The 140889-nt window shown below is 44.5% G+C and overlaps 9 protein-coding genes and 1 non-coding gene across 17 annotated transcripts in view; 3 read left to right on the top strand and 7 right to left on the bottom strand.

The window, feature by feature from the left end:
* Positions 1-32225: 32225 nt before the first annotated feature.
* Positions 32226-41081, bottom strand: dhx35 (DEAH-box helicase 35). The gene is made up of 21 exons (XM_030118268.1): positions 41036-41081; positions 40248-40375; positions 39320-39412; positions 38982-39059; positions 38750-38854; positions 38605-38666; positions 38193-38262; positions 38006-38065; positions 37096-37208; positions 36916-37012; positions 36459-36617; positions 36045-36255; positions 35803-35927; positions 35482-35536; positions 35195-35385; positions 35011-35088; positions 34752-34881; positions 34575-34656; positions 34395-34466; positions 34198-34309; positions 32226-33789 (listed from the first exon to the last, which is right to left on the bottom strand). The coding sequence occupies exons 1-21, from the start codon at positions 41073-41075 to the stop codon at positions 33751-33753; spliced, it is 2100 nt and encodes a 699-aa protein (XP_029974128.1). The 5' UTR covers positions 41076-41081; the 3' UTR covers positions 32226-33750.
* Positions 41082-43430: 2349 nt separating this feature from the next.
* Positions 43431-46962, bottom strand: rab5if (RAB5 interacting factor). Its single transcript, XM_030118271.1, has 4 exons — positions 46656-46962; positions 45891-45994; positions 45660-45789; positions 43431-45080 (listed from the first exon to the last, which is right to left on the bottom strand). The coding sequence occupies exons 1-4, from the start codon at positions 46761-46763 to the stop codon at positions 45039-45041; spliced, it is 384 nt and encodes a 127-aa protein (XP_029974131.1). The 5' UTR covers positions 46764-46962; the 3' UTR covers positions 43431-45038.
* A 5892-nt stretch (positions 46963-52854) lies between these two features.
* On the top strand, positions 52855-64998 carry zhx3b (zinc fingers and homeoboxes 3b). Its single transcript, XM_030118266.1, is given in 8 exon segments — positions 52855-53266; positions 58880-59511; positions 59514-59800; positions 59998-60105; positions 60193-61710; positions 62253-62960; positions 63213-63507; positions 64075-64998. Coding segments are annotated over 7 exon segments (3375 nt in total). The 5' UTR covers positions 52855-53266; positions 58880-59063; the 3' UTR covers positions 64086-64998.
* A 698-nt stretch (positions 64999-65696) lies between these two features.
* plcg1 (phospholipase C, gamma 1) lies at positions 65697-86512 on the bottom strand. The gene is made up of 33 exons (XM_030118265.1): positions 86224-86512; positions 85051-85338; positions 80512-80664; positions 80337-80430; positions 80218-80265; positions 79743-79827; positions 79513-79596; positions 79089-79111; positions 78915-78984; positions 78729-78830; positions 77426-77544; positions 75984-76069; positions 75439-75559; positions 75112-75280; positions 74883-75005; positions 74269-74370; positions 73893-74080; positions 73607-73807; positions 73404-73523; positions 72590-72770; positions 72437-72514; positions 72256-72359; positions 71971-72064; positions 71424-71493; positions 70246-70409; positions 70043-70139; positions 69736-69960; positions 69504-69652; positions 69239-69353; positions 68772-68933; positions 68614-68702; positions 68142-68434; positions 65697-68045 (listed from the first exon to the last, which is right to left on the bottom strand). The coding sequence occupies exons 2-33, from the start codon at positions 85265-85267 to the stop codon at positions 68003-68005; spliced, it is 3969 nt and encodes a 1322-aa protein (XP_029974125.1). The 5' UTR covers positions 85268-85338; positions 86224-86512; the 3' UTR covers positions 65697-68002.
* Positions 86513-87685: 1173 nt separating this feature from the next.
* On the bottom strand, positions 87686-97148 carry top1b (DNA topoisomerase Ib). Its single transcript, XM_030118267.1, has 21 exons — positions 97036-97148; positions 96732-96756; positions 94852-94948; positions 94215-94347; positions 93984-94039; positions 93741-93842; positions 93558-93648; positions 93379-93464; positions 93142-93257; positions 92925-93046; positions 92707-92829; positions 92443-92630; positions 91663-91807; positions 91434-91577; positions 91121-91306; positions 90578-90646; positions 90364-90478; positions 90136-90263; positions 89952-90046; positions 89624-89773; positions 87686-88841 (listed from the first exon to the last, which is right to left on the bottom strand). Exons 1-21 carry the CDS (start codon positions 97066-97068, stop codon positions 88739-88741), a joined length of 2307 nt encoding a protein of 768 aa, XP_029974127.1. The 5' UTR covers positions 97069-97148; the 3' UTR covers positions 87686-88738.
* A 1080-nt stretch (positions 97149-98228) lies between these two features.
* On the bottom strand, positions 98229-109408 carry ncoa6 (nuclear receptor coactivator 6). 4 transcript variants are annotated; one of them, XM_030118261.1, is made up of 17 exons: positions 109292-109408; positions 108011-108342; positions 107564-107719; positions 107308-107430; positions 107050-107172; positions 106135-106944; positions 105881-106012; positions 104122-105496; positions 103922-104040; positions 103338-103786; positions 103013-103261; positions 99830-102893; positions 99703-99756; positions 99560-99590; positions 99064-99105; positions 98690-98823; positions 98229-98609 (listed from the first exon to the last, which is right to left on the bottom strand). In XM_030118261.1, the coding sequence occupies exons 2-17, from the start codon at positions 108300-108302 to the stop codon at positions 98560-98562; spliced, it is 7203 nt and encodes a 2400-aa protein (XP_029974121.1). In that variant the 5' UTR covers positions 108303-108342; positions 109292-109408; the 3' UTR covers positions 98229-98559. The 4 variants fall into 4 exon arrangements, with proteins under 4 accessions (XP_029974121.1, XP_029974123.1, XP_029974122.1 ...); XM_030118263.1 differs by having other exon boundaries at positions 98229-98606; XM_030118262.1 differs by having other exon boundaries at positions 107050-107169.
* A 704-nt stretch (positions 109409-110112) lies between these two features.
* ggt7 (gamma-glutamyltransferase 7) lies at positions 110113-119370 on the bottom strand. Of its 2 annotated transcripts, none has more exons than XM_030118270.1 (17): positions 119169-119370; positions 118656-118784; positions 117692-117929; positions 116269-116495; positions 115971-116122; positions 115756-115873; positions 115609-115676; positions 114451-114524; positions 114170-114363; positions 113738-113825; positions 113403-113530; positions 113221-113309; positions 112977-113129; positions 112753-112867; positions 112523-112660; positions 112111-112210; positions 110113-111614 (listed from the first exon to the last, which is right to left on the bottom strand). In XM_030118270.1, exons 3-17 carry the CDS (start codon positions 117909-117911, stop codon positions 111442-111444), a joined length of 2037 nt encoding a protein of 678 aa, XP_029974130.1. In that variant the 5' UTR covers positions 117912-117929; positions 118656-118784; positions 119169-119370; the 3' UTR covers positions 110113-111441. The 2 variants fall into 2 exon arrangements, with proteins under 2 accessions (XP_029974130.1, XP_029974129.1); XM_030118269.1 differs by having other exon boundaries at positions 118665-118784.
* A 2557-nt stretch (positions 119371-121927) lies between these two features.
* On the bottom strand, positions 121928-131728 carry tp53inp2b (tumor protein p53 inducible nuclear protein 2b). Of its 4 annotated transcripts, XM_030118419.1 has the most exons (5): positions 131423-131728; positions 127294-127689; positions 125940-126251; positions 125684-125840; positions 121928-125591 (listed from the first exon to the last, which is right to left on the bottom strand). In XM_030118419.1, exons 2-5 carry the CDS (start codon positions 127415-127417, stop codon positions 125327-125329), a joined length of 858 nt encoding a protein of 285 aa, XP_029974279.1. In that variant the 5' UTR covers positions 127418-127689; positions 131423-131728; the 3' UTR covers positions 121928-125326. The 4 variants fall into 4 exon arrangements, with proteins under 4 accessions (XP_029974279.1, XP_029974277.1, XP_029974278.1 ...); XM_030118417.1 differs by having other exon boundaries at positions 125684-126251; XM_030118418.1 differs by having other exon boundaries at positions 125684-126248.
* A 4535-nt stretch (positions 131729-136263) lies between these two features.
* Positions 136264-136335, top strand: trnaa-ugc (transfer RNA alanine (anticodon UGC)). The gene has a single exon. It is a non-coding gene; the product is annotated as a tRNA-Ala (tRNA).
* A 24-nt stretch (positions 136336-136359) lies between these two features.
* Positions 136360-140889, top strand: part of snai1b (snail family zinc finger 1b) — an 11714-nt gene continuing 7184 nt past the window's right edge. The window contains exons 1-2 of the mRNA XM_030119050.1: positions 136360-136442; positions 139041-139053. The gene's annotated coding sequence lies outside the window, so the exon portion shown is untranslated. The remainder of the gene's footprint in view (positions 136443-139040; positions 139054-140889) is intronic.

The raw sequence follows: 140889 nt of genomic DNA, 5'->3' as shown, positions 1-140889 counted from the left end.
TTGTCACAGGAAAGCCAGGTTGTGTACGTAACTCTCAGCAGTGATCACAACTTCACAAAGGAGGCGTAAAGAGGTAAAGTAACACTTCACACCGCGCAAGAATTGTGTGTTTGTCAACTTTGTGGAGAGATTTATTACGGATGCCATAAACTGCAGGAGACGCGCCGCTTCGGCGAAAAGAGAGACGGCGAGTCGCCGCGGTCGTAAAGGAAACGGTCAGAAGGTATTCACACACCCACAGAGAACAGATCCAGCATTTTTCCAAAAGCGGAAAACTAACTTCATGAAATGATCAAAAGTGAAGCAGTGGAGGAATCATCTAAGAGGATGACCCTAAAGTCTGACAGACATGTGATGGTACCCGATATAAAGGAAGCTGAGCTGGGTCATTATTGAGCCCTTAACAATTAGCTAAATGGTAGTAGATGATGGCTTAAATACTAAAAGCCTTTGTTTTGAATCAAAGTAAAAATTAGGTTTTTTTTTTTTTTTTTTTTTTTTTTTTTTAATATACATTTGAAAAACATTTGATACAGTTCTCCAACATGGAATGTCTACTCTGGGTTACACTGTTGGTAATCAATAAATTAACAAATCTCCATGCACATTATCACCCTGCCACCCACACACATCAGGCAACAATCCTAATACTTAGGAAGATTTCTCAAAGTATTCACTAAAAACATAAATCCTTAAAGCTCCTAACTTTTGAGGTTTTGAAATCATCGACTTCTGAGGTCATGAAGACACTTCTGTAGAGCTGGATTCTCTTTAGAAAGCAATGTGATTGATTACGAGCCTTCGCGAGACTGTGCGCTCTGCGCAGCGTTCTCATTTCAGAGCAATGCCTGAAATCAACTCTGTTTTGTTAATGCATTAATATCCTTCATCGCCAGCCGATACAAACACCTTTCCTCTCTGTGCTGTCCTGGCAACTTCACTGGAGAAAGACGGCTTATCAGCTTGTTAAGTCAATCCCTCTCCCCCCTGCTTTGAAGATTTTAGCCAGCGTGTGTGCTTGCACGTGTGTGTGTGTGTGTGTGTGTGTGTGTGTGTGTGTGTGTGTGTGTGTGTGTGAGTGTACTCTTGAATAGAGTCTGTCGGCTCGCTCGCAGTCCCAGTTTTGCTTCCATTGAGTGATTGTGAGTGTGCGTTTCCTGCAGAGCAAACATGTTGGTTCGTCTGTTCTCACAGTGGGCAAACAGCGAGGGGGGCCCACGAGCGGCGCTAATGGAGGGGAGGCGGCGCGGGGTAAAAGGTGGATAATGGAGGCAAAGCAGGAGGCGAGGGAGGGGAAAGAAGGGGTAATAATTTAATGTGGAGCAAGACTTGCGTCAGTCGATTGTGCAAATGGTTGCTGGTGTTTGCGTGCGTCATATTTAAAAATTGTTTTGTGCGTGTGTGTGTGTGTGTGTTTGAGGGCCACGGGGCAACCTTGGAGAAACTCCACTAATTGCGACCACTGGGTTTTACCTGAGGGTCTTCTCCGGCTAATATCATTAGCTAATCTGCTGTGTGTTGTCCCCCTTGCCCTCTTCATCAGAGCGCCTCAGTCTAGTAACACAACCGGCGGCATCCACTTCCACCTCCACACCCCTCCTCCAAAAAAAAAAAAAAAAAAAAAAAAAAACAACGTTCACACCCCATGCCTGTTTCCCAGAGCCCAGCGCAGACTGCTGAGTCCGGGCTTGTGCTGCTGGAAGGGCCCTGCATCTGGGCTCCACTGACAAAGAAGATTAATACCTCAGACACACGAGCATGGGCATACGCGCACACATTTCGCGCCCACGCAGCAAGGTACCCTTGTGGATCCTCTTCAGACGCACGCAAAAACAGGCGCGCTCCAGCCTCCGTCAAACCCAAAAACAAGAGGGGATCCGCGCATCCTGCCTTCCCACCACCCATACTCCCTCCTTGATCCCGCCCGCGTTTCTCCGGGCTGTGGACCACTCCAAGTCTGCCTCCCCGGCCCATCCACGCTCCCCCTTCCCCCGCTACACCCCACTTTAAATAGAATCTCCAGGCCACAGAAAAACAACTTTCTGCTGATGCGACTACTCCTTCATCCTCACCGGTTTTTTCCCCTTCTTCCCACTCCCATCACACACCTATGGTTAAAGGGAGCGCACGAGCACTGAGCCCACTTTCCAACATTACATATTCAAACGGACTGATACTGATGCCCCTCATGCCCCTCAAGACTCCGTTTTCATTCAAAGCCAAGAACGCCTACAGTTCAAACTAACAGAATTAGTTTATTTAAAATAAGCACATTTGCTCCCACTAAGTGAACTAAAACCAAAATGTTCTGACTCCTTTCCGTCTGATCTTATCTCGCGTACAAGGAGCGACACTGTGACCTAAAATTTCCATTTGAGAAAGGTGAAAAGGTAACGGAGCTGCAGAGGTGGAGGGTTATTTCCAGAGGTGGATTATTTCTATAGCTCACCTCTGTGTGTTGGAAGTGGAAATTCCCTGGCATTCCCCTGTGGGGCTGCCAAATGTGTGGTTTGGCCCACCAGAGAGGGCAGAGCAGGGTGTTAAAGGGGCGCAAAGTGTTGACATAACCCTCAGCTACCAAATTCACCTGTAATGGTCTGCATGACTCAAGCGCCACACCTGCCACTACAGGCCAGGTGTGTGTGTGTGTGTGTGTGTGTGTGTGTGTGTGTGTGTGTGTGTGTGTGTGTGTGTGTGTGTGTGACTGAGTTGAAGTGAATATTTTGCAGAAACATGAGAGGAAGAAACAGGGGGTAGAAAACGAGTGAGAGAAAAAAAAAAGGGGGGGCAGGAAAGAAGTTGAATGAAAAATATTTGACCGTAAGCGCTGGAGCAAAGGATCAGATAAATAGAGTAATCACTTAGGCAGGAACGACTCTGGCACATCTCCGCACGCCTAAACGCTTCCCCGTGTGTCAGCACATTGGCTGCTTGTCAAAGAAGGGAAAGAGAGCGACGAGAGAACGAGACGGAAACGCCAACCGGTTGGAATGGAATCTACAGCCGCACCGAACCAGAGATCATCAGGTGAAGACGCGAAACATGCAGGTGAGTGACGGGCAGCGGAGACAAATGCCTTGGATTTTCCTTGGCAAGTTTTCAATTTTTAACAGACAAAATGAAGTTCGCTTAAACAGCTTTCAGAGAGAATCCGGAGAATTGTAGAGAAAAATGCAGGTGTAAAGAAGGGCATAGAGAGACGGAGAGGAAGGACACAGAGAGTGATAATGTAAATTGAGGGCCTGATGTCTCAGAACGTCCAAATAAGGAAAAATGTATAAATAAATGCAGCTTGGAGCCAAAAAGAAATCAGTTTGTTTCACAGGAAGAAAAAAATACAAATTAAGATTTTTTTTTTTTAAATATCTGTATTTATTTGTAGTAATTACCAGTCTCATCTAATGTCTGCCGTCAGTGTGGGATTCCACCTTTCTTGATGCATTTTTTGTGATCTAGATTTTATGATTCGTGCACCAGTGAGAGGTGACACAAAAATAGCAACAAAAGTGGCTTCACTGATTTGATATCAGGCTTTATAGCTTCCATGAAAATATATCAAACTGTCTTTTAGGCTGTGTGCGTAGGGGGAGAAGCGGAGAAAATGTAGGTAATATTATTTAAACAAAAAATAATAAAACACTTTTACCATGCAATTTTACCATGAGTCATATTTCAATATCATAATATAAAAAGGGAAGATTTGTGAACATTATAAAAATGAATAACTACAGTAGGAAGTGTCATGATCAAACTTGTAATGTTGTTTGGGGTATATTGTAGGTGTATTCTTCCACTCTCTGCGCCCTATCGGACCGGCTTTCCATGTCCTTATAAATAATTCATTTTTTAATCTGATTTCCCAGAGCGATTCTCAGTGTGTTAGTCACATATTCAATAACGGTGTGCCGTGAATAATCTGGCTGTGTGTTTCTGTGATTTTCTCTCCTCCGGTTTTCTGTAAAGGGGTGGGGAGATCTGTCGGAGTCTGGGAGTAAAGAGAAAAAAGAGAATGAGAGGAGAGGAGAAAGGAGTCAGTTGTATCATCAGTCAACATCCCTACAAGATGACAATGAACAGATGCACGCTGCTCCGCTACACTTCCATGTTTAGGATTATTTGTCTCTCTCTAATCTGGAGCTGGAGCATCAGTGCAGTCCCTCCTCTCAGTTTCTGGCAGCCACACATCTGGAGGGCCGGGGTGACTTGTTCAATGATTTAACAATTTCTCAACTGTTGACTCACTAATGTACTGCACAGTGTAGCTCCTACATGAGTATGTTCCCAGTTATGTTGTATTTTGTTTGTTTTCTATCAATATTTTCGTTGCTTTTGTTCAGGAGATTGTAGAAAATCAGGAAGTGAATATATGTTCACATTAAAAATCTCATTGAGAAACACACTCGGCTTCTTGTTTTTGACACTCTGGATTTCTAGTGCTTTGATTACTCCCAAATCGTTCCACACAATAAGACATATTTAATGATCAACAGCAAAAAAAAAATTATAAAAATCCTACCAGAAAAAGACAAGTGGTACATATTGCAAATTTCTTCTCTTGAAAATGTTGAAAATATTACACACTCAAACAAATATTTGGAGTGGAGGAAAAGTGGAAACTGCTTCGCCATAATATGCAACTGCTCCAGACAAGCAATAAAGGTGGAGGTCAATGAAGGTTATTAGAGTGTTAATATCAATAAAAAGGGTTCTCAACAGATTGAAAAATCCTGCAGAAACGGTGTGTGAAATATACACAGCAGTGCTCCAGTGGGTACGACTGATCGCTGTGCTTTTCCGCTAAAGGCTGCATGATTGAATGACTGTCGCTAAACTAATCTTAGTAATGAACCTGACACAGTCGCACTGAGTTAATAGTTAAGCCAGGAAGATTTTTATGAGAAGCATGCTCATTTTACTCTGAAGACGCATCTAAAGCTTGTGAGTGAGCACAAAACAGAGAGGGCAGAAAGGACATCAGTTCAGACAGAATTAGAACACTTTGTCAAATCAGAAACTGCCTAAATAAGACCAAAAGGAAACCGTACAAAACATCCAATTAGTGCCTTCGCTTTTGCCCACTCAGCAGGTTTCCTCATATTCAACAGCATTAAGTAACTAAATATCAAGTGACAGAGTGGACCCCTTGAAAAACCTTCATCCATTAACTCTATTATCAGGTAAAACTTTGTAAGGGAGGATCTTAACCTCTGACCACACAGCGACGACAAACAGGCGCTCAGAGTTAATGATGAAGAAGTCTTGTGGCAGCATGTGGCGTGATCATGACTGGATCACTCTTTGGACGACAAGCTGACAGGATGCACGACATCTGCGTGCACAGAGAGTACACCTGGAGCTGGAGGGAGCGGCAGACCTCAACAGTTGGCTGGACAAACCGAGAGCACCCCCTAGTGTTGGTTTTCTATAACCCACGGGAAGGACATGATCAAGTGAAGGAAAATGTGTTTTTGATATTGACACTCAAAACACATGCACTTGTATTAAAGTGCAGCAACAGAAGGATGTGATTATTTACCTGAGAGCCAACTATTTCAAAATTCAACTTGCAAAAAAAAAAAAAAACAATAGTTCATGTCTCTCCAAAAGAGATTATTATGAAACACTTTTCATCCAGCTAAGCAGATCACGGGTTTGCATAGAGCTAGAAACTTCTAGAAAAGCTCATGGGATCCTTCTTTAAAATGCATTTTCTCATCATGTATCTGTTACATCTTGAGGGTTCCAATCTGGATGAGTTCATATCCCCCTTTCAACACAACACAACTTAGCCTTTGGGCAATATAATTCCCACAAATCAGTGGGTTACAACCCCGCAGAGGACGGTCTTTCTCTCAGGCGAGCAGGCAAGCGTCCCAGCCAGACTTGGGGATGGAGGTTTGGGCGGGAGCCGAGGCCTGGCTGAAGCCTAATGTTTGTTTCCATCCGGGCTCGTCTAAATGTTTGTGATTAAAAAAAAAAGAAAGGGGGGGGGAGGTATGATATTCGACGCGTTTCTGCAATCTTGCACATCCTAATTTGGTACTAGGGGAGTTAACACACCTGCCAGCTTCCTGCTGACGAGGGTGATTTCTCAACTGTTGTTGTTTGTGCGTCAGTTTAAAGAGAGGTGAAGACAGTGCGAGCGGCGGAGGAGCCCGGGCTGGGCGAGACGAAGCAAACACACACACACACAAAGATACATGCGCGCGCGCGCACACACTCACACACACACTCCTGGCTGCTGCCAATAAGAGGCAATCCTAACGTGAAAACGTTGACTGCTTGATGATTGATGGTAGTTATTTGTGGCTTTCTAACCCTCCCTCTTTGCCTCCACTCCCCCCTTCTTCCTCCTCTTTCTTCATCACCCTCCTCTTCCTCTTCTCCCTCTCATCTTCGTGCCATTGCCCCCCCCCCCCCCGATTCACTACTAGACAATGTGAGGATGATTAATACTGTGTAATGTTGTGTAAGCGGCCTGGTGTCCATCATTTACGGCTTGTCTAATGTTGTTCAGGACCCTGAACTTTGACGCTCTCAAAACAAATCAGGCAACATGTGCAACTCCAATCTAAAACACTCATAAATTTGAGCAGAAAAATAACATTTTAAATTTATACAGAAAGATATTCGCTACATAATGACTATTAGCAGTCTACATGACTGAAAAAAACCTTTATATACACAATATGTTTGGCACAAGAACCAAGTGTAAGCAGGAATTGTTCTTCACGTCTATATTACGTACATGTTTACTTCTATATTTAGATGTTGGTTATGGGGACAGACATAAATAAAGATGTGAATACAGAGACAAATGAATAAGTGGCAGTGTTGTTCTGGGTGTGTGCTATTACTGCCGCGCTGCCATCTCCCCATCCATCACTCGCTAACTCAGTGCATCTGAGTGTGTGTGTGTGTGTGTGTGTGTGTGTGTCTGCAGGACGAAGAGGAGGAGGAGGAGGAGGATAAGGAGAGAGGAAGAGAAGAGGACATCGGAGGCCACAGTGCAAGTTCCTCATCCATCATTCCGCGAGGCCAAACTTTCGAAGCAGGGGAAGGGGAGACGAGACGCGCGGCGGAGAGATGTTTTCTCAGAACGACTCGTCGTTTCCTTCCACTTTTCTTACAATAATCAATTAACTAAAAACAACGTTGTCCGTGTTTCCACAGCGCCGCCAGGAATTCCTTAGTTTCTCTCGCTGCTGCCTTCACTCTACTCCTCCTCTGGCTGGTCAAGAGACAGACAGACGGGGGGGAGGGGGGAGGGTCAGCGAGGGAGGAGGGGAGATGGAGGGGGCAGACAAGACAGGACAGGGCCTTTAGTCTAGAGATCATTACCTTTACATTATTAATGTATGGCCAAACCACAAAGGACATTCACAGACAATGAAGAAGAGAGTGACTGCTTCTCTGCTCTCTACAGCAAAACTTACAGGGGAGGGAGATTTCTGAATCAAACTGTGCCTCTAGATAACCTTTAAAAACCTTTAAAAAATGAAACGCCTGAAACAAATGAAACGTCACTTCTTGGTACATTTGTCAATAAAGCCTTTTCACTATAAAAACACAGAAATACATCAGTACTGTTATGTTTTGGTGTTGTCATGGATGAAAAAAAAAATCAGAGAGACAACCATTGGCCTCAAGTTGTAAACATTTATTTCATTTATTATTTATGAATCTTTCAAAGACATTTTTTTTAACTCCTCTGAGTGAGGAATTATTGGCAAATAATGGTAAAATCACCGTACTATACTGTGAATCGCTGTATTGCTGAATCCACCCCTGAAATGTTTAGGTTGTATCTGTGCTTCTCTTTCTGAGGGCCAAATATAAAGTTGGAGTAACTCTAAAAGCACACAGATTATCTGTGAGTATAACATTTCATCAATCACATATCCTATATAGGATTGCACACATTATATATAAGTACACAACTGTGTGTGTGTGTGTGTGTGTGTGTGCGCGCACGCAGTGTCATACACAAAGCAGGTTTGGCAGACACTAGGGTGAAGCTGTGAGCATAATTAAAGAGTGTGCTGTGTGTTTCATTAAATGCTCAATATATCTTGTGTTTTCTGGATCATTTAAGCCCCATTACAGAACAGTGGCACTGCTTTAATTTCTAAAGTGCCTTTCAAAGGCATCACCTCAGGCGCTTTTTTTTTTTTTCCTGCTCACACACACGTATGACTACACATCTACAGATCAGGAGCATCATGCACACACTCGTACACACTTGTGCAAAATAGTGTAGATGTCCGCTCACTTCACACTCAGTCATCCAGTAAAAACTCTGATTTACAATGTTTCCTTGTGCCTTAACATTTAGTTTCCCCTCACTGTCCACAGCTTCTGTCCCTCTGTGTGTCTTTGTGTGTAACAGATGACGGCAGCCTTGCAGTGGCCGGGGCCGCCGTCTTGGCTGCCACAACCATTTAACTTGCCAGCTTGGCCGGAGGATGAACCCCGGGACGAACCGGTGCCAAGGTCAGATTTTCTGAGTGTGTGTTTGTGTGTACACGGGAATGCATTTGTTCGTTTAGTTCAAGGCATTAGCGCCGATGGAGTCCGCTTGATTATGGTATATTTTCTGGACCGAACGTGCTCGCTTGTGAAGGTATGTGAGGGGCGCCTGCTGAGCCAGCTGCAGAGCGAAGGGAGGTGGAGGTAAGGGCTGAGCGCTGCTCGGAGCAATTGATACATTGCGAATAGAGCGGGCTTCCTGTCCGGGTTTTGTGGCTAAGGTGCTAAACGCTTCAGGAAACCAGATACACTCACACATGCTCTAAAGAGATAAAGGGACAGGGTGGAGGGGTGGGGGTACACGAGAGATAAAAGGAGGAAAGGAAAGGTGGCGGCATCACCGTAGCCTTCCTGTGACTCCTAATAATCTGAACTAATTCAAACTGTTGGCACTGCAGCGGCGGCGACGGCGGTTTTGAAGTCAAAGGAGGGTTCATTTCTCAGAGAGTGCATTTGTCGTTTATTCTCTTTCTCCTCTCTAATGAGATGGAATGTGGCTAAATTAGCAGCTGAGAGGCAAAGCTTCATTTACAAGACAATCAAATGATCCTTTACAAAACACACTCAATATGCATTAGATGTCGGCTTTGTGAATATAGGATGGCCTCTTTATGCACTCAAATGAGAAGTTGGGGGGGTTAGTGGGTAGGGGGAGGAGGGGGGGTGTGTTTGGACGATGCGTTGTGGTGAAAAATGCCAAACTGAAATCATCCATCACAATGCAATAAAAAGGCCTGCAGCGCTCCGAGTGGGTGAGACGAGTGAGATGTTTGTGTTGGCCCACTGGGTTTCCCTCTGTGAAAGAGGGGAACGTGTAAATGAACGCGTAAATGTTAAAAAATGTTCTTTTTATTAGACGAATTGCATCATTAAATCACATTATAAAAACAAAAAATGCACCATTAATTTCCTCCCCAAACAGCCGTAAGTGCACGTCTCTCTGTCCCTGTGCCCATCTCTGCCGAGCCCCATGGGGCGTCAATCTCAAAGCTATTCCATTCCATTATACAGACAAAATCTGGCTGGGGACATCTGTGAGCGCATGTTTGGGAAGAGAGGAGTCAGAAGGCAAAGAAAGCCCACAACTTCCTAATTGTGTGTAGGTTTACTGCCCTGTCTGCTCGCCAAACAGACGTGCCAGCAAACAGGTAGTGTCTCCTTACCACTTTTTGCCCTTCCTCCATCAGGACATGAAAGGTAGCATGAATAATAGATGTCGGGGTGATGAGATCAATCAGAGGCTATCAGTCTGGGAGATAGGAGTGGACAGGGTAGGATGTAGATCTGCGCTGGACTAGAACTGCAGGCCTGCTGTCAGTGATAGCGGGAAGAGGCGGAGATAAGCGGTGATCTATTGACCAAGTGGACGGCTCGACTGTGGAGAACTGAGATGAGGAGACATCTCGTGGTAAACCTGCATCCACACGCGTCCCTGCATGCATTGACCTCCTGCACCGCCGCATCTCACATCTGTGACAATGCCAACGCCGCATGACAAATGCAAACAAAAGGTTCACCTATTCATCACTGCACGGAGGGGGGCGGGGCTAATTATGCCACAAACACAACTATGACGTTCTGTTTGTCCTCTAAGAGATTACAGAGCTGCTGAGGATGGAGGTGGAAAAGGGGAGAAAAAAATAGCCTTACAGCTTTTCTGTGAGGGGGCACATGGAAAAGACACACACACACACACACACACACACACACACAGTCTCCGCTTGCAGGCATGATTAATCCAGCACAGAGTGGGAAGATTTTGACCCTAAACAGAAAAGTCCTGTTGAGGCTGCAAGAGGCACTGATTTATGTTGGTCCCTCTCTGTCCACATTAATTATCCCTGTGCAGGTGCAGGCCCAAATCCCCCCCCCCCCCTCCCCGCCCCAGCTGTAGCCATATGCTGCGATGTACTCAAATACACACTCGCACACAAATAAAGAAAGAGAGAAAGAAAGCAAGCCACATGCAGCCTGCCCCTGCTGTCTTGCCAGGCTGTACTTGCGGCGTCTGGGTGGCACAGAGAACACTGGCCGTCACAGCAGTGAAGGATTGCGCACCCGGATTTAGCACAAACGCAAATAACACACCAAACTCACGCAACCAGAGTTTGTCCTGAAATATCCTCTCTCGTTCAGAAGCTTTTCCTGTTTCAACTTCTGCTCTTTTCACATGCAACCCTGTTATAACAAAACTCTTCATGGTGCTCAAGTTTTCAATTTGATCAGAAATGTTGACTCGACAGTTCACATTTCCATACTTCCAAAAATCCAGTATCAATTGGTTTCAGATTATCAATAGGAGGATTGAGCACATCTGAACCAGGTAACAGTTGATGACTGGCTTTTCCGATTATATTGAGTATATGTAAAGGCTAAAAAAATAAATAAAAATGCATACCTGGCCCACATGGTGTACCATATTTTACTGATATTCCTGTCCAGGATGTTATTTCCTGATATTTTAAGTATGCTTTATAAGAATACTTTATATGCTATACATATAAAGTGTTGTTTTATCTTAAAATGTTAAACTCAGTATGACTAAAACAAGAGTTGCAGATGTTCATTATGAAAGAAAAATTATGTAATACAGACATTACATTCTGGAACTGAGTCACACCCTCAGCTTCCCTCTTCAACCATTTCCACAAATGCTTCTCTTTCACCCTCCCTTGTTCTGCTTCCTTCCTCTTTTCTGGTTCAGTTGTGAAGTTTCTGTCCCCAGCTGACACCAGGCTGGGAGTTACACCTGTGTTTGTGCCCGTGTGTGTGTGTGTGTGTGTGTGTGTGTGTGTGTGTGTGTGTGTGTGTGTGTGTGTGTGTGTGTGTGTGTGTGTGTGTGTGTGTGTGTGTGTGTGTCTGTGCGGTGCGAGCAGCTCCACCACAGTGCTTTCCCCTAACAGAGCTAGTGGTGTGTGATGTGTCACTGAGAGCTCCTCTCATTATGGCCTACATTAGCACCCTACCTCGCCCTGATTACCCCCCCGCTGAGCCGGGATCCACGGTGCAAGTGTTTTCCTGTGTGTGTTTGTGTGTGTGTGTGTGTGTGTGTGTGTGTGTGTGTGTGTGTGTGTGAGAGAGAGGGTGAGAAGGAGAGAGTTGAAAGCCAAAGAGAGAGAGAGACCCTTCTTCATTGGGATGAACACTGTCTCTTCATCCTGGTGACAGCTTCCTCATTTTTCTAATACAAATGGCTGCCGGGGCCGGTCGGCATGCATCAGGAGGATCTTGGGAGTCGGCCCCATCACTGCTCCTCCGTCGCTCTCATTTATTACTCAGTTTGTTTGCACTCTTATCCACGGCATTGCCTCGCCAGCCGATCCATCAATACGCAGACACAGGTCTGCCCACCGACTGTCAGCACCTTGTACTCCTGGGCACACGGACACACACACACGGACACACACACACGGACACACACACACGGACACACACACACGGACACACACACACGGACACACACACACACACACACACACACACACACACACACACACACACACACACACACACACACACACACACACACACACACCACTGTCACATTTACATGAGCCCTTATACTCTTATCTTTACACCGCCCTAACAACACACACATGCACCTCTGGTTCAAGTGGTGGATTCTCCCACACTCCTTTTTCTTTTCACACCACTTCATCACTGTCATCTGGTCTTCAGCTCTATTTCTTCTCTGCTCTCATTTCCATTAGATAAACACTTCCCAGTCAAAAATCCCCATGAGGAGCAGTGTGTACAAGAGCGTGGCATTGGTCAAATCTTCGCTCATCAATACCCTTCAATATGCATAATCTTATAGATTCATCAATCAATACCTTCAGGAATGCCTGGTCACAGTCCGTAATGTCCCTGAGGGGATCTTCCCACACACCAGCCCCACACAGCGCTGAAGAAAAGAGAGTGTGTGTGTGTGAGTGTGAGTGTGTGTGTGTGTGTGTGTGTGCGTGTGTGAACAAGCTAAGGGAAATAGAAACAGTTTCGACGAGCATTGGTGCAGAACATGGTTTGGAAAAACAACGTTTTTAAGGCGACATTACTAAAAAGACAATGTAATGACATCAATAAAGATAACGATGATATCTGAATGTAATTAGAAACATTTTTGAGTTTTGGTTAATGAGTGCTGGTGATAAGGGCGCTGTCACTGATTAAATGATATCAAACAGGTACAGTATGGTAATTGCACAATTCTGCTTCAGTTAACATTTCCCCCAAAGCCTGCAACTACATTACTGAGTTGAAAAAGATCTGATATTACATTCAACGGTACATGAAACTGTTTGAACTTCTCATTCAGCAGCTTTTATGTGACTGTAAACAAAGAAATAAAAGGTTATAGAGAATAAAGACAGTTTTCAAGGATTAAATATCATTAACCTACAGCTTGAGCAAAATATAGCCTCAGTGTTGGATAAAATATATAAAGAACAGATAAATTCAAGCTACTGACTTCCAAAACATACTTTTTTAAAAGTGATGCCAGTAACGGAAAGCTGCAAGTATTTTTAGTAAAACGTTTTAAACCGACAGCAGAATCGACACTGGCAGTTTTTTTAACAGACATGGATGAAAACAGCCTGTCCTCTGAACCTCCACTCAGACTTCAGCATAGATTCCTCACGCTGTCTGAAGGTCACATCACTGAAAAAAGTCCATCACCTTCCTGTAAAACGCTACTTCACTAAAGCCATATTTTTCTTTTTCAGGGACGGTTCAGCCGGAGACGATCAATACCGTTAATTACGTTTACTGGAGGCCTCACTTTAATTGTCGGCTCAAGTGGGAGATGCTTGAAAAATAAATGCAGTGAAACAATTCCCAGAATTAATCCAGATAAAACTTTCTGGCATAAATCACCATCTATGATTTAATTCTTTCATGTGCAAATGAATCAAAGAGGGATATGTAGATCAGAAATACCAATCTGGTTTCTTATACAATACAGGAAGGTATTTGCACAGTCAAACCTACTACTCTGTGCCCTCACACACACACAAATGCGCAGACATGCACACACACACACAGACTCACACAGAGCATGTTTTGGGGGCCAGCTGCCAGCAAATGAAGGATCTCCTTCCCAATTCACTTGTTATTGTGCTGTCTGGGTGACAAGTATACCTATAGAGTGAGTATTTATTTCCGGAATGTTTTGTTCCGTTTTCCTGCAATGATGAATGTTTCTTTTATAAATCCATCGCCAGGCCTTTTAAACCATAAACAATATTTCTCCAGCCCAGATTCCTTGTGCAGCAGTCTTGGGGAACCTTGAGATTTCCAGGCTCTGATTTAATGGCTCGTAATTCTTGAAAGGCAATCCTTCTTCACCCTCCAACGCTCAGATGCACCATCGCCTGGGCGGCCCACCACGTGCGGCCTCTGCTCACCCCGAGATCCCCAGGCCGGTCCGACGCCAGTTAAAACCGTTCAGCTGGAACCAGCACCATGCCCCCTCTGTCTCGGGCACTGGGTGATCTGCTGTGGACTGACAGGACTGCGATTCCTCTTTTCTTTTTTTTGGTGATATACGAGTTTAACGGCTGAGACCCACCACACAGGTGCATTACAGGATGAGTGGCAACAGACGATGTTATTAATATGTATCACGATCTGATTGTATTTTTTGTTATTGACTGGGTTTCATTGAGTATTTATAGAACGCGCTGCTCATAATTCTGTTTTACAACAAGAGGTGTCTTTATGGCTTTATGGACATACCATGAAGTACTCTTACAGACCTTTGTGAACACAGGCGGCTCTAAATCAGCACATTCACAAGATAGTATGGGGTTTGCACTGCTATAAAAATGGTAGCCATCAAGACCTTTATAAGAGGAGTTTTGAATTCTCCACATGCGAGCACATGCATAAACAAAAAACTCAAAGCGCCAACAGCTCAGGTAGACGTCACAATGCAGACTCTCCCTCTTTCAAGTACCGCAAGCACTGGGGAGGACTGAAGGACTGAACGCACATTAAGATATCTGCAATACAATTTTTCCACTAAAAGGCACCAGCCACATATTGTTGCAGCATGTGACGAAGAATCCGCCTGTCAAGCCATCAAATCATTCATCTTCTATCCGAGCTGGCGATAGCAGAAGACGAGGCACACCCAGGCAGGTCACCTGTCCATGACAGGGCAAACAAAGAGCCAGACAGCCACAGATACTCACATCCAGAGGCAAGTCGTCCAGAAAAAGTGACGCACAGGTGGAACATGCAAACTACACATAAAAAGGTCCGGATATGAAGGAAATGAACACACAACCTTGTTTATTGCAACACCAACTCACTACACCCCTATTCAAAAGGACATAAGAAATATGCTGAAATGCCAAAGAGATTTTTAATTCTGGGTTTTTAAGCTCCAACACAAGCAAACATGGAGGGCGGCGTTCACCACTGAGATAGTATAAAGTGACACAGATGAAGAATATGAGTGTAGGATTATTAACAAGTACAATTGTGAAAATTGTTGTGTAATCAAATGTTTTGAACTCTGCCCTCCCCCCCTCTCTGAAACATGTAAAAATAAAATTATCTGGAAATTAATCTGTAAAACGTAAATAAAGTATTACTGAAAACTTTAACCAGTGCAACAGAAAAAAAGATAAAAGTTGTTCCATTGATAACTTGACAACAACCATCAACACTGTCCAGAAAACAAAAGGCTCTTTCTTCCTGAAAGAGTAGTGAAATCAACTTCTGACTAAACTTTAATTCAACTATATTTTAGATGTCATTCGCGCGGAGGATATGAGGCTGAATTTAGAAGGTACAATAAACGTACCAACTAAGTACTGAGGGAAAACAACAGCAAGTTAAAAAAGCAATCATTAAGCCGGTATCTCTAATTGTGTTCCTTCCTCTCCTCGTGTATAATCCCTGGTTCCTCGCTTTGCCTTCATTAACAATGGATGAATTAATTAGAAACCTTCATAGGATTTCTGCACAGTGAACCCCAGAGATAAAACGCATCCTATTCCTCAGACCTGCTCCTTTCCGACTATTTTCTTTTTTTCCCCCCTCTCTCCTCCCTCTGCTCTTAATTGTATTGTTTGCTTGTTGTGTCGATAGCAGGATTAATTTCACTATAGATCAGGATTATTGACCTTCTCGTCAATGTTATTTCATTTCTGTAAGGTGCTAATTATAGGGAACAGGGGGAAGCAAATTGCACTGTAACTTGCCTCACTTGCTTCCCAATAAAACTGAAAGAAAACAACATCAATTACCTTTTAGCAGCCCGCCTTGCCGAGGTAAATTCAAACGGTCCCTCTCCCCATCTGTGACATCTAGCAGTGACTGTTTTACTTGATTGGTGAACTTTATATTTAAAGTGCCATTTACGACTCTGACCCATTCTCCTCCATCAAATGGCATACTTGTCACACTCGCTGCACTTTTCTTGCTTCTCTCAGTCTGTTTCAGAGAGGGGGGGAGGGCAGAGTTCATAAACAATTAACCGGCTGGATAAGTGATACACTCAAGCGCTAACAGACCTGAAAAACATTGTGTTATAAATTCTGTTAATTGACTGCAGGGAGGTGAGCATCAGGCCACTGAGAGTGAGCAGCCACCTTGCTACAGCAGTAAGAGGTGGCAGACACCATTATCATCCGAGAACAAGCTAAAGAGGGATCGCATGTTTAAAGGGGAACCTCGTTGGCAACTGCACGGATGTCTTTAAATAGGCAATTACAACCAACGCATCAAAAACGCTTGGAGGAAGTCGCTGCCATCGTGTCCATTTTTTTGCGATTGCATCTACTTCACCAAGGTCTTACCCATGTACAGCATGCCTGAAGACCCTTCCAGCCGCCCCTTTTCTCCCCTTTCTCAACCCCTCCCTTTTCCTGCAGTCCTCTAATGAACTGAAAGGTCAGAGCACTAATAAAACTATTAGCAGAAATGAATCTCTCAGATGTGTTAATGCACTTTTAATTCCTGTTAGCAAATTTCATCCCCCAGCAGTTTGCTGCCCGCTAATGAGAAATAAAACGCCCCGCTCTAGGGAAGGGGGATGGGGGGGGGGGGAGGGCGGGTCGATGCTCCGGCTACTCCGTAGCAGGCTCCATACACACACACACAAGTCATATACACTAGCATTGCACCTTACACACACCCTGAACGCGCTGGATGTTATTCACGGACCGAGGCCTGTTTTCAGCCCTGTGATTCTGCAGGGTTAATTAAAGAGCACATCTCCATCTGTTCTCATTCAGCCTCAGCTCAGTATCTCCCCATCAAGCATGCAAGACAGTCTCACACATGCACACACACACACACACTCACACACACTCTTAAACACCCTTAGTTCTCCTCCTCCGTGGCTCTTTGTCATCAGCAGACAGACCAGCAGCCTGAGCGTGCCGCACTCACCGACACAGATAAACATGCTCTGACTCCAAGACATGATCTGGCCTCTCACCCCACTTGTCTCCTGACCTGACTAATGAGGTACATGCGGAGCTTGACCTTCGTGTCGAGAACTCACAAGAGATCGTCGAGCCATGCGAGGCAAGATGATCAGTGTGTTTGTGTAAATGTGACTGTCAGCCTGCTGCCACGTGCGGCGCTTCCAGGAAATCAAGGTTCAATGGGTTTTACACCCGAACTTTTTCCACTTACAAGGTTCATACGCAGGCAGAAAAACACATTCCAGCACCTCCATTCATTAGTAAATGATTAATGCAGCACTGTTGTTATGAAATCCCAGGGTAAAATATATAGTCTACCAAGTTTGATGAACATTATCTTATAACTGGGTCCAAATGTTTTATTTTGAGTTGTCTACAAGGCTTTGAGGACGACACATTTGATCTCTTTATGTTTTTCTTCTTGATCAACAATGTGAAATTTATCTAAATATGCAAGAAGACAGAGTATTTTTCCACAAATGTGTTACTTTGTGGTCAGTTTTCTGATGCTTTGAAAGAAATATGTTAATGCAAGCTTCAATGTTGAATTATAAAAATATCCCTCAACAACAGGTTTAACTTTGAAGTAATCCATTTAGAAATATTTCACTGACTGCTCCAGAAAGAGTTAAGGTCGTAACAGGGAGAAAACCCTGGAGCAACATCTGAATATTGAGAATTTACTCAAAAACACAAGAACAGATTTCTGAATTTAATTTGTGACACTCAGATTTGTTTCTTTATGTTGGACTCATGCATCATTTAAGCATGGCATCCTATGTCTGAAGTCTAAAACTGTTCAGAGTGAAATGCTGATTGAGATTTGCTGTTTTTCTGTGGTATAGCCAGTAAGTTAAATCTTTCACTAACGTAAATGACCTTTTTTTTCCTAGTTCAGAACAATATAAGGGCACCTGACAGAAAACTGACCTTGATACAGTGTTTAACTGGACTCCTGTTTAGTGAAATGTCTTTTTTTTTTTTTTTTTTTTTTTTTTATCTACAGCTACTGAGAGGGAAGTGGAGAAAAAAAACAAGAGGCGGAAGAACGAAAAGAAAGGCCCGGAGGGGAGGGGCAGAGACATTCTATTACCAAACTAAGCCTTTTAATCAATAAAGAGATAAAAGATATTTTAATCAAAGACATATTTCCTTGTTTGTCTAATGCTTCTGCCGCCATCGTGCACATAATCTTTAAATGCTGAAAAGGATGCATAATGCTCTCCCAGAGAGCCACTCATCCATATAAACACAAAACAGGAGCAGTCAGCAGAAACACACACCAGCCCAGCCTGGCTCACAGACACTCCATAGACGCCAAATTACATTAGGATGGGCATATTAAGGGGAATTGCATCCTGTAAACTAGAATATTATTTCTACACACAAACACACTGCTTACACACACACACACGGATTATTTTTCAACATCATATTCCCCAGCCCCGCGCCCACTATTCAGTAACAGATCCATACCGGTTTGCGCACGTGCGTGAACACACACACGTGAGCCGTAAACACAAAGCGCGGTGCTATTAGCGTGAGGGCTGGTAGTCGGACATGCAGGCATCCGCTAGCCGTGGCTAAAGCGCTGCAATGAGATTAGGGGGGTAACTGGAACCCTTCCGGGCCCGCTCAACTGAGCTCACAGCGGGATAACAAGTCCAGAGGTAGTGAGCAGCCCGGATCAGGTTCCAGGAGCTAATGGGTCAAATACCAACTGGCACTTAATTGAGTGATAAAGTGTGCACATTTAAATGTGCGGGAGGATGAATGATGCAGGTTTTCAGCGAATCTGATTCATCTTTACATTCCTTTATATCTATGTCTTTTTTTCTTTTCAATCAAGTAATGACGTGCGTGTGTGTATGTGTGTGTGTGTGTGTGTGTGTGTGTGTGTGTGTGGTCCAGAGTGGTGCACCACTTACGGAGCTTCAGAGTTTGTCTGCCGAGCACTAGCGAGCAAACAGCAGCTCCAGTAATAGTGATTCATGCTTTCCGTCAGGCCCCGTGACAGGCGCGGTTCGATCCCCTGCTCAGCGCGCTGTAGCGGCGGTAACGGCAGCAGAGGCAGGCGCAGGGCCGCGGACATCATCATAACTGCTGAGGGAGTGCTGGGCTGCTGACGTATTGATCGCCCCCTCAGTTAGACGATTTGATAGATTGACCTCAGACTCTTGACTTCAAAGCAGCGAGACGACGAGGGCAAATCCGAAAGTCGCGGCAAACAACCGAGATCAACAAGCAAAGAGTAAAGGTGAAACCGAAGGCCGAGACAATTATTCTGTTTCATTCAAGACTTTAATGAAACATTACTTCCTTATCTGCATTTAGTCATTTCGTCTATCTGAAACCCCCATAAGATGCTATGAAAGATTTAACCAGTCAAGTGCGACAACAGAGAAACAATGTAAGACAACTTACTTCTTCATAATATAAGAAAAATAAGATCGCTATATTGACAGTAAGAAGTTAGAAGCTGAGATTCCTTTATCTTGATCCTCACTGATATTATCTGAAACTTTTTATTTTAATGCCAACAATCTTTTTTTTTTTTTTAATCCATGAATTAAAATCACATCCAAAGACCAGGAAAAAAACGGAAACACAAACAGAAGATGTAAAGAAACTGAATATAATATCCATGAGATGTCTTCTTCTGTCCCTGCCCCCACACCAACAGGCCCAGCAACTCGTCGGACGGTCAGGCGAAGCCTCATCTCTGGCCCCCTTTGGGCCCTGTGGGGGCTGAGGGGCCAGGGAAGACCGGGGAGGGTACGAGCTAACACTAACGACGGAGGAAACCATGTCCAGTCGGCTGGAGCCCGAGATGGAACAGAAGACCCTGCACCATTGTTCTGCCAACACGCTGACAGCCGGTGATTTAGGACCAGGGCTGCCCAGGAGCGTTAGGGGAGGGACAGGAGCAAGGGAGGTCAGAGAGAGGCTCCACAGGCACCCTTCAACAATCCTACCCGAAACCCTCCATCCATGAGATGGCAGAATGAATCATGGCTGACCCAGCGGAGGCCTGAGCCCGACCTCCACCAATCCCTCTTTCCCCTCCATCGACCCCCTCCTCTCCCTGGACAAACATGACAAATCTTGTGTTTATTTACTTAAAAAGACCTGTAGAAAGAGCAAAAGGGGGCCAGATAAAAAACTGTGTAAAATCAATACGGAGTTAGTAGCTCCTGCCCTGCTGCTGCTCTTTCTTGTCTGAGCGGCGAAGGAAACCTCAGCTCGACCTCGTCAGGGCTCCAGGTGGAAAAGGACGCAGGTGGCGTCGGGTAACTGCAAATAAGTGGAGAGAAAGGCAGGAAAAAGGCCAGTGGAACACGAGCGCCAGGTACAGAATGTACCTGAAATCACTTTTAATTAAAACACACTTATAAATGACTGTGAAAAAATTATTTAACTAGTTTTACTGGCTGTCTGTGGTAACTATCATGTCTGGATAAGTTACACTTGCCGAGCAGCGAATGCTGAAATAAACCACACAACGCAGCGGCCAGAGTACAAGCCGTGGGTGATATATGTGCATAGTGGAAGACATGCGAGATAAAATTGGTATCTAAGTTTGAATCCAGACGGCGGAGCATTGAATCTACTGTGCCTTATGACAGGGAGAAAACAGATAAGGCTTGTTCTCAGGGGAGCGGGAGGGTGGCCATCAAGCCAACCCTCTAAAAAGAAATAGCAGCGGTGAACTGTCAAGGTTTCTGTCACATCCTACATCACGTCAGCCGCCCATTCCATCCCATCTCTGGCAAACCGTGCAGACCGCTACGGCCAAGGATGAAAGTGCTGGAAAATGGGAGTCATTGTAAACCATTTTCTGCCCTGGGGCCCCCGCTGCCGCTGCCACCGCCATCCCCTCCATCTCCACCCCTCTTCTTCCCGACTGCTCTTGAAGACAAATGGGTCCGGGGCAATGACAGAGTGCCTGGTCCACAAATCACCAGCGGCCGGTCCGCTTGTCCACTGCTTCCTCTTCCCCCCGCCGGCCCCCCCACCTGCACCCAACCTCGCCCCTCCCCGTTCCAGGCCTCTCCATTAGTCATGTGCACGCGGGCAGCAGCCAGCAGCCGTAATTAGACAAGGACAAATCGCCGGCCGCGGACACGGACGAGTCCGGCCGCTAAATAAGGGCCTGTTTCCATACTGAAGGGTGGGCGGCAAGTCGGGCCAAGGAGAGGACTGATGTGTCAGAAAGAGAGGATCATACTGTCCAATTCGCCCTGAGATCCACATGACCTGGCCTGGCCTGGTGTAGAAAGTCATTTATTATCCGATATACCCAAAGACGAAAACCCTGCTCCAACTGTGTCCCTCCACCCGGTTAACATTTCAAACTCGGCTGGATTCGTGTCCGCACCGATCTTTTTACCACTACGGTTTGAAATGAAAAGCTCTTTCGGTGTCATTTGTCTGGAGCCGAGTTAGAAAATCTGTTACAAAAACAAATATTAATTTCATGAAAACGAAACTTTTTTTTTTTTTTTTTTGCTTCACTTTTGTCAAAGTGCTGAAAGTGTAAAATTCAAGATAGTCTCTTTTTCTCTACAAAATTTGAACACGGCTATTCATCTGTCAAGACAAGGGCGAAACAGAAACCTCATACAGATCTCCATCACATTCCTGTCAGCGCAGCACCACTACGTCACTTGTTTTTGTGGCGGTCAAACCAACTCTAAATAAGTAAATTAAGTAAGTAAAAGCTAAGCTGGAGCAATAAAGAGGTTTCAGGGTACATTAGGTGTAACATTAGAAGGATGAAATTAGCAAAAACGAGAACTCACGGAATCAGATTACACACGCACGAAGAAACCGGCAGTCAACAAAATATAAATTACAGCCATATGAGGGTAGAGCCAACTGAATCCACAGAGGAGTATCAGTAACAATTGCTTTGGCCGGGTCAGAGCTGCAACACACTCCCTGAGCAGAAGGGGGTCGACAAGAAAATGACCGTCGCTCTCGCTCTCTCTCTCTCTCACACACACACACATACACACACAAAGCTATGCTCCACCAGAGCAAACCTTATTGATCTGCCTCCTAATTTCCTAATTAGTTTTTATTGGATTTCATAATCGTCATCAGGACACATCAAAAGAAACTCAAAACCCAAGCAAGATTTTCTGCCCTCCTCAACATAATTTTTTAAACTGTGAAAATGAAGCCATGTATTCAATTCCAAGTCCCCAGCTGTGATAGCGACCTTTTCCTTTTTTCATTTTTTTTTTTACGCCCCTTTACTTCCCCACCAGAACTCCTTGGACAGCAAACACTGCACAAACACACAATTTCTCCCATGTGCAGTAACTGATGTTTAGCATTGCACATTTTCTGCATGATCTGCTGCTATTTGTCACACCACTCTCGCCTCAGTCGCCTCTCACTCGTAGCACTTGTTAGGCATATCGCAGTATGAAGCATGGAAATGTGCAGAGATACCAGAAAGCAAAACAAAAAAAACTATTCCTGATTGATAGAAAAAAATGTTGCATTAGGCCGAGAAAGTCATAATCCATGTGATCTCACTGTGCCGGACAACAACTTCTGTCATGTCCTCTACTGTCCGGTGACGCCGTTTCTGCGCAAGACGAGCCAGGGTTCTCATTAATGCACAACACAGGAAATTTCACTCTGAATGCTGCAACCGGCGCAGCTGCCAGCACATCAACATGCTGAGAGATTGAATATCCAGCAGCGACCAGAACTTTCCAAGAACCGCAGCGGCCGGCCAGAGGTTACTGCACATTTGAATGTTTTTGTAGTCTTTATGAATGAGATGTTGAAAGATATACCGACTACAAAGAGCAGACGCGGTCTGGAGGGGGGTTCAGACACAAAGAACATCCGACGTACTCGCTCATGTTCGGGAAGAGTTAGGTCCACTGGCATCTGTTTACGAAGAACTAAATACACACAAAAAAAAAAAAACAGAGGAGATTTTCAAATTACTGGAATGGGTGTCCGTGTGGAGTACGAGCCTGAACTTCACTGCAAGTACCTCCACTATCATATCTGTTCCACTCAATCCGCGTTGCACCATCTGGTGTGCAATAAATGAGAATGGGGAGAAAAAAAAAACTTAGAGTTAGAAAACTGTGCTCTGTATGGAGATATCCTATTTACACCACTGCTCTGATACTAAAGCAGAAGTAAGAAACTGGAATAATACTAAAAGCCTCCTTGTCTAAGCTTTACTAGACTCGTTAAAACCTCACTGCCAGATGTTAAACAGCCCCAACGACTGATTTCCCCCTTTTTTCCCTCTTTGTTATGGCCCATTTTGAGACAAAACCTCTGGCATGATGACACCAACACAGCAGCTTTTAAATGAGGGCAGATGAAGATAAAGAGGGAAAGACAATGAGAGATGTCTGCGTTGTTGATGGCTGAGGAACTCTCAATACCAATCCTTGTGAAGCATCTAGAGCTTCATGGTTTTGCTGTTTCAAATTTGATTCGAACCATGAATTAAGCGGTAATCACATTAAGGCAAACTGAAGACATTTTTATCAACACAGGCTGAAAATTGTGCTTTTTTTTTTTTTAATTAAATGGGTAGAACACAAAAAAATGCCACCACAAATGGCTTACAACCTTGGAGGAGCACAGACCAGTGGAGAAGACTAAAGCAATATCATTTTCAAAAATGAGTTTATGGTTCATGCCAGACTGTTAACCGTGTGTCACTAACACTGTATTCCTGTCGTCAAAGGAATCAAAAATCAGAGCTTTGTCATACAAAGCAGAAGTAACAAAGGACCCGCCCTCTTCAGGTCAATATTCTATCGTCTCATTTTCAAGTCGACATGTCAGCGTGAAGAAGATTTCAGTGTTAAACCAGTTTTTTTTTTCCCACTTGAACATATACAGTGCGGCTACAGTATTTATGTGTTCTTTGGAATGGATTATATCATGGTACAGCTTGACTGGGTGAAGCTATGAAGCCTGAATTGTAATGCTGTGAAGGCAACAACATCATGTTTCCGACGAAGTGGCGTCATCCATGATGAAGAATTCTGAGCACAGACTTAACTGGAAAGCAGCGAGTTCAGTGAAGATAGCAAAGCACTGGAGAGTCTCATGGAGGCCGATAACTCTTAATGAGTTGTATCTGGCCCGACAAGCAGGAATGAAACAAAGCTGGAACAACAGCAATACTTTTGATTATACATGAATTCTGTCCAATATGACAGGATTCTGATTGCCCTGAAGACAAACAGGAACAAATCTGGACCAGAGACCAATGATCATATTGTCTTGAAACTGAATGTGAACTCTTTGGATGGAAGGAGAACTTCTGTCAAAAACACTGCGCTTGTCTGATGATGGTTACCATGCCTCGCTGCTCTGAGACTAGATAAAATAGACTATTTGTGCATTTATCTCAACAACTAATAGACTGACCTTTTGTGTTCAGCTTGATCTCATTTCCAACTGTGATTCCAATCAGTCAACTAATTCTGATCACTGACAGATACAAGTTGTGTGACAGTGTTCAGCAAGAGGAGCTGCAAAGTAAGTTCTCACAAATATTTCGCAACGCTGAAGTCCGGGCCGAGGCGCCTCTCAGGGAACCGGCCACGTCCATCACGCCTAACCTCTGCTCACACGGAGGTGTGTAAAAAGGGCACTGGAGAGCAGAACAGGCTTAAATCCCAGTGAAGATGTTTTTGGCCTTGATCATCGTGCCCATCGATCCCTGGCTGATTCCCACTCAGATACGTCTTATTTTATTAGTGGCTTCGGCCTTCTGCCGTCCCATTCCACTGTGATCAATACCAGCATGGGGATGGCCCTTATTTTTCACTTTTAGTGCCTTAACGCTGTTTAACCGTGTCACCTGATAAACGACAGGCCCTCCCCAAACACTGATTTCCTATTGATTTCTCCCTCATTCAGCCATCCCTTCCTTAGTCACTCTCCCATTGTTTTTATCTCCAGTTATCTCCGATCTTCTGCCTTCGTACCTTTACCTCCGCTCACCTCTCGTAGAGTTTAGTCTTTAGATTTTGGTCTGAGAGCTTCACCCAGAACCGTTTCAGGGGCATAAACTCATTTTGTCTGGAGTCATCTTCCGTTGTGAGCTCTGGGTCCTCTCTCTCAGCGAGTCAGTAAAAATAAAAAAGTCAGATTTCTTTCCTTATATAATGTGAGACAGTAATTTCAAACCAGGCTGGTGCTGAAGAGTCGATTTGTGTTTCTCATTTTCCTTCATTACCCACTAAACTGTACACGCACGTACAGGAGCGGCGATCTGTCTTTGTGCACGCAGACATCGGCTGAGCAGGGTATCGCGGTCTCTGTGCAACAGATGCTATGACAACCCGGGGGGAGACAGCTCCATCCATCATCCACCCGAGTCCTGATGATCAAAACAGGGTTTGGACTGTGGAGGAGGATGCTCCCGGAGCCCTAGCAGGGCATCGTGGAATCCACTTATCGCGCTTTCTATTGGTCTGTAACTATATAAAAACACATCTGATGTGTGTGGAGTACACGTTGGAATTCATGTGAAAACAAGTGAACGGCCCTGATGAGGAAACTAGATTATGACTGAAATAAAATGGAGTAAATAAAATGCCATGGGCTTAATAAACAGGCTTTATCTATTGGAGAGGACAGCTTATGTTTGTAAAAAAAAAAAAAAGAGAGGATTGACCGGTTATGTAGCAGCACTACCTCCATCTTTCTTCCTTTTCTCACACTGTACATTATTTATGCAGAATTAAACCTGCTCCTACTATTCCTGCTTAGTCTGGCTCATCCACTCAGTTACCTCTTTATCGATCCCTCATCTAAGGCACTTTTGTAAAATCCAGTCTGCTCCTTCCAGCCTCGCTGCCATCAACAACATAAAAAAAAATGGTCCTTTATCACCAGATACCTTGAAAATGTCTGATTTGATGAGTGGCCACAGTTATGACGCTGGCTTTTCATACCGTGACTGGTACATCTCATGAGTTAAAGGAAAGCTGCAAACATTCCTGTGTGGCATTTTGGTACCAAAAGCAACGGCAGGCGCCACCGTCAGACAGGAGAATGCATCTTGTAACGTCACTAAAAATGTCTCTGGCAGACCCACATCTGATCACCCCCTCAGCTTTAATGATTCTATTAAAAACCGCAAACCAAGTATTCAAACATGAGGAGGAGCAATTAACTGCTTAAACTGCTTCTTATTCATTCTAGTCAATAAAATCTATTAAAAAAAAAAAAATCATGTCATTGTTCTTGGGAAAAGCACCAAACCAGAGAACAGTGCCTTTGTGTCCTACCGAACGCTGGGTGACACACTGACGAAGCAGAACTGTCAAAGTCTTGAAAGTAAGACAAACATTTCGTATTTCAAACTTGAAGTCCATCACAAAACTGCAATTACGGTATATAGCAATAATAAAAGGTAAATAAAAAACAACAGCATCTGTTTGTGTCTTCAGGTTTTAGTTTTCTGCAACATGTAAACCATCTGTCTAAACCTTCTCAGGAACCCTCATGTGTCGTTGACACTGGCTCGGCTGTTTTAAAGCGAGACCACCAATCTGACTGACCAAGACTTGATTTATCAACCAGCACACCTTCTAGCTTATCTTCGACTGTTTTTTTTTTTTTTTGCCAAAAAAACAAAGCAAGTTTACTTGAGGATGCTCACACACTGTGTGGGACAAACGTTATCTGCATGTGCACAACACAATACGTGACATAACTTTGGAATTTATGGCATTGTTTTAAACAGTTTGATATATAAACAGTAGAATAAATATAATCCACTTTTAGAAATCTGGCTCCCGGCACGTCTATGCATGAAGTCTGAATGAGTAAGCCGACACATCTGTTAAGTAATCCACTAACGGGACCTGGCGTCTTTTATTAGGCCTCCCACCCTTTAACAGTGGGTTAAGTGATAAATTGACATTTACAGCATGGCCTGCCAAGTAACACTGGGTACAGAGCTCACCGAGAAACTGACCGTGAAGTAATAACAAGCGAGTGGGCAAGAGATTTTCTATTAACACAAGGAGAGGGGAGTTAAAGGGGTTGTGGGCTACGTGAAGACCGGTTCAGAGAACAAAACTGGCCAGTTCCAGCAGCCGCCTGCTCCAGCACGCTTCAGGCTGCAGCCACGAAGGAGCTTGAGCACCAGCTAGTGGTAGCGGGGTTTTACTGCCAAGACAGTCCTCACCAAACACATTAATCATGACCAGGGGAGTGTAAAATTCAATCGGCTCCTTCCATCCATTTCATGTGAAGCAGACTGAAGGCCGGCCTTGTAGTGCCTGAGAAAGGAAGGATGAAAAAAGGGAGAAAAAAGAAAAAAGGAGCTCCCTACACTTCATCAGAACCCCTACTTCATAACAAATGGAGTGTCTCTCTGGCGGAGGAGTGCCATCAGAAACACGCGTTCTCTCTATCCATTTAATTCCGGCGGTGGAGGAAGGGTCAGGGAGGGAGCAGTGGGTGCGCGTTCTGCTCTCCGCTCGCCGCTTCCCCAGTCACACAGTAAACTACCTTTTAGGAATTGTTTCTCAATAAGAAATGATCAGTCCATTTATCTGCACCAGGCGGGCCTGTCTCCTCACCCAGACCTCCAATATTTTTCGTTTGACCTGATCAGGGCTATAAACTAGACCGAGACACTTTCAATTTGTCACCCGAGGAAGCCCCTGTGAGTCCCATGCTACTGATTGCATTCTCCCTCCCAAATGTAAAAATTCCTCCCATGCTTGAAATCTCAGGGATTTCTTTTGTCATGCATACAACTGCATGGAAATAAAGCCTTGTTCAGGTAATAAAAATATTCTGAGCAACAAAAACTCATCACATCTGGAACACAGCATTTGCCTTTAATAGCTATATAAAATACAAAAACTACTTTAATGTTAAGATATGAAATGAGTTTGATTATTATTTGAATTTCTGTCTCTTAATAAGCAAATAATCACATACTGCGGTCAATTTAAAGCTTTTTCAATAAAATTCAGAAAGTTGTCATAATCATTTTAAAACAAGCTCTTTTAAGCCGATACGTGCTCATATCTCAGGCTAATAATAAAGCATTTCTTCACTAAATCAGATCAAAATAAAGCTAAAACAACAAATCTGTCCAAAAACTTCGAGCTTTAAAAAAAAAAAACAGCACCAGAACTGATCGTTCGAAGACAGGAGAAATATTAACCAGAATGTTTTCTTTCAAAACATCTTTAAACTTTGAACAGGGGGTAATTACAATCTACACATGACTTGCTTTCCCATCAAGGCCCCTTAAAACTGTTAAACATTCTCTGAATTGGATGGAACATGTCAATGATTTTTGACAGCACTGAAATATGGTGAGGAACACTCGAGCACACACACACACACACACACACACACACACACGCACACACAACCTGTTCAAGCTGCTGCCTTCTCCCAGTCACATGCTCGCAATTAATCACTGATACCTCCGGCTGTCACCTCACATGTATGTGGTTATACAACACTAATGGGCAACTGAGCGGAACTGAAAAACACATGTCGAGACGCAGTCTTTCTTCCCCTACTTGTTGTCGATCTCTTCGCCGCCATCCGGGAGAGGAATTCCTCCTCTTCTTCAGATGACAACGAGACGGATGTGCCACGGTTTAATTCTCCGTTTCTCCAGAACCGCCTAAAGATGGGAGCATAAAAAGCACTGAGGAATCTGACTGAATGAACGTGCGTTACATATCTTCACATCTGATCACATCTAATAAGAAACAACATGGTGCCTGAGAATTATCAGCTCAAGAGATCTGCAATGCATTTCAAAACAAACATTCTTTGGACCACAAAGCAATTGTTTAGCAACTTTGATCAATAGGTGGAATTAATTTTGTTTATTCATTAAAGACTAGGACATTTTATATTGAGATACACTGTGCATCTCCTCTACACCTGGATATTGTATCTGTCTTATCACAGCACAAAGCCAATGTGCCTTTTCTGTAGAAACAGAGGAAAATTCTCACATATTATCTTCCATTTCGCTGTTTGTTTTTGCAAGAGAAAACCAACACAGGTCAACAAAACGAAAGGCAAATAAATGCAGAGGTGAGCATCTGGGCCATGGAAGGACAGAGATTCTCATGTCCTGGAATACTCAGTTATTTTCACAGCAGATAGAGTATGTTACAGAGAATTCAGCCCCATTTATTATGTCTACTGTGTTTCAGTTGTCATCCACGGACAGTTTAGTAACACCTACTGTGATTACAGCACGGATTCATCAACAGAGAAGCTAATCCTGAGTGGGACTGATCGGTCTTCAGTCCCTGACCTTTCCAAATGACGGCACTGTCCTGTTAAATAGAAATCTGATGGCATATTCTAATCCAAGGGTTCTCAAAGTATGATGGGATTGACACACATCTGGATCACACCATCATTTATGGCTGATAAAAACTGTAACTCATTTCTTGCTAGTTAGGAGCTTTTTATTTTTAATTTGGTCTGTCTTGATTGATTGTGTGAAACTTGCGACACTTGTATTAAGACTTATTCTGTATTTTTACTTTACAACACTCATGAATGTATTTAGATTGACCGTTAAAAGCAAAACTGGATCCAGGAGTCACTGAGCCCAGCGGTGGTCAACCCGGCGCCTTTAACACACTGCACCTCCCTGAATAAGGTCAAGAGTTGTAAGAATGATTAACCCTCCATCCATGTTTTCTTCTGTTCGGGAGAGCGGGGCAGGAGCAGGTTGCCAGTCCAGTCCATCACAGAGAGAAACTCACCAACTCAGGGTCACCAGTTCACCTCACATGCATGCTGTTGGACTGTGAGGGAGAACATGCAAACTCCATTCAATAAGGCTCCATGAACCTCCTCAATATGAGGCGAGAGCGCAAACCACTGAACCAACATCCTGTCTACTGCTCAGACCAATGAGCAATGAAGGGCAACAATTTTAACTTTTATGTATATGTTTTACCACCACAGTGGGAGCCGACAGATTACTTCCGCAAGGAGAAGGCTGATAATGTTTACAGTGTGATAAACCCTCCAGACTGTAAATATCTAAATCAAATACATGAATAAATACCGGTTTCTGTCGCTGCTGTCGAGCCACGTCGTGTCGCTCCACTGCTCCACGCATTGCTCCACGTGCCATTTATTATAAACACGAGGAGATGCACTTCCGGCTGAGGCTGCACTTCCGGTTGAGGCTGCAGGTGTGTTTCCACCTGTTCGCTTTGAAATAAAATAAAATAAAATAAAGTAAAGTATAACTTGCAAATCCATTGAAAACATAGCGTGAGACCAGAAACGGAATATGAATTTGAAAAATAAATTTAAATAATATTATTTTAAATTATGCCAAAATTTGAAAATAAATGAATGCAGTTCAGTGAAATATAACTATAGGCTCAGACTATATTCCTTGAGGAAAGCCCAAATTCAAATAAGGGGTTTAAAATTTCTCTTTCAATTCTTGAAACTTTTTAAGGAAGAACAATCCAATTCAGACTGTTTTTTTTTTAAGATACAAGCAGTGAGAGTGTGAGTTGAGTTAAACATTAAGTTTAATCTCACTGAAGTAGCTTTTATCCCCAACAGAGAAGAGGAATATTATCCCCTCCTGCAGTAAACATACATCAGCAGAAGAGCAGAAGAGGGGTTTACCCCTGAATGCACCATTGAGTTAACCAGTATATCAGGGATCTGCTTATCTCATCTTATCTATCTGCTTATCTCAATCAAATTCTCATTCAAATCAATACATGATGTCTTGTATTAGAGACATCAGAATCAAAGCACCATTTATGCCAGCATCATAAAGATAACACTGCTTACGATATTGGTGAAAAAATATGAATAGTTCAACCATAGTGGAATCCTCCTGAATCCAAAAAACACATGTCTGTCTTCTGTGGGAGAGAGAACAATGATTTATTTCTCAGTGAAGTGTATAGATTACAACAGGGAGTGTTAAATGATCAGTTTTGTGCTTGTTCCTCAACATAAAATTGCTTTTGCAAGATATATGTGGCAAGTTCAAACTAACAATATTTTTTAAAAAGTCATATTTTGCTGTCATACCACATCTGTTATCTTTTCAATCATAACATCTGATGCTGTCCCACTGCTGCAGTCTGGCAGGCTGGAGCTTCTCTAGCCAACATGGAGAAAATGTCTGAATTGTTTTCTCAACCTTCACATTCGATATTGACAACTGCCAACCAGAGCTAAATTACCATAATTATGGGCTTATTAAAATTAAAATATCAAAACATGCAGGCTGAATAAATTAAAAAGAAACTACTAGTATGTTCAAGAAACTATAGCCACCACAGCTGTTGGAATTCAGGATGATTAGATGTGCACATGCCTGCACTATGTTGACATTTGGGGATAAAACTGGTTCCAGTCCCATTAAACTGCGTTTCTAACCTTCTCCTTTATCTTTCATTTTTAAAGCCTGACAATGTGTTCTTTTGTCATGAAGAGGACTCCAATTTTAACCCTGACCTTTCTGTGTTGGATGTAACATCTACAGGGGAGGGAAATCATGTCATATGGCCAAAACCACTTGCTGTCACAGCTTTTGGGAATAAATGAAGAAGCATGTCCATTTTCACTTTAAGCAGGCAAAACAATGTCAACATCAGTTACAAATCAACAGAAGCATTTCTTTTTCATTCATTGGCCATACGTTAGACAGAAATGGTTTGCACATTTCACACTATAAATTTAAAGGGATTCCTCCAGTGTGAAGAAGGATGGACAGAAAAACAAGACTGTTTTAAATAACCTCCATTTTACACAAGACAGAAACCTGAAAAAGAGAAATGCCATGCTTTTGTCCTCTGATGTGAATAAATACTTCAAAAATCTTTAATTTATACCATTGAAATGTGTCTTTCACTTGCTGTAACATGAGATTTGATACAATCCTGCATTCTCCTGATCTGCCATAAACCCCAAGACAGAAACAATGCAGTGAGTGTGTGCTCAACACACACATTGACAACGTCCACAAATAAAAGTGCTCCATTTCCTGGAAGCAAAAGTCCCAAAATTAAGTTGTGTAGATCACATTTCAAAACCAACTCACGAGGAAAACCAGGATATTCCAAAAGTTTCCTGCTTGTTGAGGCTCAGCAGTTTATGGTGTGACACTGCCACCCCGTGGTCAGCACGCGCACTGCACACAACGCGCAATATAATTAAAAAAACTGAATGAACAAAGCAATCAGAGCTCAAACCCCAGTGTATGACAATAAGGCTTTATTTTGACAGTGTGAGGGTTGAATGGCAGGTGACGTTGTTTATCTCGGAGGTCAGCAGTGACATAGATCTACAGATTACTGCTTAAACTGCATACATACTCAGCATCGGCACAAAAAGGAGTGAGCAAGACACATTCGCAAAGATTTTCGTCTGCGGTAACTCTAGGAAGTGATCCTAAGTGTGTACGTCTATGTCATATTTTTAACATGCAAAGGTACTTTACTTTTATATTTATTTAATTTCGTCTATCTACTGTGCGGTGCATTGTACCGTGGGTGGTTTACAGTTTCGCTTAATCTACGTTTCTAACCTCAAGAACAAGTTTACCAGGTAAAAAAAAACAAAAAACAAACAATAAACATGCAGACAGATGTAAAAGTTTGTGATTCCACTGGTCTGAAACTACAGCAGAGTAAGATGACGAAACCTGAATGAACCGCTCACTGAAAGGTTTCACACTTTCAGGGTCAAACACTAAAATAAGCCACAAAGCAAATAAAACAAAAGCATATGTTCAGAGCGCAATGAGAGACAAAAAGAAAAACAATGAATACATATTTTAGCTGGACATTGTACTGTGGACTGGAATGTAATAACAGAACAAGTCATGACGGCTGTGGGATAAACGCTACCGTTTCATTGAGGCTTTGGATGTCGTCACGTGAACAAATGGCGCTCCGTTGTCTCTGTGGCGTTTAAATTTCACAGCTTGCCATTTACAATGTTTGGGTGCGATTACAAATTCAACCTGAAAACGAAAGGTGACACCGGCTAATGAAAACAAGTGGCACAGAGTGGTGACAAGGCCATTGAGTCCGAGCTGTACTGTGGAAATACAGAGTTTAAAACAAGAGTGCAGAAGTAACACCATCCCTTCACAGTATCGTTATTAGAGGCTCTGAGGTTCAAACTGAAATTTCACGTGTTTCTGTCTGCAGCCAGAAAATATAAACCAACGCCGACATTCTGTCTGAAGGTACAGAAACCTTTACGTGTCAGAAATGAATCTGAAATTTGAAAATCAATTCAAACTCACAAAAAAAAGGCACCCAGGCTATGGAGGGAGAAAACGAGCTTTAAAAAAATAAACAATAAGTCTCTCAAAGGGGAAAAACATCCTCACAGTCTATTGTCTTCCAGTTCTCTGCAATAAGAAAAAAATACAGCAATTAAAAAAATAATGGAGCTGAGAACCAGGCGCCGCTGCCTGGACCTGAGCCGGCTCTGACTATATACAAATGTATGCATGAACCACATGACCATGCCGAAATGGACACTAGTCTGATCTCACATTCGTCACCATTCACTCTCGTATAAACTACACCGTCGCCGGAAAGCGAGAGAGCTGCTTTCAAGTGCGGAAATCTCTACAAATATACCCATTGAATCTCATCGTAACGTGGCCACTTGGTGTACAAGGAGTTGTGCAGGTGGGCAATAAATATATATTACATTTTTATATACAGTGGCGTGAGGAGGGGCACAGTGGCACATTGGTCTCCCGGACTCAGAGGACTCTGGATCGCTTGCTGGCCAGTGAACCGTGCTGAGAGAGACAGAGAACAGAGTTTATTAAAGCCGAGCCCACGTCGTCGTGTGGTACCGAACATTACAGAGTCCAAAAACAAAATTTGAGGCTCGCAACATATTTCAAACATTTTGATCGGAAGAAAGAAAACATCTCATCTTTTGACATATTTTATCTTTTCCAGACATAGGAAGCATAAGAAGGCAATGTAGTGTACTATAACAGCAGGATACATCCACACTTTTCTCTCACTCGCAATGTTGCTTTGACAAACTGGAACAGTACGACCTGGACTGTTTCCTCGAAAGTCATCTTTCTACATCAGGAGGAATTCTGTGCTCCGACGCAACCAGGAAGCAGCATTATACTGCGAAAGCTCCCACAATCACGTGAGACTAATCTGCTGTCGAGCTGCTGTTGACTTACTTTAGCTTGCTTGTAGAAGTGCGGAGCCAGCTCCACCAGCCAGGACGACTCCACTGCCGTCACGTCACGCATGTAGTACTTTGAGGTCTGCACCACTTCATTAAAGACGACCCTGAAAAGGACAAAACGTGACAGCCATTTCTCCCTTTTTTTATTCATTAGGAGCAAATCTGTTCAAATAAAGGTGAAGTACTGACCACTTTGGGGGTTTTTCTCCGTAAAGCACAGAGTTCGGGTGGATGTGAAGCTCGCGGTCGTCTCGTAAGGTCCTGCAAAAAAACAACAAAAACTGAGTACTGTGAAACGAAGTGAATAATGAAAACAGATATAAATCATTCCCTTTTGAAAACAAACATCTTCACACACTGCCCTCTTACCTGTAGGATCCAGAGTGGTGAATTCGGGCTGCATTGGCAAAAAATCCAGCTACGATGCACTTCAAGATGACGTCTGGGTCGCCTGTGTGGCAGAAATGATGATTAAATTACTCCAGAAAACTCTGTTAGTCTCCCCTTACAAAACCCGCAATAAATACACACCAGTAATACACACACCTTCGCTGGAGGTCCGGGGCACTTTAAACTTGTTCATGAGGCGGCGGAGCTGCTCTCGGACCGTCATCGCCCGCAGCAGACCCTTGTAATTAAGAAAATGTTCCTGACACCACTGGGAGCTCTTCTGGTGCTGCGGGACGAAAGCCACACAGGCGTGATTGGAGTCAACTTCCCCTGGAGTTTCTGTCCAGTTCATACCGGAGTCTGAGTGGCGTTCGCTGCCGCTGAGCGCCACTTCACCACGAGTGCTTGGTTGTACCTTAATGAAAGCTTCATACACGTTGAGCATGGTGAGGTGGTCTCCCTCCACCACCGCAAACTTCCTGTGCTCCCGCGCCTGCACGGTGAGACAGCAAAAAAATGGAATAATTAGTATGCTTGACAAAAGGCTTTGTGCCAAAATTACTGTAAATCTCACTGAATGCATTTTTTTTTTAACTTACGGCAGCTTTCTTCTGATTGGCCGGCACCACGAATATATTCTGAATCTGCATCATCGCTGCGATGGTGACGATCTCCTTGGAGCAGCCAAAGTTTCCCGACTCCAGGAGCATCTTAGCAAACATGGGGCTGAGAGGAAACTCGGCCATCCGCATCCCCATGGGGTCGGTCAGACGGCCGTAATGGTCCAGGCCTGCCCGGAGACATGCAGTTTGTCTGTCTGTGTTATAGATGCTGCAGACTTTCAAACTTTTAGTCTTGCAGCCTTGCTGTCCGGCCTGTTTCTTACCTCCAAGAGCATAGAGGAGTTCCAGAGCCTGAACCATCGTCTGAGCTGGAGGAGGCTGTTTAATGAATTGAAGGCGAAATGCATTTAAAGTACAATATTTGCTCTTAAAGACTGAATGAAGTGAGGATCTAGTGTGCACTTGGGAAGTCGTTACATCTTCAGAAGAGCAAACAAACATTGATTGCATTAATTTTATGGTTTCTATGCATCCCGTCTCGGAGGCCAGGGGCCATTCCTGCTAATTAAAATGTAAAGTACAATTTCTTTCACAGTGGGTGAACACAACACAGCCACCCTGTGGATGCAAAGCGATCTACTTACAGACAGGAAGCTGAACCGCAGCACGTTGTCGATGCCTAATGCTTTGAGCTGCAGGATGACTGGGGCCAAATTGGAGCGCTGCATCTCTGGCACGGTAGAAGGAGGCAGTTTCTCAAAGTCCTCCTCTGATGAAAGGCAACCGGCCAATCAGAAAACAAAGGCGGGGGGGAGAAGAATAATGAGCCTGAACACAAATATTAGGAATACGCTAGCCAGGAGATTTCAACGTTCCTGAATCCCACCTGTGTACAGCCGGAAGCATTTCCCCGGCCGGTTTCGCCCGGCTCTCCCGGCCCTCTGGCTGGCAGAGGCTTTGGAGATGGGAGTGACCACCAGCGACTCGATGGCCGTGCGAGGATTGTAAGCCCGCAGCTTCACGAACGCACAGTCGATGACGAACACAATCCCGTTGATAGTGATGGACGTTTCGGCGATGTTGGTGGCCACAACAATCTGAAAGAAACAAAGACAGAGAACAGTGTTTGTAGAGGAAACTGAGGTGGAAACTGCTGCTCTTGTGTACAGAAAAGCAGCCAACTCATCCAATACCCAACTTTCAGTTACTTCCACTTGGATGCAGATGTAAACAAATACACAGGGCGTCTCTGAAGAGACGACTACGTCATGAAGCTACGGCCGCTCGTCAGTGCCGTTACCTTGCGAACAGAGGCGGGAACCCGCTCGAACACCCTCATCTGCTCTGCATAGGGAAGTCCTGAATACATGGGCAAAATTCTCAGGTGCTTCTTCATCCCGTACCGCGACAGAGACCTGGCCTGCTCCTGCAGGAGGGACACCACCTTCTCCACCTCCTCCTGAGGAGGAAAACAGTCACAACATCGCATGAGGACTGCATGGAGTGATACGCTACTGCGTTCATACATACATGATGTCAATGTTTTAGAAGACAACGTGAGAGTGCAATCACAACTGCTTATGTGTTATGATTATTCTTTTATCATTTATAATGAATCAATTTGTTTTTAATTCTATTCCAGGTGCCGCAGACCATCTTAGAGACGTAGGCTGAAAGAATTGATCTGAGGTGAAAATTTCCCCCAAAAAATGATCAATTTCTCCTTTTTTTCTGCGATCACAGCCTCACATCCTCACCTGCCCAGTGAGGAAGGCCAGCACGTCCCCGTCGTCCTCCGTCTCGTGGATCTTCAGCACCGTCTCCACTGTGGCCTTCACGTAGTCTGGGACTGGACTGAGAACCAAGCAGAGACGCTCCCGGGTCAGAAAAGACGACACAGACTCGGCACTGTGTCCTCGACTGAAGCTGAGGAATACCTGACTGTGTAGAACACATCCACTGGGAAGGTGCGTCCTTCGACGGTCAGGATCCCACACGTGTCTTTGTTTGGATCGTCGGTCTCATTCAGGTTGAAGAAGTCGTGGAATTTCTTCAGATGGTGGAAAAATTGCACAGGAAATAAAAAAGGAAACAGTTAAGCGCACGTCGAGGTTCAGACTGGACTCTGGCCTGATCCAGAATCCAGCCAGCCCAGACTGGAATTACAGATGACTATTTGAAGCAATAGAATATTTTCTTGAATAGTCCATTGATATTAAGTTAAAATATCCACTGCACATTGATTTTTATATTAGTTTTAAACATTTTATCCATTATTCCAAAGTATAGAAATTGTTGCAAATAATCATTTTCTTGAATTATATTATTTTAATAGTGCAACAAACATGAAATGAAAAAAAAAGAAAAAGAAAACAAAAACATCCTCCTGTTCATAGATTATAACACCAGGATTGTGACTTGAGCCATCTGATAGGATTCCAATCCGAGTTTGAATCTGGGCTGGCCCGATTCGGACTCCAGCCAGAGATTCCAGTCTGAGCCTCAACACAAACATGTACTTGATAAACAGTAGAAAAAAATAAGGTCATACTTGTTTTTCCTTTATTATAAAAAAACAAGAAGTCTTTGCCCTCAATCTGACATCAAGAAAGTCTCCAGGTCCCAACTGCATGTGCAGATAAAAGCCTCTTTAAACCAAAAAGTACAGCAGATGTCCGATACTGCGTTTCGGCTGACTCGCGTAAAGTCGAGCAGCCGCGGCCTGATTGTGTCTTTCTATCATCGGAGCATCGCGGCTGTCAGGACGATGTGATCTGACCTGACATCAACTTTCACCGAGTCGGTCTTTGTTTCCCTTTTATCTGCTCATCTTAATGACGCTCTCACCTTGGCATCCAGAGTGGCAGAGGCCACAATCAGCCTGAGGTCTCTCCGCTTCTTCTGAATCTATTCAAGTGGCGGGAAAAATAAATAAAAAATTAATGAGAGACACAATAAAACACAAAGAAAACAATGGTTTTGACATTATTTCCAAGGCTAGCGAGTTATTGATATATGGATTGTCTATTAGTACCTTCTTCAGTAGACCGATGGCTATGTCCGTATACAAAGTTCTCTCATGTGCTTCATCGAGAATCAACACACTGAGGACAACAGAAGAAATCACATTAGAATAACATCAGTTAGTTTATTTATTGTTCCAAAAAAATGGTAATATTAAAAGCACATTTGTACAAAATTGTACAAAATACAAATTCAGCAAAAAACCTGAAAACCTTATAGATCTATAATTTTCTGAAGTAACAGCAGTATGTTCAGTACAGATGTATAAAGTGTTTGGATTTCAGGATCCTCAGGCCTGTATTACATCCTGAATGTAAACTGCTCCAGAGCATGTCTAAAAAAAATAGCTTTCTCCCGACATATCAGCCTTCCTGGAAAATATCATCTACGTTTCTTTCATGCTTAAATAAAAAATAACATACCTGTATTTTTTCAAAAGTGGGTCAGCCATCATCTCTCGCACCAACATGCCATCTGTAAGAAACTAGAGGACACACAAACTATTCAGCTATAAACAGGCACAAAGGCAACTTTTCCTGAAAGCCAAGCACGAGCAGCACTGGCTACCTTGATCCTCGTGGCCTGGGGATCGGAGCAGTCATCAAATCGGATGGTGTAGCCCACCTCGTGCCCCAACAGGGCCCCTCGCTCCTCTGCGACACGGTTAGCTACCTACGAACCAAAGGGACATGGTTTTAATGCGTCTTACAGAGTTGACACGGTCGCTTGCAGAAAAATGAATGGTCTTGGCATTGACAGACAGAGCCGAGCGATAAACGGACATCAGCAGTGCTCTTACAGAGATAGCAGCCACACGTCGGGGCTGTGTCACTCCAATCACTTTCCCCTCAGCCGCCCAGCCAGCCTCCACCAGGTACTGATGGAAGGCAGATGAAAGGGAGAAAAAAAAAACCCCAGAGAAGCACAAAAACATGAATAGCCGACTCTCCATAAATTACATTCGAGCTGATGCTGTTAAATAAAAAAGAAGGCTACAGAGCATTAAGACAAGGCCACGTTCAAGCAGACCACCGCACTCTGCTTGTACTGTTCAATCCGATAAGTGACCTTGCAGGTTTTCAGAGCGGGCACAACAAATGTTTGGAAAACTTCACCCGTGAGCTGAATTATACAAACCTGAGGTATCTGAGTCGTCTTTCCACATCCAGTCTCACCCACTATGACGACCGTCTGATACGTCTCAACCAAGTACAAGATGTTGTTTCTGTGCTGAACAGGACAAAAACAAGACGCATTTTCAACAACAGATAACGCAGGTACATACATGGAACATTTAACTTGTGTTAATAAAGGACATTTCAAGACTTTTACTTAATTTCTGCTTATTTTATGTAAATAAGCAGAATTTCATACAACACAGCATCAAACTGACCATGAAATACATGTTCATGGTTTTACCATCTCTAAATACATAAACAGCTTTAAGAGGTAACGTGATGTATCACAGATTAGCACTGCTGCCTCATAGATAGACTATATGGGTCCTAATTCCAGCAGGGGGTTTCCCAGTGTGAGGCTTGTATGTTCTCCCTGGATCTCCGTGGTTTCTGGCTTCACATCGCCAAAAGACTACAATAATGTGTGGGTGAATGTGTAATTGTATCTCTTTCCTTTTTTTTATCCAACAACAGCCAAAATATGATTCAGCCTCCCATGAGTCTACTTCAAACTGTTTTTTTCAGGATGTGTGGTAACTGCTGACTACTACAGACAACATAAGCACTTGCAGTAGTTTTCACGTATTGATCTTAAAGATTAACACGTCACTACAAAATACATTCACCAATCTATCTTCTATTCCATTTTCTACAATTCAAAGTACCAGAGTGCTGGAGAATATCCAAGCGGACCGCTCAGCAGGTTATGCCCTCTTATTATTGATAGGTAATTGTGAAAGACCTGACCTCCATTAGATTGGATTGGATTAGATTAGATTGAGCACCAGCAGCTGAGATTTCATGACACAGCCCTGCCATGGCCCCCAAGGATTAATAGTATATGTCTATCTATCTCATTGAGAAATGCATTAAAGTTGTTGTGAAACCTTAAAAACAGGGAGTTTCTGCCGCTGCTTCTCTATTGAAAGCGCAACGTGGGGGTTAAAGATGATGGGGGAGCCGGTGGTCTCTGTGTTGAGCTCCCGCTCCTCTGAGATCCCTGGAGCCTCTGTGCCTGGAGCAGAGCAGATGGTGAAGAGGAGGGTAAGATGTTTTATTCAAATGTGAGCATGCATTTACTTTTATCCTGTCACTGCTGACAGAGTTTAACAAGCATCCTTCTTATAACCAGAATTCCTGGACATGCCGTGGTATGTGGAAACATCAAAAACTACTTCAAAGCAGAGAAACGTCACTTTATCCCCAAATAGCTGTCGTTACTGTGGACAACATCAGCGCCACCGATCAATGATAATATTCATTGCAACACACTTTGTAACACGAGTTTGGACAAGGTTAATGTTTATCAAACATTAGTCCAGTAAACCATCAGTAAAAGGTTAAGAGGCTGACGGCCATGATATCAGTACATGATACTCATACAAATCCGTTTAAAGTGTTTTCAGCTGTACTTCTTCAGCAGTGTTGTTGTTTTCAGTCTCAGAGTCTGTGGAGTCTGCACCGGGGGTCTGAACGGGGCTGCACCGATGAGCTGAGCGGCGCTAAGCCGAGCTGCACCGTGTCGCTGAGCGGGGCTGCAGGCGGCACGCAGCAGCTCCGAACGCCGCAGCAGCCGCACCAACGCCGGCCACGTCCCCCCGCCAGAGCCTCATAAACAAATAACCACTGAGAACACGCACCAAATGCCGTAATTCATTCATTTATTCGAACTTACCCGGCTTCCAAAATTTCATCGTGGAGAGGGGAGCCGCCATCTTGGTTTCTACGTCACATGTAGTTTTCGTCTTGCGCAATGACGTCACGATGACAGGAGATTTATGAATGATGTCAAGCGTTTGAAAACAGCAGCACGAGTTCACGAGAAGGTTAAGTCCCATATTTATATAGTTTACATACAGGAATACCAGGAAGCACGTAGCGATTTACAACATTTATGCAAACATTTTGAATAAAAAAAAAAACAACATGTAGGAGTCACTGGAAATGACAAGGTCACCTTCCAGTGAGGGGCAAAAAACAAACTCAAAATTCTTAGAATATGGCTTCAATCAACACAGAAGCATCTGTGTAATAAATGAACTTCATAAAAGTTGCAGGACAAAAAGTGTAATGAAATCTATCAACAATATTGACTGAACAGGTACAGTTAGGTTTGCACAATATTTTTTAGTAGTGTTTAAAACATTACTTGCTGGCCTGGCTCGGTGATCATCCAAAATGGAAAGCTGGGACCACAGAATAGAAAATGTTGTGTAGAGGATGATGGGGATCCATCCATCATGGGGCCATTTTGGCTCACCGATTAACCACACATTCATGTTTTTAGATTGTGAGAATCCCCAGAGAAAACCAACACATGGAAAAACATGCAAACTCCACACAGAATGGCCTGGTCGCTATTTGAACCTATGATAATGTCACTGTAAGATGGGAGTGTTAAATTCACATTAAATACACTATCCTTTTACAACACGTGACCAATCTGAATTTTGAATAAAATAACTGCTGTATTCAAAAATATCACTTCCAGTATTGGGCAACTTATTTTTAAAAACGTAATTTGATATAGTTACTTCTTCAAAAAACTAACTGAATTTAATACTGAGTTATACTATTTTCAGAGCAAGTAATTACTAGGCAAAGCATATTGTGTTACTTAAAAAAAACATTCGGATCCCCTGTTAATGGAGCTTTAAGAAGCATGTTCAGTTATTTATTATAAAACTGAATATATGATGAACGAAATAAATGGACACTCCACAGAATAAATTAAAAGCAGGAAACACAGCATTAATCTAAATTATTCAGATGTTATTGTGTGATGATATGAGACAAAACAAAAGATCTAATTTGATTTGTAGCTATAGATAGCAATTATACATTTTTTTTAAAGAATAACAAAACACAATGAAGGTATGTCAATAGATGTCTGCTGTTCCATTTAGAATCTGCTTTTGAAAAGCTCAGGGCTCTCTACGGCTTCATCTCTGTTATGTCACATGATGCACTTTGCACCAATGCGGTCCTTTCTTTCTTTGTGCAAACTTGATGCTCAGCTCAATTCCGAAGGACGAAAAACCAAGCTGAAAGTGGTGAGTGACATTGTAATGCTGGAAAAAGTCATCAGTTAGATTACTGGTTACTACAAAAAAGTAACATTGTTTAAAGCCGTTACTCCCACCACTGGTCTTGACTATAAAAAACGAAGTGCAATTTGACCTAGATGTGCAAATGAGCAGATATGCATATTACAAGATGGCATCATTTAGAACTTACCTGAGTAGTTGACAACAATGTATCAGTTATAAGTGATGTCATCACCTAATTTTACATAGATATGCAAATGAGCAGTCATGAAAATTAAATGTCCTTTAGGACTGTCCTTATTGAGTGCGCAACAATGTATCAGTTTTAAAACAACATTGTTCTCTTTATAAAACACAGTAAAGTGCCATCACATTTAATCAAATTATTAAGCATTCAAGTAATTATTTCACATGATGCATTTATGTTTACACTGTAATATGTATTACACAATGCACCATTCAGTTTATTTATATAGTAGGCTTGATCATATCATGATCAGAACTTGTCAAATTCTACAAAAAATCTTTAATGTCCACACATTTCTACACACACCGATGTAGTAACCCTGATCACCTGAACTGACTACACCACATTCTGACAACTGAAGTGCTCCAATGCCAGTTAACTGCAAATTCCTTCTTATAGACTGTAACAAATTCAAACAGCCCAGTTCCAGCCCACAGGTCGTTTTCAATTCACCCCCCCCCCCCCCCCCCCATACTGTCATGATTTCTTTGATGTGTCACATTTTCTAGTAACAACCGTGCCCTGTAGATCGTATCTTGTGTATTCTTTCTACTTTACATTGTTGCATTTATGTTGCTAAAGTTCTTGTATTTTAACATTTTGGGATGGGCATTCCAAATACTCTACTGTGTGGGGTTACTTCATGCTAACTATGCAGGCACAGACACCATCAGTGCTAAAAACACAATAACGTGGCTACTGAAATCCAGTCCAAAGATGATTCAACAATAATCTTTTCGAGTTTCAGAATTCCAACAAAAAACACAAACCATCTCTTGAAAATGGAGGCCAAACAAAGCCCATGTTTAATGATTCCCAAAAGATTTGATCAGAAAATACAATCCTTTCACACACCAGCTGCATATCTAATTAATCGTTACAATAACGTTGCAAGGACTGTTCTCAAAATTTCTTCACTATAAAATACTGAGGACTATGTTACATCAAACAAGATATAACATAAATACAAATAAATCTGTTTAATACAAGGTGGATTCGACAAAAGGGACATTGTACAGAATTTACAGACAACTTTAAATTAATTTCAAAACAGATAAGACTTTGAACTGGAAGCTACGCGTGAGAAAAATATTAGACTTAAATAAATTTTTTTTAACCTCTCCAACTACTTTCATTATTTAAATGACGACTCAATTAACTAAAAGCAAATAATGGCAGTGCACAGATCCACTTCGACTTCAATTTGTGGCCATTTGAAAACAACATGCATGTTCGCTGCAGAGAAATGAGTTTAATGGAAAGATCAGTTGCATTGTTGAACGTTCCTGACTGGAGTGACCAGAGGGCTGGAAACCAGCCACTGATATGTGCGCCTCACAAACAGCATTCGCTTAGACATCGACCGGTCAACTGTTAGCAGACTTTAACAACTCAGATGTTATTTAAAATATACTGAAGGGAGAAAAAAAAACAAACAAATATAGGTGCTCTGAATCATATTTTAAATGACCATGGAATCAGATTGCTCGACATACACGACATTGCCAAAAGTATTCGCTCGCTCGCCCGCCTTTACGAGCGTAAAAATTGACCCTGCTACGCAATTCTTCATTGTCGAGTTGCTGTTGTTCGATTTCACATAGTACTACTGACAGCTGATTGTGGAATATTTAGTCATTTCACATCTGGACTTGCACAGGTGGCATCCTATCATATCCCTGGAACTCACTGAGCCTCGACAGTGACCCATTCTTTCACAGATGTTTTTAGAAATAGCCTGCATGCTTGATTTTATTCCGTGATATGACTATGGAAGTGACTGGAAAACGTGAATTTAATGATTTTGAATAGCTGAACAAACACTTTTAACAATATAATGCAGCTTATATTCTCAATAGTATCTTTTATACTTTTGTTTTAATTTCAATAAAGCAAATACACCATGGAGGAGTGACTTTTGGAGCAGTGGCATTTTTGTCTTTTAAAGTTGAAACTTGCTTTTCATTGAAAAATAATCAGCACCTTGTTGTCACTGTCATGTTAATATATATCACTTTTTTCCCCAAACAGAAAGAAAAACATCAGTTTTGCATCAAGAGACGGTTCAGAGCCCAGGTGACCAATTTCAGCCAAACACTTCTGTTTTCTTTGTTTAGTGTTTTCAAACAAATGATGAACGTGACAGAGGGAAATGATAGCATACTGGAAGCTTAATGGCAGCTGCCTTCAAGAAGGAGCACTCAAATCAAAGAAATGACGAGGATTTAACTGTGTTCGTCGCTGGATGTTGTTTTCCCAGGATGCACTGCACACTGAGAAGTCATACTGTATGTAGCATCGCCGACCCCCTACCATGGCGTTCCTGTGTCTTGACAATTTTAAATCAACAGAAATGTTCGTAATTAGTGTCCTTTGAACTCCTCTCAGTCAAAATGAAGAGCTGTGTAAAAGATTATCCACACCACCTGGAAAAGAGCAGAACAATTACATGAAATCAGTCCCCAAAAACAGTGTGACCATTCAAACCTGGACAAGCTCACCAAAAAATAATGATTAAGATTATTTCATTTAAGAGATTTAATCTCATTTAAACAATTTGACAAAAACTGAGAAGGGTGGAAAAAAAAACCCTATTCACAAACTGTGAAAAAATCTACGAAAGATTTAAACCATAAAATATGAGAAAAAATATTTGAGTTCAAGAATTTTACAGATTTTATATATTTTCACAGTCATAATATCTTGTTGATTATTGCAGCACATTCTCTTCCGTCTAATTCAAACTGAAAACCTCAGAATTCACATGATGGAAAAATGGAAATGCTAGCTTATCTATTTTTTATCATTCTTGATTGTTCAAGTGGAATGTATCCTCAAAAAGCAGTTCTCATGCACAATGAAAGCTTTGGCACTCTCCTCCATCATTATTGAAGAATATGAATGAGAACCTCCTGAGCTGAGAACCTCCAGAGGAGACAGCAGAAACTTTCAATGCAGGACAACCGTTTATGTTTTAATATTTTCCTAAATGTCATCAACCTCACCAGAAACAGGGCAAAAGATGTCATGAAGCCTTCTTTGGTGAGTTCCCACGTGCCTCCATACTCTTCCTCGTCGATCTGCTGAAAGCTGCTGAAGTATACATACAGGACGCCCGCATTGATGATGCAGAATCTGACCATGCAAAGGAAGGAAGGAAGGAAGACACAAGAATTTATTAAGACAATCTGCTTTGACAGTGATCAATGTTTAAGGGAAGTGTAAACAATACTTACATGGCTATGCCCAGAAATCCTTTCAACGGAGCAACACCCCATATCACACCAAGGATTACTGCAATTATTTGTCGGAGCCAGTAGATCACATCTAAAAACTCATCCTGTCAAACAAACAAAACATGTCAACTCAGCATAGTATAATCTTGAAATTGATCATTTTTTTCTTGTGCCATCGAGGCCTTGACAGAAAATAAAAACCACATAGGAGCGAATTCCTTTGAAAAAAGACGTCAATATGGATAACTTGATTTGAATATTATGTTGAGTCAATTATTTTAAGCCAGAGAGCTTAGTTAGAAGTCAGGATAAGACTTCATACAGGATAAATGTTTTATTTTAGACCTGCAACATCAGAGCATTACATTTATGCCTTTGATTTTTCAGTCAAGAATTTCTTGTTTTTAAAGCCCAAACAAGAGGTTAGCGACCATAATTCACCAACAGCAAGGATATTAGTCTGATGCAAAATCAGACAAGGGAATGAGGAAAAAGGTCATTTTTTACACTCCTTACCATCAAGCAAACGGAAGTTAGGGCTGTGACAATTTGAGTGACAATACAAGGAGTACATTCCAGGACCACAAGTAGTTGATACTGATAAATTCAAGAAAAACTTTGATAACCTTTGAGAAAAGCCCCTGAACCTAAAGAGCATGACTTTATCTCTGTCGATTTAATCCTTAGCATGGCAGCTAGCAGCTGCTGGTGGCGAAATGTGTGCTTTCCCGGCTTTGAGAAGAATAATCTGGAGCTGAGGCTGACCTTTTCCTCCCAGACAGCAGTACTGCAGAAGGCTTTGCTCCATGTGGACTGTTTTACACCCCCATTCAGCAGATGACTTTCTTCTTTCCGCTTTGAGCTGCTCGTCATTCTTTGCGTTTCTTTCGGCTTCAGACGTCAAAAAGTTGTAGTCCGAACGTGTCGACACGTCGAGCAGGACCCGGGTCTCCGGAACTGACCACACGCGCACAGTAAAGGGGAATATTTGGAGGTATTACTCCAATCTGCGCTCCGCTGAGCTGACAGATTTCAATCGCTAACCTTAAAAGGAGAGACTGCGCATGCGCGCTGCGGTTTGACCCCGGTCTGCAGCGACCAATCAGAGAGTGCGACGTCTCCGCACGGCGCGTGCAGAACCACCGAGAAAAAACACAGCGACACCCAGCGGCGACATCTTGCCACTGCAATTTCACATTAACATTATCAGTGATACCAAGGTCGTTCTTGATTAAAACATACATTTAAAAAGAAAATACACAGTCTCCACTTTTAAGTTCTGTGTAATGAGAATTACAGATAGGAATGGTTCAGGCCATACTGGACCATTGTCTTGGAGACCTGCACTGAGATTCCTTCCTTTTTCATTCTCCATGTTCCACCACATTGATATAGCTCTTTTATGTTGGTCAGTGCTCTCTCTCTCTCTCTCTCTCTCTCTCTCTCTCTCTCTCTCTCTCTCTCTCTCTCTCTCTCTCTCTCTCTCTCTCTCTCTCTTTCTCCCCCAACCAGAACAGCAAAAAGTTTCCACCTCTGAGTGTGGTTCTGTAAGTTTCGTCCTATTAAATGGGATTTTTTATCCTTTCCATCATATCCTATGCTTGTTCATGTGCAACTGTTGGGTATTTCTTTGTAAAAGTGCCTTTAATATAAAATTATGTTGAATTTTCAGGCTCCTGTTGTGCAGGGCCAGGGTCGAGATTCAGTTAAGGAGACTAGCACAGTCTCGCAGACTTTTAAGGTCATTGTTGAAACTGTACAAGTGGATAAACTTTTCAGTTAAGAAAAGTTGAAATCATCCTGGATTGTTTCCAAGTTAAGCTGCTCCGCTTCAAGCTTCTCTAATACTCCACACATTACATGTCACCAACATTCTGTGCACCCTGTCCTCTTTTTCTGTAGGATCTGTGATTGTGGAGAGAGGAAGAGTGTCTGATTTTAGGTTGTTTGTTTGGTTGCTTTTTTCTCTCTTTCTGTCATCTAACCTCCAACTACAAAAGTCAAAAGTCTGGTCTTTAAGAAAGTTTCAATTTCTGTGTCTGGTTCTGCAGAAACTTTTGACCTCCGAATCTGGTTCTGCAGGTTTCTTCCTGTTAAAAGGGAGTTTTCCTTCCCACTATCTCCTGTGCTTGCTCAGGTTGGTATTGTTGGGCAAAAAATGCATTGTCTTGGAATTGAATGATTTGAATGGAATTAACAATAATTCAAAACTTAATCAGGATTAGTTCATATATACAGTTAGTTTCTTGGACATGGAGGATTATGGATTTTTTGATAATCAAAGTATAAAAAAATGAAAAAGAAAAGTGTTTGGTAATTCTAGTTGTCTTAGCATGTTAATTTGTTAACATTGTAATACTTTCATATAGAATTACAAAACAACAGCAATAAACCATGTTTGTAATTATCACCAAATAACTGCTGTGAATTACACATGAATGTTGAAATATGAAATTCGTCCTCATTAGCCACAGAAATAATGCAATTCTACCTCCACATCATATAAAAGAGTGAAGCTAGACCCAGATGTGTGAATAAGCTATGTATAGTTTAATCACATCTTTTTATTTGTGTTCAGCATTTAGCAGTAAGCACTGTTACCTCATAGCAGGAGAGTCTGGGCTTGAGTCCAAACCGGGGTTTCTTCTGGCTTCACACGGCTCTGAGTTGAATAAAATTGGATGGAAAATGGCTGAGTGAATGGGTTCTGGCTTCCTTCCACAAAACAAACAACATGCTTGTAAGGTTAAGTCAGGTTATTTAAAGACACTGAATTATCTATTGGTGTGAACGTGTTTCTGATTCCGCTGTTTCTCTGTGATCAGTTCAGGATGCATCCTGCTAATCTCTCAATGTCAGCAGCTCCTTTTACCTCGAGTCTGGATGAAACATGTCCAAATGATGGATGTTCACATTATTACATTATTCTATTCTAGATTTAGAAGTGGCTGTAATTACATCTTTGGTAAGTTAAATAGTTCACGTTGATATTGTTATGTTTGCTCCCGATACTGAGTTTAATTATACTGAACCAACGTGCGAATAATGTGCAGGATTTAAATATATATTCATTTTTCCTACCCACAGTGAACTGATGCTCTCTCACTTGTACTCACTACTGCATTAAAGTCTTTCTGTTGTGTTCTTTACTGTCCAGCAGAGGGCTTCGTCTGTGAGAGTTGAGCTTCATTGTCCCAGTTGTTGATGAACACAGGTGAGATCAAGACTGCTTAAAGTAATTACTCCTGATATGATCCAAATGAACGAGAATAGGACTTCTAACTTCTAACCACAGCTTATTCAGCATAAGATCTGAGTCTGAGATTATGTAGGCGTTCAAATTCACGGATGTTGCAGGCAGCTAGAGCTACTCTCAGCTGACTATGGGCAAACAAAGAGTGCACCATCCAGTCCATCACAGGGCAAACATAAAGACAATCACACCCAGTTATCCTACAGATCTAACAACTTAGAGATCAATTAATTAATCTGGGCTGTGGGATGAAACCTTGAAAAAAAACATACGCTTATTGGGAGAACATGCAAGCTCCAGACTCAACCTTACTACCGAACTCCTACCCTACCAGGATGTCTCATATAAGAGATTTGAAATATGACAGAAAGATATTTTCTATTCATTAGCACGAAGAAAAATCTGTCAACATGAATAAATTAGGTGTGTGATTTGAATATATGGCTACTTTCTAGCTACTCTCACTTTCTGAATGTATTCATTAATATTCTGTGGAATCTGTGAGAATTAACATGTGTTTGAAACTCTTCAGACAGAGAGTTTCAGTAGTTCCTTTGGGTTTTATAACTGATCCACTGAGCAGAAACTCATTCGGGAGGGTGTGGGTGTGTCACCATCTTTATTTTGACTTGAATTACATTCATAGCCAGGGATCAATGCTAAATCAATACAAACTTGTAAACAGCATTACAGTCAGCACATTTCATATTTAGTAATAAGTTGTGATGTGGACAGTTTTATCTGCAGGGAACAAAGTGATACCGTGTGGTTTCCAGAGGTTTCCACATCTACAGCATGAGTAAGAGCTCTTGTTTATTTAAAAGGCATTACTGTTCATTTCTATGACCCAATTTTATAAACGATTTAATTCCAGCAAAAAGTATCTATCCATACAAGAAACGACTACGCTAAGCATTTAACCTCCTTGTGTGGCTCTCAACCACTGTTAGGTTTTCAAGCTGCTTTCTGAGATCATCTTAGATGTAGTCTGCGGTGCTGTTCAATAGCTGTATTTATTTTGGCTGTTACTCAATGAAAGAAAACAAGTTAATCCACAAGAACAGGTGTGCCCTCAGAGCTCATTATCATAGGAATTTTTTAACACAAAAACTTAATCTATGCAAAATTAGAAACACAATTATCTTTCCTGTCTGTACGCTGAGCTACTTAACTACTGAAAAAAAGTGGCAAACAGAGCTGAAGATGACTTGGGACTGTTTGATGGGTAGCTGTTGGTGCTGCTGGGCAGATCTAACCAGGGATGAGCGAATGATAAGATGAGGCTGTATGACTGGTACGTTATAAAGGTTCAAAAGCCAGTAAAACAGAGGAAAGGTCATATAATCAAACAGTGAACCTCGAACACAAAGGCGTCCTGTCGTAAAATACAAAAACCTGTGTCAACACCTTCAGTCGAAAAAGCATGTTTTTAATGCCTAAAATCTAATTCACATGAATGCATTTAAAAAGTCACTAATGGGGGAGACTCCAAATACTATTTTTTGTGTTTTTGAAAACAGTGAACTATATATATAATACATAAAGTGGTTCTAAACACAAGCAGATGTGAAAGGCATTCATAAGGTGACCAAGGATTAAAACAGTTGGAAAAAGGTAGGAAAAGGGTTTGGAATAACAATGCTTGGTGGTGTGGTCAGGTACTCAGATTACGCTGATGTAGATGGTTTCCATTGGACTGATGTGATGGGTGCTTCTCACCAACCTGAAATGTGCCTGGGATTGAGTGGCGTCCATCAGCTCATCAGCTCCTCACGGTACTGTTCACAGTGAAGCGGTCTTTCTGTGACTCTTGCAGCGTCTCTGTATCTCTATTCAACCTGCTGATGACACTCTGTAACACTCTGAGCTCAGCGGCCAGTGCCGAAGGAAAACATCCCGTTTGAAGTCTCGCAACTGAAACACTGAACAGCCGGGAATGTGCATTCAAAAGTCTAGAGACGGTCACATTAGGTTCACCTGGAAAGGTTATCGTCGTTTTCATCCTGAAATTTCCACTGAAACAAACTATTTCTTACTTTTTTCTGAGTAGTGTAGTTTAAAAGGGAAGTAAAACACATAATCATTACCTTAGAACATAATATGCTTCTATCCAAATGAAGAAGAAAAGCTAAGAAAACACAATTAAATCTTTCCAGTGAAGCTGTGGTTCTTGATCTGACTTTATGGCAAAATATTTCTATGAGTAAAGTAATCAAAAAACATTGACAATTAGACAAATAAAGACGATGGCATGAGGGGATATGGATGACTCTAAATTGCCCGTATGTGTGGATGTGCTTTTCTGTGTTTCCTTGTGATGGACAGGAGGCATTCTGGGGACTTCCTGTATAATTAATAGTCAGCTGGGACTGACTCCTGTCCGACTCCTGAATCAAAGCAGCATGGAAGAGATTGAATCTCTTGTTATAGTGGTAAAGTTATTCTATTCACTGAAGTTAATGATGATTGGATTATTCTATCAGACCTTTTCAAGTTGTCAATTTTAGCTGAACACAGGCATCACTTTTTCTTTTTTTAATTTATGCACACAGATAAGCCAATACTACTTCATGGATGGGGAAGCTGGTTTTCACTGAGCTAATCAGCTGAGGTTTCAGTGTCATATCTGTGACTCTTACAACACTGTTTTCAGTATTTATACGATAATCCCAATGGATGGATTAAGAAACTGTGGGAAAATTGAAGCCAATGTCTTGAGTCTAAATGGTTAGCCCACTTGCCATAGATTTTCTGCTGGCAACGACCTTTGACACCCAGAAAAAGAAGATGGACAAACGAGGTTAAAACTGGGAAACATACCCGGCCAAAGACAAGTGAGACTGTTGAAACCTAAACCTAACAACTGTGAAACAAAGACTCAATCAGAATGAGAGTGTCTGTGTGTGTGTGTGTGTGTGTGTGTGTGTGTGTGTGTGTGTGTGTGTGTGTGTGTGTGTGTGTTCTTGTATTTCTATCCTTGTCGAGGCCAAATGTCCCCACAAGGATAGCAAAACGTGGAGCGACGTGCCTTGTGGGGACCTTTTTCCGGTCCTAAGTAGGAGAAACAGTGTTTTCTTGACCATGTTGTTACTGAAAAAAGTAAAAGCGCAAAAACATTTCTTTAGGGTTAGGCTTTGTTGTGGTGTGGGTTAGGGTTAGGGTAAGGGTCAGGGTTAGGGGCTAGACATGAATGGGAGTCAATGGACGGTCCCCACAAGGATAGAAATACAAGACTGAGCGTGTGAGTGTGTGTGTGTGTGTGTGTGTGTGTGTGTGTGTGTGTGTGTGTGTGTGTATGGAGATGGAATCTGCACAGGTGGATCTGGTCCATCCTGATCTATTCTATTCTATTCTATAACCACTTAAATGTGCTAAATGATCAAACAAATTATAAACAAATTAAAGATTTGCTTTTAATTCCATGTTTTTGGATAGCTGAATACAAGAAGAAATCACTGACAGTTTGGTGCTTTGTGAGTTTGTTGTGTTTTTTGCAGTGCACTGTACTTTATCCTGCGCCCATCAGCTGAGGAGATTTGGTGGTACTGTCTCTTTAAGAGAGGTTACCTGGGATGGGGGGGGGGGGGGGGGGGGGGGGGGGGGGGGACAGGTGTGAGCCGCAGGAGCATCACGCTTCCCCGGCAGCGGGGGGGCTGTTTGTCCCGTTATAGCAGAGGGGCAGGACGCCCCCCTATAATGCCCGAGGGGGGCGGGTGGGGGGGTCACCGCCTGGACGGGATGTCCGAGCTGCTCGCGCCGGCCTGTGCGGTGCAGCTCGAGCTCTCACGCCAACTCCACCGTCGATGACGTGTTGCGTCACGTGAGCGCTTCTTCCCTCGTACGTCCGTCGTATTTTCCTCCCTCCGCCGCCTGCCTCGGCTCCGGCACTCTCCAAACAAACAGGCGCAATAAGACGAAGGGGGGCGGACGCTGTCGGGACCGGTGTCACGGTTATCAGCACCGGACGGACGGAGGGGGTCGAACACCTACAACTTACCATCAGAGAGAAGCCCGAACCCCCCCCTCCCACTCCACCACCGGTCCGTTTGCGGCTCCTCTGAGCCCGCATCCATGTAAACTTTACAATAGCTGCGCCGCATACGAAGACGTCCCGCCGCGCGAGGTGAGTGTGGCTTCACGTTCTCTCCAGCGTTCCACCTTCCTTAAACTTGTTGTCTTACCTTTGCGTCTGCGGCTCAGCGGTGCTGGCCAGCTGCATGTCGCCTGCTTTAAAATGGCGACAGCCGAGCCGGGGGGAGAGAGATAGGGAGGGAGAGTAGTTTTTTAGGGCTGGGGAGGGCTCCTCCTGAAGGGCTTCGCACTGTTTTCTGAGCCCAGAATGCGGACCGGAGCGGTAAGTTTGGGGGCTCGCCCCCGCGTATAAGTTGAGCGGAAGATGAGCGCGCATCATTTTTGGAAATATTGAATTAAAAGATACTGTCCAGATACTTTGTGTCTGCTTCAAAAACACACAGACAGCTATTCTGTCTCAGTTTGAAGTGTTTCTGACTTTCCTCACAGGCTGAAGTCACTCTAGCTTCCAGTTTGTGCCATGATTTAAAAAAATGAGACATCACTGACCTCCTCACTTGTTATGACTGACAGTATTTTTCAAAAGTGGACAAATTGGTTGACTGTGTGTAATTTCACTTTTTCTTTTTTGTTGTTTTTTTTTTGGCCAGGTGTTTTTGTTATTCGCTTGTATTGACATACTTTTGGTTCATCTTCAGCTGATGTTTCTATGGCGTGCCAGCCATGTGAGCCTGCAAGCCGTTGCCTTGGTTATTTCCCGTGTCAGTGTTGTCATGAGTGTGTGTGACTCCGTGGATTAAAAACAAAGCTTTCCAAGACCAGGCACCTAATTTGTGTCTGAAGTCCACGTGAGTCCTGGGCACTGACACACGGCTTAATCCAGCCGTCTATTTATCAGTCGCCGTCCACCGTTTGCTGTCAGGACAGCCGGGTGAGCACACATGGACCAGCAGGACTGAATGTCGCTGTAGCATCCCTGGATGTTAGGATGCATGGAACGTTCATCTTTCTTTACTTTCACTTCTTCCTGAATCTCACTGTGTTGTGTCTTGAGCTCACTGACTAGTCCCTCCCTCCATCCCCTCTTCCCAGCCTTCTTTCTGTCTTTCTGCTCCTCGGATTTTGGTTTGCACCTCACACAGGTTGGTGTGAGTGGATCATATGAACATTGCTTTGTTGTGTTTTGTTTATTTCACACCTTGAAAGTCACTTTATAGCTTCTGTTTTAAAATCCGTAATGACCTGCTGATGAGGCAATAAAACCAAGCACTGTTTTGAGGCTGCAAGATTTCTTTCTGAAAGTGTTTCATTTTGCACTAATCCATGTAATTACAATTTACTTGCAGATGTCTACTATGTATGACCACAATAACAGACGCAGGTTCTTCTCAAGGGCCTGTCTGACAGCCTTTGAGCGAGAGCAGCGTGCTCGCCTCGCGCGTCCACAGCCGGCAGGTTCGGGTCAGCAGCGGTAGCAGCCTCTCTTGCTCTGCTTGGCTGGTTAACAGCTTGTGATGTCAGCCATTTTAGGTTGGACAGCAAGGAGCATGGTGCTCCGCCATTTTTCTCTCCCTCCCCTCTCAGCAGCCCGGTTTTAACGCATGCACCGGCAGTGGCCACAGCAATGCAGCCGCTTTGCAGCCCACGCAGATCCATTCCTCGACCTGAGCGCAGCCTAAACTGGACTCAGGATCAGATGGAAAGACACTGTGGGAACATTGTCACTGAGGTTTTCTTGTTGCTGCCAGGATTGAGTGAAGACTGGAACAACAGTGGAAGGAAGTTTAGATGTCAGCGTTTACAGTAGCGTGCTGTGTTTGTCGGTGAGCGAAACCCTGGAGGTGATTGACGGGAAAATGTTAGCCGGGGCTGTGCATTGTAGGAGTAGGTAACTGGAAAGACAGTAGAAAGCATGGCGAAGGATTTGTGTATTGGTGCGCAGACGCTCATAGACGGGAAAGGTTTTGTGCCGGGAAGGCGGGGACTTGATAATTAGCTCCAATACACGTGGGGTTGGAGGTTCGAAAGTGATTGCTTCAGCCTAATTTTCATTGTCTGCTTATCTTACTTTCCCGGCTCTGCATCGCTCTACAATGAGTGCAGGAGACCCAGAGACGACTGAGGCCCCTGCAGGCCCAACACAGGAGCTCAGAGTTACACGGGGAACAGTCTGTCTGGACGGAGACTCAGGCACCGTGTTGACAGGAAGGAGATGGCATCGACTCCGGCCAATGGCGTGCCTTGGCGGCGGCGACCACACCTAGCAAGGGAGACATCAACACCGTGTGAGGGAGGCACTGAAATAGGAGCAGGGCAGGGACTCTCCAAATACCACTCACAGGGGTGTGTGGAACAAACAAGCCCCGCTAGAGCCAGGGGCTGGATGGCACAGGCGTGTTTACCCACATGCGTGCACTTTAGAGAAACGAGCTGGTGAGAGGAAGAGAAGAGAAGAGAAGAGGGGAGGAAGGAGAGAGTGAGAGAGGGGTAGGAGGTGGTTGCCATGGGGACAGTAACACACCAGTGGCGCTGTCGACCCGTCTCCCCGGGCCAAACTTGCTCGGGAGAGGGCGGAGAAGAAGGAAAGGTGGGAGGGAGAGAGAGGGGAGGCACAGGGTGCAGAGACTGTTAAAAAAAAAAAAAAGAAGAAGTGGGGGGGTGAAGAGATGAGGAAAAAAGTGGGAAAGCCAAAGGAAACTGAGTCAATAAGGAACGCTTCTGTACACCTATTCTCCTGCCTACTGAAGGAATTAGCTCCATGCACAGATATCAGTTCTACCTGTGTTGTCAGTGATGAGGCCAAGAGTGTCGTTAGCATTCAGCTACACTGTGCAGTCAAGGATTTCTTGTGTGAGTGCTATTATTGTCCCGCGCTGGGAGAGGATGTAGCTCAGGCCTTGACAAAGCGTCAGGCAGTGGAAGAAAGGAGGTCAAGCTGTGCGGAGCCATTGATGAGGCAAACAGAATATAGGTTACGAACCAAGGGGTCAAAAACGCTCCCTTTGTGTGTCACAGGGAGCTCTGTGACTCTGAAACGGTAAAAATGGCAGCCTGACTACCTCAGTAAACAAGCCGAACACACACACACACACACACACACACACACACACACACACACACACACACACACACACACACACACACAAGCGTGCAAGCAGCCACCCCCGCACGGCGCGCACACACTCACAAATGCAATCACACATACCCACCTCACCCCACCGCTCCTCCCTCAGTTCCACTCTCAATCTCACAGGAAACCCACACATGCAAATGTTCGCACACATAACAGGCGCAAACCCACCGCCGCCACATGGCCAGCCAAACGTACGAAGGAGCGTTCGGCCTAACGTCGTCGGCCGCTGCGCTCAGTCAACACAAATCATCCGAGGCCCAGCGTCCTCGATGAGACGGTATGAGCTGCCAATAATAGCTCACCTTGTTTTCTGCCTCACCTGTGCGCGGCCTCGTCTGGTTGAAGCAAAGCGGCTGCTGTGGGGTTTTTTTTTTTTTTAATGCTTTTGACATGTCATCCAGGTGATACTTGATGTTAGGCGTAGCTGAGGCGCCATCGATCAGTTTTTTTGAAGCCTTCGTTATTGTCGGACTTGATGCTCCAGAACATTTTGAGCGCTGACTGCACGTTTTCAGGGATTATTTATTTCAGCAGCTGCTGAAATGCATGTGAATGCAGCTACAGACGCTGGAGCCGAATTTCAGGTTATGTCCACTGACCGAACATTCCAGTCTGTGCTGCACGGGGTAGGTGGGCGGGAGGGGAGGGGAGGGGAGGACTGTGATTGTAGTTTGGAGCAAGGAGTGGGCTCCGTCGCGCGGGGGTGGTCAGGGTTGGGCCGGGGAGTCGGAGGGGGGTATCAGGGAGGAAAATTCCTCACTGAAACACCTCAGTGCTTCCTCCACGATAGTTAACACCCCTCCTCACCCCGAACCGACCGCCCATCCCCCACCATCCTCTCTCCCATTCGCTGTCCCTACCCCTTCGCCTGTCACCCACACCCAGCAGAACCACGTGATGGATGGCTGCGAGACTGCCCACCCATAAGCCTTTGTGTTGGTCATGTGACCAGACTGCCTTGGCAGAGCGGTGCCCCCTGATGCAGAACTGAATGGCAGGGGAGCAGGAGGGGTGCACCACAGTCCAAGCCAAGGGCAGTCTCTCTCTCTCTCTCTCTCGTTCGCTCGCTCGCTCTCTCTCTGGGGGGGGCAGCAAGGGGGGGGGCAAGGGGCATCACGTTCCCTGCACAGTAGCAAACTTTATTTGCCTGTTAACCCCTCATTCTCTGATCCAGAGAGAAGAGGGTCACCTCACCAACACTGATTCGATTGTGAATCCAGCAAAGTTTTCATCAGTCTTCAACGAGCTGCGTATCACATGTCAGCTACACGGGAGCGGAAGTTAATTTTGCTTCAAAATGGAGCAAAGTGAACCTGAATGCCTTCGCCCAGTCCGAGTGTAAATGGTCATTTGTCGCACTCCAGTCCTGTAAGGGTTAAAAGTGCTCTGAGCTAATGCACCGTGACCTTTGAGGAGAAAACCAGCGTTCTGTTTGTGGCTACAAGAGAACTTTGCTGTTGTACAAGTGGTATTTGTGTGATGTGTGTCAGATCAACGGCTCACCTGGAAAACATGATGATGCTCAGGCAGTCGGATGTGGTGTGTGTTGCAGGTTAAATATGGGCTTCCAGAGCTAAATTTGTTTGAAAACTCTTTCCATGTTTATTAGCTGGATATTGAGAGATTGCTGAGTTTTACTTTCAAACTCCCTCCAGCTGTTGAACCTCGGTGAGTTTTCAGGTGTCGTGTTGAGGGCTGGAGCGGCTCGGAGAGCGAGTTGCCCTGGAGCTCTCCTCCAATGCTGCATCACCACCTCTCTGCCCGAGGGAGGGAATGAGAGGCGAGCTGGGAGGGGGGGGGGGACTACTCTGCAGGAAGCTTCGCCATTTTGTGTGCAGGCAAGGAAGCAAGAGTTGTGGAGAAAATCTGGGAACTTTGTAGAAGGGGAAATGTTAAATCTGCTCGTTTCATGAGGAACATCACGATATTTCTAAGGGATCTCATCTGAACCACCTACCTGTCCAGTGCCAAGGTACCCTCAATATTCAACACACATATTCAATAGGCAATATGTCTGAAGAGTCTCTATAAAAGTGTCCATGCTAAGCTACAGAGGCAGATTTAAAAAAAAAAAAAACAGAATGTGCTCAGACTGTGGGGGTGTGTCTGAGAGAGGGGAAGTGAGACGGAGTTACATGGGGGAGGGGAAACAAGGGGGTAAGGACAGGAGCTCAACCTCAGAGCCTTCAGTGAAGAGGGAGTCTCAGCTTGTTTGAAAGTCCTCATAAAAGAGATTGGCTTCTGTTTTATGAGGAGAAGACTTGATCTAATTTGATGAAACCTTCATGAGCAGCTCTGGACTTCAAGGACTTCTGTTTTTGTCTCCAAAAGGCCATTTTACCTGTGCTGTCGACCTTTTACCTGAAAACGTCTTTGTGCGACTGCTTTTTTTTTTTTTTCTTTAACCATGAAATCTGGTTTAAGTAAGAGATTTCCTCTCATGAGTTCATACTTTCCACTTTATCTCTTTGAAATGTGCAATTCTGTGCAATTAACCACAGTTGAACTACAGGTGTTAATCATTTATAATGATTGATGGTCTAAATCATGTCTTCTTTTTTTTTTCCTCAGGATTTTCTCCAAAACTGTTGCGAGAACCACAGCTGGACCTATGGAAATGACCCGCGGCCCTCCCTCCTCCCCCATGCCTGGCCTATAGTCAACGAGAAACCCATACTTCTCTCTCACACCCCTCTCTCAGCCATTTGACCAACCCTCCCCCCCCCTTCCTCCTCCCCGACTCCGCGGTCACACCATGGCCAGCAAGAGGAAGTCAACGACCCCCTGTATGATCCCCAGCAAGATCGTCCACCCGTCGGAGGAGGTTCAGCAGGACCCTCCCGTTCTTCTCCGTCAGTCCAGGATTTCCGGAGGCGAGAGGCATAGCCCCCTCGACCCCGGAGTGTCTTCCAAACCAGACGCAGGGGACACTGTCAAAGATGGCGCTGGTACTTACACCTGTAAGCCTTGTAACTTTGAAACCCACGACCTTAACTTGTTCCTGGATCACGTCTACACAGGGCACCGAGACTTTCGCGCAGATCCCAGCTTCTTTTGCATTAACTGTGGCGTTTCGTCGCCCAAGTTCGAAGGGCTGGCCCTGCACAACGCACGAATTCATCCCAGCACTTTAAACACGTCTCTGCAGCTGAAGAAGAGGGACCGGAGGTTGGTGGTGGAGCAGAGTCTGATGGCCAGCGCGGACACGGGAAGGACGGTGAGATTTCCATCACTAAAACCCCGATCATGAGGATGCTGAAGGGAAAATCGGAGCCGAAACGGATTGTGGTGCCGCACCCGGTCCCCGAGGCGCCTTCGTCAGACACGCCCTCGGTTTCGACGTCCACAGAGAGAAAAGAAACTGCTGCAGTAACTGTCACTCATGTTCCCACGATTGTCCACAATGGGACGACGAAGGTCACGCTGCCCTCAGCCATCCAGATAGTCAACGGCTCAGGAGCATTACCGATGCTGAAGACGCCAATCACACAGGTAAAAAAGCTAGCTTTTAGCTTAGCTACCTTAAACTTGCATTATAATTGATTAGAAGGCCAGGTAAGGAAGAGTGATTTCAAAGTATAGATGGACACGAATAAACAAAGTGCGATTCATAGTTGAGTTCAGTTTTTTTTTTTGATTTATCTGTATTTCACTAACGAGAGATGTGATGATGATTTCTTTTCTTTTAGGTTGTATCAGTTGTTCAAAACAGGAACTTTCATCATTCTGCACCTACAACGGCCTCATCAAATGTTTCCTCCACTTCCTCATCTTCATCCTCGAAAAATCTCCCCAAAGTAATGATTTTTGTGTCGATGCTGTTTTCATTGCATGTCCAGCAACGTAATAACTTCGACTGATTATTTTCCATCTTTGTCTTCCAGGTGATGATTCCTTTGAGCAGCATCCCGACCTACAGTGCCTCCATGGACTCCTCTTCCTTCCTGAAGACCTCCTTCAGTAAATTCCCGTACCCGACGAAGGCCGAGCTCTGCTACCTGACCGTGGTCACAAAGTTCCCCGAAGAGCAGATCAAGATCTGGTTCACGGCGCAGAGGCTGAAGCAGGGCATCAGCTGGTCGCCCGAGGAGATCGAGGAGGCCAGGAGGAAGATGTTCAACACCATCATCCAGACGACCCCCTCCAGCTCGCAGAGCCAGAGTCAGAGTCACCACAGCGCGGCTCAGCACACCATCACAGTCCTGCCGGCCTCGCTGGGCGCCGCGGGCATTCCTCACATCCTGCAGGGGTCCCTCGTGGGGCAAGGCGGTGTCATCGTCACGCAGCCCGTGATTTCGAACGGCATCCAGGTGAGCAGCGCCCCCGTGGCGCTGGCCGTCACCCCCAAGCCTCAGGCGGCGGCCCGTCCCATGATGCAGGCCCGGCCCGCGGCGGCCCTGGTGGCAGACAAAGGCATCAGCATGATGGTGGGGGCGGTGGGCAGCAGCAGCAGCACGGGGAGCAGCGTCATTAGCAGCAGTACCAGCAGCCGGAGTGGGGGAGGGGCCGCCGGTAATGTGATCGGTAGCAGCCAGGCGAGCGTCATCAATCTCAGTCTAGGAAATGGAAATCACAGCGGTTCAAAGGTGAGCGGCGTCAACGGGAAACACCGCAGCGCCGGCGCCGACTCCAGCGACAAGAGCAATAGTAGCAGCCACGTAAACGACAAGAACACTGGTCTCAGCAGCAACACCAGCAGCAGCGTCGTGCAGAGCGAGCAGGAGGCCGCCGTCGACAGCGAAGACGAGAACGCCGACATTGAAACAGACAGAGATACAAACGGTAGCAGCCACAAGAGAAACGCCACCAGCGCAGGCTTGGATGACCTCGACCTCTCCGCCCGCGACTCCCCACCCATCAACCTGGAGGAGGAGGCGTCTTCTCCTGCTTCCAAGTCCTCCTCCCCCTCGCCCGGCTCTCACAGCAGCTCGTCCAGCTCCCGGACGCCGTTCAGTGCTTTCCTGGACGCCACCTTCTACAAGGGCAAGAAGTCTCCGGAGCAGCTCAACGCCCTCAAAGACAGTTTTCTGTCCAACCAGTTTCCCGACCAGGAGGAGGTGGACCGCCTCATCTCCCTGACCGGGCTCACCGTGCGAGAGGTCCGCAAGTGGTTCAGCGACCGCCGCTACCACTTCCGCAACCTGAAAGGCCCACGCACACCGGGAAGTCAGAGCAAGTGGGGCGCTGGATGCGGTTCCAGTACGCCGGGGAGCGCCAACCCCATCGACCTGTCCGACGGCGGCAGCAGCTCCAGGGCCAAAACCCCCCAGCACAGCCCCGACGGCCTCAGCCCCACCGCCGCGCCCACGCCCACCTCTCCGACCACGCCTTCCCGCAGGCACCCCAGACCGCCCTCTCCTGATTTCACAGCGATCCGCTACAAAGAGAGGGAACCCCACCAGGTGAGTGACTCCTCATTCCTTCTACTGGTTTTATCCAGCATGACACATCGGACTGAGCTGCTCCTGTTTTTATTGGATTATTCCCAATTTATCATCATATAAATCAGTTAATCAATTTCATACTAATTCATTCTGTTTAATCCCAGAAAATTCTGTACAGCAACTATTACTGAAACATAAACAGACTTGTTTAAATAATATGTTGGAGTTTTTTTTTTTTTTCTTACAGACAGGAACACTCTTCTTTCTATTAAACCAGTGAAAACAGTGATGAATGAAGCTTTTGTTTCATACTTAATCCATTAGAATCCTGAATGACACAGTACAATTTGAATGCATTTTTAATGAAAGCATCTTATTGAAGATGCAAAGAGCATGCTTAATCCTGAGTGAGAGTTCTGTGAGTTAAACAGCAGAAAAATTGATCCTATTTTGTATTTTAGTTTTAATTTTCTGGCAGTTACAGTTAATTTACTAATCAGGAAATCAGTAATTGTCCTTCATTTTTCTGATTATACACTCCATTTATGCGTTCCGTTCAGGTTAAGGCCTTAGAAACCAGCTTTGCCTTGGATCCCGAACCGTCAAGCGATGAAGTGGACCGCCTGCGATCGGAGACCAAGATGACCAGGAGGGAGATCCACGGCTGGTTTGCCGAGAAGAGGAAGAGAGTGGCGGCTGAGAGGAAGAGGGAGGAGGCGGAGCGGGCGCTGAGGGAGGAAGAGGAGGAGTCGATGGAGGCGGACGGAGAGGAGAAGCACAGAGACGAACTCAAAGTCAACCCCATCAAAATAAACCTGAAGATGCTGAAGGTGACGGAGGCCAACGGGAAGCCGGAGGGCGAAGCGCCGGACGGCCCGGCGATACCCCCCCAGTCCTGCAACACGCCCGGCTCCTCGCCGAGCGCCGCCACCGCAACCCCCACCGTCAAACCCAAAGCGTCCCACTCCCCCAAGCCGGCGTCCGTCCGCGGCAAGAAGACGGTGGAGCAGCTCCACCTGCTGAAGCAGGTCTACGCCCGCACGCAGTGGCCCAGCGCCACCCAGTACGACGAGCTGATCACCGCCACCGGCCTGCCCCGGCCCGAGGTGGTGCGCTGGTTCGGGGACTGTCGCTACGTGCAGAAGAACGGCCAGCTGAAGTGGCTGGAGGCGTACCAGACCACGGCCCTGGAGGAGGACCTGAGGAAGGGGAACGCCACGGTCCTCCAGGCCCACCTGGACGCCCACGGCAGGGCGGAGGAGTCTCAGGTAAGGCCCAGTGAGAGCAGACGCAACGTGCTCGCTTGAATAAGGTGCAAGGTTGTTTTGCAAATGGTTAATTCAGATTTGCAGGTATGCAGTTTTGTCAACAAGGACTCGGTGTAACCAGGTGTGAATATAGAAAAGTGCAACAAATATGTGCGTCTGTAAATATTAGAATCCTCCATGAGGTTGTGTGTGTGGGAGGTGCTGCTGCGCGCCTTCCTAAAATAACCTGCGCCGCTGCGTCTCTCTGCTCAGCTGCAGGAGTTGGCTCAGTCCAGCGGCCTCACCACAGACCTGGTGCGACACTGGTTCTCTTCCAAGGCGTCTCCGTCGAGGATCGAACCACCCGCCGCTCCCGCCGCCGGTCGCGCCAAGGGAATCCGACCAGTTTCGGCGGGCGTGGCGGCCGAGCCGCAGACGACGGGATCCTCCCCTCTGGAGCCGCAGCCGGGATGCGGGACGGCGGAGGACATGGAGCAGTCGGTGTGCGGCGCCACGGCGGCGGCGGAGGAGAAAGCGAAAGCGGACGAGCCTGTGAACGCCGCTCAAGGTAACGACAACCCGCCTGCTGTCGTTTGACAGGCTAACGAAGTCTCCGTTTTACTGACTTCCTGATAAACTCCTGATTGTGTCTATTCAAGTTCCTTCACATCATTTGTAACAAACGGCATTCACCGATACTGTACACAGGTGGTTGCCGTGGAAACCAGTCCAGCCTTAGCGCCCCGGTTCTTGATTACGTGTGACGACACACAGAAGTAAACACAAGTATTGCTGAACCAACGGTTGAAAGGTGTTTTAATGTTCTCCTATAAATGACAACGAAATGCACCACAGCATCACCGTGATGTACTGGAAGCAGAAGAGTCGATTAGTTGATCAGTTTCCTCGCTGATCATCACGGCTCAGGCGAACCTGACTTTTCGTCCGGGGTCGTTTTTCGTTCCTGACGGCTGATTCACTGCTTCTGGCTCAGATACACTCAAGTGAAAAACACATTTCTTAAGAACTATGAGTCACGCAGCACGCCGCGCATCACAACACAGGAAACTTCTACGCGTTTCTGTGACGTGTTGCCACGGCGACAGTTTTAATTTCTGCCTTTTAATTGCTGCAGGAACCGATTGAAGAGGCCCTTTTGTGCACGGCCGGAGTCCAGCAGGCAGGTGGTCTTTGTTCCCGGGGGGTCGGACTAAAGGAGGGCAGATGTGTCTGTAACCGGATCACCGGACGGACACGCGGACCCAGAAATGATCCCCCACCCACACCTCTGCCCCCTCCCTCCTCCCTCTCACCCCAAGAGGGAGACGTGACCTCCCTCACATCGCGAGATGGACACTCATCCCCCCCCTCCATTCAACATCCACCCACTCCTTTCCCCTTTTCTCTGGCGCTCTGTTACATGCACACACACACACGCACACACACGCCGACACTCTCCCGTCCGCCATTTTCCCTTCCAGCAGAGACTGGGGAGTGGAGGAGGCGGCATGGGAGGAGGAGGTGAGACGGACAGCGTTTTGCACGCCTGCTGCGGCGGGAGAGAGAATAAGCTAAACCCAAGTCGGTCACATCTCTTCGTCCGGTTTCACCAAGACACGCCGACAGACGCCGGCCGCACTCGCAGGCCTCCCCCTCCACGCGCCAGCTAGACTGTCCACAGTACCGAATGTGACGAAACGTTTACGACGATGTTGTTTTTGAACATCTCTTTTATTTCTCCCCGCCCCTGTACATAACTCTGTGTCAAGCAGAACGTTAACTATTCTGAGATGGGAAGACATCACGGCGTCCTCCAGAGAGCGAAGCACCCTGCTGTGTCTAAAAGGAAAAAAAAAAACAAAAAGAAAAAAAAAGAGTCGAATCTGCTTTGTGTTGTAGCATCAAGTGCTTCTTCGCGTCGCTGACGTACGTTTGTTTTTATGGGACTTTCTTATCAGACATTTGACTGTAAAAGAACTGTGAGCTTTTATCAGAGTTCCAAACTTAGGCTTGATGTATAATTTTTACAGATGGTATTTGCAGAATAAACAGAATGTAAAAACAGAACGGGGTGAAGTTGTTGGGTTTTTGTTGTTTTCAGTGTGAGGTGTCAGGTGGTGAAACGGTTTAATGTCTTCCAAAGAACTCTAATAAGGATCTTGATTAAAGAAGAGAACAGTAGTTCAGCTGAACACATCTGCATTGTGAAGATGTGAGGACCGTTCGCAAGCATTTATCCTCTTTACTTCCAATAACTGACAGTGTAAAAAATGTGGAAGTCAAAACAAAGAGAGAACAGTCAGTTCTGTTAGTTCATCTTGAAATTAATGTAAATTTGGGTTAAGTCACTATATTTCCTTCTAACTTGTCCAGACAATTTCATTCTGGAAACAAACTGGAGTTTTACTCTTGAGCTTTTATCATCACTCGTTCTGTAATTGTGACATTCTTTAAGATGTTTTCCCTCATTTCTCAGCATTTTACCTCCAGTCATTTTCTTTCTTCAGCTCAAATGTAGAAACTGCAGAACCACATTTTAACAAGCTGCAACACATTTATCTTAATTCTGTGGATTCCTCTCAGCTGAAGGAGGAATCTCTCTCTCTTTAAGATCCTGACTGGTTTTCATCGCTGCCTCTCTGAAGTGGCGCTCACATGCTGTTCACACGTCTCGGAGCGAGCAGCAGCCGCTTCCTGTGAGAAACAAACACTTGCGCGTTACGCTCTGCCGTTGGGACAAAGAGACGGAGAACTATAAAGTAGTTAAGTATTTTATTTACTTTTCAGGCTTGAATATGTTTCATATGAAAGGCAAAATTAAAATGAATACTCTTCCTCTCCATAGTTTAGGCACATTACAGAAAGGCGATTGTAAATGAGGCGGTCGCTAACGAAACAGACAAAACAGGAGAAAGAAAAAACAGGCATTTAAAAAAAAGAAAGTGTTGCAGGCAATCTGCGCCCGCACATTTACTTAATCTGATTGGTTAAACCTCATTACAGCTCGGTGGGGGTTCAGGGGTCAACAGCAGGGTCAGGGACGCACGGGTCGGCAGACGGAGGCATCGCTTGACCAGAAAAAAGGAAAAATAAATCAAGTTTTCTGACGCTCATATCGGGGTGCTGACACGTCGACATGCTGCAGATTTGTTCCGGACCCTGCTGCCGTCGAGTCGAGCTGTATGGCTTTAGGTGCGTCTGTCAGCTACAGGCAGAGCAAAACGCCGTGGGGAGTCAAACACGTCGCCGTCGGCTGCAAAAACGCAGCCACATCAAAGCGCCAAGCGACTCAGGAAATCGCATGACTGCAACTTTCTGAGGGGAAACCGGACCGGTCCGAAGCGGTGGAGAGACTTTGACATTCTCTGGAATTCTCTGGAAATACTCAGATTTTCAGCAAAACTCCTCGAAACTGGAGGAAACACTTCTGTCTCTGTGATGCTGCAACACCGACCCGATCTGAGGATCTTTCCCGGCAACTCAACCCTCTCTGTGGCCAATAATACTGGATTTCTATGTCAAATATGGAAAACTCATATTTTACAAACGCTGACCGACACTGTAGTAAAATCTTATTTTTTCCCTCCTCAAAAGGATTTCTTTCATTTATATACACATCTGTTGGACATTCTTTAGTTTTTAATCCATTATAATGAACGGATTACAACACATGAGGGTGGATGAAGCAGCCAGACATTGTATTAAGATTTAAATTGTTGGTTTAAAAAAAAAAAAAAAAAAAAAACCCAGATTTTCAACATGCTGCATCATAAATCCTGGGAACGCAGAGCTGCATAGTTAACTCAATCCTTTTCTTACAATCTCGATGCTCGGTTTTCACAATGACAGCATTTATGGCGTTTGAGACGAACGCGCCTCAAACCGCAGAGACGAGCAGCGAATCAGAAAACCGAGCGGAATGACGTGCAGATGGGAACAAAACGATGGCGGCAGGCTTGGCTGTTGTCCCTGGTCCTGCTTCGGTTGACGGCCCCCCCCACCACCTCCTTACGCCGTCACTTGAGTGGGGGGGGGGTGCGAGATGCTCGACGCTCACCGAGCGGCGCCGGCGTCTCAGTGAGCGTGACTGGCTTTGTAAAAGATGCCAAAAAATGGAATGATGTGCAGTTTTGTGGCGTGTCTCTTTTTTTTTTCCTTCTTTTTTCGGAATGTAAGTTAGAAATACTAAAACACAAACGCCTGTTTATAAGTGTAGCATACGACGCCGCCTGCTCTCGCAATACTTCCAACATGAACTGGCTTCTTCCTGATGCTTTATATATATATATATAAACAAAACTCGTTAATATCGCTCCAGGTTTTGGGTCGGAGTTAAACCGGAGGCGCTCTAAAGCGGAGGAGAGAGAGAGACATTAAAAACAGCCATAGAGAGCCCTCATGTTTGACACATATACAATTAAAAATGAGAAGTCACATTATGAATGTTTAAAGGTTTAAATAATTATAATAATTAAAAACATGGAGACGGGAGCTCTTTGAGAGCAGGTCAGCCGCTGCTGATCTCCGGCCAACAGCACAGCAGGAATAAATATATATATATATGTATATATATATATTTGTTTTTTGTTGGTTTTTTTTTTTTTCATATACGCCAAATAGAGAAGAGCAAAGAAAGTGAAGTGAAAAGAGTTTGGAACTGACACCATGTACAGCTCTCTCTTTCCCTCCGCGCCCGGCACGTCCACTGATCCACCGCTGTCAGTCTCGTCTTCCTGTCTGTGGCGGTCGGCTTCCTCTCAGCGAGGCCCCCCCCCCCCCTTTCCACCACCACCCGCCCCACCCCCACTGGTCCGGGTCCCTCCTTCCCTTCAGGCGAGCGGTGTGGAGGGAGGGGGGAGGGAGGGAGAGCTGCCTGAAATGTAGGCCAAAGCGGTGGTGGGCGTTTCCATGGAAACAGTGTTCACAGCAGTCAGTGACATCATCAGTACGGGTAGAGGGTGGGTGGGTGGGGTGGGGGGGGTGGGGGGCGCGGAGGCGGCTTGTGGGGAGTGGGGGGGGGGGGGGGGGGGGTGCAACAGAAACGCTTCCTGATTGGCTTGGACTTAGACGCGGTTTTCTCCGCCCACTCTGGTCCTCCGCAACATCCTGGAGTGAAGACAAAGACCGGAGAGCGTCGAGAATCTTCCGCAGTTCCAAAGTCGAGCTAAGACAGAACTCCACCCCCCCCGACACCCCACTTACCTCCTGTTCTGGGGATCCATGTGGTCCAGCAGCGCCTCCTGGGACACCCTGAAGTCGTCGATGGGGGACTGGTAGCGGGAGTCGAAGGAGCCCTCCCTCCCCCGGTACGCCGCCGCCGCCGCTGCCGCCGCCGCCTGAGCCTGGGCCTGCGGGGGGGACTGGGGCAGCGGGGACATGGAGGACGAGGACGACACGGAGCCCAGCTCCCCGAAGCGCTCCCGGCCCGCCTGGGCCGACGCCGTCGACGTGGCTCCGGCCGCCAGGAACGGACTCAGAACCTCCCCGTTCTCATCCTGCGGGACGAACGACAGAGACACGAATCAGTGACTCCAACTGTCCTGCAGGTCTGATTGTGGACAAAGTGGAAAAGAAATGGAAGTTCGGTCTAAAAAAAAAAATCACTTGAAACATACAATAAAACGCTAGAAGTCCGTGTAGCTAAACAGAGTCTGAGTGAGAAGCGGCCGCTCACCCTGCCTCTGATGATGTCCATGTGCACCAGCAGCGACGCCAACTCCAGGTCCTCGTTGTAGCTGTTCTTCAGAGGGACCGACCGGTAACCTGGGCAGAGAACATCAGTCAGAGCGCCGATTTCCAGACCGCTTTCGCGTTTCCGCTGGGCGCACCTACCGGTCTTGAGTCCGTGGATGGGGAATGTCGCCTGAGCCAGGAAGTTTTGGTCGCTGAACATGTCGATCTCGTACACCACGAAGCGCAGGAAGGCGAAGGCGGAGTTGCACACGGTGAACTGGAACGGCTTCCGCGGCCACGTGGGGTTCAGACCGTTATCGGCTGGAGACAAACGCACGACTTCAAGACACGCGTCCGAGCCAGGAGGCGGGTTTAAAGCCGCAGGATGACTGTAGGATTTGATGCTCGAGCTCAACAACTGGCTGCCATTACTGAGCTAAGACAACAAACTACACATCGTTTCCTCAGACCTGTGCTCACGCTGTGCGGTGTTTTCCCCCTGACTTGGCTGTTTGTGCATCTTCCTGTTTTTTTTTTATTTGACCAAACAGGAAATGACAGCAGGCTAAAGTGTCCGGTAAACAGCGACTCCTCGTTTGTTTTCGCCGGCGCTGGGTTAAAATTACCTTCGGAGTCGGTTTTCTGCTTGGCGCTGTCGTACTCCGCCCCGCACACTTCGATCTCGATCAGGGGGCAGACGATGCCGCGGCCGTGTTTGGGGAGGTGCCGGGCGCCCAGGACCTGCCGGGTGGAGGTCAGAGTTCAGAGAGAGCGTCGCTTTTTGGCACGTAAACACAAACACACGCCTCCTGAAGATTAGATTAGATTTTCTCCTGGAAGAAAATCAAATTTGACGGATGTAGAAGCTCTTTCTAAACGGTCCGTCCTCACCTCTATCTCCAGAGTGACCTGCTCCAGGCCTCGCAGCGTGTGTCGGTCGAAGGGGTCGAAGTGGTCGTCCCTCATGATGGGCGGCTGCAGGACGTAGCCGCTGCGTCCGTTCAGCATGAACAGGGCCTGGTTCATCTGCATGGGCTTGTCTGCGCGTGACGAAGAGGAACGTGAGGCGTAACGAAACAAAGGAAGCGCGGCCGCTTTTCTGCCCGGGGAACCGAGACGGTACCTGCGGTCTGGAAGTTGAGCGCCACCAGCTGGGAGCCGCAGAGCCACATGGGCAGCGGGTCGTAGTTGGAGGAGTCCAGCCTCTGACCTCGGGGGTAGATCCTGGAGAGCTGCAGCCGGTTGTACTGCAGGAACTTCTTCCCCTTGATCTTGTTGACGTACTTCTCCGCCTTGGTTTCCGGGAAGGACGACATGTCCCGGAAACAGGCTCGCTCCGTGCCGATCTCTGAAGCAGACGGAGGGAGAGAGCCGGTCTCAGACGCCCGCACGGGTACTGGATGTGTTCAACAGAATGACAGACTGCTTACTGTCTTCATCGAACGGCACAGGTCGGCAGTAGATGACCAGGTCTGACAGTTCCAGTGCGATCTTCTTCCTCCTCTCCATCATCTTCCCCTCCTCCAACTGGACACACACGAGAGGGGATGAAGTCGAGGTCAAAATATTCATCTCCTGCCTCCACATGCGCTCCGATAACCGGCCGTCAGAGCGCTCCTGTCCGTGCTCTTACTTTGGCCTCTGAAGTCATGGTGACCTCGCGGATCTTGAACACCCACTCCTTGAGCTCTTCCAGGCTGCTGGCGGCGACCTCCAGCACCGGGCCGGTCCGCATGGACGTGTTGGGCACCAGGGAGAAGACGTGAGGCCGACTGCCCTTCCCGTCGGGACGCACCACTTCCAGAGGAAACACGGGGAAAGTTAGCATTCATACGGATAATACAGCAGGAACGCTCCGGATTTTAAGTGAACCACCGGAAAAACGATCGGATTATTTTGATTAAAGACACTTTCAGCTGATGACTTGACTGAATATTTATCACAGATGAGGAAGACTTAATGAGACTGTGTTTCTGAAAGTCATATTTTAATCTTTTTAGATTTCATTTTCCAATTTTTTCCATCTACATTTATTTCATGGGTCTACGTTCACAATGGTTAGTTGTGACTTTTAGCCACAGTTACAGCAGAATGGGATGTTTATATGGAATTTATCAATTAAAATGTTCAAAACAAAGGAAACAAATCGATACTCTTCTTAATGGACTCTGCACGGAAATTTGTATAAATCGTTTAATTGACGACAAATAAAATACCAGGAGATATCTGCATGAAAACTAAAAAGCAAAGCACTTTTCCTGGAGAAAAAGTGCTCCTTCAGCCAAATCAACAATCAATGCAAAGTGCAGTGGAGCATCTTTACTTCTCCTGCGACTTACATTTCTTTGCATTTATCTAAATCATAATGGAGATTCTGCACGGCAAAAATGGTGAAAAAATTAAAATCAAAGCAGTTGCATTGCATTCATCATGTACAGCTGTAACCTCTTTTAATATTGATAAAAAAAATCACTGTTTTGAAGTCTGATTTAGAAAGATGTCCTTGTATGACCACTAGGTGGAGCCAGCAGACCAGCCCAGAAGAGGCCCCAGCCTGCAGGACGGCGCGTGCCACTAATGGGAGTGTATCGACTGAACTGGAGGATGTCAATAACATACCAGAGCTGTGAGGAAAGCAAGAGTAATCATACGGCCAAATGAGGGGGGCATTAATAATAGAAGAGGCAGTAAATGGACAAACGCGGCGGTAAAGGAAGGGCTGATGGGGGCCTACTGCGAATAAAAATGAGACGTTATGAGGTTACGCTCGGGAAAGGAGGAAGGTGGCCGGGAAATGAAGGGACCGCTCACCGATCTGACAGGAAGACACGTCCACGCTTCCTCTCAGCAGATCCCCCAGAGGGCTGTTCTCTGTCATCTCCTGCAGCACAACACAGGAGAATTAAAGGGGGTTACACTCTTATGTCTCACACACACACAGACACACACACATGCTGCGAGACGGACGGTGACCTCCTGTGGAGGGAGCAGGCACCGCTCTGGAAACACACACTGCTGACCCAAATCTAACCTTTGTTTCCTCTAGTTTGTTTTGTCGTGAGCTCAGTGGCAGACGGCTGGATATTAGCAACGACGGATCAAAGGGAATCGTTCAGTCTTCTGCTCCATTAACAATTAGTGACATCTCGCACAAACTGGATCACAATGATTCTTTACAAACAATGAAAAGTTACAACACTGTGAGTCGAGGGTGGAGTTGTGAAAAAAGTTTACATGGAATATCCTAATTTTTCTTCCTGAAAATTGCCCATTGATGAGCATTTTGCTTCATCCCTTCTCCAATAGCAAATCAATGAGAAATATTTTCCGTATTTCTGTCGGAGGGCTTGCTGCTCACCGTCCTGTCGGGCTCGGCTGCTGACGGGCTGATCTCCTCCACGTAGTTGGCGGGAAACCAGAGCTGCTTCTTCCCTCCGCAGTCTCCCTTCCACCTGGAGGCGGTTTTTGGAAAAATCACCCTTAAAGTGACGCTCACACCGATTTCAGTTGATCCCCAGCAAGCACACCTCTGTCCCTCAACCCCTTCATGTGCTCCGGCTCCTTCTCCACACTACGAAAATATTCTGAGCCCAGATGGACAATCAGGATCTGCTTCCTGAGTGGATCGCTACGGCTCGCTCACCATCCTCCTTCCTGCTTGTCCACATTAGAGATGATGGCGTTCTTGGTGAAGGAGAGCTCGTCGTCTCTCTGGGCCTTGTACTCGTACATGGCTCTCACCGTGCACTGGAAGCACAGGGCGGCGGGTGAGCTTCGCGTCTGAGAGGAGCGCACGCTAACATGCCAACAGGCTCGACACTCACCTTGAACGTCGGCATCTGATTCGCCTCCACGTAGAATCCGGGGTTCCTGCCCTCGTACAGCGACCCGTAGTCCGGCTCCTGGTGGGAAACGTGTCATCAGGACGTTTCTCAGGTTAAAACGTGGAGGAAAAGCAGCGGAGGCGCGACACTCACAGCAGTGCCGATCTTCTCCAGTGTGTCCTCGTTGATGGGGTAGCGCAGCTTCATTTTGCGGTACAGGGGATGCTTCTCGTAGTAGCTGATGAGATCCACCAGGCTGTCAAACTCGGAGGTTCCCAGCACCACGGTTTGACCCTCCTGCTGCACGCGGCAGTGCTTGATCTTCCCCTCGGCCCTGCGGGGGAGATCACAGAGACGACTGTTTACGGTCTCCGCGGCGCGGCGCCATCGTAAAAGCTCGCGGGGATTTTTATTTTTACGGCGGTGAAACGACGTCACGGCGAGATAACCATCGCTGTATAAAAAGATTCTGACATAATAACAGGACTGGGAGCAGCGGTGAGATAAGCGTTAAGGGTGTGAATTCTGTGGGGATGAAGTCATTTCTCGCCAACGACAGAACTGTGAGGTCAGTTCTGCTCAGACTGGTTAAACTGCTCAAGTCACGCTGACATAACTACCGGTGTCGCTCAGTATAGAGGTAAAGTCAAAAGAAAAATATAAGGAAGCAAATTAAATTACAAATAAACATGTTAGACGGCTAAATACTGTCATTAGCAGCTAAGTTAAAATCCTCTCTGATATGATTATATATAATTTGCAGTAGCTTTTATGAAGTTTAAATCAGTCAGATGAACAACATTTGAAGGCCTCCCTTTCAACACTCGCCAAAAACAAATAGATTTGTCATTAACGCTGTCACTGTGATTCAGAATTGAAAAGACTTGATATTATACTGTAGCTAGAAAACAGCGTATCGGTAACGGACCACAGGCGTCGGCGCTAACGAGGCGACGGGCTGGATTACCTGAACGAAATGGCGAAGGAGTTGGGCTCCGCCCTCTTCCTGACCAGGAAAGCGCCGTCACGGGGAACCCTCATCAGCATGTTCTCCGCGTGGCTCCTGGACAGGTTGGCGTGGTACCACCTGACGGAGAGGAGCAGAGCGGCGGGTTACCGCGGCGACGGGGGGGCCGACTCCTTTTCTCAAAGCGCCGGACTCGGACTCACTCTTTGCTCTCGTGGGCGTTGGTCTGCGGCACCGGCTCGGTCAGCTTCATCTCGAACTCGTTGCAGCGCAGCGCCACCTGCTGGTAGTGGTTGATGAGGGCGAAGAGCGTGTCGAACACCAGGTTGTCGGTCAGGTAGAACTTGGGGCTGCCCGCCTCCTGCCGGGAGTGGATGCGACAGTGCTGCACGCGGCCCGAGCGCCTGCGGGGCGGAGACGGTTCACTAAGCCAACGCCACTGGAGATGGAGTCACCGCACACTTATATCAAAACTGGGTATGACTTCACCAGAAGGACAGCGTGTAGTCGCCCACGAAGGTCTCGCTCTCTCGGACCAGGAAGGAACCGTCCGGAGCGCCGGTCTCCAGGCAGTACTCGGACAGCAGCCTCTCGGCGATCTGCCGCCCGTCCCGGCCGGCGCCGAGCTTTCCGTGGAACCACTTCTCCGTCACGTGCTGGTCCATACCGTTGGAGACCTGGAGAGAGAGGATTAATCAGCGCTCGTCTGCCACGTATGAAGCGTGTCCACGTCCGGGAACCCGCCCTGCCGCCAGGCTGTCCTGTTCAGCAGCTCAGGCGCTTTAAATAATTAAAAACAAACAGCAGCGGCTCCTTTAATGCCTTATTGAGCGATGGAGGGATATCATCCCCGGCGCTGACTAACCTCTCTGTGCTCCTCTTCGTCGTCGTTGCCCTGATTACTGGAGGTCTCCTCTGAGTAGTAGATTTTACTGCTGGTCAGGACAAAGAAATGAGGGTACCACTCCTGAGAGGGAGAGAAAGACAAACAGGAGGAAGTGAAGACGGTGAAGCTCGGTCGTTTTGAATGGATGGAATATTTAAATTATTCAAAAGCGCAGATAAGTGATGCAAGAATACAAGAGGAATTCAACGCTCCAGAAACATTTATCAGGTGAACATATGGCTTCAGTTAGTCCCACTAACTACCGACTTCTGTAGTTCTCACACAATTTTAAATGAAGAATAGTTATAATGATAAGAATCACGTTCTAAACGTAAAATGTCATTCAAAAAGCTATCACAGTCATCATGGATATGTAAAACAAACACATTTTGAAACCATTTCAAGCAACATGGTGAGAATATTGCTGATATTACTGCACCGTTACCATTAGTTTGGTTAATCGTGTTTTGCCTCATTTCAGTCTTTATTTATTTAAATATTACTTCTATTATTTTCTTTTAAACTGTTAATGTGAAATAAGATTTTCTATGGTGATTCTAAACAACCGACTGGGGAAGAACTCCGAGTCTCACATGGTTGATGGGATCTTCCAGGTACAGGATGCCATTTTTGATGGAGTTGCTGATGTCGTTCTCTGAGTAAGGAGTGGAGGTGGACACCTCCTCGTAGGCACTGCCTTCTGCGAGCTTCTTATGCTGCAGCGGATCAACACAAGTGGGAGGGAAACAAAAAAGGATCATCAGTTATTTTTGTATAATAACGGTGAACTGCATGACTTAGCGACTCCATGCGCTTTCTGACCTTGATGAGGATCTTCCTCTTGAGTTGGGTGGGTGAGGGCAGACCGTCTGCGGCGATATCCACCGCCTTGGTCAGCAGCATGTCCCCGAACACCTTCTTGAAGTGGGTGGCCATATTCCTCTGCTGCACGATGCTGCAGTGGTCCTCGATGGACAGGATGATGGGATAGCTGCACGAAACGACCACAGAATAACGTCAACCAAGCCTCCTCTCATCTTCTGCCTCCGTGTCCTGGTCTCATTGTTTTCTTGCGTGTGTGCATCCCTTATCCTGTCATCGCCTCTGCTATAAAAAGAAACGGCGTAACTGCAGCTCATTGGGACTCACTCGGACGTGACGAAGGCGTGCTCCTTGATGGTGGTCAGCACATCGCAAAACTTGATTTTTGTCGTGAGGGTGTGTCCGTGGTAGATGACTGGCATTCCGTCTGGACCATCCCAGCAGTCCACTGGAGCGACGAGCAAAGAAAGAAACAGAAATCGATCGTTTCATTCAGAAAAAAGCGTGAGTTCATGAATCACGAGAGGACAGAGGAGCATCAGGATTTTTTCAAGTTGATGTAAAGAGAAATCCGTTCAAGTAAACAAGACAGGTCTATTCATAGAAACCTGCCAGACCAGGTCTTGGTGTGAAAACAACATACAGACAGTTGTGTAACAGAGTGTGTGTGTGTGTGTGTGTGTGTGTGTGTGTGTGTGTGTGTGTGTGTTTGTCAGGGTGTGGTGGCGGCTGCATTAAGAGTAAAGCTCAGACGGACAAGACGCCGAGGAAGAAGCTTAATTATAAGACTGGAAGTCAAGCGGTGGTGATTTAGTGCACGTGAAGAACATTCTTGTGTTTGTATGAGTGTGTGTGTGTGTGCGCGCGCTCACGTTCAATGCAGCGGCAGCCCATCCGCAGACAGCGAGCGTACGCCTCCAGAGACGACTCGCTGGAAAACTGGTCTCCCGTCAGGTAGCTAAAAATAAGCAGGCGAGTCAGGTCAAAAACACACAAAACACACTCAAGCCCACACCACTCACCTGCAACTCTCGCACACACATGCACGCATGCACGCACCAATAAACTCCAATACCTAACCACTGACTCCCTCTTTGTCAACTTGTCTCAACTTCCTCATAATTCTTAATCAAACCTTCAACGGTCCGTTTCAACCTCAGGACTTGATTTTCATCCTCAAAAGGACGACGGGTCGCTGTGGACGGATTAACCGTCACACACATCAAGTCTTCATATAACCAGTTTATTTCCAGCTTGATTTAAATAGGAGCGTCAAAAAATGATCAAGTATAAATAAGAATTCAAAGAAGTTTTTCTCTCAGTTTTAGCAGAAAACATACAAATGTTAATATTGTGAATGTGGCGCTGATCACTAAAAAGTCTCGCGTAACAACCGCAATAGAACAGAGGTTGAAAAGTGTGCTGTGGTAATATCTCAAAGTTAAAAGTGTAAACAGTTGATTTCACACTGTTGGTGAACTGTGTGTGCTGTAATCACCTACCTTTGGTTTCACTGCAGTACTACCATATGTACATATTTAATACTTTGGCCCAGTGGCTATCAAAGTGTGGCTCAAACCTCCTCTGGAGGCGGAAAGACTAACGGTCACATTTTATTGCTCAAGAATGATATCTGATAATGTGAAAACCATCAGGAAGTCCTGCTGTCTCAGAAGGTGTGGTAGGAGACTTGGGGCCGGGTGGGTTGAGGGGGCGTATTGTGGTTAAAGCTCTTGCACTGTGAGAATTAAAGGTAAAGGCTAACCACAACCTGAGGTCATTTAAAAGAAAGAAAGAAAGAAAGAAAGAAAGAAAGAAAGAAAGAAAGAAAGAAAGAAAAAACCCCACCATAAAAACTGCAGCGACTCCCCTTACAGGAACCTTTTTTTTTTTTTTTTTTACAAGTGTCCCCACAAGTCCACACAATGCCAGCATGTAACACACACACACACACACACACACACACACAAAAAACAGTGGTAACACAAACATACTGATAAAACCGAATCAACAAGGCTCCTTCTCTTTTGTTGGCAGGACTGAACACTCCGAACACACTCAGCAGGGCCAATTCAAATTCAATCAAAGGATTATGGGAAATTTTCATCCCCCCGTATTGTTTCACATCCAGTGCGGGGGGTTATCATTCCAGCTGCCTTTCACACACTTTTCAATGGGAGGAAAACTAAATTTTCCTGTCAAATCCACGCCTGCCTTTCCTTCTGAGGCGCGATTGAGAAATAATACACTTTTATCTGATGCAGGCGGTCACTTCGAGCGCCGCAGCGTTTCGGCTGCGGGTCGGGGTCCTTACGTGTTGTGCGATGAGGAGATCCAGTAGTGGGACAGCGGGTTGTTCATGTTCTCTGGACAGACCTGGTCCAGAGACGAGTCCCAGATGGTGTTCTCCTTGGAGAACAGGTAGGTGAGAAACTGCACAGCAGAGAACAGGAAATGGTCGGAATTAGATCATACGACAAACGCAGACACACTTCGCTGTAAATGTGAAGCAAACGAAGCATTTCATTCTCGGAAGTGTGTATTGGAGCGAGCGAGTGTGTATTGAACCCGACGTAATGGCTTTTGACTCAGAGTGTGAACTACAGAGGTGGAGAGTCAGCACGCACGGCAACCAGCAAAGTATTTATAGTTTGTTACTGCAGTTAAGTGGATTTCGCAAGTATTTTCTTGGGTAAAGCTGGACGTGAGAGCATGTGCGCCGCAAAGCAAAGCATTATGGGATTGATCCACTGACCGAATCAGATCTTAGGAGCTCGTCAGTTTGATCTCTCAGTCAGAGAGGGGTCGATGAAACGGACTAAAATGCGGCTGTAAAAGCAGCTCCTGATCGTTCGTATTTCAGAGAATTCACAACTATTCTCTTGTATATTATGAATATAAATAAGATATTTATCGTTCTTTTACAGAAACTTGAAATAAAACAGATCTAGACGGCCTTTCAAGAGGAAATCTTCACATATTTAAATAAAAATTCAATCACTTTAAAGACATTTCTAAACTATTTACACAGTAAAAAATAAAGATACATTCATCATTTCAAGATAATTTCACCTAAAAATCTTCCCATGTGGGATATTTTAAAACCAGGTTTCAGTCAGTGTAGATATATGATCACAGTGGATTTAAACGACTGGTTGTTGTTCGAAAAAAGACAAGGATTCAACTAGTGTAAAAACTTAGAGAAGATGGTGACTGTAATCTAATTCCTGCCGTGATAACACGTCCAGGTGTTTCACTACCCTCCACATGCTGAATGCCTTTACATCATAAAACGTCGGGCGCAGAGAAACAGACGCAGGTCCTGCAGGCTGGCGCTGCCCGGGATTCAATTTTTAGTCATTCATAACCCTGCAGTGATCACAAACACTGCCGTGCGTCGCGCGGCCGCCCTGTAACCTTTTCTACCTGAGTGGGAGGAGGCGCATCAGGCCCGGATCGCGTCTGTGTCAATTTCTGAGCATCTCACACCCACGGCGCAATTCAGGCAGCGTCAGAAACAAAAAATAACCCGTGAAAACGTGTAGATCTTTCCATTAGCGAGTAAACAAGGAGAGAGATGTGTGTGTGTGTGTGTGTGTGTGTGTGTGTGTGAGCACCTCGTCTTGATGGAAATAAGGCTGCTCCACCTCTCTCAGGGGGTCTTTCAGGTAGCTGAACATAAACTCCTGCACCTTGTTGTTGTCTGTGGCCCACTGCTCCTGGAAAACAAACACAGGTGTGTTAGAGCTCCAAAAATGAAACAAATCCACCAAAGATGGAAAAAAATAAAAAGGAGGAATTACCTTTTGGGAATCCAGAAGGAAGTTCTTGAAGTCTTCTAAGGAGATCCTCTGTTCTGGTCTGTCGGCGAACCTGGCAGAGGGAGTGAAATATCCCCCCAGTGAGCAAAGCTCCTCCATCGTGAGTGTGTGTGTGTGTGTGTGTGTGTTTGTGTTTGTATGTGTGGTTTTATCTACCTTTGTAGAAATGGGAGTTCCATCTGAAAGAGGAGCCAGGAGGAGAACTTCCATTAATTAATCAAAGTGATGCTCCTTCAAATATTTAATGCACAAGCCATTGAGATACACACATCCTGTGGGGGAGGGAGGGGAGGCACTGAGGTCATCCATTTAATCTGGCCCCAGCCTCTGTGCTTGTGTGTGTGTGTGTGTGTGTGTGTGTGTGTGTGAGAGAGAGCGAGAGAGTGTGTGTGTGTGTCCTAATGGCCTCCACCAGCGGGGTTTGGTGGGTTTTTAGCTGGTCCATATTGATCTCCGAGCCATTTGAGAAGCGACAGATGGGGGCTGGAGCAAACCCTGGCAGGGCATCAGATGGGCTTCAGGGGATTGGGGGGGGGGGAATGGGGGGGGGGGATGGGGGGGGGGGGTGTTCAGCACTTACGTTTTTCTGAGCATCAAACATGAGGCTACGGTACAGCTGGGCGAACTGGCTGAAGGACACGTCTCCGTTCCTCAACTCTGAGTCCTACCAGAAAAAAAAAAAAAAAAAAAAAAAAAAAAACTGGTCACCAACCACAAATCGTTAAATCGTAACAAACAGCATCATCGAGAGCAGGAAGTGGGCAGGGAGATGGGAAGGAGGGGGCTGTGCGATAAGTAGAAGGAGTGTACCGGAAGTTTCTCTCGGAGGAACCTCATGTTGGGCACCCTGTAGTTGACCTGGCTCAGCATGCTCTTCAGATCCTTACAGGATATCCTAAACACAGGGTTCCACAAAAAAATAACAAAAATAAATACATTTCAAAAGAGAAATTTCAAAACAAACGGGGACGTTTGCAACTGTCGACAAGGTGCATTCAGCGGCCTGGTGAAACGCTGCTCCGCTCGGTTTGTTTTGATTCCACTTCTTCTCGCGGAGCCAAGATTTTTGGCCCGAAAAGACCCGAACGGTGTGAAACAAAGGGATGTGGCACACAAACATCTCTGCACATCTCCTGCGTTTCCTGCAGCAGGAAAGAGCTGCTGGTGTGCGGCTGAGTGGTTTGTTCTACACCTCGACGGTGCGGTCTCAGACACCTCCGAGAAGCCCCCCTCCCCCGCCCCAAACAAACCCCCAAACGTCTTCATTAGTCAGCGTCCTGCTTACCTGTCTTCTCTGTTGCGATCAACTGCGTAAAACTGCTTCCGTAACCACCTGGAAAACACAGTCAGAAGGTTCAGAGCACGACAAATCCCGCCGGACCGCTTCCTCTGGGTCGGGGTTACCTTTCTATCTGAAGCGGCGTTGGAGACTTGAGCGTGTCGGCCACCAGCCAGTTCAGCCCCTTCACCCACATGGTCATCTCCTCATCCGACGTCGCTGAACGGATCAAATCATCCTGATCATGTATTGCGAATTTGTTTTTTAACAGAAGGTGTCACAGAAAGTTGGTGCGCGTACCTGCCAGGCTGAGCGATTTGAGGCGGAACTCGGTGCCGTACAGGATGACGAAGCAGTGAGCCTGATCCAGGCGAGCCGCCGAGTCCTCCACATAGCGCTCGAAGTCCCGGGACTTCTGTCCGGGACGGATCTCCTTTATCTCCCGGATGTCGACTGGAGAGACGGAAACGCATCGGTTTGCAAAATATCTGCAGATCTGTCTCAACTTGGCGGCGGAGAAAATCTCCAACAGCAGCAGTCAAGAGATGGTGATGTGACCGCGGCAGCATGGACGGGCCTTTCACCGTTCAAGAAAACATTTGTTATATTCAACCCTGCTAGCTCTGTTCTTTAATTTTCATTTCAGAAAAGCTTAATGTAACGATCGTCAAAGCTGAAAATGCGGGGCCGTTAGACGGCGCTGCGTTTCTGCGATGTGAGCAGGGAGCACTAAACTTTGAAGCTCCTTTAAACTGCCTCTCTGTGCAAAACGCATCAATACAAAGGTGCAGCTTTTAGGGACTCTGACACTTTTTTTCCTTCTTTTTAAACCGTTGCCTGGATCAAACTGCAAATCCCTCAGACCACAGTCTCCAGGTCTTCCTTGTTCCACCTTCGTTACACTACGCAGCTCTCTCAAATGACAAAGCTGCAAAAAGACACGGTGGAGTTCTGCTGCGACGCCCATAATGAGCAGCCAGAGAATTTTATGAGTACGAAGGCTGTGAAGCTGCTACACACACAGACACATACACACACACTTCTCACAGCTCCTGCTCTCCTTCCTGCCCCTGAACCACACATCCTGTGCTTTAGTCGCCTACACACCACATCTGTGCCGGTGTATAGGTGAGCGTGTCTGCGTTTGGTTTTCAAGCGCTGACAGCCAGAGTCTGGCCGGGCTGAGCTCTGCTATCCTGCAGCAGATCTCCGCCGGCCGCTCCACGGGCCGGCAGACTTCCTCTCCGACAGGTCGATCCGTCAGACAACACTTTTTAGGCTGCCGAGTTTAAATATTTGGACCCGGCATCTCGCACACATACACACACACACACACACAGAGGAAATAAAGAGATAGCCAAAAAGGTGTAAGCTTGCCAAAAGAGATGAGAGGAGGTATGCTGCAACACACCCCCACACCTCAACCTCCTTCCTTCCTCGTGCACCACTTCTACAAAACCAGGCACAAGTTTCAGCAATAAAACACATTTCTGATGGGAAACGTTCTTTTAATCAACGTGCCTTTAACTTTAAGACGGAATTCATGTCTGTGATTTTTCTTTTAAACTTTTAAGTATTTCTTTTAAGCAAACAAAGTTTAAAGACTTGCTGTTTTATCAGAAATCAGAGGATATTCTGCCCTCAAAATGGTTTTCCAGCCTTTGAATTTATTTCGGAGAGGAAGAAGGAATTGGGGAGAAAGAGGAAGGAATTACGTTGTGACTTGAATGGATGTAAATAAACCTGAGTTCATGTCGATCCCTCTGCTTTCCACTCATTCACACCACAGTCCCTTCAATCGAGGTCAAAGACAGAACTAGAATTTAAATCATTCTAAAAACTAATAAAGGTAAGATCGTAAAAATTTAAAACTAAAGCAAAGTAAGGTGAAGCTCTCCGCATGAACGGTTGAATAATAAAAATAAGTTATCCACTCCAAATGATCCCCAGTTTGGTTATTATTAGCACTGAAATCCATCAAAGATTAAAATGGTGGCCATGCGGAACCCTGACCCCGCACAGATCCAGATGTTACCGAGGTAAATGTCACATCTGGGTGGCGACTTTAATCATTAACTGGCAATCCGATGCCGGTTTCTGATCATTGGCAGTTTATTTGAAATAAAAGGTTTTACGATCTCCACTCCTCAACCTGTTCAGCTCAAAAATCCCGACAGATTTTACGCATGAGAGGAAACTACAATCTGAACCTTTCATGCTTCAGCGAATGAAGCCACGACGTGAGGAAATCTGTGAATGTCTGTTTTGAAGCGGAGATCTCTTCATTTCCAGCTGAGTGTGTGTTAATGTTTCACTCTCGTATCAGCTGATCCATGTCGGCTCCTCTGATCGCTCCAAGACTTTCCTCCTGACGAATATCTGCCCGAGAAGCTCCCGGGAGCTCGGTTCCCCTTTCCGACGCGCCGACGGTGGAACAAGTCAGACTGCGGCCGGTTTTCCACAGACACACTGGTCTTTACAGCGTCCAGCTGATCGGCTCACATCATTCACGCCTGTCTAGAGAGAGACGGTGAGAAAACCTTCAGGTTTGACGCCGTCTGCACGCATGAACCGCTTCGTGCGTTTCAAACACTGGCGTTGCCCTACAATAATATCCAGATGCATTACACACACAAACACACACACACACACACACATCGACTTCACCCCAGCAACACTGAGCTGTTTGAAGAGACGACGGGTCCATAATGTGAAGTCAGTGAGGCAAATTCACACAGATATGGAAATACTGCTGAGTGGCGTTAAATTCGCTTCTGAGAGCTTTAAAAAGTTCCCAGTTTAAAAGTTTGACATGTTTTTTTTAACCACCAAACTTTCCCAGTCATTAAAGATTTAAAAATTCTACATAAACATACTGCTACATCCAGTGGATAGCTTTTTTCTCTACAAATCAATGAACTGAGCAGCTAAAATCCTCCTGTAATACTGATATAAAATGATTATTGACTGTCATTTAGGAATAAAAACATCTGAAATGAAGCTGTCAGTATGGAGAGGAAGAAATCCTGCATCTTTTATATTTAAAACCTGTTTTGGTGCACAAGAAAATTGATAATTCTACGTTTAGTTCGCTACTTTAAAGAGCATTTCAATTGAAATATGTTTAAGAAGGCAACATTAAAATGGATTTCAGTAAGTTACACAACAAAACCTCAATGTTGAGGATGTTTAGAAGAACCCCTTTAAATCACTTCTGTAAAAAGCCTGAATTCTTTCGTGCAGCCACTTGTGCTCAACTCATCTGCAGCAAAAACTTTGCATTAGTTTATAGAAAAGAAAAAGGTCTCTCATACAGAAGCTGTCATTAAAACACTTATCTGATTGAGAGAGGGGAAGTGTGGCACGCCACACGAACTAGAAGACCGGAGGAAGACGTTTCAGAGCAGATCACCGGAGATTTTCTTCAGATTATCTACTGGACGGGAAGTTTTACCTTAAAAAGTAACAGAGCATTTCTCTATTGAATTTAACTATTTTTACTAAATAATAGTATTTTCTCTACTTCATCACAGCAGATGAGACGGACGTCGTCTCGCTGGATGTGAATCATTTCAGTGACGAAGGTTTACTGATCGCGCGTTGCGAGACTCCAACTCTGAATTTACGCTTCTTCGCCCAGTAAAATTCTGAACTGTCATATCATAATGTTTATAAGCTCGAGTATCGATAACATAAGGATTGGAGAATCCCACGGCTGACAGGTCACCACTATGATTCCCTGAGCGTGACCTTTAACCCCCTGGAGTTCCTCTGGTCACACTCTATTAGTTGAGGTTTGAACAAGAATTAAAATGGTTAAATGTAGAGAAGAAGAATCAATAAAGTAAATTGAACAGGAGCCCTACTCTTTGAAACCACACATACATCTTCATCATGAGATAAACTGCATGTTTTAGACACGAACTGAAAGAGAAGAAGTCCGAAAGTGAAAACTGGGCTTCGATGTTGGGCCAGTCGAGTCCGCCCCGCTGCAGTTCTCACTTTTAGCACCACAGCAGAGTGCTGTCTGCAAACTTAATGGACACCACTCTCTGCTGGTATTGATAAGGGGGCAGATCCGGCGGCCCAAATCGTTCCAGCACGATCACGCGCTGCCAGTAAAAACCCTGATATTCTATTTCTGTACATTAATGAGCGGCCGAGGCCAATTTCACCTCTGCAGGAGGTATCAGGTGGCAGCTGTGAGCTCATGGATGTACGAAGATGATACTGTGTGAAGACAAAAAAAAAAAAAAAAAGAACTCATAAGCCTACTGTGCTTTTGTAAGTGTGTGTGTGTGTGTGTGTGTGTGTGTGTTTGTGTGTGTGTGCTGTTATTGTTGCATCCGGAGCAGAGTGCAGCTGTGCACAAAGCATCCTGCTACCCGAGAGACAGACGACTTAACGACTCATCGAGGGCCTGCACGTCCTCCGTTTTGTTGCAGATTAACCTGGATGTCTGCTTCCTGATAAACTGCCCCACATCACCAGATCCAGGAGACCCCACTTCCTCATCTTTGACCCCGGATTCCCTTCTACCCAAAACATTTTTTTTTTTTTTTTTTTAATACACTTGTGGAGGAAAACAGCTCTTTTATGCTTTGCACCTGCTGCTTCTAAACCCAACCTCTTGCCAGTGGAAACCCGATTCTTCCAGCATTGTTTGTGAGGTTTTTCAGTCCCTCTGAGAATTCACAAGCCATCGCCATCATGTAAAGCCTGTTTCGAAGCATCCGAGAGCCACAAAACGCACAGTAGTCGTCACATCTGTGCGTGTATGAAAACTAACCAGTTGTGGCACATTCACAAGCAGTGTGGTGGTGTCTGCTCCATACTCACTCTCTCCCTCTATTTTATCCGTGCTCCGAGTCCAGACAATGGTCCGGGTCTCCAGCTTGACTAAAAATGTCCTTCTCTCCGGCCGCTGGGACTTCTTGGAATAAAACAGCGTCAGTACTGTGCCCAGCTCCAGGTCTCGGTACAGGTTGTTCATCTCCGTGTCGTTGTCCATCCACGGCACAGGTCCGTTGGAAAAGAAGCCAGAGGTCCCAGCCATGTTCACTTCCCCTGTTTGTTATCCGCTTCCTCTCAGAACAATCTGCTCAGTCCAGGCCTAGACAGGGATACCTACAGCAGGAGGAGAGGGAGGGGAAGCCAATGAAACAACAGTTCCCGGGGGACAGTGAGTGTGTGAGCACTGTGCACAGATTGATGCTGTCAGGAGTCTGGTCCCTGGAAACATTTAGAAACCTGACCAACACAACACAAAGTGTCCATGTACATTTTAAAACATTCCTATCTATTTATCTTAGTAAGAACTTCAAATATGCCTGATTTTTAGTGGCGTCTAACAAATAAAAAGATGTTATCTGAGCAAGAAGCAGAACATTGATCTTATCAGACATGATAACCCAGCATGCTGTGGTTTATTTGGTATTTTAATAAATACCACAGAGTCTCCAGGTTCAGAACACTATGTGCCACTCAAACAGCTTGATCATGGTCCACAATAAGAATAAACTCAAACAGGAAGCGCTCTGTGATGATTGCAATAGAAACATGACATGTCAGGCCGGGACACTTCTCCCCCCATCACGGTTTAATCATTAACAGAGGGGTGCAAATCTGACAGCTGAGGGAAATAAAATCCCACCAAATAACTTTCTCCTTCAAATCCAGGCTGGCTCCATACAAACCACCAACAGGCCTGGAACCTGCTGCAGGAAGGGAAAACTTTCTCTGGCCCTCTTCCCCCCCGGGACTCGGAGGAGAGGTGCGGAGAGGCTGCGGGCTGCGGGGATAGCAGGGTAATAAGAGCCGAGCGGCTCCTCCAGCAGCGTGGACGCGGCCGGAGGGAGCTCGCCGCTCCGCAGGGCCCCGGCGAGGAGTCCGAGCCCGGGGGGGAGGCGGAGGGGTGGTGGTGGAGGAGGGGGGAGCTCCAGGAGCGGCCCCCCTGCTCCGAGGAGCTGGAAAACAACACGTCGCCGCTTTCGGCTCCTGGAAACTACCTACCGCCGCAACCTCGGCCCGACAGCACATCTCCAGCGGCGGCGGCTGCTGCTGCTGCTCGCTCCTCTGCCCGCGTTCACCCGTCGTCGTTCTCCCGGGTCCCCCCTCGCCGCTCCCCCCTCCCCCCGGGGTTAAATCATAGCCGCGGCCTCCACAGGCGCTGCGGTCCCGACGACAACGATCCCGGTTTCCTCTTCTCCCCTCCGGCCGGCCATAGAGGGAGGGAGAGAGAGAGAGAGAGAGAGAGAGCGGGCGGACTGTGGACGCCGTGCGAAGACTACGCAAGTCGGTCTGCTCCAGGATCCAGCCCGGCCCTTCCCCCCCACAGCAGACCACCAGCGTCAACGGCGCCGGGCGCACGCTCACTTCCGCCGCAGAGTTTCACAATAAAACACCGTCAACCGCACTGAACTCTTTCTGCAAATCAAATCTTTTCTCAGTAAATTCCTTTTCAAAAATTTTTTAAAAATCGTGTTTGAGGTGTGAAATATTTTGATATCAATATAATTAAAGAAAATACAGGCACTGCAGTTTCCTTCCATAGCCCAAAGATACGTATTTTAGGTGGAAGCAAATTGCCTGGAGGGATGAATGTGTAATCAGATAGAATAAACAAATTCCAGGACACATACACCAAGCAGTGCAGTGATAATATATTATAAGGTATACAAATTGTGATTTCTCTCTTCAGCTAAATTTTAAAAGCTACTCATTGAATTAGCAGATCTTTACTTCTTTCACCTCTCAAAACTGATGCAGTGCTTACACAAAAATAAATACTGATATATCACACAGCAAGCAACAAGTTTGTCACAGCTTGCTTAGATTGGACAAACATGAATAATCATACTTTATTAATCCCCTTAGGGAAATGTCTTTGTCTGCATTTACCCATCCTATTTCTAGGATCTTACGAATAGTTGTCCTTGGGGCCTGTGAGGCACTGACGGGGGAATCAAACTGACAATCTCCAGATTCCAAAGATAACCTCCAGGCCACCAATGCCTCTAACTGTCCCAGGAGATATGTAGGGTTTTTTTTTTATTATTATTTAAACTGCAGTCACCATAAATAAACGTGGCTAAACATTTTTGAATTGCACTGATGAAAATTCCTGTAAAATGTTTAAAGTTAAATAAGAAACATGCTGTTAATTTGCAGTCTTTCACGGTACTTCCGGTGACGCCACGTGTGTTTCTGGATAAATTGACACTCCTCCTCCTCCGGCCTGTCGTCGGCCTCTTAAAGACACAGAGTCCCTGGATCATCAGACCACAACATGAAATTCAACTCTGAATCACAATTTAACATGACGAATAGAATCTTTTTAGTAGATTATCTAAAGATATTTGTCTGAAAATGACTTTTGATTCTTCAACTTCTTGTGGTTACTGTCAGGATGATGCCTCGACTTCTCAGGAACACAACGTGTAAAAGTTAAAACAGCGAAAAGACAAAAAAAGGGCAAGGTTGACGTTTTTATTGTGAAAACTACAAAGCTCAAAACAATAAGCATTCAACCCACTGGGATCAGATGATGTGATAAATGATCAGATAACAAGGAATATTAATTAAAGTTAAAATATCCATTCACATTTGGAAATCAGTTCAAAGACACTTTCTGCTTTATCACAGCAATACAAAAACGGCACGCCACAATGACAGATTTTTGTGATTATTATTATTATTATTTGGTTAAACCCACACCCTTCTGTCAACAGGAGGAACAGTTTCTTATAGCTCTGGCACATAAAACACACGCTGCGCTTTAGCTGGTTCAAGTAGCCGTGATCAGTGTTACACTTTGTTCATTATAAAACTGAGGAGACAGACACACCATGGTTGCATATCAGCAATGAAGAGCCTTTTAGATGACGATGCGTACAACACACATTTTAAAAAACACTGAAATTTAGTCACTGAAAAGGACCGAAAATATGTACATCCCTGAAATAAACAGCAAACTCAAGCTAAATGGAAAAAAAAAAAGATGACATTCTGTGTGCTAATAATTCTGTGAGCATAGTGCTAAAGGTTTCTACTCTCCACACTGTCGTCAGACTGTCACATCTTGAAATTCCTCATATTGGGTTGTTTTCTCACAGTCCCTCATACAAACATTTATGAATTCATTATTCTATGACAATATAGAATTTCTTGATAAATCTGATGGCTTACAAATTTCAGTACATTTTATCTGAGAAAAGATAATACTACTGTGTTCGTCGGTGTCGGGTCATGGGCAGAAAGCTGCGGCTACATACACACTACTGTCAATTTATCTCCGGAGAGTTTGGCAGCTTGTTCGAAATGGTTGAGAAGTTGATTTGCGATACACGACCAATCCATATGTACAACATGATTATCGACCCGCCGTCACGGCTTCGGCCGAGCCTTCGCCTCCTCCTCCTCCTCCTCCTTCACAGCCCTGCAGGAACCACACAGTGGAATCATTTGACATCAACGACAAACCAGCTTACAATCCAAGGCGTAGAAAAGGTCTGAGCGTCACGCGTCTTTAAAACTCATAGTCCTTCTCAGCCATGTCTATGGCCCAGGCAAACTTCTCTCTCTGGGTTTTGTTGTAGATCTTCTCAATGGGAACGCCATATTTTTTGCACCTGAAGGAGAAGATAGAAGACATGAGTTCAGAGAAAATAATGAGGGCAGAAAAGAAAATACATGTGTTGGAGTAAGCATATTAAATTCTTTGTTTCCAAGATCAGAGTTGCTGTTTACTCTTTTGTCTTTTACTGAGCTGATGGAATCGCGACACCACAGTCATTACATAACTACTGCATTCGGTCATCTTTTCCTCAAACCTCCTGACTGAACATATTTGACTCCAGTCACTGGGTCTTCCTCTCCGCCAGGTCTGCCCGGGTTCTCATGCACCGCCCTGTAAACGGGGACCCCGTCCCTCGCGCCCCGACCGCCGGGGCAGAGCGCGGAGCATTCCAGCTTCCATTGTGCTGCCGGAGGAGGCTCTCCAGAAATAGCTGTGGGGCATTGGTTAGGGAGGGTGGGCCACCGTTCCCCTTTCTCTGCGGTCCTTCAATCAGCCGCAGCTCCTCATCGACTTCCCACATGGAGGAAGGACCGCTGTTTGGGGACGCTCCCTGGCTTTCAGAAACAAACCCCATTGTTCCTCGCGCTCACATGCTTTTCTTCCTCTTATTTTCCTTCTGCAGCCGTTAGCTTTTTTGCTGGTGCTGCTCCTTTTCCTACAATGCAAGGGCATTTCCTGCCTTTCTGTCACCAAGGTAGATGTTCACTGCGCACACTCACCCAAGAAGAGATATGCCACCCATTTGACACTAGTCGGTTTACCTACTTAATGTCACCTTTTATCAAACAGTAGTGATATAAATAATGAAATAAGCCTGTCGTGCAATATAAATACCATGCAACAGAGATGCGGGGATCCAGGTAGTTGAGTTTGGAGGTTCCCAGAGCGATCTGCTTGTTCTCCTCTCTGTCAGTGGCCTGCACCTGAAGCTTCATCAGCTGCTCTTCTATCCTCTGCACAGCTTTACGCTTCACCTCGACAGCCCTGATCCAAACACAGAGGAGAAGAAAGACATAAACAAAGGAAGCAGACAGAACGAGGGAAAAGGAGAGCAGGCGGAGACGCAAAAAAAACCCCCCAACTCCGACTTGATGTTTAACAGTCAGTAAATAAGTCGACAATGACGTCGTCCTGCAGGTCGGCGGCGTCCAGGCTGTCTTACTTTTTGCTCTTCTCGTCATGAGAGGCCTTGTGATCGGCCTTCGCCGCCTTCAGCTGCTTCCTGGCTGCCGACAGCTGATTTTGTTTCTCGTCGATCTGCAAGACAAAAGAAAAAAAACCATCTGCACCACAAAAACAACTTTTACACTTTAAACACACAACCAAATGCAGTAGAGGGGCTTTACCTTGGTCTGGAGGTTTTGCATGGACTTCTCGAAGGTTTTGGGTGGAGCTCTCTGGTGGTTACAGAGGATGGCCACTGCCCGGTTGGCTCGGTTATAAGACAGGATCTTAGCCGGGACGCTATCGTCGGCTGAACACAGAAACACAGGCAAAAGCGGAAAATGAAGCAAGAGGATCTTTGGAGGCATCAAACGGCCAGAAACAGTGCAATGAGCCGCTCTGTGTCTCACAGCATGACAGTTCCTTGAGCTGCTGCTGGAGGGTGATGGAGGCGTTGTAGGTACGGAAGACCTTGGCCGTGAGTCCGTCCATCAGCTCCTGTAAGTGCTTGTTCAGAATAGAAGTCTGCAGGAAGCGACACGTGGCACAGAATCACAGAAAGAGGCAGAGTTTTGAAAGTGAGCAGTTGTCGGGAAGTCCCAGGAACAAACGAGTGTTTCTCACGTTGAGCCGGTCGAAGAGGTCGTCTTCGGGCTGCTTGTTCTCAAGGAACAACTGGAGGTTTTTAAAGACCTGATAAGAAACAACAACACAAACACATCAGAGAGCGTCTTCCTGGATGCAGCGTCACATTTCTACCAGAAGAGGGAGTCTTTTTATCTCTGCTCATGAGGAGAAGTGCAGGTGTTTTAAACTCTTTAAGTGAGCAGCGCTTTTATTTTTAAAGATATAATAAGAAAACAGACAGATAAATATTGAGAATCTGACACCAGAACTTCAACACTATGGGTGTGTGTGTGTGTGTGTGTGTGCGTGTATGTGTGTGTATGCTCTAATAGCAGGAAACAGAACCCCCTCAGAGGCAGGCTGACGGAAAGCTTTCTGCGTCTGATCACCTGCCAGTGCAAACATCCTCCACAGCGTACAAACTCCTTATCTCATTTTCACTAAAATTCCAAATCTGTCAAATACACACACCCGACACCTCCCTCATGAAACCACAAACACTGTGCGCTCAGCTCCTCTCTGTCTCTTTCCTCTCCTCACCCTCTTCTCCACGGGGATCTTGTTGTAGTAGCGGATGGAGTCCTTTCCCAGGAAGTCAAACTCCACCACGTACTCCTGCTCGTCCATCTTGGGGTAGAGCTTGATGTGCTCCACCCGCAGCGAGCAGCAGCCCACCGTGTCCGCCGTCTCGCCTTCCTCCTTCTCGTTCCCTGCTCTCAGCGCCAGCTGCAAGGCAGCGTGGTCAGGGTGAAGTCGGAGAGGTGAAGATTGACTCGGTGACATTGGTGTGGGCTTCGCTTCATTTTGACTTTTTTAAATATTTTTGATATATTTTGGCCGCCGGATCACACACCTTGTCGATGAAGTACAGCGCGACGGCTCTCTGTCTGATCCTCATCTCTTTGGACTTCCAGTCGTCTCTGTACTGGGAGCGAATGCGATCGACACACTTCTTCAAACGCCGCGCCGTCTCGTACTTCTGCCAGTCCTTCTCCCCCTGCACGAACACGCAAACTCTCTCTTTTTCTCTTCCGAAGGAAAAACCAGTAGAACAGAGAATGAAGGTGTGAGGACACGGATACCTTGATCCTGGAGCTGGGGTTCAACATGATGTACTTGATGGAGCCCTGGATGTTCTCCGTCCACGACGCTAGCCAGGTGACCTTGTTGTCGTGGCGCACCTCTTTCCATTTTGTTCCTGGAGGAGGTTTGGGGTGTTTGGAATCCCTACAAAAAGAACCAGGTTAAAAATACAAATAGATAACACATATTGGAATGACTGAGGAGATTTCCACTGAATTTGAGTTTTTAAGTTGAACGATGTGCAAAACAAGAGTGCAGGGAGAAGTGTGAGAGTCAAACAAAGCCCGTGATGTCCTTGCGGGGTCGTGTTATTGTTCACACAGACAGACCAAACTCTAACAGGAAGGCTACCTTTGACACAGTGCCGGCATGTGTGTGTGCACGTGTGTGTGTGTGTGTCCAGCAGTGATGCCATGCTGTATTTTTTTAATGGCACTTCACAGCTATAAAGCTCTCACACACAACTCAGACTGCGACGCTTTGGAAGATACTGAACTCAACGTGAAAGGTAAGATGGAGAGGAAAGCAAGAGTTTAGAAAGAAGTGAGAACAAAAAGGTGCAGATGAAAATGTTGGTTATGGTGTTGTTACAACTATTCACTAGATTCTGATTTCACAAGACATCACATTTTCACTTTAATATTTCTGAATTGCACACTAATCTTATCAAGTGATTTCACATGAGCTCCTATCGCGTCTTAACGGGGCCACCTGGTGGAGAAACTCAGGATGGATGGATGAACAGATGGATGGATGATAGAAACAATGACATGTCTCACTTGCTACAGTTGATGATGATGTCCTCGGGTCTGATGCGGCGCTTCAGCATGCCCATCTTCGGATGGTCGCCCCGGCCTCGGAAGAGGCCCGGCGGCTCGATGCGAAAGTTCCCGATCCGCTCCTTGTGGTTGTCCATGATGCAGAATCCGTACTCCTGGAGGAGCCGCTCGTTCTCCTCTTTGATTTTCTACAAGTGTGTGGAAATAAACAGTGATTTCACATCCTCTCCGAGGGTCGGGGAGTGCGAGCGAACGCAGGTCCACCTGTTTCTCCTCCTTCGACATCTGTTTCCGAGCTTCTGATTGGGCCTTGAAGTACTCGCTCATCTCGCTGAAGTTGCATTTATTCAAGTCAGTTATCGTTGACTTTTCCTCCGATGTCATTTCCTGAGATTGAAAATAAAAAAGACACCTGAAGCTTCTCACCCTTTCAAGAGTCCGGCTCATGTTTTCGGAGAATACTTTCCATCACATCAGCTCACCTTCCTCCAGTCTTTGAAGAAATTCTTCCTGAAGATGTCCTTTGTGGTGTATTCATGATCCAACATCTTGGCAAAAAATGTGGCCACCTCCTCAGCAGGAGCACTGAGCTTCATGGGTTTACCTAAAAATGCAGCAAAATAAGAAAAGAATATAAAGTGGAGTCATGTGTGACCACCCCCCCAAATAACAGTTAATCAGATATTACAAGAGGCTCACCATCGTAATAAAATTTAACTTTTCCAGGTAAGGGTTCATAAGGGGGAGCAAAAACGGGACCCTTATGTTCAAGAAAACGCCATTTGGAGCCATCAGTGGATCTTTCTTCTTCCCACCTAGTCACCACAAACAACAACACACGAGGAAAAAACTATATTACAAAACCTGCCAGCAAAATGTGCTATATTAGCTAAAACTCCTGATAAAAAGGGCATTTTTCCAACAAAACCATCCTACCACTTCCATTTCTCCTCTTCTTCCTTTTTGGCTTTCTTTCCATCTGCTACCTTTTTGTCTTTTGTCTTCTTTTTATGCTTGACATCCTTCAAACACGGAACGAAAACATGGAACTCCAAGCGTGACAAAAAGCTTACAGGACAGAGAATGCGAGAAAGCGTGTTTATAACCTCACAAACCTCCTCATCCTCATCTTCTTCATACTCGTGTTTCCTTTTCTTGGCTTTCTTGTCATGCTCCGCCTTCACTTTCTTGGGTTTGTATTCACATCTGTGAACACACAGAATCTCACATCACAAAAACAAACAGACAGACAGCTTTAAAGTCAACATTTTAGGATCTGAGATTTCAGTGAAACCTACTCTTCATCGTCGTACTCCCGTTTGGAGCTCTTGTTGTTTTGGGGGGAAGGGTAGAAACCATTGTCTTCTTCAGGCTCGCTCTTAATCGAAGGGCTGGAGCCTCTAGGTCACAAAATGAAGACAGAGAAAATTAAAATAAAAAAAAATAAAAAATAATCAAATTACAAACCAAACCTTACAAGTTGAGCTACTTTCTCACTTCTTTTAATTTAATCTCAGGTACAACAAAGTGGTGAAGTTTACCTCACGTAGCCGTTCTCTTTCTCCTTTTTAGGCTTGTTTAAATGGGACGACTGAACCTGACAGTGGGGGGGGAGGAAAAAAAAACATTGCAGGTGTGTCAGCTACTTCCTTTTTGCCACCTGTTATCTATTTTAATCTATCTTTTGCTGTTTAGTAAGAAAAACTTAAAGTAACATCCAGTCTTTAAAAGAAAAAAACCTTCCAAAGACAGAGTGAGAGCCATGAACAAACCTTCTCATCTCTCCTCTTCTCTTTGTCCTTGTCTTTCTCTTTGTGTTTCTCTCTGTGTTTGTCTGAGCCGCCGTCACTGTGCTTCAGCTTCTCTTTGTCTTTGTGTTTCTTCTCGGAGTACTCCTTATGTTCACTGAGACAAAAAGACACAGAGGTCAGAGATCAAGTGTAAGAGGTCAGACCCAAAAAAACAAAAAAAAAAAAGAAGCAGCCACTTCAGATCACTTCAAAAACACAGAGTCAGGCACAAGTTCCAATAAGAACAAATTACTCTGTTATTACACTGAAGTCCTAAAGTATTTAAAAAAAAACAACTGCAAATGCCCCATAATGACTGAAGAAGTACGGAAGTGATGAGAGTGATTTAGTGATTTAACGTAGTTCTGTCAGTTTGACTCAGTCAGAAATGCAGTCTGTGAAGCGTCTCTGTGATCTTTTTTTTTCATATACAAAGAGATGTAAGTCTTCCCCCCCATAGTCAAACTTCTGTCATATCGGTTGGAGCCACCAGTGGAGCAGCGTGTGCGTGTTGACATTCAACAATGATTTAAGCTGCTGCCTGCAACGGTGATAGGAATCGCAACTCTGGATGCACGACAAATGAAAGAAGAGAGAGAGAGAGAGAGAGCGACCCTACCTGTTGCTGTGCTTGAATTTCTCTCGCTCCTTGTCTTTCTTGTGATCTTTGTGTCTGTGTTCCTTGTCTTTGTGCTTATCTTTATGCTTGTGAGCGTCTGCCAACCAGAGGAGAAGGCAACCTGTTCAGCAGCATTCAAAATAGCACAGCCAGATATATCCTGTCCATTGTGTAATATCTGAGAACCAGTTCCTCTTATCTGTTGGTTTACATGTAGTTTATCTGACTTTTAGGAGAAAGTCCGCTCCCAAATATCATAAGTAAATACATCCATCATCTCTGCTTGACTTAAATTCAGTTGGGATATTCATAGAGACTGTATTATGAATTATTAACCCGGTTTTCTTGTTTCTCTTGTATTATCTAATCCTGTTGTCAAGGTGCTCCTCAGATAACTACAAGTCCACTCTAGCTCACATAAAATATGGAGCAAATGTGTCAAAGTGCCTTCACACTTTGTGGACAAGAAAAAGACATGACTGGTGTTACTTAGCTGGTGGATACTGCTTTAAAAACAAAAGACGGTCATACAAACACATCATTCCAGCTTTTTCCCATTGCAATTTGCATTCCGCCATTAAAATATACTAGCAGCCATATTTTTTTTTAAACACTTGCAGCTTATTCGCCGTTACACCAGTATAAACGTTTACACAGTACTGTAAATGTGAAGGCACTTGAGATAGAAAACAGCTTTTTACACTCGAGTGCTGCCAGATGAATAATTAGTCGATAATGATTTAAACTTGAGTGTTGATATTAAAAAGCGTCCTGCTGTGTGATGCCCCTCCTGAGGAGCTCCTGGATTCGGCCTCATCATCACCTTGTTGCTCCCTGCTGCCACGGAAGCTTAATAACAGCATCAGCCTGCTCTGGCCATGTCAAACACTAAACACACATTTCGGTCTTTGTATCAGTGCAGACAATAATGGATTAATTTTGGCTATTCCCAGTATAATAAAGCCGATAACATAATAACTTAAAAATCCCATCTACTTTATTCATTTTAAACTACATAAAAAAGGCTTTTTATTGCCTATAATTGCAGCTATATTTATTACAGTTATTTAAATTAGAAAGGTTTTTCTAAATGCTACTCCAGTAATGTAATGATTTATTGTTGACAAATTTATCACTTAGGTCTTTACTACAATGGAAGTGCTGAAATGACTAAATGACTAAATGACTGTCCATTGTCAGATAGTGAGTTATTCCACAGCTCCGGGCTGCAGACACACTGGCTGCTCTGGACTCTGCAGGAGTGGGGGGACCCTGTCCTGGATGTGTGTGACAGGAAAAAAAGACACGTGCCAAAAACGTGTGTTTTCAGGAACGTGATGCAACTTTGTGTTGAAGTTCTGAAGTCCAGTGTGAGGATGTCCTGTCAGCTGAGTGGATGGATGAGGGAGCTGGATGAGGCGGAGGAGAGGGGCTCCGGGCTCCGGGCACCGGGCTCCGCGCCCCCCGGATCCCGGCTCTCGCCTTCCCATGAAGCGGCAGCCTCGTCGGCCCGCTGATCGGAGCCTGGCTCCTCCACAGAAAAAAGAAAATGGCGCAGAGACTAAGTCCTCAGCCTCAATTCGGCCACTTTCGGCTCTAAAATTCGGGGCATTTGCGCGTAAATATCATCCATCCACGGCGTGCGTATTCTGCACGACGCCAGGCCCTGCAGGAAAAACCCGTCAGATGGGCAAAAGCAGGCCGGGAAGTGTGCGTTTCAGAGCCTGTTTTTGAACAATAGCCGCAAGAGAGAGTAGGAGAAGGGACTTAGTCTCTGGGACGCCATTTCTGTCCTTTAAAAACTAACAGCACACAGGTAGACGCGGCTGCAATGAGAAACCAGCGTGCATGTGAGTAAAATCCCTCACCAGGGGACCTACCGCTTCCTTTAGATCCAGAATTGACCTGAAAATCGAGGGAGAAAATAGTTTTAATATTTCAAATTTAAAGATGCCGGTAGCTCGGTTATTCAACTTTCACACAAACGCATCCTTGGAAATAAAGCTGTGCAATTTGCGACAATGAAATCCTACTATCTCCCCCCTCCGAGTCAAAAGTTGCCTCTGGATAACAGGACGACTTACAAACCTGGCCTAACCTTTATTTACCGTTATTCCGTGTTGTGACGTTTATTACCGACCATTTGATGGAAACTGAGCTCTAAATGTATGAATTATTGACTACCTGAGAGTCTCCGCGCCCATGATCTCCGCTCATGGTCAGCTGCTTTTTGTTTGAGAAGCAGGTAAAGTTCGTCCCAGCAGGCGGCGGCTGGTCGGGATTGCCGGGCTCGGGATGCCGGGCTCAGACTCGGGATGCCGGGCTCAGGCTCCGGGTAGCCTCGGTCACAGCCTGGAATGGAGTCCCAGCCTTCAGCCAGTGCGCATGCGCAGAGCCGTCAGCTGCAGGCTGCTGCTCCTCTTTCACCAGGTTTACCTTTCCTCTCCATCAGTCTGTCAAAAACAACACTCACTGCATGTGATATTACACTCTTTGATGCAAACAATTAGAATATGTAAAAGATTGTTTTCATGATTATTTTTTTCTTCCGAAATTTGCTTTTTCTATCACTTAATTGAATTTTCATCATTTGTTTTCATGTAAATAGTGATAAATCTGAAATGTGCTGCAGCTCTAACAACAGAAAAAGATGCTTCCAGCAATCATAGTTGGATTTTAAACACAGAACAGCAACACAATATCTTCACATCGACTTACTATATCCACAGTGCTGCCACAAACTAACACCTTTATAGAGGTACATGTGCATCTTTTTGGTACTACTTGATAGCGGGTGAGAGCACCAGCTACTGCAACCAGCACAGCTTGAGTTTCAGACCCCTGATCTACGTACTCACAATATAGCTACTACTCATTGTCTTTCCATTTACTATCTAAACACTGCTGTTACAAAATACCTTCTATCTCCTCACTATAAACAACTCGCCACCTGTCTAGATAAACAGAACTGCTGCAGAATACCGTCTTATCTCCTATCTGCTCACTATATACACACTGCTGCTTGAAAATAACATCTTCCCTACCACTGTACTGTCACATCTGATTGTACCTGATCGGTGAGTAAACCCTGGACAGATCAAAGGTCATCAACAGGGCAAATGCAGAGATAGCATCTTCTCAAATATTGCTCAAATTACAATTTCATCTCGTTGAAAAAAACCCAATCATTTTTGTGCTCCTCCTTCAACATAAGTTACAAACACTGCTCTAAAACAAGACAAATGGCGTAAAAATATATGCTATAAGGATTTGTTAACCATTATATTACTTCTGGTTCAGTGCTCCAGGATTGTTTAAGGTCAGATTTACATTAAAATGGCAGTAAAAAAAATTAAACGACACTGTTTCACGGAACAAAAGCAGTAGAAAATTTATTTCAGTTTTACAACATAATTACACTGTCATGACAAGCTTATTCATCAGTCTTCACATGATTAATCCAGCATGTAATATAAAAAGCACATTCACACAAAATGTATGCACACATCCTAACTACAGTCTCACATGATGACGAGGACACAGCTAACACCACTCTGTCTCAAATGATCTGTACATGGTTTACTTCCCATCCCCCCTTTAAAAAAAAAAAAAAATCATACTCTGGGTGAGGGAAACCAATATTCATTGATTCACAGCAGAAAAGAAAACATTTACAGTACAGTTCACAGGTTACCACAACAGTTGTGCCTATTTAGATTTCCTTCGTTTGGCCTGGGTGGGACTCGCTGCAGTTTCTGCTGGAATAACAAAAGTGACACATGTTTAAGATAAAACAACGCATAAGGAGGAAACATTTCTTTTCATCGAGTTAGGTTACCTTTTACAGCTGCGCTGGTTCCAGGCCTGGCTGACCTCTTCCTCATGCCGCTGTCCGCTACTGGCTCCTCCTCCACTTCTTTCTCCGCCCGGGAGCTACGTCTGCTCGGACCCTTGGGCTTCTCCACAGCAGCTCTGGGAGAATCAGACCAACAACGAAAGACAAGGAGGGGAAACAACACATCTACGAGTTACGAAACAGGCGGTGGCGATAATTAACTCTGCTCTACTCACAGAAAGACAGAATACCAATCGGGACTCTGCTGTTTTTCCTCGTCTACCACAGATACTGTCCGTCTTCACCCCGACAGCATCCACTACGTCGACATGATCACTGCTCGTGTCTTTGCAGCGTAAACATGTTAAAATACATACCTTGGGGCTAAGTTGATGGGCGTCTTTCTTTTCTTTGCCCATCTGTGATAGAAGTGGAAAAACAGCGGTAAACTATAAACTGTGCTGTACAAACATGGCTTCACTCCCACACCATAATATTACAATAACCATGATCAAAGAAATGGCCACAAGTCGCAGTCAAGCGGAACCCTTTTTTTTTTTTTTTCCCGATGAACTTTGTCACTTTTACACATGCAATAACATATTTATATTGTAACATGCTAATCATACATACCAAGTGCGGAGGCCACGTGGCTCATAGTTTTCACCGTGTACACCCATGGCCAACCAAATGAACTCTCTGAGTTTCAGGAGAGCTTGAAATATCTAAGTATTTCTTTTTCAAGAGCATGAGTCTTAAGATTAGGGCCAGTTTTTGCAAAATACGAATAAGGGAAAGCGTACAAACCCTAACCCACAGAGCATTGCATCTAATAACATCGTAAATTGAAGAACAAAGGCATAAGGCTCTTACCCCTGCTCAGAACCTGCCGATGGCTCTTCACCTATAAAACACACACACACAAAATTCCATTTATTTCAAAGTGACTCACTTTATTGATTATACTCTTACTCTTATCAGAAAACTACCAACACAAAAGCGATGACTACACTTACCTGTCTTCTCAGTGGCAGGTTCCTGTGACTGCAAAGCTTCTGGTTCAGTAGGTACTAGGACAAAAAAGTTTATACCGTTTAATTCAAGTACAAAATTATGAGTAGCAGTGTAAAGTTGCATCTTTACCTGGGGTGGTTTGAACGGTTTCAGCCGGTGCTGCTGCTGGTGGGATGGCGGGTTCCACAGATGGAGGGTCAGACTGGCCTGGCGGAGCCACGCTGGTGTTAGCACTGGAAGAAGGTGCGGCGTGAGGAGCCTCCGCAACAGGTGCAGGTACGACCACTATCGGGACGACGGACGGTACGGGACTTTGCACAGGAGGGACCGTGGAGAGCAAGGCAGGAGTAGAGACAGCGGTGGTTGGTGCGACTACAGTGACAATGGGAGCTTGGGGAGTCGCAGCCAGAGCTGGGTTTGGGGCCGGAGCTGAAGCAAGAACTGGAGCCTGGCTTACAATTTGATTTGGAACACTGACTTGGACAGAAATCGTGACTGGTGATGAGACTGCTGGGAGAGTGATGCTGTTTGGAGCAGCAGCAGTGACATGAGGAACTGGTGTTTCAGTCTGAACGGCTGGACTAGCAGGTGGAATAAAGACCTGCTGGAGTACAGCTCCTGGATGCACCTGTGCAGGTCTTTCTACGGCACTTGGCTGTGTGTCAGGGGCACCAGAAACCGCTACAGCAGCCTGGGCAGGCTTACCCTTCAGCTGAGCAGTTGGGGAAGGAGACACAGGGCTTTTTCGGACAGTATTAACAGCTCCAGGACTGGAACAAGGAGGAGGGGAAGCCAGAGGTGGTTGAAAGGAAGATGAAGCTGAAGGACTTGGGTGGGGAGAAGGCTGCCGGATAGGGAGAGCAGATTTCTGAGTAGAAGATACCTCGCTGGAGCTTTCCGCTTTGATTGGCCCTGTACTAATCTGCTGAGTAGTTATGAGAGAGCCAACAGGGGAAGGTGATGATGATGAAGAGGATGACATGCTTGTGGTAATATGGACTGGTCCAGTAGCACTTCTCGAGGTCTGAGTGCTGGTCATGTTAGCAGCGGTAGAAACGGTGCTGCTTGGAACTGGAGAAAGCTGAATGTTTGTAGTGGACATCTGAATAGATCCCATCATAGTGACGGGCTGGGATACCACTGTTGTATTGGGTGCGACAGAAACACCCGGCACCTGGAAAATGGGGTTAATAAATACAGGGGTGGTGGTGATGAACTGAGGTCGGGGTACGGGGCTCTGTTGCCGGATGTCCTGAGGTCTTATGTTCTTGCTAGCGACAGCCACCATGGTGGCTGATGTGGGAGCCTGCTGGGTGGGGGCAGAAGTGATGGGGTTCGAGGTTACAAACACAGTAATTTGGCTTGGGGAAATAGTGGTGGAAGAGGAGGGGATCTGTATGACTGAGTGAACACTTGTCACAGGTTTAGGACCAGGACTTGGTTTTAAAAGTGTATTAACTGGATTTACAACAGGGCTGGGTCCTGAACTAGTGCTAACAATAGAGACTGAGCCATTCTGACCAGAGATGACTGGGCTGGGACTTACACTTGGGGTGGTATTAGTGTTGGTGTTGACGGTACTGCAGAGGGCAGGCGTTAAATTTATACTGGGACTTTGGCTGACACGCAGAGTGGAGTTGGGGTTTTGAGTAAGGCTGAGCGAAGTAGTGGAGATCACGTTAGTGGGTGGGTGTGAGCTGGGAATTGAAGAAGGCTGCAAGTTAGGATTACTAGTAGGAAATGAAACGGTAGGTTTGGGTTTGGTTTCTGTTTCAGTGACAGTGGAAGTAGAAACGACAGGAGTCGACATATCTGTAGTTTGCGAATTGCTGGAAGGTGGCCTGTCTGAGTCTAATGCAGACTTTGGACTGTCCTTCCCCATAACGTCTCTAACTGTATTACTCTGTACAGGCCGCAGGGCCATGGTTGGAACACCTGCGTTGTCCAGTAACTGGTTGAGGGATGTTGGAGCCACTCGTAGAGCAGGTGAAACCTCGGAGTCCTGCACAGGTGTTGGGTGTGCTTGTTGCCTCTCAACAGTGCCAGTCTGCACTTCTACATCAGGTTTAGGCTGCTGAGGCACAGGCAGACGAGGACTTGCCATTCTGGGAGCTGACAACTCCCTCAAAGCCTGCGGCTGGGGTTGAACTTGGGGGACTTGACGTTGTTCCGGTGCCATCATTGGCATATTTTCCCGGACTCCATCAGCAGGATTACTTGGAATTCCATGGATTGTGCTCTGGGTTTGTTGTGCATCCACACCGCCACTCACTTGTGAAGGCAGAGATACTGGACTTGGAGGTACCGACGAGGGACTCAGCATCATTGTCTGCCCCTGTGGGTTGACCAACTGATGCTGAGGAGTAGGGCAAGTGACAGCCAGTTTCGCCCCCTTTTGTCTTCCTGGACTTGGTGTAGCTGACTTGCGACTAGAAGCCGGACTTGACCGTCGGCTATTGCTGGGACTTGCTCTCTTGCCCTGTGCTCCAGGCTGTTTGTCCTGCTTAACACCTGCCACACCTGCACCAGGTACAGCAGAGAATGGCTGCTGACTGTTGTTAGCATTGTTTCCACTTGTATTACCATTGTTGTTGTTGTTGCCTGGGAGGTTTAAGCTAGGGGGAGCTTGCCCGATGGCTTTTAGGGTTGTTGGGTTAAGGCCTTGTTGGTCAAATCCTCGTGTTAGGTTTGGCTGCCGAGGAGGCAAGGGAATGTTGATTTTTGGAGGAAAGAGTCCAGCAATGGAGGCGTTCAGCCTCTCTGGTGAAAGGTTGATTTCAGAGGGCTCAGTACTGGGTGGACGATTAGTTGGCGTGAGGGGATGGTGGTATGGTCTGGGGCTGGCTCTGTTTGGGGTTTTAGGCCTTGAGCTCTGCGAGGTTGTTGGTACATTTGGGAAATGAAGGCCTGGCATTGGGCCTCCCTGCTGAGGTTGAGTGGTTAACTGTTGCTGGGGACTGGCTCCAGTGTGCTGGGGCATTTGTGTTGGCCCAGGTCCTTGCTTTATCATGTGAGTGTTGGAACCCTGAGAAGTCATAATCTGCTGGGTTCCATTTCCAGGCTGCACCCCCATTTCGGGGCCACCGGGCCTGTCCTGTTTGGGTTGGGCGACTGCAGTAGCCTCTTCAGGTCCCGGGCCTTGGGTAGCCTGCCCTACGTCTGGATGAGACATTCTTCGAGCAGCTCCTGCAAGCTAGAAATACGAATAAGCACAATTGAAAAAAATCCCTCCAAACATAATTATTGGAGCATTCATAAGTTAAACGAGGTTGTCACGCCGTGTTGACAAGTCAGTCACTGCTTGGTCCTCACCTGTGGATTTACCATAAGAGGAATTGTTCTAGCTTTGTCAGGTGACGGTGGTACCCCTCCATGTCCTTGAAGGTTGATCATTACAGGCATGTTACCTTGCTGTGAAACAGGGTGTCTCTGAACCTCGGGGGGGTTCACCATGCCTCGAGGAGGGAGCTGCCCTCCTGGAGGGAGGGGCATGCGATTCTTTGCCTGCTCTTGCTGCATCTTGAGCATCATCATCATCTGCTGTTGCTGCTGCTGTTGTTGCTGCAATAAGAAATTGAGCATTTAGTATATATTACAAAAATGTTGGACAAAAACTTTTGCTATTGTATAACATTACCTGCTGTTGCAGGTGAGGCTGTGGAGCTTGCTGTTGCTGCTGTGGCTGCTGTTGCTGTTGCAGTTGATGAGGGTGCATTTGGGGCTGGCCTTGGCCTGAGTTCGGCGGGGCTACCATCCCTTGCTGAGCCTGAGCATTTTGGAGACCCTGCATTTGTTGCATTTGTTGCATCTGCTGCTGCTGCTGCAGTTGTAACTGTTGCTGCTGCTGTTGTATCTGTTGTTGTTGTATTTGTTGCATTTGCTGCTGATGCTGCATTTGTTGTTGCTGCATCTGCTGCTGTTGCATGTGCTGCAGTTGCTGTTGTTGTTGCTGCTGCTGCTGCTGCTGTTGTTGCTGTTGTTGTTGTTGTTGCTGCTGCTGTTGTTGCTGCTGCTGCTGCTGCTGTTGCATAAACTGCATGGGTACCTGTTGCAATACTCTCTGGTCTCCAGCTTGAGCAGGAAAACCTAGGTTAAAGCATAAAAATGCAAACATGACACATGAAAATACAGTAACAAAGTCAATGTAATGTTTAAATTGATAAAACTATAACAATGGCCTGGAAAAAAAAGAAGCATTAACAAGTTTGCATAATATCTCACCTGCAGGTCTGTTAACAAAATCAGGTAGTTTCTGGCCAGAGTTGTCTAAGCCCAAACTCTGCTCACCGCCCAGATTTGACAGTTCGGTATCCTCCATGCCAGCTGTCACATCAAGACCGCTAAGAGAAGAGAAAAGACAAAGAACATAATAAACAATAAAGAAATTAAAACAGTGACGTATCAATTAAAATAACAATTACCCAAGACCCTCTGCTTGCTGCTGTCCTTCCCCTTCTTTAGGTTTTTTCTTCCGTGCTGGTTTCTTCTTTTTGGGTTTTGCTGGACTTGCACCACCGGGTCCCTGTTTTCCTCCTGGTCCAAACTGGCTGGCTGAGATATCACTCTGTAGCAGATTGACTAGCAGTGGACTAGTTAATGTGACATCCTTGCTGACAGGAAATCCCCCAGGTTGTCCACAGGGTCCTCCCATTGGCATCTGACCTGGGAACTGTGAGTTGAAGTTCATGCCATGACCTGCAAAGTGCCCATTTCCCATCTGCATGTGCTGAGGGCCTCCCATCATGCCTTGCTGCTGCTGTGCCTGCATGTCAGGTACCATTTGTTGAACACCTAATTCTCCAGGCCCACCATTTGGATCTCCCATAGCATGTGGGTGCTGCTGAGCTACTTGTTGTTGTTGCTGTTGTTGCTGCTGCTGCTGCTGTTGTTGTTGCTGCTGCTGCTGCTGCTGCTGTTGTTGTTGTTGTTGTTGTTGCTGCTGCTGTTGCTGCAACATGGCCTGTTGTTGCTTCTGCTGCTGCTGTAACTGCTGCTGCTGTAACTGTTGTTGAATGAGTGGATGACCAGCAGGAAGTCTCATCTGTTGTGTGTGCACGCCCATAGCTTGATTAGGGTTGCCAGCAATAGGGACTTGCTGGGGTTGCTGCTGATTCATCTGTTGGTGCTGCTGCTGCTGTTGCTGAAGTTGTTGCTGTTGCAGCTGATGCTGTTGCTGCTGTTGTAACTGCTGCTGCTGAAGTTGAGCCATTTGCTGCTGCTGTTGTGGGGTCATCTGCTGTGGGCCAACTTGCCCCTGGAACTGAGCCATGTTACCTGGCATGTTTGGGGATGGGCCCCGCATCATCTGGCCAGGCATCACCCCAGCTGGGATCTTGCCTCCAAATGCCTGCTTGTTGCCTTGCATTTGGTTGGCCACCATTTGTTCCATCATCGAGTTTTGTTGTTGCTGCTGCTGCTGCTGCAGGAGCATGGCCTGATGCCCTTGGCCTCCAACCATCTGACCCTGCCCATGCATCACCCCCTGGCCTTGTTGAGGCATCATTTGCTTGGGTGGGGTCATCCCTCCTCTCTGCCCTTGACTGTGGGGCCTTGAGAGGACGGTCTGACCTCCACCCTGGCCTTGAACCATCTGGCTGGGGGAGGAGGACACAGGCTGGGCCTGATGCTGGAGGCTCATCATCTGGGTCTGAAGGCCAGGCTGTTGTTGGCCCATACTCGGCCCAGCAGTGGTGCCAGGGGTTGGACCTGCCATGTTACTTTGTACACCCATGACATTGGGTGGGGCATGGGGTGGTCCTTGCATTGAGTTTGGTGTGGATGCGGATGGTTGAGCACCTAATGTAAAACGGAGTGGAGAAGAAAAATAAATGTTACTTTACAGGTTTTGAAGTTGCCTCCTTAAAAAAAAATAGGAACCAGGTATTAATCACGGTTTCCTCTTGCATGATAAACAAAGACATAAGACTGTCAACACATCCAAACAATTATTCAAATATAAAAGCAAACTGACAGTCATGATGGATCAAACACAAAATGTGGGTTGCATGTCTGGGATGACAAGTGATTGCTCTTAAAACTGCCCAAACCAAACAAATGATATAATTATAATTTTTAAGTTCCTAAGACAGTAGCAGTGTTTGCAGTATTTACAATTGCCATGAACAGTAAAACCATAACGTGGGTAAACCCCGAGCCACGTCCCCATCATAACAGGTTTACCTGTGTGAGTCATAGCCTGGCTGCTCTGTAGCTGCTGACCAGCTGCTCCTCCAGGGGTTCCTGGAGTGCTGGCACTCACCTGACCTTGAACAAAGTTTGGATTTGGAAAGCCCATAGGACGCTTTGGCATGCCTGCAGAAGATTGTAGTGATTTAGCGATTGCAAATTTCCCAAATCTCCATTGTTGATTCATTATGGCGCACACACGCATAATAGACAGCAAAACAAAAGGGATTTCAACATGAAATGCTTACCAGGCTGTCCATGCTGAGGCATTCCCATGAATCCTTGCTGCATGTTGCCCTGTTGGCCAAGGGCTGCTCTCCCTGGTGAACCTACACCTTGGGGGAAGCCTTGTGGAGTTGTGGGTCTCTGAGCCATCATCGGCGGCGTACCTGGTGAACCCTGCTGAAAGGGGGATGAAGATGAGCCGGGGGACTTGGCGGTGAGGTTGCCCTGAGGCCCGGAAGTTGATGGAAGAGGTGGAGGAGGTCGGGGTGGTCCTGTGACAACACCAGGGCCTGCCTGCTGGCCTTTGGGCTGAGGAGCAGCAAACTGGCCCATTCCTGTCTGCTGCTGTTGCTGCAATTGTCCTTGTCCCATGGTGTTGAATACTTGTCCAGCCTGTTGGCTGCCAAACGGATACGGTGGTGGAGGATGATTTGGTGTTTGAACCGTAGCAAGGGAGGGTGGACGTGGAACCATCTGGGCTTGGGGTGGGGGCTTTCTCCAGGCAGGACCTCCCTGAGCAGCTGGTGGCTGCAGCACTCCAGAGGACAACTGGTTCCAACCTGGAGGCACAGGCATCTGACCGGACGGGTTGAACGGAGGTCTCGGTCCAAGCTGGGAGAGCTGAGCCTGCTGCTGGGCCTGTTGCTGCTGGTGATGTTGTTGTTGTAGCTGCTGCAGTGTGGCGGGGTTGAGGGGTCTCCCGACCTGCAGAGCCTGCATGTGATGAGCAGCCTGAGGAGGCATTTGGCCAGAGCCATGAGCACCAGGTTGCTGGTGCTGAAGTTGTTGCTGCTGTTGAACGGGCATCCCTGGCATCATTGGATCCATAACATCTGTGACCAAGAGAGAGTGTTTATCTATGATACCATTTTGATGAACAGATCATGTAGAAAATTCCAGTGTGCATCACTTGAAGCACAAGAAATGAAGGTCTGAACCTGTTTGTGAAGCTGGTCTCTGCAGACGGGGATGCATCTGTCCGCTGCTGCCCGGTAACATGGTCTGACTAACCATACCCGGCCCTGGAGGGACCATCCCTGGATTTGCCATCCGTACTCCAGCTGAAGGAAATACAAGCAACAATATTTCCTCATGCAGAAATGAAGCATCTAATTGCATCCTTGAACTAAATACTGGAAAAAAAAAATCACCACATGAAAACAAATTCTTGACAGTTATGTACAGTCAATAAATACCTGGACCAGGCTGACCAGGAAAGCCAACATCCATCCTCATCTGGCCAGGTGCACCGATTGGTCCATTAACCCTGATTTCTTGTCCTCTATTTGGTCCCACAGCCACATTGATGGCCCCTTCACCTGCACAGGAAGAGAACAGATAAAACCTTTCATAACACTCAACACAGGAGATTCACACGAGCCAGATGGAAGAAAAACAGGCTTTTTTAAACTTTGAAATTAAATGAGTCGAGTATAAAGGCTGTCTTGTCACCTTCTATCTGTACAGAGAGAATTCCCAGATCTCTGAGCTGCTGCTGGTTGTTCTGAGCCAACAGTCGGAGTCGCTCAGCAGCATCCCGGGGAATGTTGAAGGTAACTCGCACGCTATTCCACGGTTCCACATGATGTGGCTGTAGTCTTTCAGAGTCTAAAAAAACAAAAACATATTAATTGAATTTGTCACAGCTTTAGAAAAACATTGTTACAATTTATCAAAGGAAAATTCTTAACTTTACTATTCTTGAGTGTTTTACTACTTAGCCTACAAAAACACTAATGATGGTCTTGTAAAGTAAATAATTAAGAGATCTAAGCACATATGTATTTTGATGAGTTATGATAAATATTAATGATGAGTTGTAAGGAGGCTATTAGTAACAACGGTATCATGTGCACTGTTTATTCATATCACAGAACAATGTAAGAAAATTACACAAACCCATATCAAGCACACTGGGTATCCCACTGAGGACAGTTTCAAGTTTGTGGCTGAAGTCCTCATCATCCATATTTCCTTGAAATGCAATAAAGACTGTAAAATCTTCTCCTTCCCCGCTGTGTTCATCCATGCCATCTTGCTTCCCAGCTTTCTCCTCCTCCGTGTTTCCATGACAACTGTCAGCATCCTCTCCTGTCTCATCCCCAACTCCAGAGTCCCTGTCGGATTCATTATCTGGCTCCAGGTCCCCTGTCCTCCGGGACAGCTCAGGCAGGGTTTGTCTGTGTGCCATCCTCCCTTACTGCTAGGAGTGGCGTCCCAACTGTTTTAAGCTGCAATAGCAGATTGCAAAAACATAGATTTAAATACTAATATTCAGCGTGTAGAGTCATAACAGCAAGCAATAGAGAAACAGAGAGGGCCTCAGTGAAGTCAACTGATGTCAACAAATACACAAGCACTTGCAGTATTAACAGAGGATGAAAATAATTTGAACAGGAATAACCGAAAGCCACAGCTTGTACGTTAAATACAGCTGAGAATGGACCACGTCATGCAATACCGTGACACAGCTTACAATCATAATAAAGCTCCAATAAATCGAATCCACAGCAAGCAAGTGGAACTTGATTTACAGGGAACGACTGACATATCATGTGCTGTGAGGGGGATAAAGACCACACAGCAAGCTCCAAGTGAGACCACACGTAATAAACGAGAAGTCAATATTTTCTGTGATCAGAAGGAGATTAAACAAGTGTCGCACACGTTGACACACCCGTACTTCAGTGGCATCACTTCAGCGATGCTAAAATCATAATCGTACACACTGAAGCATTACAAAAGGCCTCACATATCAGCTGTTCGGCAGTTTTCTTCACGTTTGTGTTTACTGTCGCAAACGGCGGAAAGCTTGGTTGACATGACGGGCCCAGCAGCAGCAGCAGCAGCAGCAGCAGTTCGGGCCTGGGAACGAACAGAAGCTAACGCCAAGCGCACAGTGATCATCTGTTTCCTGAACCGCTGCGACTCTCCACTTTAACCCTGGCATCTCAAATGTAAATAAAAACACCGGGAGCAGCACGCGAGAAGGCGAAGGCCAATGAGGATACATGCAGTGTTCTTAGACAGCTCGAGCGTTAGCCACGTTAGCTGGTTAGCTTAGCAGGTAATTCATCGCGAATGCACTGAAACGCAACGTCTTAGCTTCCTTATCGGCTGCCTGTAGCTTTATACTTATCATTGTTGTTCAATCCCGCAGGAGGAAAACAAAGGACTTACCACACATGATCATCTGGAAATTACTTCAACCGGTCGAGTTCTGTTCGCTAGATTAGCTAACAAAACATGAATCACAAGCAAGCCAGAAATGGCATTGAGCTAACAGAAGCTACTGCATCCGGTTGGAGCGTTTCAAAATAAAACATAAAGGAAGTACAACCAAGTACGACCTTTCAGCGTAAAGACAAATAATGTCGAAAATAACTTGATTTTAGCAAATTAAACAAATCTATCCATCTACCGTATGTATATAACACTTGATAAAATTAATTGCCGGATTTCCTATTTTTTTATTTGCATGAACGTCAGTCAAGTCAACAGACAACAATATCCTGAAAGAACATTATTAAACTCAAGAGAATTTAAGTGATTTCTTTGCAGTGACCTCCTGATTATAATGTCCTGTCTTTAGACCTACTTTCTAGACCTGGAATACGAAATGCTGTCCTGTTTGGAGCATCTGAATGCCAATTTGAACATACATGATTTGTTTTCTTGTTTTATGATTTTTAATCTGAATTCAGTTTTGTGCATTGTGATTTTACAAATCCTAAACATTTTTCATGAGCAACTTTAATGGTTACACAAATTCTTACTCATGCAGTTTGTGATTGCATCGAAGCTGCATCATTAGTTTGGAAGTTACATAATGAATATGGATTACACTTAAAATGTTCACATGCATGAGAAAGTGTTGAATTACAACATGTGTGTATCTCTGCTGAGATTTCAGTTTTATTGATGAACACAAAAAGAAAAGAAAAAAAATTCAAAAGCACTGCAAACAATTCAAGAGGTGAGACATTTTCAGAGTTAAAATATGTGCAAACATTTTATTTCTTGGATTCCAGCAGTGCTAAATTCATCTACAATGAGATTCAAATGCACAATGGAAATAAACGTATGTTGTGCAATGTGTGCCTTAAGGCACGGCATCTACTGTACAGGAGATAAACATCAACAGTCATATTGCACTTGTACCCATCGACAGAGAGAGGGAGGTTAACAGCCTGCTTGATCACTCAGCATTGGCCACTGTGGACAGAAATAAACACTTCGTGTGTTGAGTGCAACGCTTCACAAATGCTGTAATTCCTGAATTAAAAATAGCAACGCAAAATTTATCAGCATAATCATACAGGCACATACAATAACATTTTTTTTTTTTTAAAAAAGAGTCGGTCTAATGCATGGTTGTAGTAGTGAATGCAGATGAGCAAATTCTTATATAAAAAAATGGACATCACAGTCAATCCTTTTTATAAAAGTAACCCACACTCTGAAAAAGCAAAAAGCTCAAATGAGATCACAACCATGCAACAACTCAATGTACTTAAATTAGACAATAAAATACAGTTCATCTAAAATCAGGGATATTTAACACATATAAAATATGAGACGCCATAGTCTTGTCACATCTTAACTTGGCCCCAAAGAACCAGTGAGTTTGCTACAATTAAAGCTCCATCAGCTGTCCTGGACCATGTCTATTCGTAGCTACCCACCACACATAAGAGCAGGGGAACCACTCTTTCACACCATGTTTCATTCAAGTATCTCTGTTGTATGTATTATTTTTACATTACTTGTTGTACTTGGAGTGTGTTGACAAACAGATTTATAGAAATTCGGTTAAAGCACAAGACAAAGCAGTGACCTTCTCCAGTGTGGTTATTTTTCTTTGAATCCTCCCGTTTTTACAAAGAAAGGATTTATTTGTCAGTGTCAAATTAAGTCAAATGTATCACTTTAATGGTTGAGAAAAGTATCTCTATTGAACCAATACACTGTTCTGTTTTGTTTTCTTGTCTGCTCATGAAAATCTGCCCTAATGTGATGCGTTTATTGCTTTCTGAAAGGAAGTAGGAATAATTATTCTAATCACAAATGTACCCTGATTAACAGAATATAGCATGAACGCTTTAAATCATTTAAACTATGAGCAAACTTTTCAACACTATGTGCACCAGGACTGAATGTCACTTCAGGATGAAATTGTGATTCATTGTAATATTCTGTGCAAAAGAAATCTTAAATCAAGAGGTTCTCTACCAGAGTTCTTTAGTTTAACAGCAGCATCTTTACTCTCTTCATGAGCCATTTTCCAGTGTTGACCTCTGAACGTTAGCGAGTGCAGGAGTGTGAGGGCACTAGGACGAGTTAGACATGGTCAGGGCAGAGGAGTCAGCACTGCGAGGGTCCTTCACCCCGATGATAAGGTCGTTGGTTCTCCGAGTGCCTTCAACGAGAGAGAGCACGTCCTTCCTTTCAACTATGTGGCCTTTTGCTTGGAGCAGTTCCACGTCTTCATCCAAAAACTCAGCTACAGGAGAAAAGAAAAGTAGAAGAGGGATAAAAACACGATCTCTGGAAGGCAAGGCTTCCCCCACATAAACATGTTGGTTTTTTAAAAAAAAAAAGACATTCGGGACAGACTTGATGAATGCGACTGAAAGATGACATGTTTTCTCTCATCTTGGTAGATCAGATCCAATGTTCCCAAATAAAAACAGAAACATCAGATTTTCTGCTTCCTACAGTTTTATTCTGGATGCATTTCCTGATGCGCTCCAAACAAATTGGGTCTTTGCTCAGAGAACTCCTACACAAGTTAAAATATTAATCTCTGCTACTGCAACACTACATAAACTCCACAAAGTGAAATTAGCTTAATCAATGAACCTTTGACGAGCATAATGTATAAAAAAAAGCAGATGTATTTCCTTATCTGGGAGAAGAGATGTACTGCTGATAGCATGACGGGACAATTGTACCAATGACACTATAGAATAGAGAAACCAGCTTAAAAAAAAACTCACCGTCCACCAGGAGTGTGTTGGGCTGCAGCTGTGGGTGAAGTCTCCCAGAAGCTAAACTTTCACTCATGTTTTTACGAGAGGACAAAACGCTCATCAGCACCTGGGCAGGATCAGAATACAGTCATCAGCATTTATAACTAAACCACAAGGGAGAAAAATGGCAGAGTGATTTCTGTGTGATTTCTGGATCAAATGAAATAAATATAAAATGTAGTGAAATGAAAACCAGCCCTCTTTAACTGTCTCATCCACAAACATAACCTTGAGGTAGTCAAGATCACTGCACACACCAGCCACCAGGGGGTGATTAGGAAGCTTTCGCTGCACTTTTTGGGGATTTGCCATGAATTACATAGGAAAACTAAACCACATTTGCTAATGCAATAAGTAAAAATACAATCTATTACTTTACCTGTGCTATGCCACTGAGTGCTTTTTCTCCATTTGAGGATCCAACAGCTACATAAGTGCCACATAAACCCACAGCCGGCCTCACTGCTGTGGGCATCAGGAAAGACATGGGCCTTTTTCCAGCCTGGAGGCTGTTATGCTGAATCAAGAAGATGACAAACAACAAAGACGTCAATAAGAAATAAGAACCAATGTGAAAAATAAATAAGTAAATCATGGAAATGTAAGTACAGGATTGGGTGACGAGTTCAGTGTTTTGTTAGGCCAGGAAAAGGCGAGGATCTGGCTATTCAAAAGGATTCCTGAAGGAGTCACGATCCCACTCCCAAACGGTTTGTTCAATGAGCTGAAACAAGCAGGAAAGTGAAATCAGTTAAAACTGTGTTGATCGCCTCTTAACTGCTGCAATTGGCTTTGACAGCTTCAAACAGCAGCTCAAATGAAGCAGGAGATACCTCATGACGGACACAATGTGGTCATCTGGGCCCATGACTGTGACCTGTGCAGCTGCTGCATCGTCCTCCAGGGTGAACGGCGTGGTGTAGTGGCTGGCAGGAAACGCCTGGGTGTCGTTGATCATCTGGCGCAGCAGGGAGGCCTGTGGTTTACTGAGAGGTGGGTACACCAGAAGGTTAAACTCAGTGAAGATGCAACACTGAACTATGCTGTACGATATTAAGGGAATGTGATGTTATTTACCTCAGCATTTTAGAAACAATCTCTGAGACAGAAGAGTCGTACAGGGGGTCTCCCAGCTCACTGGCCATGGCCAGTGCTATCTTCACAGCCTGGAAAATATTGAAAATTATTCATAAAAAACACACACACACACACACACACAAGCGATTTGAGTACAGGCATGAAAAATCACTGAGTAATACCTCCGCGATCAAGTGAAAGGTGTTGTTCCTGGGCGCCTGGCTGGTGATGTTGAAGCCCTCGAGGATGTTGAGCGCAGTGATCAGGGCGACTCCGGCATGTGGGGCCGGGGCTGTCATCACAAGATTTCCTGAAGGAACACGAAGAGGTCGTAAGACACCAGGATTAACTGTTTCTACATGAGAAAAAGTAAAGTGTGACAGCTGAAAGTAGCGCTGTGCAGTGTTAGTTTTAAAAAGTATTAGTTATAGTTAATAGTAACTAAGTTACAATATTTTCAAAGTAAATCACTTGGCAAAGTAACTATTGCGTTACAGACATTTTAGACATTTTTTACCCTGATAGATGGTCTCTGCTGGCTTCTGTAGGACTGTGCTGTAATTCCCAAAGTCATCCTCTGTGAGCACGCCGCCTTTCCCTTGTGCCTGTTCAAAACGGAGTATGGGGTATGTCGCCACATCTCAGTCACCTCAATAATGTCCATGTTTATAACAACAGAAAAAACACCAACAGAGCCGGAAATGTTCAGGTTGAGGAAAGAGTAAATGGCAGCTTATGTATGTAGGAGTTGACAGCTACCAATGTCTGGAACATGAAGCTCAAAGCGGAGCTGAAAGTGAGGAATGTTTAACTTAATGGGAGAAATTAGCAATGTGACAACCATGAATTGTCTGTTTATGAGTCATTCAGCACTGACATGATGGAGAATTCATGACTAATTATATAATTGTCCATGGAAACTGAGCTAAAAAAAAAGTGTTGTTCTTACTGCTGATGCCATTTCCTGTGCCAGACTCCCACTGTAGAACTGCGATATCCCGTTATCTGCGACAGCATCCAAAATAGCTGCTAAATCGAGGCGTCTGGTGAATAATCCCGGAAGTGGAGCCTGGCCGTTTGGGAGGAACAAATCTCGAAAAGCATCGGTCATGTTTTGGTCCTTCACTTTAGCCAGAGCTTCAGCTATAAAGACATGACAAGAAAATATTTACATGTTAGCAAAAATACTGTGGCTGGAAATGAAACTGTTTGGATACATTTTGCTGTTACCTAAATCATGGGTGACGTTGAATCCATTTCTGGCCACATCTGCTGCCAATGTAACCACATCTTTCCACTGCATCCTGGTGAAATCAAACGTCATGAAAGCCAGAGTGGGTTAAAGATGCTTAAAGCTCATGAAAACACTCTCATCTGCTCTTTGAAAAAAAAAAAGCTCCATCAAATGTCAATAATATCACAAACGTATAAAACATCTTGGTCCTCTGCACAGCTGAGGCCTCTGAGTCCTGATAATCACACTTCATCCATATGATTGCGGCTTAATGCTCTGACAAGAAACCAGTCTTTATTCTAAATCCAGTCGTGGCACATGGAATTGGAACGAGAAGAAGGCAGAGGGGGGCAAATTGGGGCTTTTCCCTGTCAGATGTTTTTTTTTGACCCGATCTGCCACGAACAGCTGTTTACAGAGTGTGTGTGGACGGGTGGGAGGGGAGGTACATGTCCTGCAGGCAACAACAAAAAAAAAAACATATTTCAAAGAACAGCAGGGAGTGTTAGCTGCTTGTCTATAAAGAGAAAATAAATCAACATGGACATTAGAATGTGATTCTAGGAAAAAAACTGAGAAAGATCCGAGGAGCAAATAGACGCAGCTGAAACTGAATATCTGAAAATGAATATCTGTGTAACTGAAGAGTCAGTCCTCCTCCATTTGAATAATTAATTACAAAAATCTAACCAAAGTGGGTTCAGGGGAAGATAGTGGCTAGAATATTCAGTGGTTGCTGAAGTTGCTTGTTGCATTCCCATGTAGCAAGCGCCATACAAACGCAGACGAAGCCTTCCTCACACACAGATCACACAAAAATTATTAGGAAGACAATGAATATTTGAAGTGCAACTTCTTTTGGGTGGAACATCTAACATGTTTGTGCAGTTTTTGGCATTCAGTTAAAAGAAAGTCAAAACTCAAATAATTTAAAGGACTTATGCAGCTCTGTCTATCAGAGAGAAATGCTGCATACATTTAATGTTCACTACAGTGTGAAAATACAGATTGTGTTTTAGTTATTTAGTCAATTCGAAAGTTAGGAGTGTAACAAAAAAGAGGAGATACACAAGATCCAGATGCCTGCATGAGGGCTGCAGCTATTTATAACATGAGAACAAGTAGAAATTAGCAGGGAGTGATAATTACAGTACCTGCCATAGAGCTGGTGCGCCTGATGCAGCCCACTGAGCATGCCCGGTACTCCCACCAGAAGGCCAGGCTGTAAATATAACATGAAAAGGGAGCATATGTTAACCTGTCTCAGTAAACACTAAAAATACTTCAGAAACTGTCCTTACATTGATCTGAAGGTTTGTCAGCAGCATGTCCTCATGGAGAAGTGACGGCGCTGTCTCCCTGAAATCAATGACTCTCGTCTCACTCTTACGGATGTCATGTACCAACATGACTCCACCACTGAACACAAACAAAACAAAAAGCCATCTTCAGAAAAGTCACCGAACATCACTAGTAGTATTTACAAGCAGAGACGCGTTTGTTTTTTTTAACTCACCCTCCGATGCCAGAGGTGTGAGGGTGAATGATTCCCAGACACAGTGCAGAGGAAATAGCCGCGTCCACACTGGAGCCCTGCTTACCCAAGACGTCAAAGCCGAGGGATGTACACTGAGCTACATCCGTCACCACTGCTCCTTGGTTAAAGATCTGAATAAACAAAACAGAGGATTCTATGGGAGGGAGGTTAAAACGCAGGTACAGATGCATAATCCCATAATCACCTGTGCTACTTTAGGAGGATTCAAACTGTTGCAATAAGTACAGCCACAGAAAAACTCATCAACAAACCCCACCTGAGGATCTCCGACGTAGATCTGCATGATGAGGGCTATGGTGACCCCCGTGGCGAAGGTGAGGCAGGCTGTGATGATGACGGTCAGTCTGTCTCGCTGACAAGCACAGTCCTCATTAAAAGGGTCTCTGGTGGTCTCCTGCAGGGACGCCATGTCATGGCTTGCTAAGTCTGAAGCAGAGGAGGGGAGACGCTGGAGCCGCGCCGACCTCAGAAACAAATCTGGATCTAAGATACACATGAAAAAAAAATTGGATTGTGTTCATTTACAACAATAAAATAAATATATGACTGACAATTATGTTTGTCACTTATTAAGCAGGTTAAACAAGCTCATCTAGCCCAAAATGGAGTCTACATAACAGCGTTAGAGCAAAGTATTTCGCTCAAGTAAATGTCGGACAAGCCTTGAAAATGTACAAATTAAAATAAGCAATTGTGTACTTGAACGAGTAAAATGTATTAATTTTCTTGGCATCCAAATTGATGAACATTTAAACTTCAGCAAACACCTTGATTACCTAACAATGAAACTATCTAAGTATGTTGGCCTTCTTTTCAAGGTGAGACATTTCCTTCCCCTTGAGGCCCTTCTGACTTTATATAGGTCCATATTTGAACCCCATCTAAATTACTGTAACATCACATGGTGTAATACTTACCCAAGTCACCTCCTAAAATTGCAAGTTCTACAAAAGAAGGCTATAAGAGCCATTTCTTGGGCGAAGTATAACTGTCCATCGAACCCTCTCTTCTATAAACATCAGCTTCTGAAACTCACTGAGTGCAACTTATTTCACAATGGCTGTACCATGTATAATGTCGTGTATAGGTTAAACTCTGTCAGTTAATTCCTATTTCTACCCCCTCTCATGACTATAACACAAGGGGTAAATCACTGTTAAAGGGTAAAAATAGGAAGTTGAAATGCACTAGTTTTAGTGTAACATGTAAGGGTCCACAGATTTGGAATGAGCTGAGTGAAGACCTTAAAATGTCTAGGTCTTTGCCCATTTTCAAAAAGAAACTTAAACTTAATCTCCTTCAAAAATATAATGGAACCCCGATGAGCTGACGGCTTATTTATGTCCTCTGAAACCCATGAGTATTCTGTATGCAATAATATATTGATGTGTGTTGTATTGTTGCCATGTGCAGGTAGGATTAGTGTAGGGTAGGTAATAGCTTAGGTAACTGTAGGTTGTATGTGATTTTCTGTGTTTAATGCAAAATTCTCCGATCTTAATGTTATAGGGCCCCGCCAATAAGCACTAGTCTGCTTCCAAGGGTGTCCCTAGTTACAAAATTATTGTTTCTCAAATTACTGTATGTCTCTATGTGACATTGTCATTTTGCAATTTGTAAATTTGTAATTTTGTAATAAACAAGATTGATTGATTGAAGTAGCGCAGCGTCTGTCTGACCTGTGTCTTGCTCACTCAGGACATTGTCATCATCTTTGCGAGATTTCAAGGTGTTTTCGGCAGACGTCACGTCGTCCTCTGGGAGCCGGGGGAAGCTGGTGATGCTCATGTAGTCCACGGGAGAGTAGGCGCTCCCCAAGGTCGTCTCTGGGTTGGCATCTTTATCCACCACGATTCCACCTGGGTATGCCGCCACGATTTCCGGTGCTGGGTTGTGCATGATGGCTGCTGATGAATCCTGCAGTGATTCAGTCGATAAATGTTGGAATTTCCAAACTCCAGCTGTCTCAAAGCACTTTACACTGTTAGTCAAAGTCACACATTCATGCACCAATAGTGACATGAAAGGTGCTCAACCTCCATCAATAGATACTCAAACCTGATCTACTACAGGTTTGCAAATTCAGGGTTTTTCTTTTTAACTGGTGGGCCGTGAAAGCACTGAAGGCGGTCTATGAGAAGTCAATTACAATAAATTCACACACACATGAAAATCTATGTTCAGAGAGTGTAATTAATTCTAGTACAGAAACATATTTTGAAAAAGTTCTACGAACTGCTCTAGATTAACCTTGGCTCATAGTTGTTGTACCATGGGAGGGTGTGACACCTTATTAACACCTTAGTGAAACAGACCTTAACAAAGCAGAGCAATGATTTGATTTAAAGACATTGCTTGCAATTTGTTGTCATTGCCAAATGCCTACATTAATTATCATGTATCTGGTCTGGTTGACTGAGGATATTAGATGTGAAATTACCTATTATGTGGTATATTCGATCTGTTATCTGCTTCTTCATGTTTACACTGTAGAAGGAGTGGCTTTTCTTTCTCATTATCTCCCATCAGGAGAGTCAAGGAAACGAATGTTATTCTATCCTTCCGCGAGGATAAATTACACCCAACTTATTAAAGCCAGAATTTAAAATAAATAAATAAATTAAAACTCTGAGGCAGACGCACCTGACTTACCTGAGATGGCACACTTCTCCAGCAGGGATTAAGCACCTTTATTACAGGATCGTGACAGCTGTTTCCTCAAAGGGATTTTTTTTTTCTTCTGCTAGTCCATCACAGTTCTGAAAGTGAGACCTGCAGAGAGCGATAATAAACCAGTCTGAGAAGGAGCTTCAGAGGAGAAACACGTATCCAACCCTGAGGCTAGTTCCTTCGTGCGTTTTACACCCACACCCACCGCAAATACTCCAATATAATTATCTGGACGCAACGCTAGCATGTCTGTGCCTGTATATGTACGCTGCGCAGGAAGAAAAAAAACCGATAATATGGGAAAAGGCTGTGTAATTACGAGTTAAAACCTAATATGCCGTAAAAATACAAGCGCATAGGCAGCTTGCAGGTCGCCGCTCTCCGCCTCCTCCGTGTCCGGGTGTAAACAGCTAACACACCCCTCTTAATGCCGCTTAGCCACGCAGAAATAAAGAAAGAGCTCGGCACGGAGCTAATTTCACCTACCGGCGTCGTTAAATGCGTGGAGTCTGGATGAATGGAGAATGGACGAAGCCCCCTGCCGGAGATGGGGGCCGGTTTGGTTGTGAGGAGGAGAGGAGGGCAGGTGAGGCGCGCGCTGCTCTCATCCGACCTCCCGAATCACTGCTCGCGGCGCCGCTCGGGGAAGTTAGCTTTACACAACAGGTCGGATCGACCGGCCAGACCAGTCCGCAACTGGAATTTCAAAGCGCTCGTGTGAATTGACCTGCTAATGTAAGAAACCAACGGCCACTCGAGGTGGTTCCATTAAGTATATTTTCCCAGACTCGTTCATAAAATCCACATCTCTGCGGGCTTGCGGGACCACCAATGTGAAGCTAACTTCACGCCACTCGGGTCTCCAGGCCTGGGATTTCTCTAAAATGTCATATTTTCCTTTAAAAGCAATTAAAATCTTTGCATTCTCACAGCGATATTACTGCTCGCTTTCTTCGCCACCACAGTCCTCAAATGTAGGTGAACTGAGAAGAGTGGATAGACAGGTTACAGCAGGTGCAGATACTCCGGGCCCCTCCCCGCTGCTGGAGAAAAGAGTTTCAGGTTACAGCGTGAAAGACTCGTTTGACCCCAAAAACCTCTTCCTGATCAGCTGATCAAACACTACCTACTTCAGACAATCCAATTTTATCTGTAGTGATCAGTACGGTCGGATAAAAGTCTTTAACTTTAAGATTTACTGTGCTTTCTTCTTTGTTTTCCAGAGTATAAGGGATGAAAATGGTTTTTTTTTTTTTTTGTATAAATGTATATAAAAAAAAGTAAGCATGATTACATCAGTACCGTAAAACTAACCTGTCTCACGACGGTTTAATCCAGCTCACGTTCCCAATCCAATGCTTGGCGAAAAAAGTTTTATAATGTATAAAACTTACAATCTCAACATAAAGCCAATTTTAATTGTGCCATTTTGGTGTAAAGTTCAGTGAAATGCATCATAATAATTATAATATTAATAAAAATTATAATTATAATAATAGGTCTATAGCTGTTGTAATAGCTGTTGTATTATGCATGCTTTCACAAACTCACCCTGACAGTCGACGTTGATGCTAGTTTCCTTGCAGTATCTTTCATGGCAGTATGATCGATATCTCAGCTCGGGCCTGTGTTGTGTTCTTGTTGCTACTCTTAGGAAATTGTTCATAGAAATTCCATGCTTTTTTGGAAGTATTTACAATTTACTTGGTGGTTTGGTGGGCCACATTAGAGCCTCTTCTAGGTAGGTTTTGGCTCATGAGCCTTATGTTTGACACCCCTGTTCTGAAAAAAAAAATCATTCATATTTTACTTTTTCTTCTGCTTATAAAAGGTAGTGTATAACACACCAAAATCACTCAGTTATCTTTATTTTGTCCCCAAAAATTCCTTATTTGTTCTGTAATCCAATTACGAAAAACTTCACTTTAGTGTAATCTCATTTTCAAAAAGAAAAAAAGTGCATGCAAACTCCTCATAGAAAGGTCCGGCCATTATTTGAACTACATCTATGTCTATTACCTACATCAGTAGTGTTGTCATGCCCATTAGTCTGCTCTTATTTCTGTAAGGCAAAAGTCTAAATTCACAGATCAAGGTAAAAGTTTAATGTATAATCTACAATAAACACGCAGAGCTTTTGATGAAAATATAACCTCCGATTAGCCTGCTTTCAAAGCAAATCCACTTGGGTTTTTCATCAAGAATGTTTCCCAGGTCCAGATTCAGATGCAGGCAGATAAAAAGACCAGAATGTTGAATAATCGTCTCCTTCAATTTGGGAACATGTATCTTATAAATGGAAAACTCACACCCTTCAGGTAAATTCACATGTTAAACAAGATGCACAAGGTCATCTCTGCTGAGGAGATACAGTATAATGGAATTATCAGTGAGCTTTACCTGATGCTGTGATAAATACAGATGGATGTGGCTGAAGGACAGAGACCTGAGGAGACCAGGTGGAGGAGGACTTAATTCTAATAATGAATAATAAAACCCCTTACCTGCTGAGACCACACCACTGAAAAGTCCATCAGTCAGCGCAACAAGCCACAGAAAGTACAACAAAACATTAAAATTTCTCTACTAGAAAGTAGAAATTGGATTTGAATGCTGCTGAGGTCTGGACTTGTATGATACCAGTGATGGACACAACTGTATCATCACGTATTGTGTGACTGTCATGAAGTTAGCATTGTTAATTTGTAACAAATGTGAAAAAAAATACATTTTCCAAGATGTTCCCTTTCCTCTTAAAGGGATTAAAATGATGTGATGAAGATCATTTCCACCTGAGGTCAAGAGAAAAATAAGTGAATAAATTGTGCGATATTAGATTTTTCTTACGTAATTCTATATTTTGCTTGTGTCTTGGGACTGCAGAGTTGTGGAGTTGTTTGCCCTCTTGAGTCACAGGGAGCGTATCCCTGGTTTGAGACTGGGTGTGTGTTGGGTGAGTGTGTGGAGTTAGTGTGCATGTTGTTCTTGTGCAGGTTTGGGTTTGTTATATTGTTTCTTCTGTGACGACGCAGTCACGCCTGAGGATCACTGCAATGTCTCGTTGTCTGGTACGATTTCCCTAAATATAACTGTCCAGGTCTCTGCAACCATTTCACATTTGAAATCGAGGATAGTTCCCTTTTGAATGTGTGAATTTTTCCAGAAAAAAATAATGTTATTAAAATAATGACACAAGATTCAGGTGTTAACCTGAGAATTTATTGATGTTGTTACTTTTTTTTTTCCTTTTTGGTGGCGGGTATCTGTGTTTTCTGAATGGATGCTGGATAACCCATTCGATGATTTTTTTTTGCATAGGTCTTGCCTGTCAGTCCAAGTTTAGGGTTGGAAAATTGGTACATCACATAAACCATGCAGAAATAGTGAAAGGCACAAATCACCAAATATATCAGATACACCGATGTTTTATATTCTATATATTTCTTTTTTTATAGGGAGAGAGGTGTACTAATTCAGATGTAATATGGGTGAAACCCCAAATGTTTTTAAGCTGCCATTATTTCAGGGCACAACATAAAACATACGAAACTCCCCAGACATTCAATGCTTTTCATTTAAAACATCCTATTATTGAACGACTGTTCTAATAACTATATGGGAAAATACAAGCATATGGTAGATTTTTTTTTTTTTTACAACACATTTCATTTCTTTTTTTTTTCTTTAAATATATGAACTATTTATCTCCTGCCTCACACTGCCCTTGTTCACACCCCTCTCGTGAAATAGGCTCGACACATTGGTTAATCACTCCCTCTCCCCAATTCCAGATACTTCCACTCATAAAACCACGACTTTCCATGATCACACACAGCATACCAAAGACACGTTTCCATTTTACATGACACTGGTGAGAAAGGAACAAAAAACAAACAAACAAAAAAAAAGTAAAAGGGAAAACATGACATGTTTGCAGTGGCAAGTGTCTGTAGTGCTTCTAGCATGCACACACATACACACATGTACACACACACATGTCTGTGATCTCTCATTATTACCCTGTTATATATTCTTTTTTGTTGTTTTTTTTTTCTATTTCAGAGGCAGAGTCTAACCTCGAGAGTGTGGAAGCCTAAACAGAGATCAACACGTGTCCCCATGTGTGTGTGTGTGCTCACGTCACTACAGAACCATTCACTGCACTGGATGAATCCACATAAATCAAAGTCATCTTCACAACGGAAATAGCAATCGTGTCATAAATTAACATATTCTGAATAAAACACAGTAATTTAAAGGATTATTGACAGAAAATAAAATTTTGTGGTACTTGATTCAAGGGAAATCAAACGATCTTAGATCAAAAGAACACATTTTTAATTTTAAAATAACAAGAAATGAATGAAGAGACTCTCAATCTGTCTTGTAACCCACCAGCACTGATGTACTGAAACACAGCAGGTGCTGAGTGGTCCCTCTGGAGGGCAGTGTTTTGCCTGTATGGCACATTAACACTGAGTCGAGTGCTGTTTTTCTGGTGCTCTCAGCAGAACGGGACTGAAGTTGGGGCAGAGACGCCACCTTTGGCCACTGAAATGCCTTCTTAGTTAGAAAATGAGCATAGAGGTGAGGCAAAGAGTGGATTCTCATCAGTCCCACTGGACACAATGTTGTGGACTCAACTCCTGAGAGGCTTTGACATCTAACGGAGCATTATAAACAGTTTCAGAATATTTACAAGAGAAACTAATAAGAATTTTTTTTTTTTTTTAAGAAAGAGTTTCTAGCATTTAGCATGTCAGTACACTTTCCCACACGCAGTCTGAATCAAAACAAAATTAAAAGGAAAAAAAAATCACAAAAATAAAACAAGCACACAGCACACCGCTAAAATTTCCGACTCACAAAAAGAATGACAGTGCAAACTTACATCCATGTCTCAAATAATTTACAAACATTAGTATACACTTCAGCACCATTGTTTACTATTGTTGTAGAATACATATCAGTAAGCTAGATTTTTAAGTGGACGCTGTTAGAGCTTGATGTGCTAACAAGAAAGAGATAGACAAGGATGGAGCGGATGTTCGATCACGCTGTGATGATTGTGTTGAATGTGGGGGGAAAAATGCTTCATGTTACGCATCGAGGAAATGTTTTTCTCCTCCCTCCTGACAACTGTCCTCCATGACGCCAGTTACTTTTTAAGGTGTAAGAAAAGTGTCTGACATGTGGATGGATCATATGTTTTTGGTCTTCTCATGGATAACACAGAATCGCAGCACTCAGTGTAGATGAAAGGGACTGGTGTGTGCTGGGCACATGTCTTAAGTTTGCAAACTACGCATGTAATGATCATCATCATGCGCTTCAGGTTTCACAAGTACTTTTTTTTTTTTTAATAACTTGTTGAATTAAAAAGCCAAACGAGCGCTTTGTCTTCGAGTGCAAAGTGGGAACAGCTTTCTCTTTTGGTGGAATCATGCGAAAGGAGACTGCAACATAATGCTACAACTTATTGGAGAAAATAGGTTAATAACACTGTAACAAAACAAAATAAAGAGTTCCAATCATTACCGCTCTGCACTTACCGTAACCTGCCGTGATCTGTAACCCAAAGGCATCTTTTACTGCATCCATATTACTTAGATGCAGAAAATTGAAGGTGACCTTATATGCCTGTTTATAAAATGAGTAACTAATTCATCTTCCTAGAAAAGTCACTTGAATATGCAAAACGCTGTTGATATTCTCAGTGTTTTCCATTGAGGTGGGATGTTGAATTCAGAAAACTCAGTTTCAGGCTGCTTCAGGGGTTACGAAACACTTTCCTGCAACCTTTCCTTCCTAATTTTATTATTTCTTTTACTCTTTAGTCTGTTTTGCTCATACTCTCACCACCATCTACCTGCTCTTCTCCATCTGAAGGTTAGAGGAGAGAATTCTCACACGATGCTTCCTTTGGGGTTTCAAGCCATTTACATGTTTGCAAATGTGGCTGAACAGAAACAAATGTGTGAATTCCCCCACGCTCCAACCTCACCACGGTATACCTTTCCATGAACAAAATAAATCCCATTTTGAAAGAAGGTTCCATAAATGAAAGCTTTGCAGATGTGTGGAGCTGTGCTGACTGTAAAAACGCTTCCTCGCATTGTTTCCACCAGAAAAGTCAGATTCACCAGTCACATCGAAGTACATGTCGATTTTTCCGTTTTCAGTTAATCACTTGCAAAATTAACTATTATAGAAATATAAGTCTTGAATTAACAAGAACAAATACATACTGAAAGAAAGAAGAAGGAGACTTTGATAAGTGCAGAAAATTATTAGAACTCAACGTTTTTGTTGCACTTTGACATTACGATTACTACAATGTATATGAATATTTTAAAGACTGTTTAAAATTCTTGTATACTGCACTGGGGAATAACTATGAAATAGGTTAGCAAGGATCTACTCAGAGGGCTTTTCACCAGCAGAGTCGGGCATAAAACTACAATTCCAAGCCTGTTTGTGCCAAAAACTCAACCCAAAAAAAAGCAACTGCTCTACTGTCATCTGAGTAATAATGCAAGATAATATGCAGCAACGGAAACCAATATGCTGTGGGTGGATATTTGTCAGAGTTGACTATGTGTTCCTAATGCCCTCAGAGTGACGCCCCGTGGCTACCGGGGAGTTCAGTGGCAGAAGTTGCGCTTGCTGGGCTGGTGGAGGAAGGTGTTTCTGGCGTGAGCCGCGTGGCGAGGGACCTGCTCGCGGGTGCGGTTTTGGCGTTGGATGCGATTGCGGGCCAGATGGCGCCGCTCGACGCGGGCTTTGCTACGCTGCACCCGGGCCACCTGGGTGACCTTGGCCAGGGCTCCGGCCTGGGCGGCCGCTCCACGGCTCACCCGGGCGGCGCCCCGAGCGGCGGGGACGGCGGCGGCGGGTTCGGCCACCCTGCTGTGAGGGCACAGAGAGAGGAAGACATGGGTTTGTTGCGGTTCTGCTGACTCTGGAAAAAAGCTGTTATCGGTCGAGTCGAGACTTCCTACCTCACGCTGCTCGTCAGACTGACGACGCTTTCCTCTCCCACCGCAGACAGGTTGCTGTTGGAGAGCATGGACAGATTGTTGGGCGAGACGTAGACGGACATGCTGGGGTGCTCGATGAGCAGGTCCTCCATCGGGCTGGCCTCTGCCGTGGCTCCCTCTGCAGTGAAACAGGGGGGAGGGGTGACAAACCAGCTCTCATCCATGCAGCCTCTCTCTGAGCCTGCCCTACTGCTACCCCCGCTGGCCCCACACTCACTCCCAGAGCCCGGGGACTCCGACGGGGTGGAGGAGGGCGTGGACAGTCTGGCTCGCCTTGGCAGGGTCACGGGTGACGTGGCACCCATGTCAGACGGACTGGTGCTGGGGCAAAGTAGGGGGTCTGATGATACCACTGCACCCTGCGCCCGGCCTTTATGTGTCCTGCGGCGCTTGTGTGGCGGGCGGGGAACGGGGGCCGGACACTCAGTCCTGTTTTGTGTGTTTTGGTGATTGGATGAGGGACTTTCGGATGATGACTGTGCAATCTGCGGGGTTCCCGTCTCATCTTCCACCTGCATCATGCACTCTTCTGAGCGCATGGCAGAGATGAGACCAGGGGGTGGAGCAGACAGATGTTTCAGACAGGAGGGGGATGTTGTCCAAGATTATGCAAATGTGGCAGATTTGTTTTCAAAAAGCCATGCGGGTTGAAGTGGATCATTTTAAAGGGATCACATACGCACGCGCACGCATACCAGTGTGGGGAATGTAAGGGTGTTTAAACAAATTGAAGGAAGGTAGGAAGAAGGGGGGGTAAGGAAACACAAAACATAAAAGAGTCATATCATTAGTGGTGTTGACCCTCTAATTATGGCAGTGACATAATGTTTGTCTTGACTTTGTGTATTTGTTCTCATGTTTTTTTTTTTTTTCCTTGCTGGTTTCCAAACAAGCACAAAAGCAAATTTGTCCTGCTGAGTCAGCTTTGTCATGATCCCGATCATAAACAAAGTGAAAGGACAAGCATGTTGACAGATAATCACGTGTTTCCGTCTTTTGACGGACAACACTTTTCACTTGGCAGCCATGTGGATGAGCAGCAGTGCCGGCGTCGAGCTACGCCCAAACTGATTTGTCACCCCACTCCAGCATTCCCGCCATTATTTCTCCACTGCCAGTGTTAGTCAGTGGCACACACATGCAAGCAAGACTGCAGACTTCACTGGAAAGGATTTTCCTAGAACGCTGTGTGCACTAAAAATACCACGTTTAGCTGTGGCCAACTTCCCCAGACTGGCTTCAGGAGATTTAATTCAACATGATGGACAATTCAAGCAGTCTTTTAAATATGTTAATCAAATCTGAGCGATAGGTTGACTGGCCTATCGCTCAGTGCTGCCAAAACTTTGAAAAAAAGTATTTAAGCCAGCTTCATCTTTGTAACTACTCCAAATCTATACAGCATATGAGCAAATTAGATATTTCACTGAAGCCAGGATACAAATTATTTCACAGTCAAGTCTCATTTTATTCAATTTATTTAGGAAATGAAAAATTATTTCATAAATTATCACTTTGCTGTGATTTAAAAAAAATCTGACATCAGTCTATTTCAGGTCTCTCTGACTCACCAGGCAGGTTGACGAGCATCCATCCCTCCTCGTCGGCCTCCGTCACACAAGGTTTGGGCCCCTTCAGGTCAGCCGACACCTCCTCCACCTCTCCAAACAGCAGGTTGCTCAGACGTTGGAACATCGCTGCTTCTGATGTCAAATGTCGATGACTGGTGCTTTTTTTTTTTGTCTTTTTTTTTACTGTTGTACACAAATAAAAACTGTAGCTGCCTTTTTGAATTTCTTACTTATATCTAATATTAGTTGTTGTTTTATGCTATTCTTTGTCTGATTTCTTTAAGTATCCTTTTCTCCACTTGAAGCCTCTTGCAGGATCTTGTTTGTATCGACCAACAGGGTTGGGCAGGCTTCTGTAGTGCAAATGTAAGGTTTCACTTGGTTTAGAGCAAAGGCCTGCAGAAAGGGGACAGAGAAATAACAAAAATATAATTAATGGTTGCAAAATAACATTGTTTCTCCTTTAAAACAAAACATTACTTCTGACCACAAACCACAGTTCATTAGACAAAGACTGCACAGTAGACGGTTCTCTGAATTATTTCTATTACTGTATAAATGAATTAATAATTAATTACAGCAAAAAAAATACCTGATTAAACTTCAAATCAAAACCTAAATTATCGTATAAGTTACTCATGCAATGTTTTATTTAGTTTCAATATCTTAGAGTCTTACAATATTTGAAAAGAAGCCCACAGTTTGCTCTTTTGGCCTTTTGAGGACAACATAACTGCACACACTTGTTTCTGGCCACCAGGAGGAGTTTTTTTTTTTAAATCAAGCTTTTAAGGTCTCTTCTCTTTTCACCAACAGCTGCTGGAAGCTGCGTCATGCTCCAAGGCCAGTGACTGAATTTGTATTATAATCACATGTCGATTGTTGGTTGTGTGATGATTATAAAAATGGATGCGATGGAGCCAAGGGTTTCTGTCATGTCCTGCTGAGCTGAGAAAGGCTGTTTGTTATTAGTAAACAGTTGCAGGCATTTCTAAATTGGTTTGGCACTGACTCTAAACTCACTAGTCCAACAACTAAATACATTTCATTCCTCAAGGACAATCAAATTAGGAATGGTTACAACTCAGATTATAATATACTGTAATTGAAATCTAGGCCATTCCATTATTATGACCTACATGATGAGATAAAACCGGTGCCAATTATGATAAGTTTTGTTTGATGTTGAAAGAATCAAATCAGCAAGCAGCTGATCAGCACAGTGTTAGACCAGATAGACAGTTAGAGAAGACGAGGAGGAGCCATGGGGAAATGAGTTGATACAAAGAACCATTCAGATTCAAGTCAAACTATCTATGTGTGCACATGTTGAAATGATAGAGGGCGCTAATGCAAAGGACAAGAATCAGACCTGAAGCTGAACCCACTGATGTCATGTTAAACAGATTTCTGAACTGTCATGGCCTCTGAGACAAACATCTACCTGTTTAAAGATTGACGGCGTTATTGATTTAAACTCTGTCACAGTGCACAATGAAATGAGAGGCCACTAAGTGCAGATAAACCTGCAATACTTCTGCAATTTGCTGATTCACATTTAAATATCTCAGGCTATATTATGTTGTATTCTATGTGTTCTGCTATTCTTAGAGTTGTAAGGATTTTTAATTGAGTCATAACTGATTCTAGTTTATAAGTCTGTTTAAAATGCAACCCCACAATCATAAAAAGTGAAGCTCATTTTGATTTTTTTCATTAAATAAATGATTGTGATTAGAAAATATGTGTACCGGTAATGATGGGCACACATGGAAAAATGTGAAAGCTGTGTGAGAAGGGCTCGTGGAGCTGGGAAGCATGGGGCAGACATGCATGGATGCCTGTTGGGAAGCTGACACTTTTTTCTCCCGATTTGGAAAATCACCATGGTGACCAGAAACACAATGAATAGACACATCAGGATTGCAATCGTATGAGTGCAAGATCCGGGGGCTTCTTTTGTTGTAAAAAAATCCTACAAAGTTTAATAATATCCTTGTCATTATCTTTGCATTGGTGCAGATACTTGAATCAACATCACAAAGTGAAGAGAAATGGGTTGAAAAGACAAAATATTGAAGCATGCCATTAGAAACACAAAAATTGGATTTGGAAACAAGAACTGTGTTTTAATTGTTAAGGTTGTTGAGTGTTGTTTTAACTTCCACAAAAAACATTTTTCAAAAGAGACTATCAACAAACATACTGTGGTCCATTCTCAACACTGAGACTTTTTTAATGCGTTCCTTCTCTAATAAAACTTAAGTCATGAGACCGTGACAAATAAATTCAGATAAACAACATGACTGTGAGAATGCCTCAGGGTCTTCTTTGAACAAAGGTGAGGAAGAGTCACAACACACACACACGCTCAGGATGCAGGACTGACTTCACTGATAAAAGCAGCTTTTTATCAGTTTTGGTGCTTGTGGTTCATTTCGGGCTATCTAACTTATGTAAATATAGACACTGATATCAACTAAAAATCCCAAATGATAAACACTGATATGACTTATGTACTAGAGGAAAGACTTGGTGATCAGAGTTTAAACACTACAGAAGCACTGAAGGTTGTTCTTTGGTGTTTTGGGGGATCCACAAGTTTAAGAGTGTGATTTGAAGTAAATCAGGCTTAGTGTCACCAAAAATTGTAACTGTTTAAATCCCCCAAAGTGGAGAGTTTATAGGGTTACAAATACAGCAATTTCATGCCATTTTAGTCGTTGACGCTTTCCTTAGGTAGCTTTTTAATGCTCATGTGAGCATGTTACAACAAAGCAATGAATGTGAAAAACTATTAAGTCTGATAGGACATATGTTTATCTTCAGTTTTTATACAGAGACAACCGAAAAATGCATTTTAGGATTTGGGCCTGTCTGATTTAGTGTTATGATGTCTCCTAAATAAACTATTAATACAAACTGCAGCCATCTGACAGAGAGTAAATATTCCATATTATTTTAACTAAAAGCATAATAAAACACATGACAGTCCCACTGCAGCTCAAGTCTTTACATGTGTTCACTATGTGCAATATTTAAAATGGCCCAATGCCATCTTTAGTGAAGAAAGCTATTCCTGAAGGACTTCAGATTAGCTGGTCTCTTAAAAAGGAGACGAGCGCGGTGGGCGGGGCCTCGCCGTATGAAAACAAGACGCGCGTGTCGTCACGCTACGTCACTGACGCTGTTTTGTGACCGGAGGGGAAAAAAACCCCAACCGAGACACAAACAGTAGAAAATATTAGATATTTACTGCCGTGAACAGACATCCTTCCTGCATTTAGCAATGCAATGCGGGAAACAATCCGGATGTAAAGAGCCGTCTGTGTTGACCGCGATAGTCTGGAGTTGAATCCATGATGAAGAAAAGCGTATAAATAAATAAATAAATAAATAAATACGCAAACGCTGCTCGAGACGGCTGTGTATTTAAAGACACTCGGACTTTGGATGAAAAGCTCAACCTCGACAGCCGAGGGGAGACATGACTTTCACTGTCGGTTATCCAGGTTAAACATGAATTATCCGTATAAGCTCTCCAGCTGGAGGGTCAAAGCAATGACAGTTGTGGCTCAGCGACGACGGACGACGACTGGACCGGCTGCTGTTTCTTATTTTGAAATAATTTTTTTAACAAGACTGCATAGGTTGATGTATTCGACATCAAATAAATAAAATTCCAATCCAAAGAGGCCCGCCTGCAACAGAATCGTCAACATCCGCCATCGACTCCACATCAGCATTTGGTGCAATTTGCAAAACAACGACCGATGGTGTCCGGGAGGAGGGAAACGGGCTTTTTACAGGCTTTTCGAAATATAGGACGACACATCGACCTAGTTAATCTGTTCGCTTTGGGCCGATGGATTGACTGCTATCAAATTTATTCGTGACCTAATAATAGGTCATCACTGAATAACGCAGAGCAGATCTATGCAGGGAAACCTTCACAGACAAAGCCATGTAAAGCTTGTAAGATTGCACATATATGCTGTCTTTTCCCTACAAAATCTATGAGGAATGCTGCAGGTTCACTTGCACAGGACGTAAATACACCACCCGAGCAAACAATTTGGCATACATCACAGTTAGAACTGATTCAAAGCAAAAATAAAGAATGTCTTACCTGCCTTTGCAGCACTATTCAAGTTGTAAACGAGATCTCACACACAGTAGAAACGACAACTCTTAAAGCATAGCTTTAGATAGCCTTTACGTGAGGTAGTTATAACACCATAATATAAAAATAAAAGGCTTTCTTCTCAGAAGAAGGGCTTCGTGTAAAAAATATTACACTGATGATTTCAGATCATAACATCTGCAGCTTTTTCCTCCTCTTCCTCGCTATTTTTTTCTTCTTCTTCCGCTGCAGGTTTTTCTTGTGTTTATTGCTGCCTCCAGCTGATCCTCGGATCAGAATGTGGAACGTACAAAACAGCTGATTGTGAGATCACAATACTCGAGGCCACGCCCCCTGGCCCGCCCACCCCAAACGAACCGGCCAATCAGAATATTACACCCGCCACAGCCGGGCCTCTAGGTAACAGGGTGGGGGCTGGGCAAGAAGGGCTGTCAACCTGCGGCCAGGGCTGGAGGGGGAGGGTAAACTGACCCATCGCATAGCCCCAGATGCAGGCGGCCCACAACAAGTGGGAATAAATATCTGCTGACAGCAAACCCATTAACGTGCCAACTTGGTGCTTAATTAAAGCGTTCAAGCTGCAGAAGGAAAAGCTGTTGCAACAAAACCTGTTATGTCACATCCTGAATGGACTTCAGACCAAAGCCTGAGCGTGGCCGGATTGCTCAAGATGTCTAAAATCTTATGGCGCATATGGTACATATGAGGCAGTGCTTGAAATGTTATGAGGGAAGAAGGTCATCAAACTACTTTTTCTCATTGAGTAAAAAGTGCAGTGTTACTTTAAATCTAATTTGTAAATAGAGCTCACTCCCCTCCCCCTCGATATCATTTATTTTCACTCCGCCTTGGTGAGGAGGGCCTCTGTGTGATTCTCGGCCTATCAAACTTGCTTTTTTCTGAATGCAGCATTCGAGGAACCAATGAGCTTCGTCAAGCTTATTCAAAACCCCTGCTGGTCATCTGTGCGCCATGCAGCTCGGAGAATATCCTCACTGCCCTTTTATTGCCACAGATTGTGTAAACGAGTGGGTGATCACATAACTGTGTGTGTGCACGCGCATGTGGTGTGTGTTTGTCTGGGTGAAAGATCATCACGTGGAGTGTTTTATGAACTTTATACAGATATACGCTTAATTATTGGGAGTCTCCACAGTTTGGTCCTGTTGGCATAGTTGTCGTCTTTGCCTGTGTGTCAGTGTGTGTATGTGTGTTTGTGTGTGTGTGTGTGCATCTTGGATAATTTATTGAGAAAAAAAAAAAAGATATTTCCCCATAACAGCTAGAATCTCTCTTGATTTACAGATCTTCAATCAGCTATGTGGCATTGGACAGATCACAGTATGGTCAGTGTGCGCATATTGTCAAATGTACAAGGGCTTCAGGTTCATACTTCGATTTCAAGCGGGAACTATAATGAAAATATAACTCAGTTTATACCTCATCACTTGGCGCCAGGTCAAGTCGTCTTGGTTTAATTAAAGGCACACCCAGGATCAAGTTGACTGGTATCGGTATTAGTGTAACTACTGAATAAGAAAGTTTTTAATGCATCACTCTCTATTTAAGTTGTTGATACTTGTCAGAAAAAACATTGTAAAACTAAATAATACTATGTGGAAATTAATAAAATTTGTTTCTATGTATGCAGTCTGTCATTTCTCACCCCTTACATAACCATAGCTATATAGATACTAGAGTGCTTACAGTACAGCCTGATTAAAAAAAAAACAACTAAAAAATACCCACTTTACACCAGCGAGAAGTTATTCTGGACGGGCAGCTTACTGATCAGCCCAAATGTCATCACACCTTTCCCATGCGTATAAAATAGGCAGGCTGCAGGACTGAGTTTCTCTAATGCAAATTGAAAACACACCTGGCAGGTTGTTTTTTTTTTCTCCTCCAGATTCTCAGGCCTCCTATCTGAGCTGTTCGTAAAGACTTTGACATTCTCCACCTGTGAGAGATGATAGCAAGGGCCTATGAGCCTTGTGAAGTCAGGGTGATAAGGTTTCAGCCGATACAGTTACCAGGTGCTAGGCAACTCCAGCAGACTCTCACATACCCACATTCACTCTCCAGTAATGATGATGATGATGATGATGATGATGGTGGTGGTGATATCCAAACCCCGGTAACACAGAGAGCACAAACATTCAACAAGGACAGATTATGTACTTGTATTTGTGTTCGTGTCTGTGCTCTCAGACTCGTCGGAGGTGTCAGTGGCCTGGTGGACTTGTCCTGTCATGTACTTGCAGCAGGTCTTGCCATGCCAATAGCTTTAATCTGCAATAACACGGCACAAGTTATTTGTACATATTATTCTGGGATATATTATGTAAGCAAAACCACATCAGCCACAGATAAATGGGTTTGAATGTGCAGCTTGAGGACACAGAAATAGGACCTGTAACAGCTTTTCCTTCTGTCTTTTTTCCACGGTGGAGCGTTCATTGAAGTTGCCTGTCTTCTCAGGATTCCCACAGTCTCCCAAGCTGCTCGGAGAAATATGTGAAAGGTCACAGCCTTGTTACCCTCCTTCTCTTGTCCCTCCCTGTTCATGTTCATAAATGTGATATGCAGCTTGTTAAACGGCATGCCTGTCCTTGCCCCGGCTCACACAACTCACCCGACAGTCTGTCCAATCAAACCCAGCATTCTTAACGCAAGTATTTTGTTTGTGTTTATGAAGACAAAGGCGTGGCAACAGACAGGTTGACTCAGAAGTCTGTCGTATTGTGTGTTGATTCTTGAAACACGTAGCTTGAGAGTGATCCAATCTCAACAGGGCATGCTGAAATTTATAGACACTCCTAATGCTCTTAGTTATGGTTTCTGTTTTCAGCCTTCAAAATAACTCAGGATATGTTTTACTTACCAGATCGGGTGAGTTAAATTCATGATTTAGGGAATTAAACATCAAACATAAGAATAAACGCTTTTTGTTGCTATAAAACATGCTCTCATTGCCATCTGTACTGTGTACTTTATTTGCGACGGCCCAGCTCCTCTCAGGCCTCTCTGCCCCTGCATAACTGCTGACTGATGATAAGACAGTAGCCCCTCAAAGATACGAGGTCGAACCTGCTCTCTGTTGTGTTACCAAACACTTCAATGTGAGCAGCAAAATACATCACACAGGCCAAATGTAAATGCATGCACATTCCCAGGATTGTCTATCAAACAGTTGATTCAGAGACATGGCAGAGTCACCCGATGAAAAGTTCCAGGTTAAATTTGAGCTGGGGTCATCCTGCATGGAATTGGCATGGTTTCTTGCACAATCCATACACATGCTTACTATAGGTTAACAGGTGAGCCAACTGTCTGTGTGGCTGGTTATCTCCCTGTCTGATATGACAGAGTGCTGACCCGGTGTATTTTGCACTTTGCTCTGTGCTTAGCTGGTGCCTGGCCTACCGTGAAGTTGTGAAAACATTGGTTTTTGAAATTATGGTATGGCTAATCTGGTACTATTTGAAGAACTTAGACTGTTTCCTTGAATATGCTTTCAGTCCATAGTTACTAATTGTCTGTATTTTTGGTCTGGTAAAAAGCAGGAAGAGAAACCTCAAATTTATCACCTGCCTCAGGAAAATGTCTGAAACCTTAAAGCGGGTGGCATAATTCCTGATACTATCCGCCTCAGGAGGTCTATGGTGTTGGATCAAGAATTTCTTTCTGGGGCTCATGTTGCAGGCAGCCCGTCTCCAATAAGCAGCGTACAGTCCTCAGATAACCTGTCAGCACATAACACACACACACACACTGCTTGTCTGCTATTCCTTGTTACTCGGTCAGCACAGCGTCAGCATGATGCTTTTGAATCACCAATCCCAACTCACACAACAACAACAACAACAACAATAACAGGCATGGCGTCTGTCCTTCCTTTCCTGCTGTGACATCCCTCTTCAGGCACCTTGCATTTCAGCGCTGCAGACAGAGGCTCAGAAGGTATCAGCCCCTCACCTTTCCCCCCCACCATCTCCTCAGTCCTCTCAAAGCCCTCGTGTGCATGCCATGGGCCTGTCCCTACAAGGCCAGAACAAACGGGGCCTGGAAGTGGTGTCCTTGGCAAGGGTGCACCTATAAACACAGCATGAGCGAGGACAGACTGTGCTCTCTAGAGAGGGCTGGGGGGCAACATCCCCTCATCTTCGATCTCCCAGAGGATATTATGAAATTTGATCAGGTGAGGGACTTTAAGTTTCCTGACGTGTCGTGGTGCCACAAAGACAAGATGTCAAAGTAGGAGCTTTTGCCCACTTGTGTTTGACTCAGTACAATCTGACAGTATTGTCGTGATTTTGCTGTAGTTAATAAAAAATAATGCCTCATCTGTAAGTTTGTGTTTGCTTTAGATTTAGCATGGGAAGGGGAAGCAGCCCCCCTGCTTTGATATGTCCCTGACTGTAACCAAAACATGACCTGCAGGGTAAAAATAGCACAAGGCAAGGGTTAACGAAAAAAGAACAGAGCACCAAAGTCAACAGTGTCCCATCCAGACCTTCATTCTGGCATCGATTCAACTCCGCTGTGTACAAACTAACACTGAGAAGGCCAGCAATTCAGGGATATTTTTTTCTAAATTCCAAAAAAAACAAAACAAACAGAGAAATATATTAACAATGGATTAAAAATTTGATGGGACGGGATCAGGGGTTGAATCCGGGATAACGTTGTAAACTGAGATTACATAACCGGGCCTCTACTGGAATATAAATAACCAGTTTTACGTCGCTGCGTCCTCAGCTTACTGAGCCATACTCGCCCTGTACACAGTGATAATATACTGCAGGAACAGAGTTTCACCAGAAGGGGATGTAGCTCAGTGGTAGAGCGCATGCTTTGCATGTATGAGGCCCCGGGTTCAATCCCCGGCATCTCCACTTTTCACGATCGAGTTTTTTTTTTCTTCGTTTCTCCAAATATTGTCCTAACCTATTGACGCCTTCATTATTTCTTCCTTCTCAAGAGACGCCAATGAACAGTGAAGGTAATTACTACGTTCTGAAGGTGAAGTGTTACATAATTACGCGAAGTTAGTCCCGGACTTGCAGTTTCCAGGGTGTGGACTGGGTGGAGCGCCGGGTGGAATCTGGGGGTCTGGGGGATGCCGTTCGCTGCACGAAGCTTTTCTACGAAGACAAAGAAAAGTACAAAGAACAAACATACCTTTGAAGCATCCCGAGCAAACATGTACAGAACAAAAAAGTAAATATGAGACACTCACTTGAAGATGTTTACATAAAAGTTTTACAGCCTAAGAAAGCATTTGCACAAAAGGAATGAGCCGACTGACAGTCCGACCACCCTCACTGCAGCAGCTTGTGTTGAAATGGGGTAAGATGTTATTAAAAACAGCCAGACAGCCATCGCCAGACAGAGTCTCTTTCCAGAAAAGCGAGTCCGACATAAAATAGTGTAACCTGCTTTTAGAAAGTTGTCCAGGATGATACACTATCCACCATGAAACAAGACCACTGCCAGGTCACGACCTTCACCAGTGCTCTGCAGACGTCTGTGACTGCTTAACCTACATACTACATGTCTGCACATTATGACCTGAAAATGTCTTTCGGCATTCACCTTTGCATAATTTTCACATATTCAGCTGTCCAAATCACATTCCTAAAGGTGAAAAGAGGGGAAATATCAATCACTGCTGTCTGGAGTAAAATGCACCCCAGCTTGTCTTTGTCCTTCAGTCAAACTTTGAATGTGATGTAAAACACATGAATCTCGGCCGGACAGGCAAACCTGAAAGGAAACAAATATTAGCATCGGGGATGGGATTAAAGAGTTTCTTTGCACAGTGAAATGTTTCCCCGACCAATAAAAACACAAGGAAATCTGAGTTCCTTTCAATAAAGGAAAGAAAACAGGTTTGGCTTTGTACGTCAGACAGACAGGAGCCTCATTTATGTGCTGCCTACAGGAGTTTGTATTGTCTTCTTTAACCTGAAGGTTTTGGTGGTGAGTCATCAAACATGATGAACATTTGCCGGATCACAGCCAACGTCACTGACATGTTCCCTCTTTTATCACAATGCACACACATATCTCAGTGTCATAGTTTTATTCTTTCATAACGTTCTCATTTGCATGTCAGCTGAGCCTGACACCTATCTGCTGTCTTCACCACATCTTTTGAATCGCTTATTTTACACATGCAGAGAAGAATTGACCTGATTTCTCTATTGTGTAGTTAGGTTGCGGTCACAACCTGGACGATCAGACATTTCTTTTTACATCTTTGGGAATAGAAGAGACAGAAAAGTGCTGCAGGTGCATATCATCGCTGGGAGACAGAAGCACCTCTGGATTTTAAATGTTAATACAGAAAATGGTTTTGACATGGATACATATAAAAATACAAGAAGTAATGGTTTACTGGTAAAACAATTCAAATCTTTTTTCTTTTCTATAAATCTATTTCAGTTTTCATCTCTTGCTCACACACTCGAGGTCCAAATTTGCAACAGCGGCTCCAAGTGGTCATATGGAGGAACGACTTTAACTTTGGCACCAGACATGTTTTGAAAACTGCGAAAGAGAAAATTTACAGCTGGAGCGTCCAACAAAAGCTTGATCAGTGGTCAGATAACATTCAGATATTATGATGATTACACTGAACAAGTGAAAATACGATGTAATCACCTATTAAAACTATCTATAAACTTGCTCCATTTCATCCAGATCTACAGGCCATCAGGAGGATCCCAATCTCAGCAACATGCGAGATGATGCGTTCAGCATCTTTAACAAATGATGAAGATATTTCTCACATGCTGTTTTCATTCCTTTTTTTTGCATGCTTTTGTCTTTTGTCAATACCATTTTTTTTTTCAAAAGATTTACATTGTCTATTTTTCCATTTAGAAGTTCTTAATGAAATATACATGTGATGGTAATAATTTCCATCTGCTTTACAAGGTGGCACTTCTCATTCGTCATTTTCCAAATTATTCAGTCTTTATGTCCCTGATTTCTGTTGGGTGGTCCGTTCAACTGTATGTTGATCAGCAGTCTACAAAATATATTTAAAAATTTGCTTCTCAAAGAGAAAGAAACATTTTCATTCCATTTTGATATTTTATGTTTTTAACAACACTTGCGGTAATGTTGTGAAAAACAAAGCTTTAAAAAGTCACTGCAGATAATTCATTAGTAAAGATAACAGAGTATCAGCAATAATTTGAGTTGTGGCTAAAACCCCGAGGTTGTTCAGCCTTCACAGGGCTTAGTGTGTAAATTTTGTTTCTTCTCTTTTGCAAAAAAATTGATTGTCAAACTTTTTTTCAGAGACGAGTTGAGTTAAATCAACAATAATTGTTATTTTGGGGTCATTTAATGCTTTTCAATAGACTTTATTATATATAATGGCACTTCAGTATGTCGGTCCACAATGATTTAACTGTTGTTTAGTCACTCTTTGGGGTCGATTTCATGAATGTTGAATACATTCAATAGTTTAATTTGATCACTATGTCAACGTGCTTCACTGTAACTTGTAATGTTTCAATTTTTACATTTTTTAAATGGCAACCACGTCAGATCTGACCTCTGACCTCTGATGTAACCTCTTCTCCAGGGCTGAAACCAGCGTAAGTGGTCTTCGGTCGCCCCCTTGTGGATGTTTGCAGAGTTTCTAGAGATGCTTCAACGTGGTAACAGTAGGTGGCGCCATCGGACAGCTCTGTCTTGACTCACTGAAGTTGAATTTGTTCCAGTTATTCCTAGAAATTTGGCATGACAACACTGTGAGACTTTATTCAATAAATGGAGATTCAGTCATCAGATTGTGTTACTGGAGAGAAAGAAAAGCTCAATGAGTGTCTCAAGTGTGTATTAAAGAGATGTGTTTGGGTGCTGACATTTTAAACTGAGTTAGTTCAGTTCGATACCACAATCATGCTGAATTTAATCAATTTCTTTGAATCATGTCAGATGAAAGCCCTATTATAAACACAAGGCAGCTTAAATGTTGCAATTTATTCGTTTTTAAAAGATAGAGCGGAAACCTGAAGATGAATTTAACAGTATAAACACAATGTAACTTAAAAGTTTAAGCTTGCTCCCTTCAGTGACATAAAATCTGAGGATGATTAATTGAACAGTAAAGAAATCAGATTACATTTTGATAAAAATCTACTTTATTGATCATATTGGGGAAATACTTTTTTTTAACTCTCAATTTAAATAAACACTTTGTGGTTTCAAGAGATGAACACTGAAGTGTCATCCGAAATATATCAAAGGTGGCTATTTACTGATATTTTGTTGATTTGGTTTTGTATTTAACAAATATTTATACATTATTATTTTGGTCTTTAAACAGTGTATCCCTTGTGAAGGTGTTAACAAACAAACTCAGGGACGTTCACTCCTCAGAAAACAAAGGACTCAGTCATAACAAAAAGGCCCCGTTTCCACCAGGCATTAAAATGCGTCTTCAGGTGATCCGACCACATGTGAAGAGGCCTCTGCTTTATTAACGGAAGAGGAACTAAACCTGGTAATGCACAACACTCTAAAGATCTAATAATGTTGTGCAATGAAATTATAATACTAATTCAAAATACTTATGTGAATTATTTAAGAAAACGTTTCTGCAGTTTTTAGCAAATGTGTGAAAGGAAGAGAGTGGGTTTGTGTCACACTTGTGTTACACTCATCAACAAGAATACACAAGTTGGGCAATATTACACAAACACACAAGCATTACACACACACACACACACACACACACACACACACACACACACACACACACACACACACAGAGGTGTAAATATTACTGAATATTACTTATATGTTTGTGCAGTGTGCTTCCTGAAAACCAGTAGTAGCATTAGTTTTTTTTTTTTTTTTGACAAATAATGTCTCATATGAAAACAACACAAAAACATTTTGGTGTGAAAAGAAGAGGAGGTGTAAGGAAATGATTTTTTGGGGGGGCAAAATAATAAGATACAATTCAAAAGGGTGGCAAAACATTCCAAATTATAAATGTGCCATTTGGGGATGTTTAAAAAGAAGATCTCATGAATACCACTTAACGACAGTTGTGATAACATTATCATGTCAAAACTTCCCCTCCTGCATAAACACAAAAGAGTTGACGTGGGCATGGAGAGATGTTATTGTCATTCTGTTTCAAAACCACATCACAGTTTGGCTGAGGAAATCTTTTGAATTAGGTTTAGGATTCAAATGTATTGTCATTACACATTACACAAGTACAGAGTAGTGAAAGGTCGTTTGGCATCCCATCCAGAAATGCAATGTAAAAGGTTATATAACAGCCATTTAAAATAAACCAACACATCTTCATCGTAATGAAAATAACTGACAAAAAAGAAATTGCATTGAAAATACAAAAAAAAAAAGCTGTAATATAATACATGACTGTGATGAAATAAACTCGCCTGCCTTTCAGT

The sequence above is a fragment of the Salarias fasciatus genome, chromosome 20 (assembly GCF_902148845.1).
Source record: "Salarias fasciatus chromosome 20, fSalaFa1.1, whole genome shotgun sequence".
In the NCBI taxonomy this organism is placed as follows: domain Eukaryota; kingdom Metazoa; phylum Chordata; class Actinopteri; order Blenniiformes; family Blenniidae; genus Salarias; species Salarias fasciatus.
This window is presented reverse-complemented; position numbering and strand designations above follow the sequence as displayed.

Bases quoted from the DNA above. Each gene is read 5' to 3' on its own strand.
- ggt7 (XM_030118270.1), bottom strand. From the start codon at position 117,911: ATGCACAACCCAGCACCGGAAATCGTGGCGGCATACCCAGGTGGAATC. The intron at 113,310-113,402 runs GTATTACTCAGT...AATATTTTCCAG, and splicing joins CCTTTCACTTGATCGCGGAG to GCTGTGAAGATAGCACTGGC. The intron at 113,130-113,220 runs GTAAATAACATC...CCCACCTCTCAG, and splicing joins ATTGTTTCTAAAATGCTGAG to TAAACCACAGGCCTCCCTGC.
- top1b (XM_030118267.1), bottom strand. From the start codon at position 97,068: ATGAGCGGAGATCATGGGCGCGGAGACTCTCAG. The intron at 93,047-93,141 runs GTGAGCCTCTTG...CTGCATTTTTAG, and splicing joins AGTTAAATTTTATTACGATG to GTAAACCCATGAAGCTCAGT. The intron at 91,578-91,662 runs GTATCCGTGTCC...GTGTTCGTGCAG, and splicing joins ACCCCAGCTCCAGGATCAAG to GGGGAGAAGGACTGGCAGAA.
- ncoa6 (XM_030118261.1), bottom strand. From the start codon at position 108,302: ATGGCACACAGACAAACCCTGCCTGAGCTGTCCCGGAGGACAGGGGAC. The intron at 107,720-108,010 runs GTTTGTGTAATT...TTGTTTTTTTAG, and splicing joins ACCCAGTGTGCTTGATATGG to ACTCTGAAAGACTACAGCCA. The intron at 99,106-99,559 runs GTAAGAGCCTTA...CTTCTATCACAG, and splicing joins TCGGCAGGTTCTGAGCAGGG to ATGGGCAAAGAAAAGAAAGA.
- dhx35 (XM_030118268.1), bottom strand. From the start codon at position 41,075: ATGGCGGCTCCCCTCTCCACGATGAAATTTTGGAAGCCGG. The intron at 35,928-36,044 runs GTGGGATTCAGG...GCCTTTCATCAG, and splicing joins ATGCTTCCGGCTGTACACAG to AGGAGGACTTTGAGAAACTG. The intron at 35,537-35,802 runs GTAAGTAGATCG...TTCATTAAACAG, and splicing joins TGCGGTTCAGCTTCCTGTCT to CCTCCTCCAGCTCAGACGAT.
- plcg1 (XM_030118265.1), bottom strand. From the start codon at position 85,267: ATGGCTGGGACCTCTGGCTTCTTTTCCAACGGACCTGTGCCGTGGATG. The intron at 80,266-80,336 runs GTAACCCCGACC...TGTGTTTTCCAG, and splicing joins ACGCCGCTTCAGATAGAAAG to GTGGTTACGGAAGCAGTTTT. The intron at 68,934-69,238 runs GTAATTTTAACC...GTTTGTCTCCAG, and splicing joins GCAGAAAACCGACTCCGAAG to CCGATAACGGTCTGAACCCC.
- tp53inp2b (XM_030118417.1), bottom strand. From the start codon at position 127,417: ATGTTCCAACGTCTGAGCAACCTGCTGTTTGGAGAGGTGGAGGAGGTG. The intron at 126,252-127,293 runs GTGAGTCAGAGA...CCATGCGCTCAG, and splicing joins GATGCTCGTCAACCTGCCTG to AAGAGTGCATGATGCAGGTG. The intron at 125,592-125,683 runs GTAGGAAGTCTC...GTGCCCTCACAG, and splicing joins AGTCTGACGAGCAGCGTGAG to CAGGGTGGCCGAACCCGCCG.
- rab5if (XM_030118271.1), bottom strand. From the start codon at position 46,763: ATGACGAGCAGCTCAAAGCGGAAAGAAGAAAGTCATCTGCTGAATGGG. The intron at 45,790-45,890 runs GTAAGTATTGTT...TTGCATGGTCAG, and splicing joins GGATTTCTGGGCATAGCCAT to ATTCTGCATCATCAATGCGG. The intron at 45,081-45,659 runs GTGAGGTTGATG...GCTCTTTTCCAG, and splicing joins CATCTTTTGCCCTGTTTCTG to GTGGTGTGGATAATCTTTTA.